Source organism: Anastrepha ludens, chromosome 4 (genome assembly GCF_028408465.1).
Source record: "Anastrepha ludens isolate Willacy chromosome 4, idAnaLude1.1, whole genome shotgun sequence".
Classification (NCBI taxonomy): domain Eukaryota; kingdom Metazoa; phylum Arthropoda; class Insecta; order Diptera; family Tephritidae; genus Anastrepha; species Anastrepha ludens.
In genome coordinates this window covers 108,723,232-108,867,410 of record NC_071500.1, presented here as the reverse complement: position 1 = coordinate 108,867,410, position 144,179 = coordinate 108,723,232, and the positions used below count along the sequence as shown (strand labels likewise).

General features: G+C 37.3%; 6 protein-coding genes and 1 long non-coding RNA gene across 9 annotated transcripts; 5 read left to right on the top strand and 2 right to left on the bottom strand.

Annotated features, from left to right (window-relative positions):
• The first annotated feature begins 18,012 nt into the window (after window positions 1-18,012).
• On the top strand, window positions 18,013-19,497 carry LOC128862228 (uncharacterized). Its single transcript, XM_054100734.1, has one exon. The coding sequence runs from the start codon at window positions 18,114-18,116 to the stop codon at window positions 19,302-19,304; it is 1,191 nt and encodes a 396-aa protein (XP_053956709.1). The 5' UTR covers window positions 18,013-18,113; the 3' UTR covers window positions 19,305-19,497.
• A 35,156-nt stretch (window positions 19,498-54,653) lies between these two features.
• Window positions 54,654-56,474, bottom strand: LOC128862227 (tRNA-splicing endonuclease subunit Sen34). The gene is made up of 5 exons (XM_054100733.1): window positions 56,351-56,474; window positions 56,205-56,291; window positions 55,880-56,140; window positions 55,715-55,822; window positions 54,654-55,661 (listed from the first exon to the last, which is right to left on the bottom strand). Exons 1-5 carry the CDS (start codon window positions 56,427-56,429, stop codon window positions 55,267-55,269), a joined length of 930 nt encoding a protein of 309 aa, XP_053956708.1. The 5' UTR covers window positions 56,430-56,474; the 3' UTR covers window positions 54,654-55,266.
• A 2,219-nt stretch (window positions 56,475-58,693) lies between these two features.
• LOC128860576 (DNA-directed RNA polymerase II subunit Rpb4) lies at window positions 58,694-62,847 on the top strand. 2 transcript variants are annotated; one of them, XM_054098175.1, is made up of 5 exons: window positions 58,694-58,888; window positions 59,016-59,889; window positions 59,959-60,171; window positions 60,235-60,470; window positions 60,536-61,032. In XM_054098175.1, the coding sequence occupies exons 1-5, from the start codon at window positions 58,825-58,827 to the stop codon at window positions 60,763-60,765; spliced, it is 1,617 nt and encodes a 538-aa protein (XP_053954150.1). In that variant the 5' UTR covers window positions 58,694-58,824; the 3' UTR covers window positions 60,766-61,032. The 2 variants fall into 2 exon arrangements, with proteins under 2 accessions (XP_053954150.1, XP_053954149.1); XM_054098174.1 differs by lacking the exons at window positions 59,016-59,889; window positions 59,959-60,171; window positions 60,235-60,470; window positions 60,536-61,032 and adding exons at window positions 61,045-61,225; window positions 62,487-62,847 and having other exon boundaries at window positions 58,698-58,888.
• Window positions 62,848-70,419: 7,572 nt separating this feature from the next.
• LOC128860575 (uncharacterized) lies at window positions 70,420-112,414 on the top strand. Of its 2 annotated transcripts, none has more exons than XM_054098172.1 (2): window positions 70,420-71,389; window positions 111,159-112,414. In XM_054098172.1, the coding sequence occupies exon 2, from the start codon at window positions 111,322-111,324 to the stop codon at window positions 111,823-111,825; it is 504 nt and encodes a 167-aa protein (XP_053954147.1). In that variant the 5' UTR covers window positions 70,420-71,389; window positions 111,159-111,321; the 3' UTR covers window positions 111,826-112,414. The 2 variants fall into 2 exon arrangements, with proteins under 2 accessions (XP_053954147.1, XP_053954148.1); XM_054098173.1 differs by lacking the exon at window positions 70,420-71,389 and adding an exon at window positions 78,211-78,992.
• On the bottom strand, window positions 83,057-98,350 carry LOC128860574 (venom protease). The gene is made up of 2 exons (XM_054098170.1): window positions 97,166-98,350; window positions 83,057-84,042 (listed from the first exon to the last, which is right to left on the bottom strand). The coding sequence occupies exons 1-2, from the start codon at window positions 97,636-97,638 to the stop codon at window positions 83,271-83,273; spliced, it is 1,245 nt and encodes a 414-aa protein (XP_053954145.1). The 5' UTR covers window positions 97,639-98,350; the 3' UTR covers window positions 83,057-83,270.
• A 3,699-nt stretch (window positions 112,415-116,113) lies between the features above and the next one.
• On the top strand, window positions 116,114-120,269 carry LOC128860573 (uncharacterized). Its single transcript, XR_008454260.1, has 2 exons — window positions 116,114-119,609; window positions 119,733-120,269. It is a non-coding gene; the product is annotated as an uncharacterized LOC128860573 (long non-coding RNA).
• A 2,736-nt stretch (window positions 120,270-123,005) lies between these two features.
• LOC128860572 (uncharacterized) lies at window positions 123,006-123,862 on the top strand. Its single transcript, XM_054098169.1, has 2 exons — window positions 123,006-123,536; window positions 123,612-123,862. Exons 1-2 carry the CDS (start codon window positions 123,395-123,397, stop codon window positions 123,785-123,787), a joined length of 318 nt encoding a protein of 105 aa, XP_053954144.1. The 5' UTR covers window positions 123,006-123,394; the 3' UTR covers window positions 123,788-123,862.
• Window positions 123,863-144,179: the final 20,317 nt, after the last annotated feature.

The window sequence follows — 144,179 nt, the reverse complement described above, 5'->3', positions numbered from 1 at the left end:
ATCCTCGCAGAGCTCGTCCATTTGGGATCCACTGTATTGCACGCATTCCGATCTAGTCATCACAGCCATTATTGCTTTAATAGCAGCTTGACTATCGATGAAGATGTTTGTCCGAGTATCAATGGGAGTAAATTCCAATGCTAATTCGGCTGCTTTGGTTACACCATAGATCTCAGCTTGAAATATGCCACAGTGATTAAAAAGTCTGAAAGTCGTTTGGAGATTAAAGTGCAGACAAAAAAACAGCCGCTCCTACTCCTTCCGACCGTTTTGCTCTAAACCAGGCCTCTTGCCAAAGTTTACGCCTGACGCTCTAATAAGCGGGCATATTCTTAGTAACGAACAAACAAAATTTTTTATAGAAACGGCGCTTCCATACGCGGACTTCTTCTCAAACGGATGTGGACACACGAAAAATCTCCCGTGAGCGCACGTGAAACTCTACTAACTGGACAATTTTGTATTTTTCCATCACAAAAATTCCTTTCTTCTGGGTTAGGTGTCTCAAAATATTTGGAAATTTTTTTTCTTTTTTATAAATTTACTCATGTAACGATATAGTATGTAAAACAATAAGTGGCACTGTTTGATTCAGTTTATGGGTATAGCATTGAAATATTTTACAAGAACAATCCAGTTCAGTGTTGACTCTTGCAAACATTATGTCATCGATTAAAAACTTATTAACATGCGAAAAGATATTATGAAAGAAAAATAGAAATAATAAACGCTTAAAGTGGGAATTGTCTACTCGGACTTTAGTAAAACGGTTCAGTATCGGCAAAACGCAACCAGTGTTGGTTGTGGGAAACAGAGAAAATATCAAATCTCACTGTAAAAATGGAGCTAATCAGATAATAAAGTGAAAAAAATTCGCGCAAATTGATGGTCTAAAAATTGATAAGTTGTCATTGGAGTGGTGTTCTAAGATAAGGAATCGAAATATTTCATATTTAGTTATGACTAAAGCAATGGAAACCGCTAGAGGTTTATGTCTCTTGGCGATATTTTAAGCACAGCGTACGGTTGCGTGTCATTATCATCATCGGGCAGTTTTACAGCTCAGGGTGAGCTTCAGCTTCGTCCACAATTCGTGGCCATACAGTTCTCCAGCTTCTAACACCCAGTGTGCTCAAGTTCATTAGAACTGAACCATGTTATTCTTGGACGTACGTTGGGCGATACGGCGTTGTATGACACGATTGATTTCTGAGGGGGCGGTTATCCCTCATGCGCACGTTATGGCCCAACCACCGCAGTCTTTCACGATGTCCTCGCGGTAGCGTATACTTTGTTAATATTATATAACAAAAAAAGCTTTCCTTCTAATATTCCATCTAAACGCTTGGCTGTTATCTCAAAAAGTAGGCATTTGAACAGATCCTCTGTAACCTTACTCGGATTTTCCAAGATAGAACTCAAAAAATTCGTTATACGATAAATAAGCGTGTTGATCGATGTTACATTTTCAAAAAAGCCTTTTATTACATTCATACTGTTTTCTATTTTTAATTTATTTTTATATATACATATACAAATATTTTTAATTTTTTGAGTTTTGTTTTTTATTTATTATTACTATTTTTTTTTTATATAATTTTCATTCATCCAGCATTTTTTTAATAGCCAATGCGTGAATTTGATGATAACAACCGCGCACAAGAATTATTCATTTAAATAAAAATAACAATAAATTCCATTTCGTATTATACTTAAATAACAAAAGTACACCTATACCTGATGCATAAATAAATTAGCAAAAGAAATTAAAAATCAAAAAGGAAAAACCCGCGCCACCGTCATATTGCCAAATATTGCAAAATAACACAAATATTTATTTACATTCCCATAAATGCAGGTAGGCAGGTATAAGAATATGCAAACATGCATATACTCGTTTATGTACAAATATATATGTACCTATATGCCCGTACATCATTTACGATTAACGCTGATTAATTTGTATTTATCGAAGGCGCGCGCCCGGTTGCCTTGCGAACGCAAATTTCGTATAGCAGCTGATGGGGGCTAGTGGATGTTCGATGTAATTACATATATGCACATGCATATATATGCATACATTAGGGTGATTCCTTAAACAAACTTGCAGTTTTTCCACAGGAGTTAAAAATATTTCGGAAGAATTTTGAGCTCAACGATTTTAAAGAAAAATATTAATATTTACGTGAGGTTAACCGATTTGAGAATGCCTCAGAAAATTTAATTTTTATATAATAAATACAGTTAATTCATAAAATTTTGTTTTGCAAAAACTTACCTCAGATGAGAGTTTATGCTTAAAAGGCTTGCATAAAAAGCGGAATAAAAATAAAAATAATACTACTAGCACTTTCAATTCGGTGCAGCTTATGAAATTTAGCTCTTAAAATGTAGACGATTTTATAATGCTGCTGGAAAAGCAGCACAGATTTTTTTTTTTTTTGTTTTTTGTGGAGAGTGATGCACCTTACTATACATACATACCTGCATAGGGTGTTTTTAGCTGCATGACAACTATCGATATCGATAACTATGGCTTGACCGCTAAAGACGGCACATTGTGTTTACATTTCTATTCAGTAAGGCGTGGCAAGTCATCATGAATCATTCAACACCAGAACAACACTTCCAAAAGGTGGAAATTTACTTTGAAAATATTTAATCTGTTTACGAAGTTCATAGAAGCCTGACGGCATCATCGGTCCTCATTTCTTTCGAAATAAAGGAGCTATCTGAATTGCTGACTGAATTTTTATTTCCCAAAATTAATCAGCTAAACGTCGACGAAATTTGGTTCGAACAAGACGACGCAACTTGCCATACAGCGCGCTTAGCAGTCGATTTGTTGTAATATTCGCGCCACAATTGACGGTATGCGGACAAAATTAGCTGACTTAACTCGTAGCCGCGGCGGATATATGGCGAATATTATAATAAAAAAACAGATTACCATAAAAAAATCATTCCGACAACATTTCTGTTTTGTATTATAATTTTAAGTTCTCATGCTCTTAAACAACACCCGATATATACATACGAGCATAGAAATATATTAACTATTTACATGTACATTTTTTTTTTCTCTTATAGCTCTGAAACAGGAGGAGTTTAAATTGTTCAGTATTGCACTTTTAATTAACAAATTTCATTTTATTAGTTCGTTTTATCAAATCAACTGCTCGACAAAAGAGATAAAGCGAAAAATTCATGTGGCCTCCCGCGCCTGTAATTGTACACCTAAAACTCTGCAATCAACCGCAATCAAGTCGCGTGGCGCATGCAAATTTTTGTTTAGTCATTGATTTAAAATTAAAAATATTTAATGTTATAATGAATATTCGCCAAATACATTGCTCATTGTATACACTTTTAGTTATATGTAAAAATTAAACGAAAAAACAAAAAAACACTGCTCAAAAAAACCGCTGCAAAAAAACAAACTCTGAATAAATAATAAAAGTTATAAATAAAGAATAAAAATTCCCGTCAAATGCATAGTCTCGCAAGCAGCGAATGTGTACGAGTATAATTCATACCTTTGCCCATACTTATATATGTATGTGAATCACTCGCAAAGCGCCAAGCGCTCTTACAAGCATACACACTCACTTATGCACACATTCGCACAACTCAACAGTTGCATATAAAATCAGTCAGCAAATTGTCTGAATATTCTCCCTGCAATTCATCTTCGTTCTGTTTGAGTAATTTGCATTCACGTCGCTTTGCCTCGGCAAGTGTGCGCTATTTACATCCACACATTCGCACATATACTCGTACGACTTTGCGGGTTTTTACGATAATTCCCGACCAGCCTTAACAATGCACATTTATTTTATTATTGTTTTTAATTTACTCATTTGGTCGGCAAATTTATTTATTTTAAAATATGCTAAAAATGCTAAGTTAAAGTGTCTTAGTCACCTTCTTACGAGTAGTCATTGAAACAGTTTTATATTTATGAATGAAATTTCATTTAATGACATGTTTTTTGAGTCGGTTGTTCTCGTAGGAACAGAAGCACTGTGGAGCGATACTAATCTACTTAGCTAAATGAGCGACGGGCATGGCGCACCTTAAATTTCAATCGGGAAAGCCGTATGGTAAATAAAGTAAGATTGGTATGAAACTAGAGCTAGAGGAGACACCTATCCATAGATCCCTGTCAGAATATCATATAAATGTCATAAAAAAGTTCGTGCCTTGACTCACATATTTTGTGCGATGCCCTGATTTATTCGGAAACCAAGTTCGATTAGGTTTGGTTGGATTGAAAGGCATCGCACTGGCCGAAAACGTATGAATTGTTGCCAGATATCTTTTGCAGATATACTTATAGACTTATAAGTTCGAATCATTCCTGTAGATTTATTGTAGCAAAGTATATAAGTATTTTCAATCTCTCGCAAATTATAAAATTCAAGCATTGTAGTTATCCTCTTCCCAACAACCTAAATCGTACCACAGCACCCGCTAGTAAAGTGAGAAGGCGCACTGGCTGGTTGCTGTAGTAATGAGACCGTGTAAACAAGAGTGGCATCTTGCTGAAACGCCTCTCCACTAATGATGCAGCTCGCCCGTCCTGTTAAAACTTTGTCAAGCCTTCGGGTATGTTCCTCATACGTAAGTTGGTGGTACATTATTACATTAGCTATAATATCTTTTAGGCAATTGTATCCAATAGAAAAACCTTTTTTGTTAACAGAAGGCCTTATTATTATTATTTATTAGAGAAATATTATATAAAAGATTGCATTAACACTTTTAACACTCTGGCTGCATTGGCCTTCGGTGTTCAGAAGGCCTTAATTTTTAAACCTAGAACGAAATAGGGCACCGAAAGATTTAGTGCAGTTAAACAATTCTTTTGTAGCTGGAGCTCAAGCTAATGCCTAACAATCCACTCTAGAATTGACCTTTAAAGTTGTACCATGAATATAGTGGCTTTTATGCCTTCTAAACTTTTGACTACACACTTTTTTAAGGTTCTTCGATTGAGTTATATATGAGCTTTTATAGCTTGTTTGCAATTTGTAAGGACGAGTACCAGAATCCGGCAGGAACTTGAAGGTTTGTATTCGAGCTGTCTAATCCCAGATTGGGAACTAATGAAGAAAATTTTGAACCTTCTAAATAAGTGTTTTCGGAAAATCGAAACCACAAGCAGTTTATTGAAAATTCAAACAAAAAATATACTAAGTACGTCAACAATGAACTCATCCAATGATGTCCCTGAGAGTTGCAACCATTGACTGACAACCGCTACAAGGCGCATACAAGCAAACAGTGAAAAAGATGGTTGTAATCAGTGATCGAATAGAGAGAACAACACGCCTTGATTGTTCGCCAGCGGTCAAGCGTCAACAGCAATGACCTTTGCCAATGAAGCGGACGCGGGCATTTAGTAAACGAACTGGCTGCAGCACTGACTGTGGCGGCGCAACAAATCAACCGGGCGACAGAGCAGCCAAACAGCCACCATGCGCAACCAGCAACCAGCGAGCAACAATCGAACGTTGCATGCAAAAAAAGAATAAATAAGCAAATATAATAAAAATAAAATATAAAATCGCAGAAATATTTGCAATAAAAATAACAATAATAAAACGAAGAATGGCAAATAAAAAACGAGTTTAAGTAATAAAGGAAAGAAGAGTTGCACGCGCGAATACCATACAAACAAACATGCATACTTTTGTATGTATAAAAATAAATGAAACCGCACATCAAGTGCCGCGACGACGTACATTGGCCGCAGCGCTCTGAAGGCCTATGCTGTGCTCCGTATGGCAAGCGTTGAAATTGCTGAGCGCTGATATGCCATTGCTGTTGCTGTTATTGTTGTTGATGTTGCGCTTATCGGGAAAGAGTTTGTTGTCTTTTGCTAAAGGCTCGGACGGACGCCGCTGGCGTAAATGTTTGTTGACGACAGACAAAGGGATGCGCTGATGAGCCGAGCGCTTGTTGAGAAGTGTGGACAGACAAGTCCCATAAGAATTCACACGTCATACTCGTACATGCGACACGATGAACACTGGAGAATATAGCAGGGTGTCGATAGAAGCTGGTACAGGTGAGTGAGAATCTCATAAGTTATTAAGAAGGTAAAGAAAAATCTCCTTTCGGAAAACGATTCAAAGGAAATTCGGAGGAAACAATGTATCTTATCTTAGTGCTTATTTTTCCCACGAAATTTAAAACTTGCAGTTTCCGAACATCCAGATTACACTAGAAAAAAGCATACTCGTAAACCAAAAAATCATGTGTTGCCTACAAATTTTTCAGAATTTCATCAAAACTTTCAACTTTTTAACTAGAAATTTTCTGCGAATGCGCATCGCGTTTTAACCGTTGATTTGTCAGATTTTTCGCTGAAACATCACGATTTTTTTTATTTGGAAGAAAACGCCAAGCAACGTCAACCAAAAAGATTGCCAAAAATCAATGGCATTTTTATTCACCTGAAACGGACACTTTGGAAAAATTATAGTTAAAAGTTGTGAAGAATTTTTTTTTTTCGAAATATGAGGACTTTTCAACATCCCTCATGATTGAAATAAATGCAAAAAGCAACTTACTTAGTTACAACAAAAGAGTGTGTAAGCGCTAGTTGGATTCTGGATGAATCGCCACTTTAACCAATTAACCAACCACGGCTCCACTAGTCTGTCTAAACTGTCTAAAAAGAGCATTCAGTACAAACTGAAACTCTGCGATGCTGGGAAGACAGGAAATTCGTGCAACACTGGATGCAGAGTCAAGATCAGACGCAGACTAAACCGTTTATCCTTCCCATCAGAAGAGCAACAAATAGAAACCTGCATATAGAGGACTAACGAACTCTCACAGGATGCTATATGGGACATTGTAGTCGTCGTTATCATTTCAGAAAACTGGGATTAATAAAAACAAGCATATGCGCGTTTTGAGAACTGGGTGATTAAACTACATACAGAGCACATCCTCTGGAATGTGCAGCTCCCAGGAGACGAACATTGGTGCTATAAAGGAAAAACGGAGAGGGTGCAAAAATTCATCAGACGCCTCCAACTATAAGCTCGCGATGAAGCACCATTAAACAACATAAGAGTTCACAGTTCATTATGGCTCGATAATCACACTTGGTACTCTCATCTTCAGAAAGTCACTGCAAAAACCACAAGAGCATTCTTTACCTAGACAACGAAAGGCGGTAAATATTAAATGATGACTGCTTTAAGATTAAAAGGCATATCTAACCTAAAACGTGGTGATATGAAAGGACATTTTCTTCAGGAACTTTCAAGTTCTTATTAATGAGCGTCACCTTCAAACCCGGATCTCAGATACGGTACACTGATGGATAGAAATTAGAAGAGGGTAGAACAGGGGCGGGAATGAATGGGCCTAAATTCAAAAAATCGATACCAATGTGTCTCTACCCAACAATCTTCCTGGCAGAAATACAAGCAATTGAGATATGTGTGAGGGAGTCTCCGCAGAAAATTGAGAGGAAGCCTCGAGGGAGATTAGGGAAATGAAATAGCGAACCATGTAGCTAAAAAGGGGCAAATATACCCCTAATCGGTATTGAACCTTTCTATGGACTTACAAAGGGTCACATCAGCGAACTGCTCAGGAGGTGGGAGGAGAAGAAGTTCGCTGAATACTGGCGAAATTATATCGGTCAGCGACAAGCGAAACAATTCCTAATGTCGGATAGAGGAATTTATCATAAGCTACTTGCACTCAGCAGAGAACTCTTTAGACTTTTAACTGGTTAATTTACAGCCAATTCTGTGAAATGAGCACTGGAACGAAGGTTACACCACTTTGATGGTATTTCCGTGCCTCCATATAAATTTGAGAACAATAAACCCCAGAATGTGCTTACATTTTTAAAAGGCCTGAAAATATAAGATACCGCAGCTGCCACAATAGATATCTGTTGGTCACAGAACGCAGTATCCTTATAGTAATAATAATAATGGCTCGATAATAATAATATTCTGAGACTCGGCAAGCTGCAAGAGAAGCGATTTAGGTGTGTCTGAGTACAGTGATTTGTATGTTGTTAAAAATGTTGGTGTGAGATGTGGTGTTTCTATTCTCTTCTATGGACCAGAAGCCAGTTCTTCTGCACACTTTGCAGGTAGTATGAACCCTCCACCTACAATCCGCGATTCATGGATATTTTAAGGAGATTGCACCCAGTGGTGGGAACACCGATTCTACAAGAATGTTATTCATGGCAAATCTCTCTCTTACCAGTTCGCCCGCTTTGTTCATTGGCTACTGATGGATAAAATTCGCGTCACATTGCCGACAAACTTCGACTCACAATCGACTAAGCGATAATTTTACAGGTATATGTATACATATTAAATAAAGTGTTCTTTTTACCGAGTCTGTCTTATAATAAGTCACATTACCTAGGCTGTAGTTTTTAAAAGTAGCGGTTGTGTGGACGAAGAAGCAAGAGAAACTGCCCATAATTTAGCAAAGTTTGTGGTTAAAATTGCGTCGTCATCGACTTCCACATTTAGTTGGAGCTTCACCTTCGTCCCCCCTAGTGCAGAAAGAAAACAATGTCCGACCGCTTTCAATGCCGTCGACTGCCAGAAATTCAGCTGCGCTTCGATGGTTTTACAGCTTGCAGCCGAAATTGCGAATATATCCACACGGTTAGGCAACTCATGCAACAAAGTTTAAAATTATGTTGTGCCTTTTTCGTATTTTTTAGTTTCATAAGCACTTTGAATGCTTCATCAAGCTGGACAATTCATTGTGCAATGAACCGTAGCCCATCGGCAAATGAGCATGCGCTTGTTGTGCTGAATGTCCGATACATTGTTGCTGTATAGCTGAAATTACGCTAGTCACTGCATTCACCCGGCACGCTCGAGCATTTTGCCAGCCAGCTCAACCAATTGATCACGAAGAGTACCTTTGAAGTAAATTCGAGTACATGTGCATTTGTATGTGTGTACACATGAATACTGACTCTTGCTGCTATCTACCGTAAGCATGTGTATGTGTGTGCATATGTATTCTCTAGAATTGTGCACGTAATCAGCATATGCCAAGAATTATTCCTATATATGTAAGTATATATATGTATATACACACTTGCCATCGCCGCCGTAGCCGTGTGGGCTTGTGTGTGACTGCCGTTCGATTAATCCCAGATTCGCTGCCCAGAAAGGTTGCATTGAGCCATAAAAGGAAAGTATATGATTTTCTATTGCCGAGTCGTCTCTCAACAGGTAATGGAAAATCTCATTTTGCCTTGAAAACGAAGATTTTCATAAAAGCCCATCGTTGTTGGTGGCGACAAGAATAAGATGAAGAGAAGCTGGGCCAAACGTCTTTAGCAAACGTGGTATGCGCCAATTACACATATACATACAGAAACACAATTGCTCGAACCATCCATCTCATCTACCAACCCAACAATCAAGCTACCCATCAAACGATTCATTGAACGTTCAATCGTTGATCGATTCATCGCTATTTCCAACCATCCTACAATCAACTCTTACATATCTCATTCACTCATATGCTTATTCATCGCCTTACCCCTACAATGTGATTGCTTGTTTGGCCAGCGTCTCCTTCCAGTGCTGCTGCTCAGTGCTGATCAAGTGATCGCCATCAGCACGCTGCTGTTGCCACCGTCAATTGCTAAGTCATTCTTCGATCGTTGACTCTAATTTTCATGTAGCACCAATCAAGCTGAAGCTCTGAAGCGCTCAAGCTAAGGAGCACACAACCATCGCAGCACCCAAACAGCCAAGCTCACTGCTAAAAGCAAGCAGCCAGCCAGCCAGCTACGTTTGCTAACCGTCGAAGCGTTGAAGTGGTTGACGACTTCTCGTTAAAGTCAATGCCTATTTTTTCTGTTTCTTTTTTTTTGCATTTATCCACAACAATTATTCTTTGGTAAATTTTTTAGTTTTATGTGCTGTCGAGTGCATGCGAAATCATGAGGTATTGAAAGAAAATATCTATTAACTTTGGTGGGCGTATTGCTGGCATATTTGTGGTTAATGTTATTGGTAGCATTTAGTGGGCGATACAATCAATAAAGGGGCTAACTTGTATTGAAGATTATTTTCTGTTTCAATTTCATACTCGTAATTTTTGCAAAGTGATGGGTCACACACGACGGATACATGGCGAGCGGAAAACTGCAAAGCTCTTCTATACTAATCTGAAGTATCCTAACCCCATTGTGATGGGTTCCGAGGCATAGAAGAGAAGGAGAGGGGAAAAAACCAGACCGGTGGAAAACGGAAGAAGGGACTTTGGGTTACCAGATGACGACCAACAGTGGCCAATTACGCTCATATTAGCCGTTTAAAGCTACTGATGAATTTCACCAGGTGTGCGATATTTAAACGCAATATCCGCAGGTATAGCGAAAAAGTAAGAGCCCATATGTCCAAATATTTGCCCGACGAGAGCAGGGCAACTGAGCAGAGGGTGTGGAGATGATTCCACCTCGTCCTCCAGACAGCTTCTGTAGAAAGCACTTGAAGAAATCCCAAGTGTCACCGCGTGGACACCTAACGGATAATGTCCGGTAAGTATACCTACCAAATTCGAGAGTCGAGAGCTGCGGCTTGGTTAGCCTTCGAAGTTCCCTCAAGCGCTCCTACTCTACCCGTGGTCAGTAGGATCTCGCGACCTTGCACATTTTCGGACTAGCGCAGCACTCGCTGAGTCGACACAAGGCCCATCTCTCCAGGAGTAGACCACAAATTCTCAAGAGAACCTTATTATCTAATTTTGCGAAAAAACCGTCCACAGGGTCCTCTGTCCAGCCAGCTTATCAGTCCAGCATTTTCCCTCTATGCTGCTATGACCGGGAACCCAAATGAGTCTGCTATCGAAGTATTTGGATGCAATCAAGAGAGAAATCAGCAATTCCCCAACTAATTTCGAACGCAAAAACAACGAGCCGTAGGCCTTAACTGCCGCTTGGCTGTCGGAGTAGACAACTACGTCCTTCAGAGTAATTACAGAAGTAAGCTACTACAGAAGTAGAACTACTAGTGGTGAAACATGGCACATTGGCTATGCCAATGGAGAGCCGAGTGAGTGTGAGTGATACACCGCCGTCGAAACGATCTGAAGCAACTGAACAAGTTGTGGAGGATGTGGAGATGGCGGACAATCTCTCAGTAGACTCAGACGGATCTCTGGTACCGAGTAAGTCTTTGACAACGGTTAAACCTGGTGCGAATCAGGTAAGTACCGGTAAAAAGACCGAAGTTATTGGAGATTCGAACGCAGGTGTTGGTCTAACCGCAAGGCAGATCAAACGAAGGAGACAGAAGGCGAGGCAAGCCGAAGCACTAGCTAAGGCAAGGACTCAAGCTCCGTCAACTTCGACACCTGTAACGGAAACGGGAAAGCGTGGCAGAACAGAGGATTCCTCTGTAGCGCTGCGCTCTTCCGGAAACGAAACGGGGTCTGTGCCAAAGACCGGGAAGAGGAGAAAGGCAAAGAAGAGGAAAGTCGAGAGACGGAATTCGGAAATGCCTGCATCCTCGACCCAATCCAAGGCAGACAAACCTTTGCCTGACAAGGCAGAGGCTAAGGGACCTCAAATGTCGAATGACACTCTTCCGTCAACGTCTGGCGAATCATTCGCGAGAATGGCAGCAAAGGCAATGACGGTGGAGATACATACCGACAAACAAGATGGTCTACTGTCCAAAGGGCAACAAGACTATCTTGACAGCTATCTTTGGAAAGCTATCGGTGAGTCGAAAGACGCGCCGACGTTCGAGGGGAAAAGCGTGGTAGACGGCATCGTAAAGGTGCACTGTTCCAATGCTTTTTCCCGAGAATGGCTAGAAAAAGTTATAGCAAAGATTCCAGCCTGCGAAAACAGCAAGTTTATTCTTGTTGAGAGTAGCAAAGAAAGGCTGGTACGAGCGAGTGTCTGGATTCCGGGTCCTTCCTGTAATTCAGCAGAACTCCTCAAACGCATCCGTGTTCAGAATAAGGATCTTGACACGACTCTCTGGAGAGTATACTCGTGCACCAGGCAGAAATCCGCTACCACTTCGGAGGCGGGTTCCCACCTGGTACTGGGTATCGATCTTGGGTCCCTCAAGGTGCTTAAGTCGAAGTACGGTTGCCGTCCTCACCTACATCTGGGGCGGATCCAGTTCCGCGTCCAGGATAAGGTGGAGGACAAAGCGTAAATATACTCAGTCTCATGACTGAAGTAATATTTACACAGATTAATCTGCAGCATAGCAAAGCGTCTACGGCTCTCTTGTGCCGTAGGCATGCAAAACTGCAAACAAACCCACACATAATACTTATACAAGAACCATGGGTATGTCACAAGCGTATCTGTGGTCTAAGTGCTATGTCGTGGGGACAAATACTTCATTGTGAAGGGAATGTGAGACCGCGAGCATGTATTATCATGCCGAGGTTGATCGAACACACGATGTTAAAAGAGCTATGCTCTGGAGATATCGTTGCTGCAAAAATAAAGTACTGGAAAAGTGGGAACAGTGTCGAAGCTATCATAGTTTCGGCCTACCTACCCTATGACTCTGTACAGCCACCTCCTTCGAGGGAGCTAAGAGAAGTGGTCAAGTACGCAGAATCCAATAATCTGGGGCTAATAGTGGGCTGTGACGCAAATTCGCAGAACATTGTGTGGGGAAGCAGCAAATGCAACCCCAGAGGTCTCAAGTTACTGGATTTTATCCTGTCATCCGATTTGGTCATCCAAAACACTGGTAACAAACCAACTTTTGTGACCAGAAGGAGACAAGAGGTGATTGATTTAACACTTACCAATAGGTCAGTTGGAAATCAAATCAACCGATGGCGAGTTTTGGAAGAGGACTCTCTTTCTGATCATCGTCTTATCGAATTCCGACTGGGAATTGACACAATATCAATACCTTCCGGTAGGAATCCTCGAAATGTGGACTGGGACAGGTATGGTGAGCTTGTAACAGAGCGATTACCAAACCTGAAAAAACTCAAATCAGCAGAAATGATTGAAGATGCTACTAAGAAATTAGAAGGTACTTTAATCAACTGCTTTGAGGAACTGTGTCCACTCAGGCAAAGCAGACAGGGGAAAGCGGTTCCTTGGTGGAACCCTGAACTGTCGAAGCTTCGTGTACGGTCCAGGAAACTTCTTAATAAGGCCTTGAAGACCAAAACAGAAGAGGACTGGGCCAATCATCGACTTACACAGAGAGAATATAAGAAAAAAGTACGGCAAGCCAAACTTGAATCCTATAGAAATTTCTGCAGTAACGTCGAAGAAATGAGGGAAACAGCGAGACTTTGTAAGGTCCTTCATTTAGACCGCTCAGTAAGGCTGGATTCCATTCGAAAACCTGATGGTTCATACACCATTTCCAAATCGGAAACGTTTAATGCTCTACTCGAAACCCATTTTCCGGGTAGTAGAACTCTCTCTGAAGCTGAGAGTGGCATGAACAATGACGGTGGCAACGGTGGAACCTCTAGGTACAGCTGGTATATTGCTAGTCGGATAGTGACAAGGGAATCGATAAGGTTTTCCTTATCTTCCTTTGACAACTTTAAGTCCCCTGGACCTGACGGAATATATCCAGTAATGCTTAAAAAAGGAGGAGACAGGCTGATTGAGGCCCTTAAAAGGATCTTCACAGCCTGTCTTGCATTTGGTTATATACCATCCCAATGGCGACGCGTAAGAGTAGTATTTATTCCAAAACCAGGAAAAGATGACTATTCCCTAGCAAAAAGTTTCAGACCAATCAGTTTGACATCGTTCATGTTGAAAAGTCTGGAACGAGTGGTGGAGAAACATATTCGAGTGGGGGTATTGCCGAGAAGTCCACTTAGTAGAAATCAACACGCTTACCAGAGTGGAAAATCATGTGAATCAGCCTTACACGATCTTGTTAGCAAGATTGAAGCTGGGCTGGAAGCTGACGAATACACAATGGGCGTGTTCGTGGACATTGAGGGGGCTTTTGATAATGCCACTTTCGGCTCGATATGTTCTTCTGCCGAGCGACACGGAGTTAATCAAGCCATTATAAAATGGATATACTCCATGCTCTCTGAGAGGCTGTTAACCGCTGGTGGGAGCGACGACGAGCAAATCACAGTCAGGGCCAAGCAAGGATGTCCCCAAGGGGGTGTTCTTTCTCCGCTGCTGTGGTGCTTCGTCGTAGACTCCCTATTAGCGGAGATGCAGGAACTCGGCTTTCACGTCCAAGCATATGCGGACGACGTCTGTGCGCTAACATCGGATAAATCCTTAAGGAGGCTTTGCACGAAAGTGCAGAGTATCCTTGACAAAATCGATGATTGGTGCATGAGACAAGGTCTTTCCGTTAATCCGAACAAAACAACCATAGTCTTGTTTACGAGAAAACGGAAATTGGATGGACTCAGTCTTCCAACACTGAAAGGTGTGACACTTGGTCTTTCCAACGAAGTTAAATATCTAGGAGTAATCTTGGATAAGAAGCTGACCTGGGAGACACACGTTTCACTGAAGGTGAATCGTGCATTGAAGATTTTTCAGCAATGCCGTAGAGCCTTTGGCAAAACTTGGGGTCTGAAACCTGCTGTGGTCCTATGGATATACACGGCACTTATCAGACCAATCATCACTTACGCTTCTGTGGTCTGGTGGCGACGGAGCATGGTTAAGTCCACAATCCGGGAACTATACAGGCTGCAAAGAAGTGTATGTTTATGCATCACGGGTGCCATGAGTACAACCTCTGGTGATGCCCTAAATGCTATGCTTAATTTGCTCCCCCTGGATCTTAAGATACAACAGGAAGCAATAAAAGCAATGTGTAGACTCCATAAATATGGTTTCTGGCACGAAGATGGAACTTCGGGACACAGAGAAATCTTTAAGTTGCTGTCGGAGCAGTATCCACTGTTTTTGGCACCTAAAGATGACCTGATACCCACAGTTTCGTTCGGAAGGAAATTTGATGTCAGATTTCCATTGCGTGAGCAATGGAGCAATCCAGAATGCATGCAGGGAGGTTTGACGGATATTTTCTTTACCGATGGGTCCAAGACTGAAATAGGGTCTGGAGCCGGATGGTACTTAAACGATAGTAATAAGTATCACTATGCTATGGGGGGAATGGCAACTGTTTTTCAAACAGAAGTTTTTGCCATCCTAAAAGTAGCCGAATGGATAATCGAGAGGAGATGGAGCGGGAAACAGATTGGAGTCTTCAGTGACAGTCAGGCTGCATTGAAGGCCCTGGAGAACGCGAAGCAAACCTCGAAGATTGTTCAAGAATGTAAGAAGAAGCTTAATTCTGTCGCAAGACAAAACAGGCTTGTACTTATATGGGTTCCGGGACACTCCGGTGTTCAAGGAAACGAAATTGCCGACGAATTGGCCAACCGTGGATCAGCGGTGCCCCCACAGGGGCCAGAGCCAATAATCGGAATCAGTCCCGCAGGAATCAAGAATTGGATCAACGATTATGTAGGCAATCTACATAAAGAGCGATGGTCCGGTCTAGAACGCTGCAGAACTGCAAAGTGTTTTGTGACAAGTCCGAACAGAAAACTGTCAAACTTTCTACTAAAACTTAGAAGGAAAGACATTCGGTTGATGGTCGGCATCATTACAGGACACAACCCATGGGGTCAGCATATGACCACCATTAGAATCATCGAGGACCCGGTATGCCTGTCCTGCTTGGAGGAGGCGGATAGCACTGAGCACTTTCTCTGTGAGTGTCCTGCCTTTGCTAGAGCGCGACTACGGGTATTGGGTTCCGATGTCATGGGAATGAGTAATATTCGTTCTCTAAAACTGGAGGATATTTACAGATTCGCCAAAGAATCTGGAAAATTCTCACAGGACTAACTATCTCTATCTCTGTCTCTATTCTTTCCTATCTCTTTCTCTGATACTTTTCTCCCTCCCTCCTTAACTATCTACCCCCTTTCCAGAGCTTTAAATACAATGGGCTTTTTAGCCTGAGTGTTTTAGGAGCCACCAAATCTCATGGTACTCCTTGGCTCGACCTCTTCAAATTCAATTCAAATTCAAGCTACCAATCCACTGCTTCCTTAATTGCGGATACTTCCACTTGGAAAACACTACAGCGTTTCATAAGCCTAAATTTGAGCTTGACGGGGAGTTCCTCGCAAGAACACTCCCCCGCCAACTCTTCCGTTAAGAACTCATACTGACTACGTGACAGAGCAATAGAGATGAAGCTACCATCTTAGTGAGAGGGGATTAGCTGAAGAAGCGGACAGCAGATTTTGTAGGTTGGCTGAGAAGACGCCAAGACAAAATGTATGTGCTTGCTCACGTAATAAAAATCTCAGACTTACATACCTTGGAGAGCGAACTCCACGTCTTTCCAAAAATCCATAATATGGAACCCTCTGCACAGCGGAATTTTTCAGCAACTTCAGTCGCGACCTTTTTAGTATAATAATTCAATGAGCGATAAAACTAAGTTTTGTGGAAATTCTAATTAAATCTCCTTTCTTCGACAATCTGGGGCAGTGCGCTAACCTAAATCTCATCAATCTGCTCCATTATATCAACAGCTCTGCCTGGCTGAAGATATCTGCCTATTGCAAGTCTCATAATGGTATCAAAACGGCGCTTTAGTGCCACTTGAGGAGTTCCAGACCAGCATTTCAACCATTTCACCTACCTACCTACCAAATTAAAAGCAGTGGAATTGGGATGAAAAATTTGAAATTTTCCTAATTTGTGAAAATGTGAAGTTTTTCTAATTTTTGTTTCATCATCAGGCAGAGTTACAGCTCGGGATAAGCTTTAGCCTCCAAGTTTTCCACGATTCAAGGCAGCTAATTTTTATGTAAAGCTTTAAAATTGAATTTGATAAATATGGTTTTTGTTAGAGGCATTCTCTTTTCACAAAAAAAAGTTCAGACGCAAAGGCAAAAAGAAAACTGGTCAAAATGTTGAGGTGCTTTCGTTTGTTGCGTGCTGCATTCTGCCACCGATAGGTCATCTGCCTCCATCACAGTAAAGACAGCAAATCTAAACAGATTAGATGGAACAAAATATCCGGCAAATCTAAAAACAATAAACCTACCCATCGGCACTTATTACTTATATTACTTCAAAACCAAAATTTGCTTGCGGTCATTTTATAAAACATACCTACATTTTATTAGCCCCTTTTATGGCCAAAACACGCATAAATCAATCATGCAACCGGCACAGTACATCACATTTAGGTAATTGAATCAAATTTTTATGTATCGCAATCGAGCAATAAATAGATTTCAAATAAACTCAAAACGTACTGCCCACTTCTTCATTATTCCATAGACTGCCGGTCATCGAATTCGAACACCTCCAATTTTACGAACGCTACGTGACTAAATTGCTAAAATACATATCTACATACAATGCGAAATGTGGCTGGGCCTAAACGTTAAATTAACATAAACAAAATTTTAACAAAATTGTAAATAAAAACTAAAAAGTCGTTGTAAATGTGTGTAAACAAAGAGCAATGAAACCAATAACAATTGAAACGAAGACTGCATTTTGATGCGCTGTGTGCAGGTATGCATGTCGCTGCAATGCTCCGCAAGGACAAACCACAGCAAACGAACGGACGTTCGAAGAGACGGATTAGCATAAAAATATTCAAGTGAATGACTGTGCCGCTTACAACGCGGTATGGGGTCAATGTCAATGCGTATGCGAAAACGAATGCGATCCCGAAGCCTGATGACAACGAGAAGACGCGAACAAAAAATATGTACGCTTATCACTCTCTACGTGCGCCTTCGTCCCGCTTGCGCGCACTAATACCGCCCTCGTCCAACGACTGACGCTTTGCAGGTGTAAAGGCGCGGTCAGTCAGTTTGCTCTTCCCAATGTTGTCAATGCAGCGGCACGCTAGTAGAATTATAATTTTTCCACAATAGCTTATGGCCGACGCGACCCCGAAACTAGTCAGTATATAAAACAAAAGCATTGTCTGACAGTGCTAACAGTCTCAAACGCCTACTACACGCGTGCAAACCGCTACCGCTGCCGGTATAAACCGCCTAACGCATAGCTTTAGAGGATTATATGCTCGTAATACTACAGGACATTTGGCATAATGTCTCTCCACTTCGCTACAATCGCTATCGTGAGTCTCGCGCTGCTCAGCACGCTCGCCACTGCTGATATCTCTGCGGTGCGTTACAATCGTTTTGGACGTTTAACGACACGCCTGCAGCGACAGGAACTCAGACCAACACCCTACCCAGCTGCTGGTTATCGTCCTAGCGAACCGTTTGATTTTCCCTCTCCCGACAAACAGGAATTCCTTCCAGACGGCGACGATGTGGCGCAACCTCAACCTGCTGCGCAGCCTCAACCTCAGCCACGGTTCCAACCACAGCCACAGTTCCAACCGCAGCCACAATTCCAACCTCAACCACAATTCCAGCAACAGCCACAATTTCAACCACAACCTCAACCCGAGGTGAGCGGTTTCGATTTGGAAGCTACCCCCAATTTGGGCGCCAACGGCGATCACATTGATGCACCAAATGCGCTCTATGATGCACCTTCACGTTTCCGTCAGACCCAAGCAGACCGTCAACGATTTGCTTTCTCACGCCAACAATTCTCCTCCGCAGCACAACGGCCACGCTTACCGCAAAACTTCCAACAAACTTTCCAAGCCACAACGCCACAGCGTCTTTACGGTGCACCCGCTGATAACTCAGAAGCCTTTACACGCCAACGTCAGCAATTCGCTACAGCACAACAAAGTTTTCCACAAACACCACAGTCCACGTATGATGCACCTACCGAAGAGGAACCACAGGCTGAGCGTCTGACAAGCGTCGTGAAATCACAGCGCCTCACTGCCGCGCAATCCGAACAGCAACGTGAAGAGCGCGAAGATGAAGCAGAGGTGGCTACTGACATTGAAGTAACCGAAGTAAAGAAGCCCGCTGCTGGCAGCACTCCAGCACCCGCTGCTCCAACACCAACCACCGGCGTGTTCTATTATCCAGCCGGCGCGGTTGGTTTTGTGCATCCACTTACTGCCGCCTACTATCAGCCGTCTGCGTTCATAGCTGGCGCCGCTCCAACACCCGCGGTAGCGCCAGCTACAGCTACCGCAGCAACGCCCACAAGCTCAGATAGTCCGGCTGCTTCGCCGAAACCAGAAAGTCTGACTTCGGCAACTGCTATTCCTGCCATTGCCCCTATCGCCGCGCCACAATACTTTGCCGCGTCACCCTACTTGCAACAATACACCTTTGCGGCTCCTGCCCAACTGCAGGCGTGGTAGAGGCGTGAATTGTGATAATGTTGAATTTTATATGTTTTGTTCCTTTTTCGTTTGCATTTTCATTTATTTTATTTTTTTATGTTCATTTTAGTATTTTAGTTGCAATTTTTGGGATTCAGATTCGCAGCTTCATCTCGCATAACTCTTTAATCGTAATATTGGCATAAATAAAAAGTATTAAAAATTCATATAATATAAAAATGTAGTTTATTTCACACATCCGATTAATAGGTAAAAAAAGTTTGGTCTAAGTTAACCATTTCCAAGTCCAATTTACCTATTTCAGGTGTAGTTTGCACATTTTCATAACCGGCATATAAGAACTCAACTCATCTTTTACAAGATGCAAGTGCGAGCAATTATACCGATTGCAATTTTTTATCTAAGGTGACCAAAAAAAAAGTTTCTAGATTTTTGCAAAAACGTCAAATTAAAACAAAACAGTCAAACGTTTTCAAAATCAAAAATCCAAAACTAAAATTTCGAAACGCATTCACGCACTAGACCAGCAACAATATTTTGTATGTTTGATTGTCAAAGCAAAGTATTGGAAAAGTAGAAAACAAAAAATGAATTCGCCTTGATCCATTCTGGGCTGACAGCCGGCACGGACACGGCGAAAGAAAAAACACAAATCAGTTGATTTGCCGATACCACCTTTAATAGCTCGCCTTGTAAAATTTCAAGTGAACTAGTTTCACCGATTCGATTAATGTTCTTTTATTCGAGAAAAACGGTCTTAAAGTTTTCAGTACACATCTGACTGAGTGGCTCCGCCGGAATTCAAACGAGAACTATTTAGGCCTTAACCCTGCATTTTAAAGATATTTTAAGGGCAAAAACGAGTTTTTTTGTAACTTCTACTGTTTTTTAATGGAAGTTTAACTTTGTCTTCCAGCTAAACTAACAATCAATTTTGCACACTAAAACTCAGTTTAAAAATTCTCCACAGTTTGAGGTGGCAAGGCTACAAGTATTTCAGTAAAAAATGTGTGTTTTAAGAACTTTTCTGACGATATAGTAAGTGTTAATTTATTCAGCCAATTTTCATAAAAATTACGCAACATTTGAGAAACATTTTTCTGAGTTTTTATTGCAAATTATAAACCACTGAGCGAGTGAAAGAAAATCTGAAAAAAGAAAAGCAAAATGCAGTTGTTAATGGGGATATTTCTCGAGGTATCCCAGGATTCGTTTTCGATTCTTAAATTTTTCATAGCACTAGAAGGCAAAAACTACGATTTTCGCTAAAACAAAATTGGCTAATTTAGGAGGTTAGGTTGAACTGGTTGACTTGCAGTCACGCATAGACCGATAAGTTTCAATAATTTTAACTGTTGTATCCTGTTCAAATTGTACATTTGTCTATTTGACATGACAAATGTGAAAAATGACATAAAAGAAGGTACCATCTAGGAATAATTCACTACTGTCCTTTAGGCGTCAATTTTGAAAGACCCTTGACATTGTACAGTTTTTGCATTACAAATGACTATTGGAATTCATTTTACGGTTTCTAAATGGCGTAGTGCAGCCGCGGTAGTCTAGCGTAAGTGCACTAGCCTGCCCTTCCAGAGGTTGTGGGTTCAAATCCCACGTCAAGCACGGTCCTCGCACTTTTCCAAACTTACCTACTTTCCTAGTTTCTCATAAAAAAAAAATAAAAAAATAATAATAATAATTTCATTCTTTAACCCCAACAACCTTATCCTTCCAATCCCTACCCCCGCACCAAAGTCAGCGCATTACTTGCATTGTGGCTGCCAAAACAAGCAAAAAGAAAAGAACACAGTTACACATTGAAACAGTGGCACCAGCAAGAGGAAGCGGGCAATCGCGGCAGACATACCTAATTTAGCGAAGTCCACAACCATCTATGTGATCCTTCTGCCAGAAAAATGTGACACACAGATGGCGCTTCAAGCAGCAAGAAGGCGTTGTTCTTAAGCAACGACAGGTGGGCATTCCCACTACTTAGGACTGGTAGCGGCAGGCTAATACCTACCCTGTCAGAAATCAGATAGATTTACGAAGCCAACGCAAGACTCTGAGTCTTGTCGAGCCCAATGCTCCCCAGTGAAGTGAACAAGGAAAAAAACAAATGGTGTAACACTAAAAAACTGAACCTAAATCTATTGAAAAGTTGGCTACTTGCGCAACTGTGCGTTTTTTTTTTCGATATTTTGTGTTTTTTTCTTCATGTTAAACTAATAATTTTTCTCACTGTCTTAATTGCATGACCTCAAGCGAACGTACGTACGTTCATAATGCTTAAAAATTCTTCCATCTTTACGGTGAATGTATGCAGAACTAAGAATTCTAGTTAAACAACATATTATTTATGGTCTACAAAGAATTATGCAATCGCAAGTAGGCATAAAACCTAAATATACAATCCCATCTTTATTGCAGTCTAATAACCACATGCCATCAAAGTCAAGCTGTTACACATAACTTACTCGCACACATGCACGTACACACATAGTTGAGCACTGCCACTGCCACTGCCACTGCCCATGCGGCTGCGGCTACGGCTGCAGATTACAAGTGCGCTGATGCGATCGAAAACAATTTCCGGTAATAATTCGAACACTCTGCTTTATAAGTTTTTCGCAGCATTATCGCAAACACAATCAATAATCGGCTTAGGATTTGAAAAAGGCAAAAGGAATTAAAGAATGGCATGACACACAGATGGCAAACAGTTGATGCGCATACCTGCAGCAACAGTTGAGAAGTGCGCATATCCATCCATGCAGTTCAACGAAGTTCAGTTCATTTGAGTTTAGTCGTCGCTACATTGCGAGGCAATTCAACTCAATTGCATTGAATTTAATATTATGATGCAGAGCAATGAAGCAATGCCATGCGCATGCGCACCCTGCGCACTCAGTTGGTTCAGCTTGCATTTGGCATTCTAAGGCCAACGGTGGTAATATTTTCGCCAGCACGTCAGTCATCCGATTGCAAGTACGCGTACGTACATATGGGTATGATCGTAATTGCCACGCCTCAGTTCTGCAGCAAGCAGCACCCAGCCATTCGGAGTCTGAATATGTCTGCGGAAAATCTATTAAGCGCATGGAATGTTGTTGTGCGCCATAAATGAATGTGAACATAGTAAACACTGGCTAGTTGGCTGAATGGTTAACTGACTGGCGGATGAGTTAGATAGCAACGCATTGTGTTGACTGCGCATGCGCGCCCAAGAATGGATTTTTCTTAAGTATACTGCCAGCGATCAGCCGATTAGATCATGCGAACTCTTACGATATGTAGCCGCATATCTGCAAGTACTAATGCTGCTGCCACTACTAGTGCTGCTGCTGCTGCTGCTGCTGCTGCTGTTCATATTATTAGTTCGCGTCAAGCGTGACTGTTGCTGCCAGCTTTTGTCACTTGAACAAAGTGTAATTATTTCGAAGCGACACCTCTACCACGTAGTTGGAGCATTAATCGCAATTTCTTACAGCCACACCAGACACTATATCAACAAGCAAAAACAGCAGCGACAATTGAGAATAGTGGCAAAGTAACAGCATCAATGGTTGGCGATTAAAACCGTAATTGTCGGTTTTGCTGGTTGCTGGCCGCTGCCCATTTGTCCGCCTGCCGCCATCCGCATTTTCTGCCGTCGTAGCCGTCATAGTAGTCGCCACCGCTGGTGCCTGGGAAATGTGTCTGCGTATGTCTGGAGTGGTTGCGCGTTCACGCAAGGAATGTTTTTCCTATTTTTATTTAGAAATTAAGGCAACGCAATAAATCGCTTTTAATTGGAGCAAGTAAACGAGTTAATTATTTGTCTCGATGATACAAACAATCAGATGGGATTTAGCCGCCTACAAACATACAAATTAAATGTGTAGATATGTATGCATATTCAATGTGTGGGGCAAAAGATAGTTTCGTGTAAAATAGTAGTGAAATGAATCTCCGGAGATGTGCAATGATACGGATTTGCGCAGCGTGCAAAGATTTAATGACTGCGTTGGCTGTTGGCTGTTATTCGTAGAGATAATGACGCTCTGGTGGAGTTATGTTTTAATGCGAGTGCCATAGATGGATTAGGCGAGCAAGGACAGCCAAGACCATACTGGATAGATAGCCCAGACTGCACTTGTCAACAACTTATTCTTTCTCTTTCTTCAGTTATGCAATACGTCACAGTTCCTTCCTATATCGGGAACAATCAACCACATGGACATTCCAAAGGTTCCTGGTAAGGCGTAAATATTAAAAAATAATGGAATATTCATATGAAGGGCGATCAGATTGGAGGTCCTTTTTCCAATACGGTTATTTGGCAGATCACGCGTGACTAATGTGAAACTAAATACACAATTTTTTTCAGTGAGAGCATAAACAGCAGCCATTAGAAATTCCTACTTACTCTCTTGCTGACGCTATGCTAAAATTAAGCTCACAGTATATACACTTGTGCTCACATAACTAAGTCACTTCATCTTTCAGAAATATTCGCAATATTTTTCAAGCTAGATTTATGCCTTTAATTTTTTATAAAAATTTTATTCGTTATATAACAAAAGCCTTTCAAATCAAGGTTCCAAACTTTGTACAAAATATATAAAAATTTAAAAATCAAAATTTTCAACTTTTTAATTAGAATCCTGAGAAAACTTCGTTCAATGTATGCAATTTTATAGCCCATTGATTTTTGAATATTTTTTTTTTGATACGAGGTTGAGAACTTTTTTCCACATGAAAGACTTCCGAACATACGACCGGCTGACCGCTCGGTTATGTAGGCCAGCTTAGAAGGACGCAAGTGTCTGACTAAACGTACCTCCCCGGTTTCTGCTGTAACAGCAGAATTCGTAGTCGATCTATTAAGACTACGATAAGAAATAGTCAAGCCTGATGCTTTTGACTGCAGAGAAGTGTGAGGACCAGGTCCTACCAAAGGGTGTGAAGCAAGGAAGGTCCACTCTCACAGAGATTCCTGTTTACAATCAAGGCTGAATAATACAAAAGGTCGCCAGGTATTCTGTATACTCCGTTTGCGACTAGGATATTTGAAAGACTGGGCCCCCAGCCAGGTTGAGTTCCCTCACGGATCGTATGGCACCTTACTCCAGCCCCATGGGAGAATGAGAGGAGGGGAAAAAGAAACTAGGATAGGAAAGGAAATAGGAAGGAGATGGTTATCTCTTTGCTCCTGGACTCAAAATGGGAAACCGACAGTCTTTGCCACCACTAGGCCCCAGCAGGACGCCGACGTGTATAGTCTATCTTCGCAGAATATTTTAAGCAGCTTAAAAAAGTTTTGCAGCTGTCGAGAAACTAAAATTAAAAGAGCTATAAAACTGTACACAAAGGTTTTCTAAAGTTTTTTTTTGAAATTTTTTATATATTTTTGAATTTTGTAAAAAGTTTGGAATTTTGATTTCAAAGGTTTTTGTTATCCAATAAAAAATTAAATTATAAAAAATTAACGAACCAAATCTAGCTTTGAAAAATACTAAAATAAAAAAATAATTGGCACGTACACTCCTCTTAGGCCGAGCTCCTCCTCCTATTTGTGGCGTGCGTATTGATGTTTTTCTACAAATGGAGGGACCTTCAGTATTAAACCACTCCGAACGGCAGACATTTTTTATGAGGAGTTTTTTTCGTGGCAGAAATAAACCAGGAGGTTTGCCATTACCTGTCGAGGACGATAGTTGTTAGGGTAAGCTTTTCCATTATATGATGTTTATGCACAGGACTCGAAACTACCACTCTCGAATGATAGTTACGCACCAACCCATTCGGCTACGGTGGCCGCCTGAATTTACACATGCCATCGAAATTCCTTGGCAAAGCGCCTACTCTGAATCCTGCTGCCAAGGCACGTCTTCGGCAGCCCTGAACTATACAAATTTGCAAGCAGCAATCGATACTCCAATATCGTAAAAATAGATTTCAATTTACAGCCAATTGTCCGTCAAGGAAACGTCTAATTGTCTACAAATGCGCCTATCGAAAACTCGATGACTACCCACCCACGCACGCGCGCTCGGCATTTGTCGCACGTACACACTCACATGCCAATTCGAGCAAAACACATTAGATTGCCACTAGGATTCAAGCAAACTGACTGTCAGCTGTTGTTCTACTTGGCAGGCCATCAGGCAGACGAACAATGCTAATATCATCATTACGATTGAGGCGCGCCGCAACGCCAAGAAACGCGACGCGTCGATAGTGTCATGCCACTTGACGTTTCGCGTTCGGTCAATGCGTGTGCGCATAACACAAACTAGCAAGAGAAGACAACGCTTTTTTTTTTGTTTTTTTTTTTGCAATTTTGTGCATTCACTTTTTACGCCGCCAATTATAGCCACACCACAGGCGTCTTTAGGGGCCTTCATTAGATATATTGCCACTCATTGAAAACTGACGACAACGATGATGATGATGAGCAAATGCTATTAGGAAAATGTTATGTATATTATACTAGACATTTGCTGTGAATGGTTTTGAATCGCAAGAAATGTTAGCCACCAGTGAATAGTCATTGCTCGTCGTTGCTAAACGCCTATACTTGGCCACTTACGCATGCGCCATGTGCACTGGCCTGTCATTTTGCATTAAATGCGATTTTGTCACAACACAAGCGTGTTAGCAAAAAGTGACAATAAGCGCACAGCGCGTAAAGTAAGCAACAAACCTTTTTTTATGCAGCGATGCGGGGCGCATAAAGTACTTTATGACCGCACGTCCTCGTTGAGTTTTGCTATCGTCATATTTGCGTGAAATTATGTCACGTCATGAGGAATGAATGCTCAGCAAAGCGCCTATTAAAGTCCAGCTCAGAGCCACAATTCATGTCAGCAATTTTGGCCTCTAATGTTTGATAACGGTACGTGTATTTGCGAGATTGCACTTTTAGCTAAGCTAATTGCGATCGCGCGCCCCGTTGGGGCTTCAACTTCAAGAATTAACGTAATGTACATGCACACATACACAAATATTCTATAAATCCACCTGACTGGAATCCGTGTTAATTCTCATTACTTTAAATGTGAATTTGCATTTAATTGCTACTTCAGACAAGGTTGCACATCCTGTTTGTTCTTCATTAGCATTAAATCTGGCTTCTATGTACTACTCTTCCAAAGCAAATTTATAAATCCGACGGGTATCCAAATAAGTCAAATAAGGCTTAACGTCAATTAAATGTCTAAACATGCCAAGAAATCGTGTAACTGTTGGCTGAAATTTTTGAGTTGATATGCCGGTAGTTTGGCTGCTAATTAACAGACACTCTACAGACCGATGTGGTGAGTTGAGAAACATGTTTTAGAGCGAATTCTTCTGTTTGTATCTACGAATGGGTACATTTTTTTAATTGTATGTACATATGTATAAACAAAATGCTAATCACGCTTCGTGGAATGGTTAATATTTTTACTAAAAAACGCTTTTTTTTTTTTCGTAGCGAATTTCCTTATTTTGTTCGAAAGAAAAATTCTTTATTTTACCGCGGTGTGTCCTATTTTTCAAGTAGTATTATTTGTAGACTACAGTAAAAAATACTAATATATTATACATATGTATATGCGCGTATATGTAAGACCTCAGAGTTGTTTTTTGCTTGTCAGAAAGGCATCCAGCTAAAATCGTGGAAAAATGATGATCCTTAATGACACACCCCCCTGAAATGTTCTGTAACGATGAAATGGAAATTTTCTACAATTCAGTCGAGGGCTACATCAAGCCGCATCAGTGAGCAACGGTGATCGCATCAGGAGATAAATCGCTACCTTTCAGCCTTTTTACTGGTTAGTCGCCAAGAACCAATTACGATTTAAAGTTTTGCTACCGACATTTATAAAATTATTATTAAGAGTATCATTTCGATTTTTAATTAATCGCTCAGAAAATACAGCCATGTATCGAATTATATTTTTCTAATAAAAAATAAAACAAATTTTTTGAGTGTTCTTTTTTCGCTCCCAAATAATGATTATTTTTTTATTTAATTTTTTTTTTCTGCAAGGTTCTAATGCAGGCTTGGACTCCTCCTCAAAGATTATCTTCTTCCCCGATTGAGCGGGCGGCCATAAGCACCAGAACGATGTAAAAAAAAATAAACAGCCTCGGATGCACAAGCAAACAAACGGGGCAAGAGAACCACAATCTCACGTGACATTTTAACATGTACGAGTACAAAGCGGGAAAGGACGGACTTATGGTTCATGTTCTTGGGTAGTCCGACTTCTCTAGGGAAGAAATAATCCGTCATTCTATCAGAAAGCTGTCACTGCCGAGCAAAGTTACTTTGACATCGATGCAAGAGCGCTTTATTTCCCTTAGCAGTGTAGAGTAAACTGCGGCCAATAACATCAAAGAAAGTTAAAGGCAGGCTATACGATTAAAGGATGATGGAAGAGCGCAGGCTGCCCAAAAAAAGGATGCAGAAAACTAAGCCGGTGTTAGGAAAAAACAGAAATCAAAAAGGATTAAATTCATACATTTAAAAAAAATGTGGATTTTAGTAAGCAGGTGAAATGGTTGAAGTACCAGACTGGCACTCCCCAAGTACCACTAAAGAGAGTGCCGATCGCCCAATAAGCGGTAACCATAGCTTTACGTTTGGAAATTGAATGGCACACATTAGCTCGCTCTCAAACGGGTATTCGGAAACTACGCAGAGGATACTTGGACTAAGCCAGGAAGTTGTGAACTTATTGGACCATATGCAGAAGAATCGTCCTGGTCACTTCCAAATGAATGGCAATCAGTGATTTTCCCTACTTGTGTGGACTCCTACTTTTTAGACCTTTGCACTTTGGCGACGATGAATATTGTAGGCGGCGGAGCAATGACCTGTATGAGCTTTACGACGAAATAGTCATAGCGCAGCGAATAAAGATCGTTGGCTAGGTCATGTCTGAATAGATACAAACGCTCCGGCTCTGAAAGTATTTGATGCGGTACCAGCTGGTGGTAGCAGAGGAAGAGGAAACCCTCCTCTGTGTTGAAAAGATCGGGTGGAGAAGGACTTGGATTCACTTGGTAGCAGGAGAAAAAAACGACTGGCGAAGAACGGTAAAACTGAGTTTCAATCCACATATTTACAAATACAGTTTTAACTTCTGCAAGGTAACAATTTTAAATATTTCTGAAAGTTTTTCCTTTCCACTACTTTTTTTTTGCGGATAAATTAAACTTTAGTTAGGATTTTTCCAACTTGCAGCTATAATTTTTCCAGCTCTCGTGCTCCTCAAATTTGTAATCAGATTGATTTCAGTGCAGTAGTTGGAAATGTCAACGCTGTCAACAAGTCATGACTTTGGGTAAATATGTCAATGAGTAGTGATTACATACCCACCAAGTATGCAAAGCTTCTCAGTATTTGCCTGTGTCTAATATAATTAAAGGTCTAACTTTAAGCTGAAAACGTGAGCCACCAGTCTTTAACGAGTCGTAGGCACAAAGAAAATACAATCAGACATGCATTTGTTTTTAAGTAAGCATGGCAAGCTGGGCTATTTAACTTAGCTACATGTGGTAGCATCGCAATGCTCCGCAATTCACTTTCCTAAGTCGCATCAAAAGGTGAGAGTTCAACAGTTGTCTGCGGCTTCGGCCAAATGAGCAAATTGTAAACCGGCAAAAGAGCCATAGGAATGGTTGTGAGCAGTAGTGGTAGAGGTAGAAATCAAATCGGCAGAAAAGCACCCAGTGAGCACATAAAAAATATGAAGCAAATGTAACTTGCCAGCAAATGGCAAATAAATAAGAAATGCGCGAAAAATGTGCAAAGAAGTAATAACAAAAAAGATAAGAGTGTTAGTGGCAAGCACTATTCGTAAAGTGCCCCACCAGTCTAGGGCGGAAAGACAACAATGGAGCTATTCTTGAGGCAGCACAGTAGAATGCAGTAAGGCATTACATACGCTCCAACTAATACCAACACATACATACACACACATATGTGTGCATAAGTATGTTACTTTGGTATGTGAACTTATTGAAAAATGTGCTGCTTCTTTCGTGGGGAAATATGTGTGTATTTTTGTACCCTTTTTAATGTATATTTTGCGCGCAAAATGAAATATAAACATTACTGGGAAATTAAAAGAAAACAAAAAATTTATGGAAATCATAATATGTGTCAACCACTAGAGCTGCACTACATTTACATTTAACGTTTTGATGTTGGGTAGACTGGCTTGAACTGGAAAACTATTTCTCTGCGCTATTATTATCTACTCTATGTGAAATTACTTAGGAAGTGGCTGGCCATTAAAATTTAATAATACCAACGGACGAACGCACGCCTAATTGAAATGCGATTAGGCCACTCTTTAACTCCAATTTGGGGAGCGCGTTTTGGAGTTGTCCGACAAGTGGAAGGCCTTACAATTTTATGTTGCTTATATCAGCAAAAGTAGGCATGCTATTGCCGCCAAGTATGTTAGCAATTGCTTTCAATTTTTTTTTTTTATATTTCATAACTGCAATGCAATACGAATAAACGCACTCTACGGAGTATATTTATATATTATAAATATAATTTCATCACCACAGGACTCAGAACTTTCTTCTAATCACACCACCAAGCCTTGCCCGAGTAATAACTTCAAAAATCTATTATTTGAGGTCCACTAAAAACTCAATTGTCTGCTCTTCTGTGCGATTCTAAGTATTGTATGTTACGCTCTCTGAATGCCACTAATGCACTGGGAGTCTCCCCAGAAGAGGAGGAGCGATTGTTTTTTTTTGTTTTTTGTAGTGGTCGCACCACTGAACGCAGTAGACAACGGTCGATGTAAATGCATTTAGAACGCTACAACACCCACACAAAAAAAAATAATAATAATAACCAGTTCGCACGAAATTCTGAATAAAACGGTCCAACATAATGATGTCAATTTCAATTGCCAGAATGATTTATGTCCGCTAAAATACCGTAAGAAAACTTAAGTGCCTTAACACCGTGCTACAAAAATCTACTTTTTTGTTATCCAGGCAAAATTGTATACGTACATGAAACTATTGATTTTATATAATAATGATGCGTATTCAATTTTTGGATTTATCATCAATTTAATTTTATACTTTAAAGTATCAAAGGACTAAATTTTCAATAAAAAGTGTTTAATACTCAAACATAAATTTTTTGTAACTTTTCACTGGACAACTATAGATTTTTTATAGCATCCATTGTGTTTATTTTACTTTATTTTCTAAGCGGAGAGTGCAACTATTTTTTGCACGTTTTTATAAAACAGCAGCACAGTTAAAAAGTAAATAAAACAATTTTTGTATAATACAATATATATTATTTTTATTAAATTTCCCCTATATAGCTTTTACTGTTGCTCGGTTTAATATGCGTACTGCCTTAATTTCTATTTTCCTTATATTATATTTCCTTAATATTTCTATTTTCTGCATTAGCCGGTAGCCGGCAGCCGTAGCCGAATAGTTGGTGCGTAACTACCATTGGAGAGTGCGTAGGTTCAAATCTCCATGCATGAAACAACAATATGAAGAGAGGTTTTTCTAATAGCAGTCCTCGGCAGACAATGGCAAACCTCCGAGTGTATTTCTGCATTGAAAATAAAAAACCATCTGCTATTCGGAGTCGGCTTAAAACTGCAGGTCCCTCCATTTGTCGAAAAAACATCAAAACGCACACCACAAACTGGGGGAGAAGTACGGCAAAACATCAAATAAAGGGTGTAAGTGCCAAATATATATGTATATATATAAATATACAGTGCACTCGGGAAAACGTCAACACTAGTTTACGTCAACATCCCAAAACGTCAACCCTTAGTTTTTTATATTACATTGTCTACTCTAAAACGTCAACCAAACCACAAAGCTCTAAAACGTCAACTTCCAATAAATCAAAATTTTGAATTAAGCAACAGTTTTGATCACACACACACATTTATTTCATGAAATTAGTTCAGAATTCGGGTATTCCCCTTATATTTAAGGGAGCATACATATTTATGTATGTAGAATAGAAAAAAATTGGAAAGGAAAAAAAACAGAAAAAAATAACCGATTTTTTTTAGATGCATAAGTATGTATGTGAAATGTGATCTCTTTTGAAATGCGTTCCTTTAGTTTTAGTTAGGCTGAAAGCCTTTTTTGTTCTTTTTTTGTATTTGTTTATGTTTAGTTTAAGTTTATAGTCAATAAAAACATTTAAAGCACACTATCAATATGTTTTTTTATTAAAAGTTTCTATAAGTTTCTAAAAGTTTCATAAACGTCAACAATTTGTTAAACGTCAACACTCGTGGTTTTAATTAGTTGACGTTTTCCCGAGCGCACTGTAATAGTATGTTCACATGCACCGAATTGAAAATTTCGAATTTCAGCGAAAATTCCGGCAAATAAAATAAATCTGCTTGCACTAAATTTAATAAAACCACCACTGCAGCCGTGCATTTGAGTAAGTTTCGTAATTATATAAAATTTGAGGAATTTTTAGAGTATGAACAAAATTAGCATTGCAATACTGATTTACTATAGCTGAAGCCTGATTTTGGTGCTTAATAAAAAGAAATGTTCGTTATGAATATGTATACATTTTTTTATGCTTAATCCACAAAGAAGAATAAGAATATATGGGGGCAATGTATGTAGGTTTTCTTGTATATAAAGGCCTAGATATTTTGTTAGGGTTGTTAATTTCGTTATACAAAATTCAGGTCGAAAAATTATTTTATATGATGTCAATCAACGCTTTTTTTATACTTATATAAATACTTATATACATACACATATGTAAGGGCGAAAATATTTTACAGCAATAAGAGTTATAAAAAATGGTAAAAACCCCCTTTTCTTATTAATTGCTATATTATTAATTTACAAATGGCTTAAATCAGCGAATTGCATATAATTATTTTATCTAAAATAGTTTTATTATTATTACCATATTAATATTTTTTGGTGATATAAACAATAATAATTCTATTTTTTTAATTACTTGATAATTTATTTTTATAACTTAATTAGCATAAATATAATGAAATAAATGCAGACTTAAAATTTTTTTGTTGGCATCATTATAACCCTGTACTCGGTTGCTGTCTTTCCGGCGTTTGATTGTCAATTTCCGTTTTCCCTTGAATAAAAGTTTGTTGCTAAGATGAGAAAAGTGTGAATTGCACATCTCGCAGCAGTACAAATGAAAGAAAAATACTAAAAATATAAGACGGAGTAGTCATATACAGAATGTCAGCAAAATAATGAGATAAGCACCATTCTTTGTGTGTATATTTTGTAAGAGGAGTTTCAAGGAAGCTACACGGACTGGCATGGAAAATTTGTGCGGAGAAAGTGGGTTTCCATAAAAAATGGGAGGTGAATAATAAAAAGTAGAAAATTGTATTTTGATAGATAATGAGCAGTGCTACCTTTTTTAGATTGAAGTGAGCCGTTCCTGCAGCAATATATTCGGGGAATGGTTCGATTAACAGGGTTTCCGAATAGTAGACAGCCAAAGCGCTAATAAGTATAACGTTAGTAATTACCTAAATCAGCTGATCAGTGTTTCTGCATTGCTTTGGAACTGCACTTACTGCCATTTGGCACATCACTACGTATTATAAAACAAAGTCGCTTTTTCTGTCCCTATGTCCCCTTGAATGCTTAAATCTTTAAAACTACGCAACGGATTTTGATGCGGTTTTTTTTAAAGATAGATTGATTGAAGAGGAAGGTTTATATCAATATAATGTGAAGAAATATATAAAGGGGGCGTGGCAATCGGTCAAAATGTGGCAAAAAAACATCATTTTTTTGTTTTCACGGCCATAAATTATAAACGAATCAACCAATTAAAATGAAACTTTCTTGAAGTTTAACTTTGAAATATTTACTTTCGTTCTGCATAAAAAAAAAATTGATTTATTTGTTATTTAACCAATTTTTTTAAACAAAAGCAGCTCTTTTTCCAAAAAAAAGCTGTATGTGTGTTTGTTCGCTGTCTACCGAATGAAGCAACAGGAGTTAAGCGATAATCTCACCACACCTCATTAATGTTGAATTCCATCGTATGGTGACGTATGTATGACAGCGTATACGTATACGAAATCGTAAAGAAACATATGCTATACGGCCCTTACGGGACTATAAAGCCGAATTCTCCATGTATCCGAGATTCTAAATGCAGCAAAGAATTTCCGAAGTCGTTCCAAACTCAAACAACTACTAGCGATGATGGATATCCCAAATATCGTCGACGATCGCCAGAAGAGGGTGGGCAAATTGCTACCGTCCGAGTCATTGATATTGATAACCGATGGATCGTTCCCTATAATCCGTTAATTTTTGATGCCCACATCAACGTGGAGTTGTGCAATTCAATAAAGTCAATCCAATATGTTACTAAGTACATTAATAAAGGCAGTGATCAAGCCACTTTCAGCATACAATCACTAAATGAAGTGGAAATATATCAGTCTGGACGTTACATCTGCAGCTCTGAAGCTGTATGGAGGATTTTATCATTCGAAGTGCACGACCGGTCTCCCACAATTGTCCACCTTGCAGTTCATTTAGAAAATGGACAAAGGGTATATGTCACTGAGAACAATATACAAGAAATTATTAATAACCCGCCGGATACAACATTGACAGCATTCTTCAAGTTATGTGCCCAAGATGATTTCGCGAAAACACTGGCATATGACAGAGTTCCAAGTTACTATACATGGAACCAGAGTTCTAAAACTTTTCAACGGCGAAAACAAGATACTGCGGTTGATGGTTTCCCCGGAAAAAAAAAACGGATGCTCTTGGCAGAATCTTGGTGATTCATCCCAACAACAGCGAATGGCCCGACATCCTTTGCTCACCTAAGAACTTTACAAGGTGTTGTTTACAATACTTATCAAGCAGCATGCAGCTAATACTATAAACTCTGATTTAACTAACAGTGCGAATACACAAGAGAAACATGATAACATAAGTTATAAGACAATATCTTGGTTTAAAGAAAGAGCTATTCTGTCTCCAACTAACGTACAAGTAGATAAAGTAAATAACTTGATTATTTCAAAGATTGATGCGCCGACGAAAATATACTACTCGGTCGATACTGTTCTCGATTTGGAAGAAGCTGTTCATTTTCCTACAGAATTTCTAAATTCTTTGAACCCCTCCTCACAAAGTGGAGCTGAAAATAGGTTGTCCTGTTATTTTATTAAGAAACCTAAATCCACCCAAGCTTTGCAATGGCACGCGTTTGCTGGTAAAATCACTGAAAACTTTCATAATAGAGTGCACAATACTCACAGGATGTGATACCGGAGAAGATGTATTGATTCCACGAATCCCTCTGATACCATCGGATCTACCAATTTAAACGCTTACAATTTCCGGTAAAGACATCTTTTGCAATGACCATTAATAAATCTCAGGGTCAAACCTTCAACGTTGCGTTGACTGTTTTTCACATGGCCAACTGTATGTCGCTCTTTCAAGAGTAACCTCTAGAGAAAACATGTTTGTATTGTCTAATGACAAGAAAGTTATGAACATTGTATATAAAGACATTCTGTAATATATTAATTGTTGTAAAAATAAAATAAATATATATGTAAAAATGCAAAAAGTAAATATGTAAAAGTGTAGGGTATGAATTTAGATATTCCAAAGTTAGCAGGAAATCTTCTTGCTATAAAGAAAGGGGAATTGTTTTACTCCAAATTTAACGCGTGCGGGCCACGGGCAGTAATGAATAAGCCAAAACTACTGGATCGATTTTAATCATTTTTTCAGTGAGTGGCATAGGGTATATATTTTATACCCGTGCGAAGCCGAGCGCGTTGCTAGTAATATATAAATATAATATGTAGCTCCGTAGGAATATATTAATATCCAACACTTAAATCAGGTTATGGTCATTAAACCAAATCTCCCCTATGTAAACCATTTGGCATATGAATATTTTTGCAATCAATCAGCATTTTCAATTTGCAAATAAGTTTTTTTATATTGGGAGGTTGAATTAGTTTTAAAGGTGACACACAGATGGCGCTATTTATCACTTTATCGCGTTGGCAATACTGAATATATATTCATGACAAAGCCTCATCCCTAGGCTTTGTTTATCAGTATCTGTCATTTCGCTGAAGTATAAACAACGCAGTGTTTTCGTGCTCCGAGTATGTCAACTTTCGTGCCGTCGAAACGCAATTTGCGGGAAGCTTTGCTTTTCTGCTTCAATTTGAAAAAAAATACAGCCCAAGCCCGTGAATTGCTGCAGGAGGCCTATCCAGACCATACTCCGTCGATTTCAACATGTGAGTACTGGTTTCGACGATTCAAAAGTGGTGATTTTCACACCGAAGACAAGGAGCGTCTTGGCCAGCCCAAAAAGTTCGAGGACGCGGAATTGGGGGAATTCGTAAACGAGGACTCGTGCCAAACCCAAGAAGAGCTTGCTGAATCATTGGGCGTTGATAAATCAACCGTTTGCAAGCGTCTAAAAGCGATGGGAATGATCCAAAAGCAAGGACATTGGGTCCCGTACGAGTTGAAGCTGCGCGACGTCGAACGGCGACTTTTTACGTGCAAATTGCTGATCGAGCGACAAAATCGGAAGGGTTTTTTGCATCGGGTGGTGACTGGCGACGAAAAATGGATCCACTACGATAACCCAAAACGCAAAAAATCATGGGGTTTGCCCGGCCACGCATCAACGTCGACGGCCAAGCAGAATATTCACGGCAAGAAAATCATGCTCTGCATTTGGTGGGATCAGGTCGGCGTCGTATATTTTGAGCTGCTCCAACCGGGCGAAACAATCACGGGGGATCGTTACCGACTGCAATTGATGCGTTTAAGCCGGGCATTGAAAGAAAAACGGCCGGAAACGGTAAAAAGGCACGACAAGGTTATTTTGCAACATGACAACGCTCGGCCGCATGTTGCTCAACCTGTCAAAAAATACCTTGGAACGCTTGGCTGGGAAGTGTTACCCCACCCGCCGTATAGTCCAGACATAGCTCTCTCCGATTATCATTTGTTCCGGCATATGAGTCTCGATTTGGCGGACCAGCGGTTCTCCTCGTACGAGGCTACCAAAATATGGGTTGAGTCATGGATAGCCAAGCAGCGGCCAGAATTTTGGAGAAACGGCATCCGGAAATTGCCCGAAAGATGGGCGAAAGTTGTAGCTAGCGATGGCCAATACTTCGAATAAAATATTTTGTACCGTTTTTTCACAATAAAGCCCCAAATCTTCGAAAAAAACCTTTAAAACTAATTCAACCTCCCAATACAAATTGCCAATTGATTTCCTTAGTTCATAGAAATCCCGCAACATTCCACAGCATTGAAAAATTTGTGCAATAAATTATATTTCTCCAAATCAAATTTGCCGTCCGACCAAGACTCATCAAATCGTACAAACGCCAAGAAAGGCCATGAAAGTACAACCATTTTAAGTAAAATAATTACATTTTTAACAAACGATGAGTTGTAGAAAATTGAGAATGATTATTCAAACTCTTACGAAGCCATGTGCTATCGCTGCAGCGAATGGCGCGGAGATAGCCATTTGTTATTGGATATGGAATGGCATGAACCAGCCGACTGCCAACCCTGAGCCGCCTACTGCCATCATCAACTGCCAAATGAAATGCTCATCAAAAGTGTATAGGTACAATTGGCATTGTCCACAATTACGGAGCCAGTGGCAATCGTGGCAGCAGTCGCTGCAGCAGCAGCAGCAGTACACGCTATGAGTAATACATAGCTTAAGGCAGCAATGTAGCCAATCATAGTAGTGATAACGATAGAATAAGGCATTATTTGGTAGGCACAGTTGCTACTGTCTGAGAATTCGCGCATTGGCTGTATTTGTAGTATTCGCTGACGGATAGGTTAGGATGCTTGGTATTTACTTACAGTACAACTACGAATTACAATTGCTTAATCAGCACTTGTTGCTGGCCAAGTTGATATGTTGTTAACAACAAAGTGAACGCTTGATCGCTCACTGAAATACCTACTATCCAAAAAAAGGTTCTAGCATAGCAAATATATGGTCATCAAGCTGTCGGTCGCCTGGATGCCTCACAGACCAACTGCCCAACTAGCTGATTGTATGGCTGCCTGACTGACTGGCTGACTGACGCTCAGAGTCAAATGGCTAACAATGCAGCGGCTGGCTAACTGGCTGAATAAACAGTAGGAATGCGGGAGCAGCGCGCTGAGAAGCATGTGTGCTTGAGTCGTTCCACTTGGCCGTTGGCCAAATTGAATTTTGCACAGTGATTTAGCTAAATCATCCAAATCCAACAAAATCATACACCCATACATACACAAGCACATATTCCTAGTTAGTTGTTAGCGGTTAGTTATGCCAAACTTTAAAGCATTTGTGCGCCTCTGTCCGACAGTTGCCATTCTTTGCTTGCCGTTCATGGGTTAAGCACTTCATCATTTGGAAGTGCGCGACTAAACTTAAAGCACAATTTGCAGTGAGGAGCGTGGAAATGGCCGCAATGGTTAATGGCCTGCCACAATGGCTTCGGGATCCTAATAGCAGTTCCGCGCTAATGAACAGCATCATGATTACGATGATAATTATGAATGTAAATATGCATAAAATATATAAATGTTAAACACATACACACATGCATATATTTAATGTAAGTTAATGATTTTTATGATGACTTTGCAAAGCTATTTGATTTTTGATTTTCGGGTCAGCTAAAAGCGCGCTAATTTTAGCTAAAAATAAGCATTAAATTTCTTTTCTTAATTTTGATAACAATAAAAAAATTTAAAAACAAGCACTGGAAATTAAAAAAAATATTAAATTATTTCAGCTAAGAACAAGCACTGGAAATTCAAAAAAAATGTAAAAATGTTATGTAACAATTTTTATTTAAATTTTGTTTTTTTTAATTTTTGACGTAAAAGTTAAAACTGTTTTAATTTCTTTTTTTTAATTTAAAACATTTTTTTTAATTTCCAGTGCCTGTTTTTAGCTTAAATAATTAAATTTTTTTTTTAATTTCCAGTGTTTGTTTTTAAATTTTTTTATAATTTTTAAATAGTAGCACTTCCAAGAAGTGCGCCACAATTTTCATATTTTTTAATTTTTCAACTATTAAGCTAGAACCTGCAACATAAATATGTATGCGTGTGCATACAAACACTCGCTGCTGTGGTCGCCTGCATTCAATATTAATAAGCGGCAATTAAAATTATGCTCGTAATTCTGTGCTGCCAAATACAACAAAGCTTACAACAAGTTATTGCTATGAAGTTGGCGATAATGCATAATAATGGCGATTCTGGAATTGAGACTAAAGCCAAATTTAAGGCTTGAAGACGTAGGCTCAAAACCGACAATGACTATTATTGCCTGCGCTGACAATAATTCAGCTACTAAACTACTCAACTGCTGCTGCCTGCTGGTCCTACGAGTAGGTATCCGTTTATGTATGAATGCACTTCATAATGAACAGTAGTCGGATGTTAAGAGAATTCCTGCAGTAGCTGCTAAAGCTAAACTAAAGCAAATTTTCCTTATTGTTTTTGTTCTTATATACCATTTTTATTGATTTTTTTTCATTTGCCAGCGATAAGGCATGTCCAAAGTGGTCAAGTTGCCGTTTATGGTAATGACTGAAATTAGACCCCAAACGCGGACATACATACAAGTGTGTATAACTCAAAGTAAGGCGCAAGCAAGCAAGCCAGTCAGCTAGCCAACAACATCGTCGCATCACAACAGCGACGACGACGACGACGACACGCCGTGACAGCGAGACGGGACAAGATGTCGAGCCAACTTCTGGCCGGCCACATTGCTTTGCTACAATTGTATAGCTGCCGCCTATTTGCTGCAACTGCCACTGTCACAGGTAGTCGAGATGAATACTCACATATGTGCATATGTATGTGTGTGCTTGCATAGATGCATACATATGTTTCGATGATGACGAGATTGCCCTGTTGTACAATTTCTGCAACTGCGCGCACTTTACATAAATGACCGCGCGGGCGCGCGTGCTACACTATGCGACCAGCTTATCGATGTGCGTTTTTTTTTTGTGGCGGCATATTAGTAATGGCCACAACTTGGGCGTCTCTGAAATTGACTAGCTCCAAATCCATTTTAGCTATGGATATTTTACTTTTACAGCCTCGTTTATGTTGTGCTCGAGTGCAGTAAAGTAGTCAGTCAGTTGTGCGCTTGCGGCGGCGCGCATAACAACAATAATAACAGCTGCTAACAATATTATATATGTATGGATGTATGTGTGATATTCATATGGTGCTTTAATGGTCAGATAGATGAGTGCACTCGCATATGCATAGCGCAGCTGAAGTGTCCGCGCTCGAGACCCCAACCTCCTTGCGCTGGGTTTGTTGTTTGTTTGCCATTCGTTTGTTCGCATGTCGAAATAAGTTCGTTTGCCTGAAGTGTTTTGACCATTTATTTGGTGGTCAAATGTCTCAGCTATGCACGTTAATATATAGAAAATAAAAAATAAGTGAGTAATAAAAACAAATGGCAATATGAAAAAGGTTTTCAGCTTTACACCCATACAAATTTGGTCAAGTTGAAGTGGACAACGAGCGCAGCGTGGAGACAGTGGTGACTCTCGCCCGCGCCGCCCCATTATTAGACCGCCCCATGCCAATTTTAATTAACTGTCAGCTGCGCGCAATGGGCACAACTAAACGAACAACTAAATGAAATTACTTATTTTTGCAAATGAATTGCTGTTGCCATTTTATTTATTCGCAGTTGTATTTATATTTCTATTTCTATTTCATTTCAGCTTTTTTTTGCATTGTGCCGTTAAAGTTCGCTGTGAAAGCGCTCGTTAACAGTACGCTAAGAAATTTGTGCGATTTTGCCGCATGAAGGAGTTTGGTTTGGCATGGAGCGTGTTAAATTGGTTAAAATTCCTAAGATTCCTTACTAAAAAAAGATGTTGGCAAATTTGATTTTCATTTATTTTAGCGATTTGTTACCATAAATTAGGACATGTCTGCGGTAGGCCGCCGGGAAGGCAGGCGATTGGGCGCCACAACAGCAATTCGGGAAAATGGAAAGATTAATCAGACAAGTCTGTGGTGACGGAACGGGTGAGAAGTGGAATTTGGCGTCAAATCATCCAACTGAGGTAATGCAATGAGGCGCCAGAGCATTCAACTTAGGTAAAATCATGATTACAGCTTCTAAAAGGAAAGGTTTACTAATTTTTCACAAAATGTGATAAAAGAAAAGTAAAAAAAAGCGTAATAACTACGTTAGTGTGAAAATCGGCAGAGGTAGATACTTTCAATTGATGGGAAATAGCATGCAATAAAGCTGAGGTTGATTTTAAACAAACTTTTTTCAATGCGTGCGGCATACATAGCTAGTAAAAAGTAAGGTGACTTTTTTTCTCGAAAAATTTTTCTATGTTCATCAATTTCTATTTTTCTCACTTCAAAATAGTCCCCTTCAACCGCCGTAGCCGAATGGATTGGTGCGTGACTACTATTCGAGAGTGCGAATCTTCGTGTAAGAAACAGCAAACTGATAGAAAAAGTTGTATCTTGTTGTTGTTGTTGTTGTTGTTGTAGCAGCATAAACATTCTCCGTGTATATACGAGGAATGCTGCTGAAGTGGCATTCCTTGGCCAGATATAAATCCGGGTCGTTCCGGTTACGTAGAACCGACTGTCGTGGGAACGAAAGAGTTTTTTCTAATAGAGGTCGCCTCTCGAAGTCGGCCCTAAAACTGTAGGTCCCTCCATTTGTGGAACAACATCAAGGCGCACGCCACAAATAGGTGTAGGAGCTCGGCCAAACACCTAACAGAAGTGTACGTGCCAATTATTTATTTCTTTTTTAAGAATACTTTTTCCTATTCTCGAAGCACTTCGCACACTGATAAGCACTTTTTGATACTGCGTTCTTCTCTTCCAGCGATGCAGTCCTTATCTTATCCATCATTGCAAATATCCATTCCTTTGGACGATTGGGCTGTACTTCGGAGATCATAACCATTTGTCCATGACTCATCACCATTTATAACCCTTTTGAGCAAATCAGAATGGGATCCAGACTTCTTTCAACATTTCCTGACACACTTCTCATGCCCAAAACATCCGGAAAAAATTGAATGGCAGGAGCCAACCGACAAGCCAACTTGTGTCAACCAACACTAAAAAGCTGTCTTCTTTTATTTATTCTAGCTGCCAAATCAAATATCGGAATGAGCTAATACGAGTAACTTAAAGAAAAATACCAAAAACCACTAACGTATGCATACTAGCCAAGCTGTTAAATTAAACTTTTTTTCTTTCCTCTATTACATTTGCGTAAAGTAAGTAAAATAAAATAACTGTTTATTTAAAATGAATGTTTACTTAATACTTTATATTACTTGAGGATGACATCGCACAAAACATGAAACGGTTGATTGCATCTGCTAGATAGTTTATGCTACGGCTAACGAGCCACTGGCTCATAGAGATTCCCCAGTGCCAACGTAGGTGATGTTGATAATATTCACTTGAGAAAAATTGCAATGCAATTGAAATAAACTTGACGATTACAAGGTTTACATGTTTTTCGAACCGAGCTGTTATTCTGAAGCATCTCAGTTGACTGTCAGAGATCCTTCTGGCCACGGGTAGATCGGGGACGCTCGAGGGAACTCCTAAGGCTAAGAAAGCCCCAGCTCTCGAATTTGGTATGTATACTTACCGGTGTGTATCCAGAAGCTGTCTTGAGGACGAGGTGGAATCAACTCAACACCTTCTTCTCAGCTGCCCTGCTCTCATCTGGCAAAGATTTAGACATCTGGGCTCTCTTTTTTTCGCTACGCCTGCGGATATAGCGGGTCTAAATATCACAAATCTGGTGAAGTTCATCAGTAGCTTCAAGCGGCTTACTACGAACGTAAATCAGCCACCGTCGGCGTCGTCTTAAATGCATGGTCATTATCGTCTCTATTCGCAAGACTCCTTCCCTTCTCCTTTCTCCTCTCCCCTGTATGGCATCACAACGGACGAATTTTTTGAATATTTGTCCAAGTGTGCCCTAAGCTAAGGCTGCCATTTAACCTAACCCTAACCAGTTGACCATCAAGCTGAGAAATTACCTCATCTCCACGCATTGAATCATAAGCCGGCTAATTAATAACTTTTTGACAATGTAATTTCTCCGTTTTAATTAAAATCACTTAATATTATTTTCTCGTTTCATATCGGACATATCGGAAACTATTAGTTGAGATACTTACGTTAAACTTTTACTTGGTTGTCCATCTTCCGCCCATGAATAGGAGTTGATAAAATGTGAAAAATGCCTAGCAAATAACGAAAGAAATCTAAGACGCCGGATAGTAAATTGGTAATCTGTTTATCTCAGATGCAGAGGTGTCTTGGCTGCCGGACTACCTCGGATTTATAACCGGAACGAATTTATAGCCCGAATGGAATATCTTAATACTTCGATTTATACATGAAGTGGACTAGGCCATCGTTAAGAAAAGTAAGTATGACCCTGGAGATGCAGCGGGAAACAAGTTGAAGTCTTCAGTGACAGTCAGGCTGAAGGCCCTGGAGAACGCGAAGCAAACCTCAAAGATTGTTTAAGAATGTAAGAAGAAGCTTAACTATGTCGCAGGACAGATCAGGCTTGTACTTATATGGGTTCCAGGACACGCCGGTGTGCAAAGGAAACGAAATTGCCGATGAATTGGCCAACCGTGGATCAATGGTTCCCCCACAAGGTCCGGAGCCAATAATCGGTATCAGTTCCGCAGGAGTCATAAATTGAATCAGCTATCATGTATACAATTTACATAAAGAGCAATGGTCCTGTCTAGAACGCTGCAGAACTGCAAAGTGTTTTGTGACAAGTCCGAACAGAAAACTGTCAAACTTGGAAGGAAAGACGTTCAGTTGATGGTCGGTATTATTACAAGACACAACCCATGAGGTCAGCATATTACCACCATTGGAATCATTGAGGGCCCAATGTGCCAGTCTTGCTTGGAGGTGGCGCATAACACAGAGCATTTTGTCTGTGAGTGTCCTGCCTTTGCTAAAGCAAGACTGCGAATTTTGGGTTGCGATGTCATGAGAATGAGTAATATTCGTTCTCTAAAAGTGGAAGATATTTACAGATTTGCCAAAGAATCAGGAAAATTCTCACAGGAATTACTACCTCTGTCTCTGTCTCTATTCTTTCATATCTCTTTCTCTGATACTTTTCTCCTTTCCTCCTTGACAATCTACCCTTTTCCCAGAGCTCTAAATACAATGGACTTTTTAGCCTGGGGGTTTTAGGAGCCACCAAATCTCTTGGCGCTCGTTAGCTCGACCAATTCAAAATTTCATTTTTTTCAAGCATGACCCTTTTAAATTCTCTAATAATATGGTATAACCTGAATATATCAAGCAGACTTTGCAAGTTTTTCGGATACATGGATACATTATACAAATAATTAAAATAATAATAAAAAATAAAAAAAATTTTGCAAGAAATTCAATTTCTTACCTTTTTATAGACTTAAAGGAAAAATTATACAATTATACATTGCAGACGTTTTATTTGCAATAGCAACTTTCACAAATAATTCATCCACAGTCTTAAATCAAACGTGTAAACTAGTACTTAAAATAAAAGGTTCGATAATCCAGTTAGAAGCGTACCTCCCTTCACATGCGCATACACACAAACACATGTACGTGTCCATCCGTTCCGCACGTTTTAATCAGTCGCGGTATGAGCACAACAACTTGTTGTTGTATTGTAACTATTTCAATTTTCCCTACGGGACAGGACAAGCGTAATCACTTTCCACCAATTAGCTGTCACCTAAATGACAGCCAGTGGAGAGCAATTGAAAAATGTTGCAGCAATTAACAAATCTCGCAAGCAAACCCACACACACATACGAGTCAAACACGTACTGGTATGACAAATGTGTGGGCGTGTCAATTGATTTGAAATGCATTCAATTTGAAAGCGACAAGAGTAAAGATTACAAAGAGCCAACAAGGAGCATGACGAGGATAAAGTTGAATGCTTTTGGTTGCGTATAAGTCTGGTGCACAAATGTTGCGGACTGTAAACAAGCTCATAAATTTTCACAACTGTCGGCAAGCAGTAAATTAAGCAACCATAAAACAGGATAATTAAACAAGCGTCGCTCGACAGCAGCAACGTAACTAAAAGCCGTAGGCTCATGGCTGCATTCGTAAGTAGTTGCAGCGGAAACGCTATAAAGGCAGCAGCAACTGGAACTTAAACTACAGGCTGGAATGCTGCCGCTAGTGGCAAATGTGAGTTGTACGCGTACTAATGGCAGTTAAAATTAGAGTTTAAGCAGCTTAACGCAAGTGGCAAATACGCAAACTCTAATAGCAACAACACTCACAGTAGCTGACGATTAATAAAATATCAGCATCGATCGGTCTTTGCCGCTGACAAGTGTCCGTTGGTTGTGGCCACAACATGTTACCATGTTGCATGCAATTGGTGCGTGTAAATGTTGCTGTGACTGCCATTCTTGCTAACTTGCCGCATGTGGCACGCAAACACTTGTTTGCCAATTGACAATCGCTGTTGGTCGTTAATTTTCTATTGCTGGGCTTCTGCCGACAGCGACGGGTCATAAAGCGCGGTATTTCGGCATTCCCGGATGCCTTTTAACTCTGCAACGTTTTATTGTATGGATATTTATGTTTGTGCAATAAGAGCATTGAGCAGATACAATCAAACATTTGTGATCACATTCGCCTTAAAGAATTAATAGCGGCTTATGGGCAAAATAAAAGTATGAAAGACGAATGTGGCACAGTGGTTGCGGTTTGTCAACGGACTGTGTGCCGGAATTCGGCAAATCTTGAACATTACAAAAATTTCTATTATTTTTCCAGCAAATTTTAGAGCAAATCTAAATTCCATTATGATTTAAAAATTAAATGTCTGTGAATGGAGTAAAGGTATTCAAGTAGACCACAAGCCCCCAGCGTGATGCCATATTTTGAGTCTTGGGAGGGTACACGTATAAGCTGTCTATGTAGTTTTACTTACGTGCCTGTCTCTGCCCTCGGCGGTATGAAGATCTCATCCTCAACTAGTAAAGACTCACTACTGCGAGTTGCTCTACTTGAGTCGATTTAACGCATTCTTTATGGCAGCTCATTGCTAAGGAGATTTAGCTCTATGTCCTTGTTGCATAGAATCTCACAATAAAGCTACTATACTTGGAGCCACCGATAAATTGTCAAGTAATATCTGCAAAATTTGCTTACGTTAAGCTCCCTTTTTGATAATTTCTCCAACGTATTTCTGCGCTGTGGAAGAGCCCGCCATGCAAAACGTCAGCAATTATATCCTAACGACTGCCCGAACTTCTACCTCGGTGCCATCACATCTTCGGAGAAGACAGCGCTCCCTGAAGACGACAGTTTCCACGAATTTCCTTACAAAAACTCATCTATTCACTCATCTCCAAGCGATCATAATTTTGTCGTTTTGTTAAAGATAATACCGAGTTGGTTAATAAAGTGGACAGAGGTACAGTAAGCTTCGATCGCTGGATGGATTCGTAGTCGGACTTAGGTGGGGTGTATTAGATTAAGCTCATACGTAAGTGGGAACTTCTCTACGAGCTGAACAACTGCCTGTCACATGGAAGTCGAGTTAGTAATTCAAACGTAACATATTTCAACTTGTATTTGGTGTGTGACTACCGTGGTAGATTGCGGGGATCTTCACGATACATAGTAAGAGATTGCTTGTATATGAAGATTATTATTAGAGTTACATTTTCAGTAACATTTTGCGACGAACTGATTTAAAAGTGGCGGGTTGTGTCCTTCACAGTGTATCGCTGCTCTCTGTGGTGCTGTCTACTCATTGACATTGTTGCTCTGCCTCTTACCTACCTAGTTGATTCGAATTTTGTTGTCTCGGGTGGAGTACATTTTCTGAAGACAGCGCAGCCAGATACTTATCAAATCTTTCAGGCCATTTTTCATCACATACGTGGATATTATGGAAAAGTAAGAGGGTAGAGATGTTGCTGTAAACTGTGAGATGCCGAGCGAAGTTTCGAGTGGTATCGTTTAACCACTCATCTAACCCCCCTCTTCCTCTGGACCCAACCTGTCGGAACAGCAAGTTTTTTGGGCCTACCGTTAGATGAGCTAGACGAAGACGACCGGTGATTTACACTTCACTAAGAGGGCAAAGTTATTGCTGCAACAACAACAACAACCGATATTATGTACAAGCTCGTGGTGTGCCTTGTTGAATGGAATTTCATTTGGATGTGGCATAGTGGAAAAAACCTATATTGAACGATCTACTTTGTACAGAGCGAAACGATAGCACTGTGATGTCCCGGATTATCGTGCAGTGGTTCTGAACAATTTTGGCTGGCCCGGTATGCTTTCGCATGCGTTCATGGACATAGTACCAGTTCTAAACTTTAGATTTCGTGTCAGGTAGAATGGTTTCATTTCATTGTTTTTGATGTAACAGCATAAAATATTCCCTATGGCCGTACACTGTTGAAGTGACGGTTCTTAAAAAAATAAATAGTTGGCGCTACACTTTAGGTTAGGTTAGATGTTTGGCCGAACTCCTGCTCCTATTTGTGGCGAACGTCTTCATTTTATTCCACAAATTGAGGGGCCTACAGTCTTTAAGCCGACTCCGAACGGCAAATGGTTTTTATGAGGATCTTTTTCGTGGCAGAAATACACTCAGAGGTTTATCATTGCCTGCGGAGGAGCGACCACTATTAGAAAAAAACTTTTACTATCATTTTGCTGTTTCATGCACGGAGACTCCAAAATACGCACTTCCGAATGATAGTCGCGCATCATACGTCGGCTACGTCGGGTGCCAGGCGGTCCTTAGCCGGATATAAATCCGGGTACTTTACTGCGGTGGTAGTTTAAACTTCTGCTACTTTCAGACCTCGACCACTATTAACATATAAAGAGGGTATGTATAATTACGTTAAGGAGTTCAGCTCTTTCTTCTCGAACTTCTTTGATTAATCCTTCAGATTCAAAACGAGTAAATTTTTCAGAGCGAATTTAGTTGTGTCGGAATTTGTAGGCCAAGAGGTTGGCTCCATTTAGCTAAAATTCTCCAAAACAAAAAGTTTCCAAATTTTGTCCGATTTCAAATGGATTCCACTGTTTTATGGTCGCTATTATGATACGTGGCCTCATGCGCACTCTTACTTGTATGTGGTGGCCAACAGTAGCCAATCGCTGCGCACTCGAACAGTGCTTTTAATAGCGGTAATTTGCCTACTGTTTTTGCGTTCACAATTTTATTGGCTACTGACACATTGCGGCTACTGAAATGTACCAAAAAAGTCATGGCTTATCAGCGCTAAAGTCTTCTCCTATTGTCTATTTTATAGCCAACTATTTTATGACCAAATTCTTTTCTTCTAAATACACTTTGTTTCCATTTAATGTGCAAACGCGTTTATCGTTTATATGCATGACTGTGTGTATATATGTGTGTGTGTGATTTCTATTGTTACATTTACCTTGCAGTGACGTTGTGCTACATGCGTGAGGCTGCGACATTACCGGCTGGTCTTGGTCTCGGTCTTGTTGATGTTGCTCCGTTGCGCTGTTGCAGCAACACACAGCGCTTGTTGTTGACAACAAATTCCAACATGACAGCATTTTTGCAAGACACGCTTGTTCTACATACCACTCGCCGCCAAGCGTCTTGTCAGTCGATCGTTTACATATCGGATTCGTTGTTTCTGTTGTTGTTTTTGTTTTTGTTTCTTATCTCCATTTGCATATACTGCCTGTTTTGCGGCAATGTCGCAATTAAGCGTCAGCGTGTCGCGAGCGTGCAACGCGTTAAAGCGTACAACATTTGTCAATTTTCACTGGAATTTTCATATCATTTGCCAGTTTGGTCGGTTGCTGCGACGAACCGTTGAGAGGCTGTGCACCAGCACGCACCAGCCACAAGTTTTTTTGTTTGTTTTTTCCACCGAATATCTCGAAGCATTGGCAAGATATAGATGCGTGCAACACGTCCACCCTGCTGTCTCCGCTTGGGGTTGCCGCTGACCAATGTTGAGCTGTGGTAACAACAACGCATCGACTGATTGAAGGCCTGCAAGTCCTGTAAAGAGTTGGCTAACAAAGAATAAAATAAAACAAAAACTGTTAGAGCTGCTCAAAAGGAAACGAATGCAAATGTTTAACAACAAATGCGACGTCACGACATCAGCACGCAACAACTATGTCCAAGGCGAAAAATGAAACAACACTAAAAACGACCCTCGGGGGAACCTGTTTACCTAGAGGGCACGTCTCGAGGTGGTGGATAGTAAGATACCTCCCAGGTATGGGTGGGAGAAGATAAATGAAATATCTCTCGCAACCCACAACCGCGTCGGAGACGTAAATTTCGTTAAACAAATTTTTTTCTTGACGGCTGATTCATCACTTAAGATGCGGTCGTAGGCGGGCGTCTGTACTTGGAGCAAGCGACTCGTTATGCAAATGTATTATATAATATTTTGTACCTCACCAGCGCGTTCCTTGCTGGCGTACGTGGAGTTGCGCAGGGTGGGTAGTCCGGTCGTTAATAAGAATTATCCAAGAAACGGGGGCCCTTTGCCCTATATTCCAACTAGGAACGTCATTAAATTGTAATGTTATATTTTCTGTATTCAATTTATTGGCAAGGCAGAATAAATTGAGTCGGTACTGCACTTCAAAGAAGTCGTGCCAAATATCTTTCTTATTTCTTATTTCTTTGAAAATCTGGGAAATTTGCAAAATGTCTCACTGGAGGGACTTGTTACCTTCATAAATCATAATTTAAATGATTTAAATAACTTAGTTAGGGGATGCAAATCACATTCAGGTATCACAATAAGCCTTAGGGCCCCCGAGTGTCTTGTCTTAGATGAGGCTAGCCTAACCTATTGGCAAGGAAATAAAAACAAACAAAGAACGACTACGTCTCCTTCGCCATATTTACAGTTCAAGAGTCCATCACCCCCCATAACCTTTAGCAAAGGCACTCAAAATATCGCTAAATTATGCTTAAGGGGGGAAGCTGGTCTAGAATTTTGAAAAAATCGAAAAATTTTTTTTTGTCTTAAAAGGTGCTTTAGGGTCTTAGAAATAATATACCAAATGAGGGATGCCAGCAAAAATGTCTAAATGCCCAAATTTTTCATTCGACAGCAGTGCCTCGCAGGTATGCCCCGAACGCTACTTACAACTTTAAACGCGTTTTTCTCGAAATCACTTTTTTTAAACTGGCCGAAGACATAACTCGAACAAATCTTTACCGATTCTTACGAAATTTTGACAATACATTCGAAATACCTTTCTCCGGAGACGTACGTAGGATTTTTATTTATATTACATAGTTTTTTTTTTAAACAACAATTTTATGTCGTTCTTTATAGTGAAAATTGTAACTTTTTGTTCAAACGTGCACCATTTCGCGAAAAAAAAAAATATCGAAAAAATCCTACGTACGTCTCTTTCTGTTGTTATATAGAAACTAAAAAAATTTTATTTTTTGATCCAGGACAAAAATTATGGAGTTTACGTCTTCGGCAATGGACCCACTAGAAAAAAGGCGCCTTAGGAGAACTGCTGGACAGCGGCCATTTTGAAATTAATTCAGACGAAAAATTTTGTATTTGTACCATGAAAGCTATATTATTAAACCTATTTCACAGATTTTCGATTGATTCCTTTGTTGAGTCAAAACAAATTCATAAAATATGCCCATTTTTTGCGCTCTAGACCAGCTTCCCCCCTTAACAAAGATCTTCATATCGATTAGTGTTCAAGCGGATTTCGAAAGCTGGCAGGCACTATGCGAATGAATTTCTGAGCGTCAGGCTTCGCCCTTCCGTCACAGCTATGAATCTCAAAATTTCAACCAATAGTTGCAGTTTTTATCAAGCTTGATTTGGGTATCAAAGTCAATATCAAGACCGGGACCGAATAAAATCTACAATTTAAAAAAGAGTTTGCATTGGCTGTATAGTTTTTAGAAGATCTTTCGGATCTGGGGGATGATGATGTGTATGCGCTCCACCTATAGCACCTAGTTGTGTGGCTTCCGTTAAGCAGATAATATAGTCCCAACAAGCTAAGCAGCGGATGAGTGTATAACAGATGCAATAGGGTTTTATTCGACAGCGACCCAAGGTGTTATTCCACACCTGACTCCCACTGATCTACACGTTAAAGAAGCGGCAGGATCCTCAGCTGTAATTCTCTTAAAGTCCAGATTATGGAGACGTTTTGAACATGGGTCCTTCACAATGAATATAGCAAACATTTACGAGCGGTGCAAGAGAAAAGAACTACAGGGTCCGGCACTCGAAGCGTAACCAATTAAAAAGGCCATAAATTTAGTTTGGAAAATTACTTTTATTCAATTCAAAATAAAAAATGTGTGAAAATCTATACTATAAAGGTGAATGTCTGTACGTTGTCCGCGCATCACTACGAAACGACAACACCAAATGACGTAAAAATTTTTATACATTCATATTTTCACCCAATGAAGGTTACAGGCATGTTTTTATGATGGAACTCCCTTCCCACAGCACCCAGGCCGCGCCACCACTCTCATTCGTCACTAATAATCGAATATTTGCTTAAATTTAATCTAAAAAATCTTAGTTTTTCCTATTTCTCACTATTTATAGCACACTCTAGACTTCATAATCCGCATAAGCTGTTCAACTATGACCCAAATGCAAAGTTCAAAAACGGTTTGAGATAGAAAATTAATAAAAATAATTTTGCTTGATATTTTTCTGATTGGTTCTTTTGATTTTATTCAACGAGGCACAGCAACGGATGCGTATTGTAATATTATGGTTATTAATAAAAAATTATTTTCTATGAAATTATTGTTTGTAATTCTTTTATATACATATCCTAAATCCCTCAAAACTACTCCTACGCGAACGGGGCCGCGGGTTAAAGCTAGCATAAAATAAGAATCATTTTACTTTTTCTCGATATGACCACATTTTGCCTTGACTTTGGCCTTGAGATGGGCCAGAAACGAATCACAAGCTGCCCATATGTGATTTGCTGGTATTTTCGCCCACTCGCGGACAATGGCGTTTTCCAGCGCCTCGAGACTGGTGAATCTTTTAGTTCGGACCTTGCCCTTCAAAACGGCCCAAAGAGAATAATCCATAGGATTCGCGTCTGGTGAATTTGAGAGCCATTGTGCGGACGTTATGAAGTTCAGAACGTTGTTTTTTACCATTCTTGGTTCATACGAGCTTTATGAGACGGTGCCGAGTCCTGTTGGAACGTCCATGTTCTTCGACCGAAATGTTTGTCTGACCACGGCTTCAAAGCAACCTCTAGAATACTTTCCTGAAAATATTTCGCATTTACCTTGATGCCATGCTCGATGAAACCGATTGGAGAGCGCCCATTAGCGGTTACAGCGGCCCAAACCATTTCCTATGGTGAGTACTGCCTCCTGGTGGCCAATCAATGGCTCAAATTCTCGTATAAACGGTCGGGCAAGTAAACCCTATCGTTTTGGGAGTTCACAAATTGCCCAATTTGAAAAATTTTCTTGTCAGAAGACACAATGTTCGGAAATTGATCGCTTTCGGCCAAGCGAAGCAACTCGTGTGCTCTCTCAAGTCAGACTTGTTGCTGCTTAGGTATAATATCATGCGCCTTTTGGATCTTGAACGGCTTGACTTTGAGATCATTTTTCAGTCCTTTCGCCATTTTTCAGTTCTTTCGCCATTTGATTGGCACTTCGTAGGGGATTTCGCTCAAGTCGCTTTTTCTTCACTTTTGGAACCATTTCACATGACGTTGCAGTCTTTTGATGACCACCGCCATGACGTTTCGCGATGCTCCAGTTAACTTAGTTTTCGACATGAACTCTCAGACACTTTAGCAATTTAGAATAAAATTCAGGAGAGGTCAAGTTGCCGTTAAGCAAGCTATCTCTCTCTTTACTGCAGGTCCAAGATATACTGGAAGAGGATAAAATTGTCAGAAAGTTTCGATTGATGCCGTCGCACCAATGATATGTGGGCCATGCTCCCACTAAAACAGATCTCCCCTCTTCGTCCAACTTCCTCCCCGGAACCGCATTTGCACTACATCCATACTACTTATGCCGTATGGAGGTGCTGATAGTCTCCATTTCTTTCGTTATGACGCAGATGGAACTCCGAAAGGGTGCGATAATGTCATGTACATTACCGTCTTGTGTGCGTATGATATGGTCGTGAGTCGTTAGCTCAAGCGTACGTAAGGGTCTGAGTCGACCTAGTCTGAAACACTGGCCCCTATTATGAGTGAGATTCGATCTTCGATATTCGCTGGTTGTCGAAGATCGAAAATCGAATGGCAATTTGGTATTATGAGCGGTGCAACTCTATCGAAATTTTCGTTGTTTACCGAATTTAGAGTCGAATGCAATTTTGCTTTCGATTGTGTAGCGTATTGTGGGAAAATTAGTTAAAATGTAAGTTGTTTGCGATTATTTATTGTTTTATAGTAACCAAATAATAAACATATACTAATTTTGTTAATTTTATGCAGGTCGAAAGTCGTGAGTACCAAACAGCAATTAGAAAGGCTGATTGCATTAATGGAAGATAATCCACAATTCGCAAAAGGGATTTACACAAAAGTTCAAGCAGCAAAAAAATGGGAGGAGTTTACAACGGGGCTGAATTGATTGGGACCACCAGTTAGAATGGCAGCAAAGTGGATTAAGGTTAATAATGGTTTTTTTGTGATGTTTGTAGAAATACATTTTTATTTTCCCTTGGCAGGTATGGGCTGCGGAATGACGAATATTTGAATAAGGAAAATGTATAACAAAAATAAAAAAGAAACCATGGCGTAAAGGTTTTTATTTAATACTTTTTTAGTTTTTTCCTTAATATTCGAAGAATTTATATTAATTTTTTATGTTTTCTGCTTCTCCGTTATTTGACTCCACTTCAATATTTCCAGCATCATCGTTGAGGGTCTCATCGGATAAATCTTCATCCGGAAGTTGAATATTGTAAAGCAAACAAATGTTGTGCAAAGCTGCACACACCTTAATAATTTGTGTTGCTTCTTTGGAGAATAGTGGAGAGCTCTTGCCTGCAACAAACATCTAAATCGGTTTTTCAAGACTCCAATTGTTCTCTCAATGATACTTCTCGCTTTATCATGTTGTTTGTTGTAGTCCTTTGTGGAGACCCTTCCTCAGAGTTTCTGAACGCCGTCATTAAATAAGGTTTTAGAGCGTATCCAGCATCACCTGAGAAAGACAAAAATTATTAAAAACGGAATTTCAATTGGTGTTTATTACATGCCGAGGAGCCAAGTATTGCGACGGCCATTGAGATGTTGCTCCTCTAAATGCGTTTTCAATGGCGACATGTTCAAAGCCATAGAATCATGAGTAGCTCCTGGATTTTTCGCATTTATATAAGTTATTTTCATTGTATGATCACAAACCTAAAATTTACATTATTCACATTGAGATGAATCGTCGAACCACAACTCCGTTGTACTCATTTTCACAAAAAATACTTTTTTAACTTTTAAAAATGTTGTTAACAAAGAATTTCAATACAACCGCTTTTTCTTATATTTTGATTTGCTGTATCAGCTGAGAAAAAATTATCTATTGTAAATGCGTCGAGCGATCGAAATTCACAATAGTTCTATTCTTCAGCGAATGAGCACCATAATACCAAATGAAAATTCGTTCGATCAGCACTTTCGACTACAGTCGAAGAACGAATGTTGCTCATAATAAGCGCCACTATTTCATATTGAATTCAGCCCTTGTCGGTAAGTTCGGTGTGATCAAACGCGGCCCAGGGCATTGATATTAGAACATACAGGCAGGTTGAGTTGTAGTTTATTGTTCATAAAAAAATATGTTTCCAAAATAAAATTCCGCTAAGTATCTCAGTCGATGATCACCTCCGTTACATGGGTTCCGGGCCGTAGGAGTATCAAAAGAAAAGGCCTTCCTGAATCAACCCGTCGCGACTGCACTTGATGCTTTCTCTCTCTCTCTCTCGCATGCACCTCTTTCCCTTTCATTATTTATCTTTCTCTCTCAAATTCTCCAACAAAGGAAATGAATTTGAATTGCTTGGAATGGCGAGGTGCAGATAATTAACAAGACGGCTCGGGCCTAACTGCTGCAGAATAAAAACAGCACATCTGCTAGAATGCCGAAAAAAGCTTATTTTTCGGAATTTTTTCTGAGAAAAATTGTAAATTTACTGATCTAAAAATTTGTAGACAAACTATGTTATCTTTTAACTATATTTTAAGGCTTTGTATTAGTAAAAATATTTATTTGGATTGGAAATTGCTTATAAAAAAATATTTATCGGTGAGAAAAAATCTTCGATTAATTACTAAAAAATATATATTATGTAAGCAGCTTGTGTTAAAATTTGAGACTAATCGGTTCAGCCGTTTTCGAGTGTGTATTCTTAAATGTATGTACATTAAGAAAATAAAATAAAAAATCGATTTTTTGAAAATTCTAACTGTATATAACCTCTTAAATCAGAGAACATTTATGTGTAACAAATAACAGGCTTACTGGGTTTCTCAAGAGGCGACTTGAGTATATTACTATGACTATCCCTAAAAAATGTAATCTCAAATGAACTATTCATTTTACATTGAATATGAAAAATACTATGCAACAAAGTCTTTAACAAATATTTAAGAATATACATAAATAAATTAATAGATTATCGAATGCGTATTTGTTTTACAATGTTATTTAGTTATTTGTTTATGTTTTCCATTGAATTTGTATTCAGGTAATTGTTTTAAGGAATCAGCATCAGCCAAATATTATATTACTATTCGGTCGGACTCTATTACAAATAATCCCATTGCCGCTTTAAACAATCTTTAAAGTTTCCTGCTTGCCTCTTACGTATCAGCTTTTTTTACTTGTTCCTGCTTGAACTTGCTTGTCTCTATTGCCTTCCCATTGCACAGTTTGGTAATGAACTTTACTTTCCGTGCTAGCGCTAGTGCCATCCGTGTCATTGCCACTCGCTTTTTCACTACCAAAGTAAGCAAAAACGCAAATCTTATTGACTATCACAGACAAACGCACTTTGGCAATCAAGTGCAAAGGCTCTACTATGGGCGTATCGAGTAATATGACAATGTGTGAAGCATGATATTGGAGTGGATCACCAGGATAAAGCAGGAAATCAGCGCCGAACGCGTCGCCTGCAGTTACGTAGTAGCCACGCTTCCAAAAATCACAAAAAACCTTATATTTGAGAGAATTCTCAATGGACGGCGGCTCGACAATTGTGTAAGCTGGAAAACCGTTATATTTATTATAGAATTACAAAACCATTCGAAACACTTACCATGCGGTTGCGTATGAGCATAGTCAATTTCGAGTTGTGCATTTTTTCGATCAAAAACGAAATTATCGGCAATTTCCTGCAGAACTTGCGCAGCATCTAACTTAATATCTATAAAAGAAGGAGAATAAGGAATTGTTTGCGATAGTTACGATAATTTGTAAATACCAGCTCCGGATATGCCTTCCTTCAATAGCTTCTTTCGCTTGCCACTTAGAATTTTGTCCATATTACGTTCAGCCTCACGCAATTTTTCAGCCTTTAAAGATTTTGATTGCGCAGCAAAACCAGCCTCTAAACGTTCATGGTACTGCACAAGCTCGCTGGCTTCAGGCACACACAATAATGTTTGTTGCTTGGAAACTAACTGAGCAATGCCGCGCTCCACGAGAAAGCGAGTTTCATGGGGTGTCAATTCTACTGGTAAAGCTAAAATAGTGGAGGGATTATACTAAAGTAGTAACATGATTTTTATGTACTGTCACAAACTAACTGCAATCGTTGGCGGACCAGCCGCGCATATTACACGTGCCCACCAGCGCACCCACAATGCGGTGCCTCTGCCGCAATGTCATGTAGTCTGTTAAATGGAGTAAAAAAGGTAATTTATATTGTGCTTTATTAATTAGTTTTGCTCACCATCCACGTTAAACACATAGCCGGTGCCATTCAATAGCGTTAAACTTATTTTTTGTGTAATTTCGTCTGAAGCAGTCATTATTTTATTTACGAATTGAATGAATAAAAATAAGAAAAATAAAACAAGCGCGACACCTATCCGTCATATTTCAAGATAATTACACATCTGTAGGTGACATTTGGAAAATACTAGCGCAGGGTGTTTCGGATGAATATTTAAATTTACAAAATAATGCTTGTGCAACAGGTAAGTTGTAGATCATTCAGCTTATGCGCATGCAACCAACATGTGATGCTGAAAGTAACAGAGGACGTCTACTTCGGCCGAACAAATCTTGTGATCTATCATTCAGAGAATGATATCCTTGTGTAAATTTAAGAAGTGACAGAAAGTAGGAAAAGGAGGTTGGGTATATTTAGAAACATAGGTGAATGATGGAAAAATGACGCTAGAAAATTACTCATAAGGAATAATAGAATAACGCGTAGATTACTAAGAGACTTGGAATTTAGCAGTTACAATCGAGAAAATAAAGATACATCCAAACAATTTGAAGAAGTTGTCCTTTTCACTCAACCAAAAGTAAAGAGGATATGGATAACACATGAAAAACCGAATTTAAAAAAAGGAAGCGGATTAAAGTTTTCTGTCATTGTATTTTAATAACAAAGTGTTAGTGAGAGTTTTTCTCTCCTTTTTAAACATATTTTCTTTTCTGAACTGTCTGCAGCAGCGAATCAGCTGCTCCGTTGCTATTGCCTTTTAAGGGGCTATACGCAGTTATGACTTTCAAAAAAATCGATTTTTTTTATTGCATTTTTGTAATGTACATATATTCAAAAGTATACGCACGAAATTTGAAGTAGATCTAAGCAATACTTTCGGAGTTATACCTAAATATGTAGAGATGCCTCGGCACGTTTTAAGGTAGGTATTGAAACTTTAAACGTGTTTTTTTCAAAACGGCATTTTTCAAGTCGGTGTACACGATATCTCGAAAACGGCTTGTTTGATCGGTCAACCGTTTTAACTCAATCTTTAAAGATACATTTTCTAGTAATTAATCGTTCCTTTTGTAAATCTGATACTTATTTTCCATTTTATAATCAATTTACGGCCAAATTTTAACGTAAAAATCGAAATCATTTCTTTTAAAAGCTGCCATTTTGTGAAAGTTCACTATTTTGATTAGCCGAACGATTAATTACTAGATAATCTTATATATTAACAAAATTTGTTTGGTTTTTTGATTTCAGATAATCCAATCCTGAGTTACGATGTACACCGTAAATCGTCTTTTTTTAAAGGAGGTTCCAGAAATCGCCTGCAGCGCGCTCTATAATCAACATTTTCATAAATAAAAAATTTTGTTACGTTCTTGAAGGATGCTTTTATAACCGCCAAAAATTTTCAAATTAAAATATTCTGAAGTTTCTTCAGGATAAATCCTTGACAACCCGTCTTTTATTTGCTTCATAACTGCGTATAACCCCTTAAACGTTCATTAAAAATCACCAATAGACCTCTTCGATTCAGAAGAGAAATTGCATGTTTGTAAAAATTCAGTGAATGGTGTGGTAATATTGTGACCTTTAAACAAAACAAACTAATGAAAACGAAGGGCCGCGTGCCTAGTTTTCGTCTTCACAAAGAAGTAATTTCACCTCCTTTTGTTTTCGGGGTATTCAATGGTATTGTATACAATTATTCTTGCTACCTGCTTACCTGAGTACCGAATTTTCACAAATTCCTTTATATCCTTTAGTGCTGCCACATCTTAAAATTATAGAGTGTTAAATAAATATTTAACTGGTTGTTGAGAAAATGAAATCATATATTTCGTGTAGAAAAATTTGACAACGTGATCATGAGAACGACAATATGAGAGTAAATTACTTAAATTAGCAGGATTTTACATATTCACCAGTAAATTGGAGGTTAGATTCATATATATTGATCCGATACATTAACATTTATACAAATATGGTTAAGTAATATAGTTTTATGTGGCCTTATTTATGTGTTGTATTCATATTTACAGATTTGGAATTATAAAAATTGACGTCTTCCCAACTCGATTGGGTCCACTACGGCAATTTTTTGACTTATTTTTGTCGGTACACTCTCAATTGGATAGTTATCCTTGTCTCCTGAAAACGGAAACTGTAAAGTTCTAAGAAATATATTTACTGGCTAATTCTCGTCCAAAATAATGGAACAGGGTTGCATTGCTTTTTACACCTCTCAATATTATCCAATTTCTCTCTCTGAACACTTTCTTATAAAGGGAGTTAGTGAGGACAGGCACCTAAAATATCCCTTTTCTACAAATGTGGCAGCTCCCGAATTATTAGTTGTCAGAAATGCCAAAGCCACTTCGGCAGTTTAATTTTTTTCTCTAACCATTCTCGAATAGTTCACTTAAAACATTAAACCCGTTTTTAAAGAGTTAAAATTACAAATATAGTCAAAAATGTCGTTCATGAATCCAGTGGATATGGTCGAAGAAGATGCGGCAGATCTTCAATTTCCAAAGGGTAAGTGAGAAGTACATTTTCGGCAAATGAGTTCCACAAGTGAAACGAGCAGTGACAAATATGTATTTATAAAATGTATGCGATACCATTGGGCGCAAAAATATTTTTGATTATTTTCATCTTGTAGTTGAGTTAGAAGTTCCAAACAATTTATCTAGAACAACCGCTCCGAGAAGTGAGCCGAACCAGCATCAAAGCGTCACCAAAGTTCGTTCCAAATCTGACACAAAGTATGTCACGGCTTACTACCACTCCGAAACGTTCAACAAGGCATTGGAAGCGCGCAGCAAAGCTGCCCAGAAATACTATGCCGATTACATTGAAGCGGGTGTGAATAACACTGAGCGCTGCAGCACTTGCAATTGCGATTTGTACGAACCATACATAAAATGTCCCGACTGCGAGCATACGCTGCTATGTATGCAATGCTTCGCGCACGGGCGTGAGACTGCGACGCATCTTAACACACATTCATACGTGATTGTGCGTGACGACATACAGGTATTCCCTGGCGCCAATGGTTGGACTGCGAAGGATGAGCGTATTTTGTTGCACACACTAGAGAAAAAGGGCTATGGCAATTGGGAGGCAGTTGCACATGCATTACATTACCGTCACAACGTTGAGGAATGTCGCCAACACTACCATAATTTCTATTTTGGTGGAATTTTTGAACGACTGCTTGGGCTGACGCACGCGAGGAATGCTTATTTTCCCGAACGCATGCCGTATTTGGTTAAGATGCGTTCCGTTGATCCGCCACGCAGTGATGAGACGGCTACAATGCAATTTAAAATGATGGCGGGGTATAGGTGCGCACGTGGTGACTTCGATACTCCTTACGATAACTCGGCTGAAGGCCTGTTAACGACAATCATGCAGGAAAGTTTTGCCGCAATAACTGCCACTGACGACGATGAGCATTACTTTGACGAAAGCAGTCGCGTTGTGAATGAAGAGTTACAATTGGCGGTGGTGCGCGCATATAATAATCGGTTGAGGTATGCAAATGTGCAATTTACATCAAATCCAATAGCTATAAATACTTAGATTTGTTATCATAATTTCAGGGAACGTCTACGCAGGTATCGAATAATGCGCGATCACGGACTGATTATGCCAAATCGCACGCTGGGCTGGATGTCAAAGTACGCGGACGCGCTTGGCTCCGAAGCAAACTGCAATCGCTTTCTTTCTTTTATGCAAATCTGCAACCCAATTAAATTTGATATGCTCGTTGAATCGCTAAAATATTTCTCGGATGTGCAGAAAACCATCTATAGGTAGAAATTTATTAAATATTTAGTTATTTTTTATACTTACTAACGCTTTCACCACACTAATAGGCTATATGAGCTGCGTCAGAATGGCGTGCGCACACTTGCAGCTGGTGCCTTATACTTCAAATTAAAGAAACGTCGTTTACAACAGCAACGCGATCGTGCGAAAAATGAGACATATCGCCAACTGCACGATTGGCGTAAGTTAATACCAAGCACGCACAAATTGGTACCGAATCCTTTCGCAATGTCCAATGGAGTTACAAATCCCAGAAAGAAAGCCGGGCCCATGGATATTATTGGTTTGTCGCAGACTTATGATAATTTTTTAATGCACTCTAATAAACAGATTTATTTCTCTGTACAGGTATGCCTGGCTACACGCGTCTCACCGAAGACGAACGAAAGCTTTGCAGTGTTGAGCGCATAGCACCGCAAGCATATATGGATTATAAAAACATTTTAGTAGCGGAAAATATGAAAATGGGTAATTTGCGTTTGGCCGACGCCCGACGTTTAATAAAGATTGATGTCAACAAAACGCGTCAAATATACGATTTCCTGATTAAGAATGGACACATAAATGGGCCGACGTGACCTACGAATTGCTGCGTCTCACAGCATGTTTTCGACAGTCAGTTCAACGTTACGGATTTGAATCCGGTCAAAGGCTGTCACTTCAGCAGCAATCCACAAAAATGTATGGGAATAGTTTTATGCTGTTACAATAACAACCTGAACCAAAATCAATTGACAATTATTTATAGATGTTAGTCTCAGCTATCGTTTCACTTGTGCTTCACCTGCATATTTTTGCTACCAGATGTTATTTAAATATGAAAACTAATAATTTACTTTTATTTTTGTGCTTTACAGAATTTGAAAATGCCGAGACTTTGCTCATCTCTGAAGTTCATATGTTACTGGACCATCGTAAACGACAGAACGAATCTGCGGATGAAGAGCAGGAGTTCTCTGAGGTTTTTATGAAGACATATGCATACACAGACAGTTTTCGTAAATTCAAAAATAAGGAAACAATTGCAGCGGTGCGCAGGTGAGTGAAATAGCTTGCGATGTGTGAAGTAAATTATAAACAAATAAAATACACATAAACAAAAATAAATGAATAAAAAAATAAAATTATAGAAAAAAAATTAAAAAAAAAAAAAAATAAAAAAAAAAATAAAATCAAAGAAAAAAAATTTAAAAAATATTAATAAAAAAATAAAAAAAAAAATAAAAAAAAAATAAAAAGAAATAAAAAAGTATAAAACAAAATATAAAACAAGATAAAAAAAATACAAAAAAGTGTATAAGAAAACATAAATAAATAAAAAAATATATATAAACAAATAAAATTTAAAAATACAAAATAAATAATTAAAAAAAAAAGCAAATAAAAAATTACAATAAATAAAAAAATGAATAAATATAAATAATAATAAAAAAATAGTAAAAAACTAATAATAAAAAAATAAAAAAAAAAAAAATAAAAAAATAAAAAAATAAAAAAAAATAAAAATAATAAAAAAGTATAAAAATATATAAAACAAAATATAAAACAATATACAAAATACAAAAAATTGTATAAGAAAACATAAATAAATAAAAAAATATATACAAACAATAAATAAAATTTAAAAATACAAAATAAATAATTAAAAAAAAGCAAATAAAAAATTACAATAAATAAAAAAATGAATAAATATAAATAATAAAAAAAATAGTAAAAAACTAATAATAAAAAAATAAAAGAAAAATAAAAAATTATAACAAAAAAAAAAATGAATAAAAAAAACGAATAAAAAAAAAATAAAAAAAAAAAATAAAAAATAATAAAAAAAAATACATAAATAAAAGAAATAAATGAAAAAAATAAAGGAATAAAAAATAAAAAGTAAATAAATGAATAAATAACTGAATAAATTAATAAAAAGATAAAAAATTATAATAAAAAAAAATGAATAAATAAATAAATGAAAAAATAAATAAAGGAATACAAAATAAAAAAGTAAATAAATGAATAAATAACTGAATAAACGAATAAAAAATTAATAAAAAAGGATAAAAGAAATAGAAACAAAAAAAAAACAAGAAAATAAAAACAAAAAACAAGAAACTAAATAAAAATAAATAAATAATAAATAATTAAAATAAGACATGAATAAATAAAAAAATTAAGTCATACTCATATCAATCAACTAACTCTTTAATTCAGCCTATTAAATAAACTCATTAAATATTGAATTCACATATAAACAAAAGTAATAATTTGCGCTAAACATTGCTGAACCAACTAATTTTTTTCTTTTCAGTCTTTTAATGCAAAAAAAGTTGCACAAATTCGAGTTGGCTGCCCTGGGTAACCTATGCCCCGAAGCGCCAGAGGAAGCAAAGGCGTTAATACCATCGTTAGAGGGACGTTTCGAAGATGAGGAGTTGCGACAAATACTTGACGATATAGGAACGAAACGTAGTTTGCAATACTGATGCGCTTTAATAGAGTGCAAATCTTAGCTATCTTATACGGCACATTCTAATTATAATATTATATAAATATAAATACGTAAAATATGTTGAATTGAATTTGTAAAACAAAGAAAGTAATGTTAATTTGTCTGCTATGCACTTCTTTGTCATATATTTGAATAATAAAAGACTAGTAATAAAAAACAAGTAATTGTTGTTTTTCGAAATCGTATTGTCATGAATTCTTCTTCTTCTAGATTGGCCCGATAACTGATTAAGCGATTTTGGCCAAACTTAAAGCGCGGCACTTGATTAAAGTTAGGTTTTGAGGGTTACGAAGAAGACCGAACAACTGCTAACGGTTACATTAACCACTTCACATCAGTGATGAAATTCATCAGGTGCTAAACACGCAGATGTATGAAGAAATGTCAGTCCCGTTGTTGAAAGCAATAGAATGCGTATTTATCTATCCGCAAACTGGAGTTTGAGAGTCGTGCCAGGGCAATCTTTTCAAGTGGGCAGGAGGCTGGTACATCTATCTTCACTGACGAGAGTCGGAGCAGGGGTTTGCTCTAAGTCAGCCAATTTATCTATTTCCTTCAAATGGCCGAATAGTGCCAGTATTTTTCAGGAAAAAGTCTTTGCAATACTGCTAAGTGTCTGGGGAACGTGAGAGCAAGGGAGATATTAAATTTTGTTCCGATAGTCAAGCCGCGAGAGTACTGGTGGGTGTAATCACAGGGCACAACGCCTGTGCTCAGCATATGACTGCCATGTGGGTCGTCGACAGCCTGATATGCCTAGGATAGATGAGGATGACGACACTGGAGAGTATTTTCTCTGTAGCTGTCCGGTGTTTTCCAGAATCAGACTTGCGATATTGGGTTGCGATATACTGAGTATGGACCTTAACTCTTCCGGATTTTTTAAAATTCATCAATGAAACCAATAAATTTGTGGAAGAGTGATCTCAAACTCATTTTTCTGTCGTAACGCCCACATTTTATCTTTCCTATCTCTATTCTTTCTAATGAATTTTTTCCGGGTGTACTACAATGGTTAGGAGACTGAGTGCTTGGACTTGTCCAATCCCCCACAAATCTAATCTAATCTAAGTCATGACGCGATCAAGGCAGATAACATTTCCCTGATCTCAGAGACCTCCTACGCGGTCATCGACATACCCCTGACTGTTGTTAAAGCGGAATTGAACAAAATATTTTTCAGGAAAGCACAGAACAGATAGAGCTCCATTTCTTTATGTGCTATTTCGAAAACCATGTGGCCCCAGTGCAATAGACGAAGGACCTAAAAAAATCTTGGGGGCTCCACGTCATTCAATTTCCAAGCTCCTTGCTTTGCTTACCGGTCACTGGACGATCGGCTCACATGCGGAAAAGCTAGGTTCACCATTTGACCCACATTGCAGAAGTTGTGGGGACCTTTTAGAAAAGGACATTGATGATCACTTTCTTTGCAAATGTCCAGGTTTAGCAGCTAGACGATTAAGGTCACTGAGTGCTCGTTTCTGCGACAGCCTGGGGTAATGCGCTAACCTAAATCCCATCAAACTTCTTGATTGCATCAGCATCTAAGCATCCACATTTTTTTCTTCAATAATTACACTGAAAATACTTTTCCCAGGAAATCTGGGCCCAACATTATTTGATTGAAATTTAGCAGGCAAGATGAATGGATATTTTTCTATAGTAAAGGGTGTTTTTTTTAGAGGTTAGGTTTTCAAGTTGGCACTACTTTTTTCGTAGATGGTCTTTTTTACAGCTGTCACTTGATTTATGCTCAGTTTAGTTTGCCATTTTATAATGAATAGACTTACACCTGAACAACGTTTGCAAATCGTGCAAATTTATTACGAAAATAATGGTTCGGTTCGCGCGACGCATCGCGCGCTGCGTCCAATATTCGGTCGACATAATCGTCCATCAGAGTCACTAATTCGATTAACCATGGATCGGTTTCGCACCACGTTTGCTCTAGTGGATAATACGCATCCTCAGAGACGTCGTACAGTGCGCACCAAAGACGCTATTGCTGCTGTGGAGCAGAGTATCGAAGAAGACCCGAATGAGTCCATCGGCCATCGCGCGCAGCAATTGGAGATGTGCCCATGCACTTTATGGAAGATTTTGCGGAAGGATCTTGGTTTGCGGGCTTACAAAATCCAACTCGTGCAAGAATTGAAGCCGAACGACCATCAAGCGCGTCGCACGTTCGGTGTATGGGCCCAAAACGAGATGGCCACCGATCCCGATTTTCACAAGAAAATTTTGTTCAGCGATGAAGCTCACTTTTGGTTGAATGTGTATGTCAATAAGCAAAATTGCCGCATTTGGAGTGAACATAATCCACAAGCCATTGCTGAGACTCCGTTACATCCTCAAAAAGTCACTGTTTGGTGTGCTCTATGGGCAGAGGGAATCATTGGTCCATATTTCTTTAAAAATGAAGCCGGCCATAATGTTACAGTCAACAGAGCGCTATAGAGCCATGATTAATGACTTTTTCGTGCCTGAATTGGACGATGTTGATGTGGACAACCTTTGGTTCCAACAAGACGACGCTACATGCCATACAGCCAACGCAACAATCGATTTATTGAAGGAAACTTTTGGTGAGCGCATTATCTCGCGCCGTGGACCTGTGGCGTGGCCTCCAAGATCGTGCGATTTAACACCGCTGGACTATTTCTTGTGGGGCTATGTGAAGTCGCTTGTCTACGCAGATAAGCCCGAGACGATTGACGTCTTGGAAGAGAATATTCGGCGCGTTATTGCTGACATACGGCCCCAATTGCTGCAAAAAGTGGTCGAAAATTGGGCCTCTCGGCTGGAATTTATTCGAGCCAGCCGCGGCGGCCACTTGCCCGAAATCATTTTTAAAACATAATGGCAAACCCTTATCTTTATAATAAAGCTAAATTCTTGACCATAACATTAAATTATATACGTTTTATTTCATCTTGAAAACCTAACCTCTAAAAAAAACACCCTTTAGCTTAAGGGGTCAGAGGCCCGAAAAAATTATGATTTTCAATCATTTTTTGCTAGACAATTGTTTTATTTTACAAAAACAAAAATATAGCATGTTTCGACTTGATTTTAACAACATTTAAAAAAAAAAAATTAATAATTGTAAAAGTTATCGCTGTTATCGCAGAATAAATCTACCAAGCGGTTTTTAAGTTACAGTGATCACCAGTTCAAAAAACATAGTTTTGAGAAAAACGCATTTAAAGTTTTGTTATCGATTCCGGAGCGCCCGAGCGTCCTTTGTTAACTCTTTCCGGGGCGCTGGTATAAAATTTATACCACTTATTTAAATGTTTTTCCTGCATTTTATGCGCATTGGTATAATTCTTTTACCACTTATACAGGCAAATTTAAGCTTATATTTTCTAAAAAAAAATATAACAAGTGTTTGAAAGAGATAAATATATATGTTTTTTACGCGCAAAATTAATAGAATATTGAAGTATTAAAGTGTTACTCAGAATTTATCATATTTTGTAAATAAAAGCACGAACAGCATCGGTTTCCTACAATTTTAATAAAATAAAGTGTTAATGAATTAATTACTCAGCCAATGGAATAAAAATAATCAAAAGACTTAGTGTGGAAAGTGATTAAAGTTCCTGGTACAAAAAGTATACCACCGTGCGGTATATACGTATGTAAATGGCAATGGCTAAAAAACTTAAGCAGGGTTCGAGATATACTATATACGGGTAAAAATGGAGATCTAATCGAAAAAAAACTTGGACAACGGGTCGTTCTCGGCTTAACTACTGATTTTAGAGGTAAACACCATAAAGTGTTTTTCGATAATTTTTTCACTTCGTTCAACTTGATTCTTGAACTGAAAAAGCAGTTGATAAATGGATGCGGAACAGTGCGAACCAATCGAACATTTCTTCCTACCGATATTAGACCTGGTAAGCAATTAAAACGGGGCGACTATGATTGGCAAATTAGTGATTCTGGTATACTCTTTACGAAGTAGATTGACAAAAGAGAGGTTACAGCTTTATCTAACTTTCATGAACCGAGTAAATTTGTAAATGCCAACGCCAAAGCGATGGTTCTGTCAAAGAAATCGAAAAACCTGAAATAATACACGACTATAATATGCACATGAATAACGTTGACAAGTTAGATCAGCTGAAGAAGTACTACGATCCACGATCCCTTAAGGACTTCAAACTTGATTTGATTTCAATACTATGCAGTTCAGCCTCACCACCTACTCTTGGAACCAAAAATAAAAAGCAAGCTGGAGTCCGCATAAAGAAAAATAAACCTTATGTAGATCCAAGCCTACGATCGTCGTCATCTCACCAACCAGTCAGAACAACCTTACGTAGATGTGCGTACTGCAGCACGACAAGCCACCAAAGAAGGACTCAGTGGATGTGCTCAAGTTGTAATGTGCCACTTTGCCTCAGCAAAACAAAAACTTGTTTCAATGAGTTTCATAAATAATCCTCGCACTCCATGCGCGATGGTATACCAATCGTACCACATCCTTCTACAAAATCTTGCAAGGATAAAAATTTTTTTTTTACATTTTCTTTATTAAATGTCTCGAATAAATGAAATAAAAAAATCTTTGTGTTTAATTTTTAGCGATTTTTTTCAGTGCGCCGGAAAGAGTTAATTGTTGAATAACTCGAAAAATATTTGTCGGATTTACTTCAAATTTTCACACAATATTTTCAAGATATTATACTTTAAGAAAATGCAAAAAAAACATATCCATTTTTTTGAAAATTCTGACTAAACCTAACCCTTTAAATAACTTTGAATTAAACGATTTTTTTTTAACTCTAATCACTTCAGGGTTAATAAAATCTAAGCATATTTTTTTGGTCGCACTCTTTTCGCCTACTAACATAGTTAAGACTATTACAAATCCAACGCTTGATTGTATAATTGGCATTTTCATTGAGTTGCTACGAAATTGCACCGACTGCAGCAGCTTGAAAAGCTTTGAGTGCCGACAATACAGGTTTGTCTCTAACTAAATTTGGTTCAACTCGGCCTTTGCTGCGGTAAGCGAAGTTGCAGCGTAACCGTTTATGTTGTATATTATAAGAGCTCGTATGCATGTACATATAAGTATTTTTTTCTATGCAAAAAAAAGCATTCAAGTATTTATTTAAAATATATGGGCAATCTAAAATGAGTGGATTTATATTAGGTAGTCTGAAAAGTTCGGTTCCCTCATGGCCTTCAACTCGAATATCTCTTATAATCGTAATAATGCCCGTTAATACAGCTCGAAGATAAATCGCTCGTTTGTTGGAAGAAGTTTATGACTCAAAAAAAAAAAAACAGAATTTGAAAAAACAAAATGGTTTAACAGTTTTAATTAACAATGCACATTTACATTTTAAGTAAAAGTAAAGATACAATTTCATCTAATGATTTACTCTTAAGGAGGTATTCTAGTGTCAAGGTATAAATTTCGCACGGTTTTTGAAGCGCTGTGCAAGGGAAACAAAAAAAATTTTCACCATCCATTTTTTTTATCACTATTTATTGATTATTATTTATTACATTAAAAACTATCCCAAAAACAAAAAAAATAAAATTGACAAAATTATGCGCAGTCAAAGTAAAGGGTCCAAAAAAAGAGGGTGTCCTGGCGTGCATGATTCCAGCTCTATTGGGGATCTGAAAAACAAAAACCAAACGAATTCTGCATTATTATAGATGCCGCTATTGGACAAGTAAAAAAAAATGTTTCACAATATGGCGGCCGTTCGAAAAAAATTGTTTTTTGCATATTCTTTCAACAATTCCGATTTTCTTTAAATAGTAAATGCAAAGTTATAGTCTCGAGCTCGGGTCATCCGATGAAGGAATGTGTAATGAGCATTCTACCAAAATTTGAAGTAAATCGGTCAATTGGAACTCGAAATACTTGTATTCTTACCGCCAGCTCGAAAAAAGTAGTTTTGAGAAAAATGCGTTCCAAGGGAAACACCTACCGTCTTTTGTTGAGTTGAAGCGGGCGGATCGGAACCGATGCCTTGTCACCAAAAAGACTAAAACTCATGAAATAATAGGAATTTTAAAAAAATCCTCTTACTGTCCAAACTTTAAAAATATGCAAAAAAAAAATTCAATTTTTTCAAAATTCTACACTAATATAGAATTTAATAAAGGGTTTCCAATAACAGGTGTTATCTATCGCTATCGAGAGATCATTAACGAATTTTTAATGGCCGGAATTGGACGGTATTGATCTGGACAACGTTTTTCAACAAGACGGCGCTACGTGTCACATAAGCAACGAAACCAGAAAAAGTTTCCGGAGCGTGTTATCTCTCGAAGGGGTGATCACAACTGGCCACCGAGATCTTGTGATTTAACACCTTGTGACTTTTTACTTTGGGGCCACATGAAAGAGAAGGTCTACGCCAACAGCCCAGGGTCGATTGAAGACCTCAAAGATGAAATTCGTAAAGCTATCGAGGACATAGGGCAGCCACTTTGCAATTCGGTGATGGAAAATTTCATGAAAAGGATATTGCCCTGTAAGCGTGGTCGTGGTGGTCATTTGTCTGATGTTATTTTCCGCTATTCCTCTTTATAATGAAATAAACATCCGATCATTTATATTAAAAAATAGCATTTTTCTTTGAATATCAAAATAACACCTCTAATTGGAAAACCCTTTATATAACGACATGCATTTTTTTTAAACAGCATAAATAAGTAAAATATTAACAAACTGCGCAAATCGAGTTGGAAATGAAATTTGTAGAAACCTCATGACATCAACACCTATCTGGCTATACCGACAAAACCTCAGAAGAATCTAACTACTGAGTAGCCTTAAGTGCAGCTCCTCAATCAACATAAGCTTTTACTCTTCCAGCCACCAGAAAAAGTCTCTCCCTAACTATATGTTGCATGCCTGAAGTGGGAGCCCACGACTATTATATAATCAGCATACCTAGCATGCTTTACCTGGTCTAAAGCGGCAGGTCATAGCAGCTAAAGAAAAAGTTAGTTTTATCGCGAAACGGCATGTTAGGTGAATATTCAAATGAAAACACCAACACCAAAAGTAGCGGCGCCAAACAGCTGTGAAAGCTGAAAGCCAACGTGTGCCGCAAAATACTGTAGCCAAAAGAGAAAACAACAAAAACAAAAAAACGCTATAAAACTATGAATATTAACAACTTGGAATGCGCCAACATCTCTCAGCGATGAGCAGAAATTAAAAGTAAGCATTGCGGAGAAAAGCTATAAAAATAAAATCAACAACCGAGTCAGCGTAGTAGAAGCACAAACAAAGAGGCTGAGTTGAGAAGCACTTAAGAGAAGAGCAGCGGGAGTAGCACCTAACCGCAGTGGGCAGCCAATATTCGTGCGCTGAAATCATGGATACCTACAGCAGCGTCGAAAACGTCGACGTAGAAGATGATGTCGCTAAAATCAGCCACTTTTCGAGCACCAACATTAAGAAAACCTTGCGTATCTCCAAGATCGCAAAGACGCTTCGCAGCTGTTGGCCCACACACACACACAAAGTCGCTCAAAGATGAATAGAAATTGTACGAGTTGAGCGCGGAAGGCGGGCGGTGGCATTAGTAAGGTGAATGAGGTTTTGTAGAGCAGCGACTGCAGTTTCTATGGAGAGGCTGATTTTCGGGAAATACAAATGTGTATGTATGTATGTATGTATGTATGTATGTGCAAGTATACTATATTTAATTGTGCTGCGAAAAAGCACCGTTACCTAGCATGTGGTTTTTGTTATTGACTTTGCTTATTTTTCATCAATATACGTGCATTTATACGTATTTATTTATTCAATTTTTTATTTTTATTTATTTATTTTTTTTTTGTTCAAAAACAACTGACTCCGTAGCCAACAAGATCAGCAGGCGTCGTTGAGCGACGAAGATCAAAGCTGGTTGTGCGCTACAGCGGCGCGGCGAGAAGATACACTGATTCAGTCAGCAGTGATCAGCGAACGACGAGTACACCAAAGTGAACTCAACGGCAACGGCAACAGCAACGGAAAAGGCAACAACTATTAGGCAACTCACCGAGCTATCGACGTTTTTGCATTGTATCACGATATATGTATATTAGGTAGTATGTGGAAAACACGCGGGTGAATGTGAAGAAACACGCGGCATGCCGAAAATCGAACCGATCTATCGAAGAAACGACAGTTTTCACACTTTTTACGGTGCAAAATTTGCTGATTTTTCATAATTTGCATGAAAGTGCGCGCATTACTTCTTGTAGATAATACTCATTATTATCTTTTTGTTGCTGCATTGTGTGTTTGTGCTTTTTTATTATATTTGTTTCTTGCAACGTCTCCAAAGGCATTGAAGTGTCGGTCAAAGTGATGGTAAGCAGGCGGCGCGCAACAATTTGCGGTCTCGGTCTTAATGCTTCTATGCCAAAGTGTATTTAAGTTCACACATTGTGCTTATTGTTGTTGGCATTAATATTGTAGAATAAGTGAAAAATATTACTCGCTGCGAAAGCTAAAGGCAAAGCCAATGATATTAAAAAGCCATCGGAAGCGCATAAATATTTACACAAGAAAAAAGTGACGCAAGAAAGAAAACTCAAACGGAGAGAGGAATAGAGTTGAGGTGTTTTATTGTATAATAAAAAAAAAAACAGCATCTACAGACTACGTTGCAGTTTGCAGTGGTCGGGGCACAAAGAAGCGGCGTTGAAAAATCTTGCTGGTGAGTGGTGAAAAAAATTGAAGTGACTGTATCGTAGTATAAATCATATTTAGGTACAGATGTATGTGTTCATTAGTATACTACCCAACACAAAAAAAAGTATGCACATAACCACATATGAATGTGTAGTGGTGTGTTCCAGGAAAAACCGGGCAATATGAAATTAGAGTGCAAAAAGCCGCAACAAACAACTGAAGTTTCACAACTGCGAAGGGAGTGCGCAGCTGAACTGGCATATCTGCCGAGCTTTGAGCTCATTCGATTTTATCAGTGTTTACCTTATGAGGAGTGGGTGAATAGACGGCTGTTAGGAGGAGCAGAAGTGAAAGGCTGAAGAGTGAAATGAAGATGCATGTTGTGAGCTATTACCTTTTAACCGCGAGCGAGAGACCACAAAAGGTGGCGCATACAGAGATACTGCTCCTCGCTTTTCAGTGACTTTTATATAACCAGCTGAGCTAAGTTGACGTATTTGTAGAACTTTGTTTACATTTTTTTGTTTACAAACAATTTTTTTCTTTCTATTCTCTTTCCTTTTATCTTCTTTGTTTATGGTAATCTAAACCAATTTTTCATTTTTGCTAAAAATTCTTCGCTATTTTGATATTCTCTTCATAATTATTTCACACATTTCACTTATATTACGTTACAGTGAAGCTGTACTCACTTTTTCACTTCAGTCTGCGAAATCTTGTTTCCCATAATTTTTTATACTTCATGACTCAGAAGTGTTTGGGGAACTCCCTAACATATCTGTAGAGCTTTGACCAAAAAGCTTATGCGAATTTATCAGCGCTAAGTTTAGAGAGAGTGGGAGACCGGAGAGGGTTGTAAGGGAAGAGGTGAATAGAATTCGAAGTTGTACTTATCTCAGCTTACACTCGTACAAGCATCTGGAACATCGGAACTAGAGGAGGAACTAACTCTGGATGCACAGTATATATGGGAAGCATTGACCTCCCATAGGATAGCCAAAATAATGCCTTGAACTTGCAACACGAAAACAACCGACTTTATTTTATCACTCCTAAGGAAGGAAATAAAAAATGTAAAATATTGGTTGGAGTACTGACGGGATATTATCTCACTCCATATCACGCAGACCCTTGTGACCTATGTGAGATGTGATCAGATCAGTCAGTTATGCCTAACCTAACCTATGTTACCTCAGTTTAATATCTGCGATAGCCTCTTACTGCTTTGAGGCAGTTAGTCTACGACCTGCGAGGCCAATTGAAGACGTTGGTAATCATCCACAATACCACCTATTCAATGACTTTAAATCATGCACGTTAGATCCTTACGGTTTTTAAGCACACCTCCAGTAAAATATTTCTTTGTAATATATTACAAAAAATGAGATCTTAGTGGCTTGACTCTTCAGGTGGCGTTCACTTATGCAGAACGAATGCTAGGCGAATGAAAAAATAAGCAATTAGTGCAAAACTCACTCTTAAGCAATGACATTCGAAGCAATAAATCAGAAGGTTTCAAAGGAAGTAGAATTAGAGATTTAGTTCCTTATTTTTCTCAAAATTTCAAGCCGCCATAACAAATCTGAGAATTCTGAGAAATATAAAAAATTTAAATATTGTATCCACAGCATTTCTGTTAAAAAATACATCATCTTAATGAAGCAAAGCAGATACGTAAAAGGAAAATGGTTTGTGTTGTACACCTCCTTTAGACTAGAGTGCAGACAAGAGAACCAAAAAAAAGATTTTTTCATTCCATATCTTTACCTTTCCGACATCGCGATGTTAAATATCCGGTGTTGTTTTTAGCTGTATGAGAACCCTTAGATAGATATATTAACATTTCTGTACAGTAACGTTTGGGAAGCCATCATGAATCGTTCAACACTTCCAAATTGTGGAAATTCACTTTACAAAAGCAAAAAAAATCTGTTCGCGAAGATCATAGAGTACTCGCGGCATCTTTTCTTTCAAAATGAGGAGGGAACTGCCGTTACGGTGAATGGCGCTATCGAGTCATGCTGACTGAATTTTGTTTCCAAAATTTAATCACCTAAAATGGCATTTGATTGCAACAAGACAATTCAACTTCAATGCGCTTAACAATCTAAGTAGTCCGAAATTGGACTGATCGAGTGGACCATCCTGCCGGATATCATATTCAAAAAATAAATGCCATGAAATATCTGCTGGATTATAATAAAAAAATGCATTTAAATAATATTTATGTTTTTTATTATCATTTTAAGTTCTTAAGCTATTAAAAAACAATCAATACGAGCTCCAACCCCTCAAAGAGCAAACATTTTTGTGAAGCTCCACGTTCCTCCTTAGAATCGCAAATCCACTTCTTCCAATAAATCCACTCTTTCCAGCAAATCCAACACTTCCACAATACCCACTTATAGATCTGTCTTTGAATCGTTTGAAAAACCTAATGTAACTACTGCCCTATCTGGAACTTGATTCACAGGCACCCACTTAAGTTCAAGTGTCATATTGCGATAGAATTAAATACCAAATTACATTTCTGGAAAATAAAAAAAAATGCGAGCATTTTCTAGTGCATTCAATGCTTATAAGGTGACACTGCAGTGTCTCATTTGGTCTCTGAAATTCCATCAGAAACTTTGTATTTAGGTCCATGTGGGCACTATTGCTATTTTTATTCTCAAAAATATTTATTTTTTCCTCTCCACTTTACTTGGAGTGCCCCGCACATGGTAACATGTTTACATTCATACTTATACCTACAGGCACTGGCTACTCAATCATGAATGAAAAACCTGAATAGTACTGAATTTTAACTGTTGATAAAAATAATACGTATTATTATTATATTATTATAAAATAGAAAAACGCATTATTTTGTGCATTTGGAGTGATGTGTAGTATTGATATGTAATTTAAAACATCTCATAAATATAATATTTTTTCGGCGCGTCTTAATTTCTATGAGCGCCCTCATTCTTATGAGCATGTTTGGATGCATTTATTAATATTATTTTGGTTGAGCGTCGACATTATACTGTAGGTTTACCACAATTTTCAATGGAAGAACTAGAGAAGAGCCGAGCTAAGGCACTTAATAATATTTAGCAAATTCAAAGTGTTAATGACACAGTCCTGCGAGGGTGAGTTTCTAGAAAGGCTGTACTTGTTTCTTGTAGTTTTTTATGCGCTGAAAACGAATCTGACCTTCAAAATGCTCCATCACGTCAGGATTTTTGGTAAATGAAGCCTAAAAGGTCAAAAAATGGCCATTTTAGCCATTTTTGATAATTTTTTTTGGGATAGAAAATTTTTGTTTTCAATTTTCGACGAAAAGGTTGCATAGTACAACTCTTTAGCTTTAAAACCCATTTTTTTAAATTATTGTACGATTTTTTAAAAAAAAGTTATGACATTTTGAAATTAACAGTTTAAGTTACGTATACGTTGGGTATAACGTCTATTGGCGTAACTGAAACTGTTAATTTCAAAATGTCATAACTTTTTTTTAAAAAATCGTACAATAATTTTAAAAAATGGGGTCTAAAGCTAAAGAGTTGTACTATGCGACCTTTTCGTCGAAAATTGAAAAAAAAAATTTTCTATCCCAAAAAACATTATCAAAAATGGCTAAAATGGCCATGGAGCATTTTGAAGGTCAGATTCGTTTTCAGCGCATAAAAAACTACAAGAAACAAGTACAGCCATTCTAGAAACTGAAAAAAGTTAAATTTCGCAGGCCTGTGTGATTATCTTAGCTGTACGACATGGTGCGCCGTCCTGCGGGAAAGTACTTACTGATGAGTATATCTCTCCTTGGAATGGGCGAGACTACCTATATATTGACTCAGAATTCTAATGTGCTGGACAGGGAGCAGTGATTGTAAAGGGTTTCTGTACCTTAAATTTCTAGACAGCTAATGCAAGTGGCTGAATATCTTTACCTGTTCCTCTTCACAAATTTTTTAACTTGCGTTATCGCTTCTACTCGTTTTTTATATACATTTTTTATTACTTACGATATATACCTATGAAATGAGAGCTTTTTTTCAATTTCACCTGGTTTTAATAGCTCGTACCAAATCATACCACGCTGATCTCAGAAAACACACAGCATTGCCTTGCGGCCGAAGCGATTTGGTTTGGCCTTTGTTTTTGGCTTGTGACCGGGCGGACCTTACGATCGTTTACGCTTGGGATTGGGGAAATCCACCCATTTTTCATCACCCGTAACGACTCGATGCAAAAAAGACTTCCTTTTGAACCGGGAGAGCTGCATTTCACAAGTGGTTTCACGATGTCCGCAAATCGTAGTTTGAAGGCACGAAATTCGACATTTTTAAGAGCGACAAAAATGCATTGTTGTATGAAACGTAACAAGCAATGAACTGCATATTGTTGGCAGATGGCAGACGAAAAAAACAAGACATTTGGGAAGGTTTAATAATACTCCTAATGAAATCTATGGACTAATAGCTGAAAGTCTCACTTCATATACCTATGTACCCGTAAATACTTAAAGATACTTACAATACCATACTCTTCAGCTTTTATTTTTAGATTATTTAAAAAAATGTGTCTGCTATACTTACTGAGCGAATACAAATCAACAGGTTTTTACCCTCCTAAGAGCTTTAAAAGTTGGTTTAAATTACCGACTGCCACTTCTACTAATATTTCACAAAAACAAAAAAAAAATATCAAAGGAAATTAGCGTGAAACAGTTATATTTTGCGAGCTAAATTGAAATTGAATTATTGTGGTCACGAAATGAAGGTTAAGTAAAAGCAGCAACTTATGGTGCTCACAGTCACCAGCGTAAACGCAGGCCTGTGCCAGCTGACACGATGAAACTAATGAGAGCCCCATGTAAATGAATTCTCACACTTCCGTTCTGTAGTATAGTAGATTTTATCGTAGGACTAGAATTGTGTCAGCTGATTGCTCTCTCACCACACAGCGTTGCCAAACAGTACATTTTGAAAACATGTACAAAATAAACTTAGACAAATTATAATATTTATTAAAATAACTTAAAAACAATGTTGAATAATGTTAATTATAGATAAATGAACTATTTGCATTTGTTGGTTCTGGCTTTGGTTTCTTATACAATTGCCATGAAAAAGCTCCTCATAAAAATATCTGCCGTTCGGAGTCGGCTTGAAATTGTAGGTCCCTCCATTTGTGGAACAACATCAAGACGCACACCACAAATAGGAGGAGGAGCTCGGCCAAACACCTAACAGAAGTGTACGCGCCAATTATTTATTTTTTATTTAGTTTTCTTATACAATTAAAAATTGTAACTGATAACGGGGATATGTGAAAAAGTGTGTATATCAATGCAAAATTGTGTCGATACCATCAAACACAAATCGATGTATTGTGTAAATATGTAACTAAAAGGACGCAGTTGTTTTCTTCTACAATTTTGTGTATCCTACGGGTAGCGGAAAGGGACTACCATACTTTGGAGAGTGTGAGCACCAATATGTTTAAATTTTTGAAGAGAGATTTTTAACGTCAAAGTTTTGCTAACTGCCTTTTAATAAATCAATGGGGGGAAAATGGGGAAAATATTACAAAGAATAAAAAAAATCTCACAAAAGATTCTAATTCAAAAACCCAAAAGGGGTTTACTACCGAAGACCTTTAAAAATTAATTTACATAAAAAACACAAGAAGCAGTAATCGGTCACAATTCAATGGCCACGGACTGCAGAATGCACGCAATTTGTGGAACGATATTTGCCTTTCCGTATGTGGGTGGTGGTGTGAGATATTGTGTATTGTGTATTGTGGAGGCTGCAGCACCAACCGTCAGCACTAGCAGTTTTTGCAACCTCTTCTTGCGTTTGAGCCGGATCTTGATCGAGCAATTCCTCCAATTCGGTATCCATGAACTTTGGCGGCGCACCCTCGCGTTCTTCGTCTTCCAAGCCAAAATCACCACTTTTAAAGCGTGCAAACCACTTCTGGCACGTTCGCTCAGATAGAGCATGCTCACCATAAACTTCCACCAAGATACGATGACTTTCGGCTGCTTTTTTCTTCATATTAAAATAATGAAGAAGAATTCCCCGCAAAAACACATTATTTGGCACGAAATTCGACATTTTCAAGTGTGGTAAAAATATTGTTGTTTACGCTTCAAATAAAAAACTTATACTGACGTTTGTGCCTTACGACAGTAGCTCTCCAATGAATGTTTGGAAATGTGGATCGATGGAATAATAATCAAGTTACGCCATCTGTTGTAAAACCGCACGAACTTATAAATAGACCTATTAGTAAATTTTATAATATTTTTTTAACGAATTAAGATTATTAGAATGTTATTTGTAAAAACTTCTGTATTAGTCTATTATTTATTTTTGTTGAATAATTTTTTACTTAAATAAATAAATAAAGACTTGAGAGTTTATTTGTTTCTAATTTAATTCTAATAATTTTTGATAAGTGAACTTAAATCCAAGTTGAAAACTTTGTGCAAATTAAAAACAAAAAAATGTTCATCAAAATTCCACCCTTCTCAATCAGAATCTTTAATGGCCCATTAACTTTTTGGCATAATAAAGTGCAAGTTTGAAGGGGCTGAAATATCGCGTTGATTTTTAATATTTTTTTTTTTTTGCTGACGGTATTGGCCGTTTTTATCTATATCAAAAAATATCGACCATTCGTTATATGAAGGAAATGCACAAAACCGCCAGAAAAAAATTGTCTAAACCTTAAATGAAAATTTATAGAATCTTTTTTAAATATGCACAAAATTTAGTTATCGCCGTGTACAGTTGAAGGAAGTTAAGAGTAAATATGTTCTAAAGGAAGTTTTCTTGCAGCTTTCCTCAAAAAATTGTTGAACATAATTATTTTTACAGATAATAATTTATTATAAGAATTTCGTGAATTTGGATGTCCTGCCAAACTAAAAGGGTTAAACCATTAAACATCAGCAGAAAACTTTTTGTGCTATTATTTGAATTGCAAGATAAAAATCCAAAAATTGCCAGGTATCCCATTTTATTTTTAATTTATTTTAAAATTAAACGCTACTTGTCTAAAATTACTTGTCTGTCCGTTATTACGACAGCTCCTTCTTAAATTTATGAATGTTCAAAACGCCTGGTTGGCGCGTACGCTATAGCCGAACTTCCTTCGCGGCTCGATTAGTTTTTAAAACGGTGTATTACAGACAGGGCCGTAGAGTGCATATCCGGACCCCCAAATGCGGGCCCTTTCCAATTACATGTGTCGGGCCTAATTACAGATATTATTCCTAGTCACCCTTTACTATAAGGCATCGTCAGCACCGTGTTATTTTTTTATTTTGTTGTTTTTTCATGTTGTACAGTGTAATTTAAACAAGTGAAGTAAGCAGCGCAACAGGTAAAAAATATTAGTTGGAGGAAAACAGGAAAGTAATTAAACGCCAATGAAAGTAAAATCAGTGGAAGCTAAGAAACGCACGCGGTAGCGTCAGCTCGGAGCGAGACTAAGGAAATATTTCAAATAAAAAGGCGAAATACAAAAACTTGTTTATGCTCGTTAATAGGCAAATGCGGAATAGTATTAAAATCTCACTTTATTTCGAAACAAATGCAGTCTGCTACGTCAAAGTCTTCGCATTGTTGGTATGTATAAGCAATCACACAAACATTCATTGATTTAATTCGCTATTTGTGTTGTTATTTTTTTGTTGCTGTTCTCTAAACCCAATCGGACGGCGTACATAGTTCGCATAGCTTTTCGAGCGAATTTTTCGTGTTATCAGCACAAAAAAAGGGATTTTTTGTGAGTGTTTTGAAATTTAAATTTAAATTTGTAAGAATCACATTTTTATTTAATTATAATAATTTGTCTGTCACAAAAATTAATTACTTTGCTCATACTTGCAGTTTGATTTTCAACAAAATTTTATTAAACAGCAAAAATAAACGAATTAAAAATTTTGTGCAAAACCCCATAATGAAATTAAATGTTAAAATTGCACTAATTAGTTATGACACCACTGCAGCCATTACTATAATGGCACAGTAGCGTAATTTTACGGTGAATACTAATATTTCACAAAAACAAAAAAAAACGTTACAGAAAATTAGCGTGAAACAGTTATATTTTCCGAGCTAAATTCAAATTGAATCATTGTGGTCACGAAATTAAGATAACACTGTGCAACAAATTCAGGTTAGCAAAAATTAGGTCCATTCTGAGAGTGGCGGGTGAAAATAGAGGCGAAATTAGAAGACCCGTATCGCGCCGTTTTTTTATGTTAGTTCGAATTTGTTTTTAATCGTCCTTCGAAGTTTGCAGTCAAATGCCGATTTTCAGTATATTGTTTCATAAGTACCACAAAAATTTTCGAAATCAATTTTTTCAAAAATTGTAATTGTTGCACAGGTCTCTAGCAATAATTTGGCTTTTACAGGTCTTCCAATTTCGCCTCTATTAAAATAAGAAATGCATCAAACTTGTGTTTAAATTCTCTACTACACTCATGCATGCAGATATGTTTAAGAAAAAATATGAAAAATATCACAAAAATTAAAAAAAAAAATCGGAAAAAAAATTTCAATTCAAAAACCCAAAGGGGGTACTGAATTACAATTAAAAAAAATTAAAAATAAAAAAAATGTCTTCTAAATCAGTATAAATTTTTTAATAGAGAGGCAGTAAATATACTCGATTCAGTCAACTAGTGTAAAGGCGAGAATGCCAACATATATAAATAATTGTCTTTAATTCAAAATTAATACCAGTGTTCTCAACTACAAACGCTTCTTTAATATTTTAATGATTTAAAACGAAATCCATACTGTAATATTCATACTTAATATTTTTTATTGTTATGAAAATTACGAGACGCATTTTTTTCTATTTTTGGACAATTTTGCTAAACTCTTAAATTAAATTAAATTAAATTTAAATTTATCACAACAAACTTGCCGGCAACCCTAATAAAATATTATTTCCTATTCAATTATATTTATTTTTCTATCAATTTATATTCTGTGGAAAACTTTATTTTTAATACCCCATTAGCCTAGGATTAACTTCAATGCTAGAATCTGGAAGGGCTGCAAAATACATTTCACAGCTGTTATGGCCTCAAAATTTGATAAAAAAACGCTTTTCACGCATGCATTTTTAAGGTTTAGAAAAAGATGGAAATCTCTACGGGTGAAAACGGTGGATCCCAACAATTCATGGATTTTAGCCATTGTAAAAATGCTCTTGTGACTCGTTGCTTTGTCCTGTTAAAAAAGAAATGTTTTCTTTTGCAATCTGGGTATTTTTTCTCGAAGTGTTTTCTGCAGCTAATCTAAAAAGTTTTAATAATATTCAAAATTTATTGTTTTAACAGTTTGCAAGTAATTTGAAAAAAAATTCCTTTCGCATCTCAAAAACTTGATGCTAACACCTTCTTGGCCGATTTCTGGATACAAACTCGTTTCGGAGCCGAAGATTCGCATCACTCTTTAGTTTATTGTTTAGACCCAAGTCTCATCCATAGTGATGAATCGACGCACAAAATCCGCTTTGTCTTTTCGAAAATGTTGCTGAGAAATCCGCAGTCAAATGTGTTTTGTTCCATTGTTAGCGAATGCGACACCCATTGCGCACACAGCTTTCTGAAACCAAACACTTCAGTCAAAATATTGCTTGCTCTGTCCAATGAGATGTCTAGGGCTTCTACTATATCTCTTTCAGTCATTTGACGATTTTTCAATATGATTTCCTGTATTATTTCTACAATTTCTGGCCTTCTTCCTGTTTTTGGATGTCTTCGACGTCTTGATCGTCTTCAAGGCTTGTTCAAATTCTGCAGCTCATTTCTCTACTGTACTAATTGATGGTGATACACATTCCTTATACACATTCAACATTTGTTTATAAATTTGCTATGCTTTTAAACCGTCTAAAAATAGTAAGTCAATCATTGCACGATAGTTTTTTTTCAAATGAAGAAAATACTGTGACATGTTTAATTTAAATTAATTTGGCTTAAATTATTTAAGGCTCAGAATAATGTTTATCTGCTATCCTTAATGTTAATCGATTATTTGCATGCTTTTCGGAACAAATTGTAGGAATTTTTTCTACTAATAATATGTCTTCTTTTGTGTCACTGTGCTCTCGTGCGACTGTAGAATGAGTTTACGTACCAGCATCTGCAATTTCACACAACTAATTTAGTTAATGCACTGCAAATTGTTGTTTTTATTGCTATTATTTCCATGCATGCATATTTGCCTAGAAATGCTCTAATAAATGATAAGAATAAATAAAAAAAAAATCGGCGATTTTTCTAAATTGTCATCGCACTCAATTTTTGCAAATCCCCTGCAAACTGCTCAGTCGGTCATCCATCTAACTAGTTATTATCCATGTTTAGATACTTTTTTTGTATATTATTTATATGGACCTCATTCGTCATACAATTCTAGCACATGCTAATATAAAGGGTGGTTCACCTAGTGATTAAAATTTAGAATTCGACTATAAATAATTTAATGCGTGTTTTTATTGGAAACTGTAAACTCTGTCGTTGAATATAAATCACAATTTCATTCGAATGATTTTCACGGCTCTCGTTACAGTTTTTACTTTTCTGTCAGCCCAATTTTTCGGTATATTCTCGGGAATTTCGACACTCATCACTTATATATTGGAGTTAAATCACAGTTTTTAGGCAGCTACATATTTAGCATCACTTTTTCAGTAGACGACTCGAATTTCGAAAACAGTGCGCGAAAGATCGAATGCAAGCTGCATTGTGGGCACGTCTATTCCATTCTCTTTAATTTGAATGAACTGAATATCGATAAACATAGCGCAAAATCGTGCAGCATAGACTGTGAAGGCAACTCAATTTCCAAGATAACAAAAAAAAATGAAGGTTGCGCGACCAAAACCCGGACCAAACAGCAACTCGTTGTAGATGCAAGATGATGTGCGGAGGACTCAACTTCTAAATACGACAATTCCTATTGTTAACATAGCCACCGAGAGAAAAATGAGCTTCAACTGAAAATATCATTTTTCTATAAAAATGCTTATCTTCAACCCAGCGATCTGTGGTCCATTTGTAAAAGCGAACAGCTCAATTTCAGTTAAACTTCTGACGCACCACGGATGTTATTTTAGCTGTCAAGGTAAAAAAAATCTATAGTTCAAATTATAAATGCTAGACTAACCACCCTGTACGTACATATTGCGCCCACTTAACAGCTGGCTTTGAATTTTTTTGGTTTTTACGTCACCAGCGGCATGAGAAGATATTTATTATATATGTATATGCATGTATGTATGTATGTACATATATAAAATGCATTAAAAATGCTAAATTCAAACAAATCAAATAAAAGAAGGTTAAAAAAAAACAAAGCCATAAAGAAAATACCTTTAACACCAAAAAACCAATAACAAAAAAAAATTGCTGAAAAAACATTCGAAATGTATAATAGTTGCTGTTTCTTTGCATGCCACAGCTAATTATTGCCGCGTCTATCTTTCACCGTAATCAGCAGTGATGATTTGGGAAAGTGATTACCCAGTAGGAAAAATTCGCTACAATTAACCATTAAAATTATTCAAGCGTATCAGCAAGCGATTTCCGCATTGCATCTTCATGTTTTCACACACCTCTAACATATATTTTATTACCCATTACTCCATTGTAATTTACTTTCACTATTCATTTATTTAATTTAATCCTGCACATTTCATATAAAAAATACAAAATTTTTTTAATTATTTAATTACCAAATAAGCCACTAAAATATAAACGCGCCCTCATTTGGTTTGAACAAACCAGCAAAACTTACACAATTATGTTTACGTACTTCGAAACCCCCTACTTTAACAAAGAAATAAATCCGTTAAAATGCAAATGGTTCACGCCATACACCTCAATCGTTCTCATCGCAGAAGCACCCGTCTTTCGAATTCTCCATTATCCAATCCAAATATTTTGTTACGCGCGTGTACACACCCGGATAGTTGGGTCTGGCGCAACCATTGCCCCACGACACAATGCCGATCTGTTCGAAACGTTTATCATCTGGCCGCATGCGTACTAACGGCCCACCTGAATCGCCTTGGCAAGAGTCGCGTACACCCACGCCCGGATAGCCGGCGCACATCATATTCTTGGTGATCATCTTTTGTGTGTAGTTGGTTTGTGCTACACAATGTTCATTATCCAACACGGGCACTTCTACCTCTTGCAGCAGACACGATGGTTTGCCATCCTCCTTCAGCGTGCCCCAACCGGTAGCTATACCTTTGGTACCGATGAATAGATCGTGGCGCTCAAAGGCACGTGGTAAACAAATTGGCCGGATGAAGCTTGTAATGGGCACGCGATCGTTGAGGCGCAGCAAAGCGATGTCGTTATCGAAATTGGAGAAGCTGAATTTTTGACTGAATGCGCGTAACACGAAACGGGTTTCGGGACGCTCCTTGTCATTGCAACGGTCGTGCTCGCCAAATGTCACTTTTATCATAAACCACATGAAACCTTTGACGCAATGCGCAGCGGTGAGTACATAACGATCGTTGATCAGTGTGCCACCACAGTAGAAACGATTGAAGTAGCTGAGACGCGCCATCCAAGGGTATTCGCTAACGCCAGCCGTCTGACCGCCAACAATGCGGGACTCATCATTGCGCTCACCGCATCTGAAAAGAGAGAGCGATTACAAAACTGAGTACACATTGTAGAAAATATATAGATTTGAATTATGAAGGAACACAAACTGAAAGCATTTGAGAAATGGATATTGAGGGTAAGCAGCGCCAATCAACATGGGAAGGGATCTGCCATTCCAGATCATTGATATCTGAAGTCGGATAGATAAACTGTTCGCATTATTATTGGAGATCTTACCATTTTGTTGTGGTTGTAGCAGCATAAACCTTCGCTATACATAAACGAGGAATGTCGTGAGGTGGTACCGGCAACGTAGAACGGACGGCCGCGTTCTCACTCAAAACCGATCGTTCAGAGCTAGTGTTTTTTAATATACACCTACTATAAATAAACTCAATAAGGACTCATTAAATAAACTTATATATGAGGCTTTTTAACCCTAGACACCGAACGTCGAATCGATGAAGATTAAGTGTCTAGGGTTAAAACCCGATCATGTAGATACGCATGATGGATGCCGAGAATACTCAAACTCTCTTCAGAAGAAATAGCGCATCGAGTGCTACAGGGTTCGGCAATCGAAGTGCAACTAACTTCAGACTGCTCGTGTAGCTGATACACGGGTATAAGATGTCTGTTAGTTGGCTAAATGACAGTCCAGAGTATTGTTTACAAGCGCGCGACAGCATTTTGCCGAGAGTCAACGCGAAGAAAAAAATCAGTAATGGATTTTAAAAGTAATACTGGAAAATCACAACCAGCAATTGTTTGTGAGCTCGAGCACCTTAAAGTAAATACAGTTTTTATTTATGTACTCGTTACAATGATACTGGTAGCATCGCGAAACGTCATGGATGGGGTCATCAAAATGCTGCAACGTCTCGTGAAATGGTTCAAAAAGTGAAGAAGTGACTTGAGCGAAGTCCTCGACGAAGTGGCAATCAAATGGCGAAAGAACTTAAAATATCTGAGCGCTGCATACTGAAAAATGGTGTCAAAGTCAAGCCCTACAAGATCCAAAAGGCGGATGATCTCACACCAAAGTAGCAACAAGTCAGACTTTAGAGAGCGAACATTGTGTTTTCTGAAAAATTTTTCAATTTGAGCAATTCGTAAACGCCCAAAACGATAGGGTTTATTTCGCCAACCGTTCATACGAGAATTTGAGTCATCGATTGGCCACCAGGCGGCAGCACCCCCCACACGTAATGGTTTGGGCCACTGTAACCGCAGATGGTCGCTCTCCAATCGCGAAAGGTGGTGATATCGGTCAAAAGTAAATTGATTTTTAACTTTGTATTATTTTCACACACTTTTTACTTTGAATAAAAGTAATTTTTCCAAACTAAGTTTATGGCCTTTTTAATTGGTTACACTTCGAGTGCCGGGCCGAGTCCCAGCTGTAAAATTCAAAATATCATCTGGAATTTGTTAACAAATAAATTGTCAAGCCATCAGCGTATAATAGAAACTGGGCATATGAAAAGTGAGAACATATGTCATTAACGAACAATACGAAAAGGAGCGGACCTAGAATACTGCCTTGACATGGACTGAAGGGTTCAGATGACACGCCGTCAATAGAGAGAACATATAATCTATGTTATTGCTTAAGTAGTAGAATTAGTATCAAAACTATCAACAATTCGCAAGCGAATGACGGCTTTGGATCAGAGAGGCTAACATATGAAAAATTTTCCTGAAAGAACTCAATAATCAGTGCTTATAGCATCAAATTTCAGAAGTATGATAGCTACAACAAAGAAAAAGTTGTTTCTAATAGCGGGCGACCCTCAAACCATTTTTTGAATATTTTGCGTTCAAGACTAGCAATTTTGCTTTATCTGTTTCAATAGCGTATTTGATTCAGCCGAAGAATAAGAATGATGTAATGATGGTTTTGTGCAGAGTTTGCACTTTATTACACCCACATTTTTCTAAAAATTCTGCTTAAAAACTGCGAAATTTTGGTAAAAATCTGTTGATTTTTTTTTAATTTGCACAAAGTTTTATGGTTATATGGTTTTTATAGCAGAATTGTTTATATTTTCATAAAAACTGAAAACTAATAAATCGTCAAAACTTGAAAATAATTCCCTGTGCGTTTTTATTTAACGCACTGTAGATGTATGTCACAAATTATGACCAGCTGAGTACGGCGCGCATTTGGCCATCTCAGATCAACAAAGACAAGAGTTCAGAGTTGTTGTATTTATTTTTTGAGTAGTGGCTGCTCAGAAAGATAGCAACTGGTTATTCAATGCGTATTTTTATTATTGAGAAGTTAAAGGTAAAAAAAAAGTATTAAAAGGGTCAAAAGTAAATCACACAACTTAAAGCTTAAGAATGAAAATAAAACTATTTATAAGCTACTGGTTTTCTTTTTTTTTCTTTTGAAAGCCAAGCAGCTGTAGCTGCACAAACGCCGATATGAGATCGCGTCAAACCTGTTTCGAAAAAAATTTCAAACTCGTTAACTTGTTATTAATTTATGCAGCGAAGAAGTATAAGAATTGCAGACCAACCAGCCAGCGAAGTGAAGGCAAATAAAGTTCCGAATAAGAAAAGTAGTTGTATAGCTGAAAATTGGCTACGCTAATGGGCGTTAATCCCAGAAAACGCGTAGTACCATTGTAATCATAAGCAGTTAACAACAATAAAAACGCGCACAAGCTACAAACACTCACGATGCCAGTAAAGACTTCCCCGCTCATACAGTGCTACTACTTCTATGTGAGAATAATTAATTTTACAAACATCTTAACTACTTGAAATTCACTTTCTGCCCATGCTGAAAAATCTCTCCAGCATCTTTTTGCAATTAGCAAGCATATGTATGTATGTATGTATAGATAACACTCACATACACTTGTACATATGTACACTTGTAGGTAATTGCTTTAAAATTATGTTAATAGGCTATGAAGATACAACAGCACGCGTCGATGGCGGCTTTTAGCCCCTGGCGAACTTTAGCGCCGACTACACACTTGAGTGCGTGGTTGAATGGATTTGCGGACATAAATGTGACAATTGTCGTTTTGATATGCACAGAACATAACTTGCCACTTAATTGTATAACAAGTATTTGTTGGTAATTATTTCATTATCTCTGCGCTCTTTCATAGAAAATTTAAGGGAAAAGAAATTTCATTGCTTCAGATTTATAGTTTAGAGAAATTTTTAATTTACTGCTAGTTAGGCTTACAGTAACATGAACAATGTCGCTCGTGAGTCATCCAAACTCTTGAATAATTCATTGACAACAATCGGCAATGGTACCTGTGGAGGTATTCTGAAGCAAACTCTGTCTTATTTGTAGAAAAATATCAAATTATATCAAAATCTCACATGATATTTGTGAGACCTCTACGAGTATATGGGGTTCGAATACTATTAAACTCGTTAAGGGGTTAGTGGTAGTCAGAGGCCCGAAAAAATTATGATTTTCATAGTTTTTGTTTTGGTAGTCAATTGCTTTATTTTATAAAAATAAAAACTTAGCATTAGTACAGAATATTTCGACTTGACTCTAGCAAACTTTAAAAAATAATTAATAATTGCAAAAGTTATCGCTGTTTGTGTGGAGCCCTTGGAGATTCATTTAAAATCAATCGGACAAGAGAAATTAGTTTTATTAATACAATAGATAATTTTGTGCCTGATCGAGGCTTTTTTTCAAAATTAACAATATGGCGGCCTCAGGAAATATTTTTCAGATTTTCTTTAAAAAATAATTAATAATTGCAAAAGTTATCGCTGTTTGTGTGGAGCCCTTGGAGATTCATTTAAAATCAATCGGACAAGAGAAATTAGTTTTATTAATACAATAGATAATCTTGTGCCTTATCGAGGCTTTTTTTCAAAATTAACAATATGGCGGCCTTAGGAAATATTTTTCAGATTTTCCAGAAAAAAGCCGAAAATTAATTGTTAAAAAAAAAATCGAAATTAAAAAAATTCGATCAGGCATGAGTTTTTATGTTATTGAAAAGCAGTATACATTTTATTGAAATCTACCAAGCGGGTTTTAAGTTACAGTGATCACCAGTTCAAAAAGTATAGTTTTGAGAAAAACGCATTTAAAGTTTTGTTATCGATTCCGGAGCGCCCGATCGTCCTTTGTTAATAAGTCGAAAAGTATTTGTCGAATTTACTTCAAATCTTCACACAATATTTTCAAGATATTATAAATACTTTAAGAAAATGCAAACAAAAACAATTTTTTGAAAAGTCTGCCCTTAAATCGAATTTACAGGATTTGTTTGGCTTGGAGTCCTTTGTGTATGTAGATAGCAACAATTTTTCGATAGATGGCGCTGGAGTCAAGATATGGGGGCCGTTTAAAAAGTTCGTTCAAAAATAAAAACTACTCAATTTTTTCGCGTAAACCTTTTTTTTATTTCGTATTCTCATTTTAAGCTTATACACTTCGCTCCAACGCAGTTCTACTTATAGTTTGTTGATCCCTTCCAAATAGTACGTTTTGTCCAAGTTTGAAAATAGCGATTCGTTTCTGCAATCACCTCCTCGTTTGAATAAAATCGTTTTTCCGCCAGCCGTTTCTTTAAATTGGCGGAGAAATAGTAAACCAAGGGATCCGAGGGATCAAGTTTGTAGAATAGGGGGATGTGAGTTGGAACCTTTTTTCCATTGATTTTGTGACCCCAACTGCTGAGGCGTGAGCTGCTGGGTTGTTGTGATGGAAAAGGAAAATCACTCGACTTCCTCGATTCCAAGAAACGCCAACTACAAAGAAATAAACCGATCTGGTAGAAATTTGGTCTGTATTTTTCCAAGAGATGCTTCTAACTAAACATAGCCACGCATCGATCAGAAGTGCCGCATCTCTGACTTTGAACGGATTTTCCAAACGAGCCCCGTATCTCAAAAAAATATATATATTTATTGGTATCTATTTTTTATGTAAACAAAAATATTTTTGTTCAACAATTAGCCGATATATGTTTTTGGTGTCGCCATATTATATTTCTAAAAAAAGTTTTCTTTGCCAATTCGTCTATCAGGACTTAGCATTACTTACTGTTACTCGATCACTTTATACGAATTTAACTGTAACTTCAATAGAAAATATCTCGGAAATAAATAAAATTTGTTTGCATGTAAAAATATATTAAGAAGGAGAAGAGGTGTATGTTATGTATGTAAGTATTCTTCTCCGAATCTGGCGTTCGCGAGATTGTTTATGTAATATGTCTGCTCACACATAACGTGCGGTGTTTTACCTACATTAGGTGAGTGGCATTCTAATTTGTTAGAAGTCGAAAAATGGAAATACGCCGAATGAATATTAATAAATTACGTGAGTAGTAGCTTGAAGTTTAAATCAAATGTCTTCTTAACTTTAAAATTTTTTTGTGGAGGCATCATTATGCAAAATTTCGTATCGTATTACCAATTTATGTATGTGCACTCAAGCAACGTGTTTCCGATACCACTTAAACCCAGATGCACTAAAGTCACTTGGCCACATGAATGCTGGTTAGATCCCAAATGTTAATGAACTGACTTTTGGGCAATAATTTTTGAGACGTGTTTTTTATCGATTTTTTATGGGACGTAAATTTGAGAAAATTAAGTTTATTGCAATCTAACTGACACCATGTTGGTGTGAAACCCAGCATAATTTAGAAAGGTGAAGGGAGATATTTATTGGAGGGTTAACACACTTTTGAAACAGGATACCTATGTACAGTTATGGCCAATGCAGTGTTAGTCAACATGTGAATAGAGTGTACTTTTACAGAGTTGCGAAGTGAAAGTATAATTACATGAGAAAGTCTTCAGGCTATTTGAGTCTGACTATGATGGTTGAAATTCTCTTTCCAAGACGTTAAATCGTTCCTTCACTTTGATAGTTGGGCTGCAGTTATTTGTTTTTCGTTCAGAAGAATTTCTGTCCAAGCATAAGAAGAAGTACAAAATTTTGGCGCTTAACATGCAAGGAGTTCATAATTAGCAAGAAAATAAGAGCAGAAAATGGAGATGAATGGGCCTCACATTAAGCAAGCCACCTGACAGCACAACGGGAGTGGCGCTCGAATGGAACCGAAAAAGAAACAGAAGTCACGGTCGTCACTGGGGCACGTGGGACACTACAAAAATAACTGGTCGGAACTGGGTCAGATGCAAAAGCCTTGTAGTCGCCCTATGCTCTAAAAGGGAGTGAAACTAGAAAGAATAAAGAAGCGAAATTTAAGAAAAAATTGTTTCAAATGATTTTCAATAATTCTTTATTGTCTTATTAATCGCTCAAATGAGTTTCACGCAGGCGCTAGGGCGCTGTTTCTTTCTCATGCTAATTGGTGCCAATAAGAAACCACAATGCCTTTTCTTTTTTTCTTCACTTGGCTTATACAGCTCATTGCTCCATTTCCTTGATATTCGCCATAACATTGAAAAGGTCCATAATTTTTTTACAGAATATTTCGCTTGAATACCCCAACGCTCAAGTTTCTGCACTATACAAACGCATGGATGCGACGAGTGACTTTCAAGTATTGTTTTCTTCTAATCGTGAGACGTCTTTCCTGCTCAGTTGCCTACTTAGCACAAAGTAGTACTTGCTGGTAAAAGAAGATCTCCGTTCGATTTTGAGATTGATATTATTGACTGTGGGCGCGTCGCAGCTGGGTTGGTGTGTTACTACTATTCGAAAGTGCACAGGTTCGAAACTCCGGCATTAAACACCAAACGATAGGAAAAGTTCTTTCGGTCGCTCCTCATAAAAACCATCTGCGATTCGGAGGCGGCATAAAACTGTAGCCCCTCCATTTGTGCAAAACAAGAGACGCAAGCCACAATTAGGGTGGAGAGCTCGACAAAACATACAAAAAGGGTATATATTGTTAACCGTGGGAGAGCTGGCTTCTAAATTACTGATTTTTCCTTACTACCTAAATATATAACTATCCGCAGTGGGATGGGTAAGGAATCGCGAATACGTTGACTATTTATTTGTTAACTTCATTTGCGTCTAAACTCTCACCACTTTGCTCCTTCATCAAGCTTTGCGAAGATGGAAGTAACGGTGCGTTTGTAGAGGCCGATGTTGAGGAGCGTACTCAACATATACAATTTCATGTTAAAAGAGGTATTGTAATATACGTGAGGAGTAATCATCTTTGCAATGAAAAGCAATGTAACGAAATGTGCTAACCGATAGACAAAGGCCGGTTAATATTGTTGGATAATAGCATAAAAGCTTGGTAAATTGTATAGTAGTTCTGATGTTACTCAGTTTTCAGAACTTAGCACAATAGTTTCTACCCAGACATTTCAGTTGCTTCATCCTACACTATTCTAGGCTAACATTTAAGCCACATATCGGGTATACAGTTGAGAAACGGAAAAAGTAGTAGCGGCGCTATCTTTTCGATTTATGGTGAACTCGAAAGGGCACAGACAACAACATAGGCTGCTGTTCGCAAGCGTGGTAAGGAGTGTTCTTCTGTACGGTGCACATACCTGACGTTCCGAACTACTTCACAAGAAGAAGCCGCGCTTGTAATATCAGGGCTTTGCCTAATAGACATTTTAGCAAGGGAGATGGCCGAGTCCTCAAAAAGTACATAAGGTGAAGGAGAGTTGTTGAATTGGAATGGCTGAATTGGTATAATAGTTCGCCGAACGGACGATGGACCTTTCGCTTGATTCCTTCCGTACAAAGCTGGTTAGACAGACGACATGGGTATGGATTTGCACCTTAATTACTAATATTAAGAGGACACGGTTGCTTCAAACTTTTTTAACATAAATGGAAGACGACCCATACCGCACCTACTTCTTGCTTTTTTGCCTGTCCGCAGTTTGAAACCGAAAGGGTTGACTTGAGAAGTATGGTAGGCTAAATCCTGGTTAACATTAAGCTTGAGTCAAAACAAAACTGGTCCACTGTTTATCATGTAGCAAAGAAAGTTGAGTTGTGTGGAACGTCGCCGCAAATTTTCATCGAAAGGTAATAGGGCGCTCCCCTTCCGCGAAGTAATACAGTAGTGGTCCCACGGGCAAAGGGAAACGGTGCAGGGGTCGGTTTTTAGTGAGGTGACCCGAAACGCGAGTCACACAATTCGGCTTTCAATGCTTTGAGCCACCTATGGCACAAAAAAAAGAACACCTTAAGCTATTCTAGTGAGGCGATTAAGCACATGGAAGTAAAAAATCGCTAGTTCTTTCGTGAGACCATTTACGCAGTCAAAACAAAAGATGTCCAAGAAACGAACCTCTTTTTTCCAAGTATGCTGATGCAAGAAATCACTGGCACTAGTTTTATGAAAGCAATGAGTTTTTTTCATATACTTAAAACTTCATCAATTGAGTGGCCTACAACAATGAGTAACATTTTTACTACCTACCCTAATGTTGCACTGTTTAACAGCCACCTCCCTAACAATAAATTAGTTCTCTCATCCACTACGGCATTCAAAGGATAAATAGAGTTAAATAAAAAGTCATAGCCAGTAATATAATACGCAAACAATGCAATATAAATGACAATGCACAAATACAAAAATACAAAACCATCAAAGTCAATTGCTTACGCAATACTCCACTGGATTGACAGATTCATAGATCGAAGCAAATACGCGCACTGCAGTCGATTGTGGCTAAAGCAATTGAAGCCAGAAGACGCAGCGTCAGCCGAAGCAAAGAACAACAAAGAATGTAGTTTGCACGTACGTACACATACAAAAGAGTATTGTTGTTTATTTTTATTGTTGTGGCATAAATAAGCTTACGACATGCATACGTTGCAAGTAACATTTATGTCGTGTTGTCAATAAAAGAAAATATAGTACAGCCTGAAGACACCCAACTAGCGACTTGCAACATGAAGCATGTCCACATCTCTGAGTGCCACTTACGCAACATTGCACAACGTACTCGTAATGCATCCCGCAGCAATCCTACAACACCACCAAACTTATTTGCTTTCTCGATTGTCATTCTGAGGCAATAGTGTGCGATTTTTCCTCAGAAACGTGGACAAGTAGGAAGTGGAAATGTAGCTCAGGATGGCAAACGTGAGTTGGAAAAATTAGTTTTTATCTTAACACTTGTTGTGTACAATACATAAATTGCTCTTTTAACTGACAAACAAAACAAGGTAAACATGAGATGCACCTGCGGTGAGGCAAAACTGTAAAAAAACCATAAAGAATTTCAGGAAGTAAATTTGTAGAAAAAATTTGTTAGCTAATGTGGCTAAGTGCTGTGCATTCTTTATGTGTGTACACATGTTATAAAATTTAAGTCAACCATATGTACATATATGGACATGGCCGAGAAAATGGCACTCCAATCAACAAAGAAAAAATTTCAAAAATGCCAGTAGATGAACTCAAAGGTATCTGTTTAAAGTCTTACTGGTCACTTTTAGCAGATGTAATGCAAGGTGGTACGTGAATACCATTCCAGAGTGCGTAGGTTCGAATATCCGGGCAGGCAATGGCAAACCTCCAAGGGTATTTATGTCTGTCATGAAAATGCTCCTGATAAATAACCATTTGACGTCCGGGGTCGGCTCAAAAACTGTAAGCCCCTCCATTTATAATAAATAATAATTTAATAAAATTAACAATTGAGTTTTTGAATAACTTTTTTGCTAAATAAAAAATTAGATTTTAAGTGATGAAATCTTTATTTTCATCCTTAAGGGCCTGCCTCAGTACAGTAACTGTCTAGTTTACAAATGCCCGATAGGGTACCGGCCGCCGTTGCCGAATAGGTTTGTGCGTGACTACAATGCGGTTGCCTCAAATTTGAAATCCCTAGTAGGCATAAAACATGAAATGAAAGCAACAATTTTTTTTTTCTATCGGTCGCACCTTAGTAGGCAATGGTAAACCTCTGAGCGTATTTCCGCCAAGGATGATAAATTACCGGGTTTGGCAAAAGAATGATAGAAACAGATGGCGCACATCAGAGAGTGCGTGACGTCGCATGGAAATGCGACCAAGATGCGAACAAGAATGCAAGAAGAAGAACAAAGCATACAAACAACACACGAATAAATTGCACACTCGTCCAATCAATCGTTGTTGAGATGGCAACGAAGCACTATGAGCGAAGACTGTGTCGATTTTTTCGTATATCACCAACACAATATCAGTTTTTTCGTAAACAAAACGATGTTATGTTCCCGGTGATGACAGCCAATCAGCTGATTCTTTAAAAACCGCTGAGAGCCGGTTAATGGTCTGATCTTGCCCACACCTTCAGAATTCTTTTCACCATGTAGTTCCGCTATAAAAAAGCATTTGTCGTTTAGAGGCGACATAAAACTGTAGATCTTTTCATTTGTAGGAAAACATCAAGAAGTACACTTTAAATTGGGCGAGGAGTTCAGTTAAACAGCAAACAAAGGATCAAGGCGCTAATAATATGTAGATATACAAGTATAATAGTTAAAAAATTCGGCTATCGGGTCCTCAATACTAAATAATGACCATAGCACAGCAGAAACCCGTCATCTCTCGAACCCATTGGACGACACAACCATTATTTTTGATGCAGCTTCATCGAGAAGTGCTTTTGTTTACTTCGTAATTCACACATATACGATTTGTCGCTAACAAATAGCGAGGCTGACGCAGCTACAGGTCTCTTTTGCGAAAATTTTGAATTCTCATAAAATCATTTTAGATACAAATGTTATAAAACTCCACCAGTATAACAAATGGATATCCTCGTTATTACTATTCTCAAAAATATGTTATCCTACTATAGTCGTTAACAGACCTCTTGCAACGTTAACTTCGGCATTCCTTACCCTAAGAAATTATTCTTAATTAAATCGTAGCTGAGGACGCTTATAAGATCAGTAGCAACATATGGCTGCGAAGCATTGGAACTGACATCTAACATAAAGAACTACCTTCTTCGGTTTAAGCGTAAATTCCAAAGAAGGATATTCGGACCGGTAAGAGAAATTGATAGATCTTATAGAATAAGATACTACGATGAGATTGAAAAGCTGATATCAAGTTAAAACATTGTGGGTTTCGTTAAACCTCAGCGGCTGAGATGGTGTGGACATCTACTCAGGATGGACGAATGTGAAGGAAGCACTGGCTCATCCAGAGCTGTAATTGCTATGATGACGATGGTGATGAAGTCGTAGTGTGTAGTGCCTTTTCAGACGGTAAATGTTATTTGGCTCTCGATTTAAATGATATATGGAAAGTTACCGAGAAGTTCCCCTATATAATTATTATTATTAAGTAATTTCTGTTTAATTTGTCAGTGTCCGGTTATGACACCAAATACCTGTCCAAATGGAAGGTCGGTTGAGATTGATGAGGGTTGTTTTCAATCATTCTAGGTTATTTCTAACCATTTCCGACCAGTTATGTTATCAAACATCCTCTAGTGTTGTCAACGAAGAGAAAATGAACTTATTCTCCACCTGGCCAAAGTCAACGAAGCCAGGTTCATGGACACTTCATGAGACACAGTGGACCGTTTTTTGTTAGGTTTTTGATTTAACTAAGCCAACTTAATAATATACAACTAAGCCAGAACTTTTTCAGATAATCTTGGTTCAGGTTATCAGGTTTTGAATTTAACTAAGATTTTAGATTTTAGAAAGACATTTTCATGGCAACTTAGAAAGGCTTGGTAAAGCTCGTTTTTGGCAGGCTTTCGATTAACTAAACCAACCTAAGCTACTTTAGGTAGTTCTGATGGACCTCATTTGCATCAGGTTTTCGCTCTAACTAAGGCGACGGACTCATTCCTCCACCTTGTAGTCAAACAGTCGGCAGTCCAAACGCTTCCCAATCTTAAAGAAGGTAATCTTATAGAGCATGTACGAATTTTGGGTTCAATCCTGAACTCTCCGTGCCTAACGGTGTGTGACAAGAAGGAAAGAAAACTATAATTCTCCAAGAATTTCAAGCTGCTCATCAATGATAGCTCAGCTTGGAGAAATAATGAAATAGGTATATTTAAAACGTAGAGCACAGGTGGGGCTGGATTGTCGGGCCACACTTCAAGCAGGCAATTGCAATGGGAAAAAGGAATTCCATTTTTCAGGCGGAGGTCCACGCCTGAGAGCTAGGTGCCAGGGAATGTCTTCGTAAAGGCATGCGTGGTGTTAATATCAAGCAGCCCTAAAATCGCTAGATAGCTTTTCATTTTAATCAAGATTGGATTGGGGACAAAGGAAATAAAATTGCGGACGCTTTAGAGAAAAGGGTGCAAACACTCCCTTCATTGGCGGGGTAAACAACAGAAAGATTCAGACATTTGTTTTACGTGAGCGGGAACAATGAGGCCTAATAAAGTATTGGAGAGCCCACACGGGTATGCGGCAATCGAAAAGACTAATTGATCCAGAACGTATACTGGTGGAGGCAATGCTTGATCTTAGCAGAAAAGACACAAAGCTCTACAATGAACTACTAACAGGACATTGGAAACTCAATTGCCACATGAAAAAAATTTGTGTGGCAGAAAATGATTCTTGTAGACTTTGTAAAGAGGCACCTAGGCATTGCATGCTCGTACGCCTGATAGATGGAAATCAGTTGAAATTCGTTAGCGTGTCGTTTTATAAATGTGATGAGAATTTATTCTTGCTTATATTAATCGATTTCCAAATAATTAAAAAAGTTTAATTAACAGACAACATTAAGAGATTGAGCCGAAGTACGGCTTCCTTTGGAGAAATAAGTGGAATGTGTTTAGTTGATAAATAAATAATTATATGTTTGCATTAGTAAATGAGGTAATATATTGGCGTTGGCACTCGTAACAGTTATATTGCGTGAGCACCAGTTTTGTGCCCACAGAGATGACAAAGACGAAGTGGCTGATGTCGGTGCTGATGATAATGATAAGCTGATGGTGACGATGATGCTAAAATATGAAACCCCAGGGGAAAACTGCAATCGCACACAGCTGCAGACTTCCTGCAAGCCAACACGCAGCACCGAAGAAGAGCACGACTTGCCACTTTAATGGGGCGCAGATAAATAAGTGTTGGCATGTTGTTGGGCTGCCTGTTGATTTACGGCTACTTACATATATGCTTATAAATATTATGCAATAGTGTATGTAAACATGTGTGTATAAGTGGTTCTATATGAGTATGAGTGGTTGCACATATGCGTGCATGTTTGTATGTACCTGCAATTGCACGTTGTCGTCGTTGTGTCGTGCGCTATCGCCGCTGACGCCTGTGCGTTGTTGCGATTAAAGATGCCAAACCAATTTCTGATGGGATTGAGTTTGCTGCTGGGAAGTATGACAGGTTTGACAACGTCCACACGTTGTTGTCGCTGCTGCTTTTGTTCGTGTTGTTCGTGCTGTTGCTTCTGATGAGCTGCCGATGCTGACACATGAACTTTTTTTGCTGGCTGCTGCAAGTGCTGGGTGTAGGCATGATATTTTCCGGGAATTACGATCGATGAGATGACAGTGGGCGCACTCGCTGTTGCAACATCATTGAATGTAGTTGGTTTTGCCTTTTTTACTGCTATTGTCGCCGCTGCTGTTGCTGGCTTTGATATGGTTGCTGTTGCTGTTGTGACGTTCAACAGTATGCAGGAAATTATTATTAGAATAAATTGCAACTGACGTAAGTGGAACATTTTTAGCATTTTGCTATGTGCAACGTGCCCATGCGAAACTGCTGCACCAACACACAGATACACGTATGCAGCGGCACGGAAAGATATTTATTAATGATTATGCAATTAGAAGTGTTTAGTTACGTTTAAATGCACTAAATGTGAGTGGTGGGTTGTTGTTGTGTATTGTTTTTGTTCTTTTTGTTTTTGTAGTAGCTCTGCTTGGTACTCTCTTTTTTTATAGTATTGTTGGAATTTTACTTGTTTGGTTTTTGATTTTCTTTTTGTTGCCGTTGCCGTTGCTGTTGTGACTTAATTAGAAGTTTCAGGTTCAGGTTGTTTTTATTGTTATTCTATTTTTTTTTTTGTAATCACAACGGTGCTCTTGACATGTGCTGCTGTTCGCCTTTTGATGAGTGCCACTAATTGTGACAAGACATGCGATTAACCGTTGATTTGGATGCGCTTCACGGCACTGTATTAAGTGGATATTTTCCAGCTGGCTGCAAGAATTTGCTTACATACAAACATACATGTGCATACAGTTGTTGTTTTTTTTTTTAGTTTGAGTTGCTTTATGCAATATGAAGTTTAACTGTATTCAAATTTTTTACTTAAGAAAAGTCCAAAGCTGGAAAATAAAACCTTTATGCAATTTTGCATTTACTGTATTAACGCTTTCAGATCCATGGCTAAATAAGTTTTTTTTTATGAGCCTAAAATATAATTAGACTCCTAATTTGGTCTGCCATATGCCTTCAGAATTTTCGAGGACTATTATTGTAAAATTTACGCGTTTTATAAAAGCTTTTTAAATAAAAATATATAATGACTTAAATTTTATAAATTAATTTAAATTTATAATATTTTTTTTTTATTTATAAATTTTTTTTTAAATATCTCAACATGCTTGCATGTCTCATTTTTACAAAGAATACGAATAAGATAACCATAAGAATGTCAAAAAATTTTAAATAGGGACTTTTAATGGTCGAATTCAAGTAAATGGTTTTCCAATAACAAGTGTTATTTTGAGTAGCTCGCTATTTCGGTAGATGTCACTTTTGAAGCTGTCATTTTTTGATAATTGACAAATAGAAACTACGCCATTAATAAAAATGGAACGATACACGCTTAAACAACGCACTGAGAATATTAAAATTCACTATGAAAATGGTGAAAATTTGTCAGAGACGGTTCGTGAAATTCGAACATTTTTGGGTCATCGTGTAGCACTTGACCGACCGCAATACAGAAATTGGTGAAAAAAGTCGAGCTTTTGCTTGTCCCAAGATGTGAAGTGATGTGAAGAATAAAAGCCGTGCACGTCGCTCAGGAACAGCCGAAAACATTGTTGCTCTAGCCGAAAGTGTTCAAGAAAACCCAAGTTTGACCATTCCTCGTCGTTCTTTGGAATTAGGTATTCCACATACGTCATTACAACGTGTTTTGCATAAAGATTTGGGTCTTAAGGTTTATAAAGTCCAGTTAATACAAGAACTCAAGCCGGCCGATTATCATCAACGTCGTGTCTTTGCTGATTGGGTCGTTGAAATGCATGACAATGATTCGGAATTCCATCCAAAAATCATCTTGAGTGATCAGGCCCATTTCCACTTCGGTAGCTTCGTCAACAAGCAAAATTGTCGGATCTGGGACTCAGAAAATCCAAGAATTATTGTTGGAAAGCCTCTCTACCTCAACGTGGTACTATTTGGTGCGGTTTATGGTCCGGCGGAGTCATTGGACCTTACTTTCTCGAAAATGTAACTGGAGCAACAGTTACGGTGAATGGATTGCGCTATCGAGAGATGAATAACGATTTTTTATGGCCGGAATTCGATGGTATTGATCTGGACAACATTTTTTTCAACAAGACAGCGCTACGTGCCACACAAGCAACGAACCTATTGATCTTTTACGGGAATAACACCTCTTATTGGAAAACCCTTTATTTGCAAATAAGGAGAAAAAAGCTTTGCATACAAATGAGTCTATAAGAAACTAAGCCAATATGCACATACCAGGGTCAATTTTTTCTTTTTTAAATCCCAGAACCATTTTGATGCTATTTTTTCCGCAGGGTGTTTCTTTTCTAGTTCATTCGGTTTGTTAATAAATTTTCTAACATCGTTTTGCAATGCTAATTTCTCTAATTTTTTAATATTAGTACTAATTTTTAAGTTGTATATGTTTCATTTATATTTTATTATTATTTTTAGTGCTATTGGAAGCAATATTTGTTCACCCTAAATATTTTTAACTAATAATAGAATGGGATTCTTTATTGAGCTTAAACTTAATTTAAGGAAAGTTCTATTGAGTTTAAAATCTGTTGACGTTTGATTGACCGAGTGTGTAACTATCTTTCATTAGCACCAGCGAATTTCGTCTATGAAGCGTTAAATGGTAGAAAAAAACAAAGACAGCCATCGAAGGTAAATTTCTGTTATGAAAAAGGCTCTCATAAAAACCATTTGCTATTCAGAGACGATATGGAGAAAATATTGGCTAAACAGTAAGCGTAAAGGATGTTCTACCTAAATGAATCTATTGCTATCCTGTTTTATCTTATCTTTTTTTATTTTGTCTTATCTCACCTTATCCTATTCTAATGTATCAAGCGGGTCATGTGCTCATCCAGTGCTAAGTGGGAGGCGGCTCGAGCGTTTACTGGAAAATGCTAGGACTTGAATTCATTGAATGGGAGCGCAAGGTCAGTTACATTTGCACAGTTGCAAATGCGACATGGAGATGAACTGACAGACTCTTGAGTCAATCATTCACAAAATGATCAGAGAGAATACAAGACGATAGTTCGTAAATACTGCGCAAACGTCCACAAGAGAGGGACCTGGACGCAGGTACCTGGTTGTGTCAATAGACATAAATGCTGCTCCACCTTGATGAAATGCTTACAGCTGGCTCAGGGTAGAAATCAGCCGAGGAGGAGGAGCGGTATAGTGTTATTGAGAGCGTGCCCCATGTACCCCTAGTAATTAGGGATTTTATACTATTTTATATAAGTTCTAACTTCTACAACGAAAACCATGTAACTTGAAGCTCCACATGAAAATTGAATAAATCACAAGAAATACATACAAGTTTTCAACTTTATTAAAAAAAATTTAGAAAAATTCTCAGCATACATTTGATAGCCCATTCTTTTTCGCTGAAGTGCAGAGCATTTTCTTCTGTACAAAACACTGCTGAACAGGTGCTTTATATGGAAGAAAACTTTCAACTTTAATAAAGAATTGTTTGAATGCATTTCTGGCGTCAGAGAATGAAAAAAAAAATAGCACATTGAAATCGAAAAACTCAATCGCATTATTAATTTCGTACAATTAATTCTAAAATATCAAAAATTGAGCTCCCGCGCTTGGGATATAAAATAAAAAATTGTTTAAAAAAACTAAAAAACACGCTTTTATTGCCAATCGAACTAAAAAGTATAAAATAAATTTTAATGACAAAGAGACCTATAATGAAGTAATAGCACTTGAACGATCAGTCATAGTCAACTACCTCAGAACAGAATTATAACAAAAATTAAGATACAAATAGAATAATTCAAATTAGAGTTAAAAGCGTGGGATGCTTGATATAGTAAATATTACAATCATTCTATTGGCAACTACCTATGTACAGAGGGTTATGAAAGTGAAGCAAAATGCATCCCACGCTTTTAACTCTAATTTGAATTATTCTATTTGTATCTTAATTTTTGTTACAATTCTGTTCTGAGGTAGTTGACTATGACTGATCGTTCAAGTGCTATTACTTCATTATAGGTCTCTTTGTCATTAAAATTTCTTTTATACTTTTTAGTTCGATTGGCAATAAAAGCGTGTTTTTTAGTTTTTTTAAACTATTTTTTATTTTCTACTTTTTAGTTCGATTAGCAAAAAAGCGTGTTTTTTAGTTTTTTTTTTAAACTATTTTTTATTATGAATGAAAATTATTGTTATCATTGCAGTCAGTGAATTAACCCTTTATAAGGCAGAAGGATTCAGAGTAATAAAATAACTTGCGCTTACATTTTTGGCATGTTTTTATTTATATAACAAAAATAAACTTAAAAGAAAAACACTAATTATTTCGGAAGTTTTGGAAAAATAGGTGGTAAAAATATTCCCACTGCCCGTCAACAGAGCCACATGCAAGCTGAATTTGAGACATTATTTTCTATGAAATTGTGCAAAACAATGCGTGATGCAAAGAGGGACATTACACTTGCTGCATTTTATTTTGCTACGCTTATCTTTGACCTTTGTGCTGCACAATTTACAGCGTCGGTAAGTTTCCAACTCTGCTGGCATATGGTCACCTACGTTTACAAACCGCAGTTCTTCAGGTACAGCATTTACAGTTTTTTGATATACCTCTGGGCATGCTATGCGTGATTTCTTGCAGATATAGGTAGGCAAGCTTGATCTTCTTTTTCTGCTGCTATAGCCACTAATCTGGCAACAGCCACCCGAAATTCTAAGTTGGTAAGCTGTTCTACTCTCGACGTTAGGGAATATAAAATGGTTTGTCAAACTTGCGTCCACCAAGAAGTAGAATATCCGCAACCACCAGCGTTTACTTCTCCTTCCGACAGCATACGTCCCCTTCACTTGGTCAAAACGGTCGACACCGCCCATTCTTTTGGTGTATTCTTTCACAACCATAGGACAACTTACAGCTTCCCTGGTGCCATTTTTTTGCGTTATTTGTACAGTTGTTACTTCCACTTTAGGATGAAATGCAGTTGTCAACAATAAAACCTCTTTAGTATCTTGCCACACAGTAAATGCTACATCTTGTTTAGTTCCCCACTTGAATTAACCTTTTTTCAACTTTAGGCTTTGGTTTCTGCCGTTTCTTTTTGTGTTATTTTTTATTATGTTAGGTAAAATTGCTCCATTTCTTCTTACTGTTCCAGTGGCATAAATATTTTTTTCATACAAGTACTGCATGAGAGAAAAATCGCAAAAAAAGTTATCGAATGTAACATGAGACTTGAAATCTTCTTGTGCTAATTTACTTGACAATTTCTTTACGACATTAGCCCCTAGACCCTCTTCTGTTCCTTGTCCTGTTTTACCTGTATAAATTTCATAGTTATACAAGTACCCTGTGCTACTATCACAACAACACCACACTTTGTAGCCCCTTTTTATGGGCTTTAGCGGCATGTACTGCTTCAAACTGGACCTTCCTTTGAATAGTATCATTGGAATTGAATTCATTGCTTTGAAATGATTGACTAAGTAAAGATATAAGAGAACGAATTTTATACAATTTATAAAAACTTACATCTTCTCTACTTGGTTGTTGACTATTATCGTTCAAATGCAAAGTCTCTAAAATTTTCTTGAAGCGTTTTACTGGCATAACTTCAGCTATTTCATTCACACGAAATCCAGGATCCGATGACCAATATAAATCGATATATGGAAGAAAATGATAACCCGTTATAATGAGAACGCCTAAAAAAGCACTAATTTCCTGTGTGTCAAACGGCTCCCGATTTTTTATATTTTGCTGCTCCGCATACAAGTTTGTCTGAGTAACAATCAAATCGAAGACTTCATCACTAAAAAACTTTTTGAAATGCGCTACTGGACGTGCTCTCCTATTCAATAAATACCGAGGTTTTATTGTCACCTTATCAAATTCATCAGGATCTGGCCTGGATGTCCAGAAAACCTTCCCCCATGACTCAACTTCACATTCAGATTCATCAGTCAATTCTTGTTCTAAGGATGATGATGACTGTACTATCAAAGGCTCTTCTGGCTGCGAATTATCTAATTGTGAACATAGTGCTATTGTAGATGTACCTGACTCGGAACAACTGTTAGGTGTAGAATTCAAATGAGTAGGAGAATTTTGTAAAAGGTCACTTGAATCATCAGGTGCTTGAAGTAACCGTTGTATTGTATTCACGTTGAACTCTTCTGCCTCATCAAACTCAAATCCGTCTTCTGAGCCATCATCGGGCATGTCCAACATCTGCTCAATATCATTTTCATTCAAATAGCGCGGCATTTTTCATGAAAATCTGAGAAAAGAAGGAACTAGTTCAACAAATGTACATAACACGCCACGGGCAGCGGGAATATTTTTCCCACCGAGTAAAAAGTCTTCTCACATCAAAATACGATAGTAACTTGTAAGGTATAGCAAACAACTTGTAGAATAAACATAAATACATAATAAAAAAACAGTTTCTTACATCCTTTCAAATAAAAATTATGAAGATTCACGGAGTAACAAATTTTCTTTCAAAATTACCGCAATTTTTGACAGCTAGTGGCGCCAAGAAAAAATATGTCACACAAACGTCATTTTTTTATTTTTATAATAATAAACCAGACCTTCTTAGTTGCCCTTGCAACAAATTAGGACTCCTTTGATAGCTTACATAAAAAGATAAACAAAGTTTTTGTTGGTGGTAAATATATCGCCTCTGCCTTAAAAAGGGTTAATGATTCGATATATTCGTGTTATATTTAATTCCTTTCTTATCGACTGTGAGTCTAAAGCTATGCAGTTATCGGCCGTGATAAAGAAGTAATCGGGATGAAGAACTTATTTCGTGGAGGGAGCCTGAGAAACGGCTACCCTACCCCATTGGCCAGTTTTTTTTTCGATTTTCGTGGTGTAGTGCACTATGAATTCTTTCCCCCTGGCCAAACTATTAATAAGGAATATTATTTGAGCGTTATACGTCGTTTACGTGAAGCAATTCATCTAAAAAGACCAGAATTATGGGCCAACAACTCTTGGTTTTCGCATCACGATAATGCACCGTCTCACACTGCACTTGTTCTTCGTGACCATTTCGCCAAAAATTCCACGCATATCGTTCCGCAACCACCGTATTCGCCTGATTTGGCTCCGTGTGACTTCTGGCTATTCCCAAAACTCAAGAGACCATTCCGGGGAACGCGTTTCGAGTCGATTGAAAAGATAAAAGCTGAATCAAAGAAGGTGCTGATGGCTATACCGGAAATGGACTATTTGGCATGTTTCGGGGATTGGAAAAATCGTTGGCATAAGTGTATTTCATTGAGAGGGGATTGTTTTGAAGGGGATGAAATTGATTTACAAGAATAAATAAAGATTTTTTACCACCAATTTCACCTTACTTTTTGCCCACAGGTAAAAAAAGAAAATATTAATCCTGGCAATCCTAATAAGGATAATGGAAAACTTTTATCAAATTATTGCATTGTCATCGGTCCTTGATAGGTGTGCAAAATTTCAAGTCGATCAGATTTTTAGAAGCCAGTGAAAATTAACCTCAAAGATTCCGTTACATACATACATACATACATACATACACAACCCGACCTAATAAAAGTGTGTTAAAAATGGTTTGAAAGGCCAACCTTCGCATGCATTTCAGGCTTTAAAAAATGTCTCATGAAAACCACCCACGTTCGATGGTTGCATAAAAAGGTAAAGTCACTTTATTTGTAGGGAGAAAAAGAGATCGAGACGTACAATACAAACCACAGAGAAAGCTCTTGTGCTTATAAATATCAAATATCTTGCTGAACCTGAAATCTCTTCATGTGATTTATGACCAATTTTAAACGAATTCTCCTACTTTACTGCTCTGTACAACTTCACGTTTACTTTTCGCTATAAGCTACGGCTCGTTAGCACATAAACTAATACAACTATTAAAAATGCCTTTGCCACCAGACAGTACCATTTAAATACTGAGTTACTCGACGAGTGTCATAAATCACGCGTTGCACTCACAAACAAATCAAACAGCAGACTGACGATACAGCCCTAATTCATGTAAATGATGCTTAACGTATTTTCCGCACTAAAAATGTTTTAAGCACCAAAAAGTAGCATTTATATTAACCTAATTTCAAAAATATAGAAAAAAGTAGCGTCTAATGTGTCTTCAATTTAGGCAGATTTAGGGCAGATACACCAAAGAGATAAAATTTAATAAATAATAATAATATTGTTGTTGTAGCTGAATAGTCAGCTAGTTTTTTGTGTTGTTTTTGTTTTGGAAGTTGGAAAACTTTCTGTTATGCTTTCATACACTTTTTGGCCGTTTTAAAACATGTTCTAATAACGTCATCTATTATTTATGCATTGAAAAATACTCCAAAATCAAACACAGTTGTGTGTATTGATACTTTGGCAATCACGCACACTTCGATAAACGGCTCCCGTTGCGCGTATTTTAAATTTTTAATTATTTGTCGTAACAAATCACCTTTTTATTTTAATCACGTCTTTTTAAAATCACATTCGAAGCCACTTTAAGCCACTGCGCGTTTGCTTAAGCTGAATTCACTTGTTGTTGCCTTTTTTTGTGTTAACTTTAGTTTCTGCTTTAAATTTTCTTTTTTTTTAGTTTCAACTGCTATCACCGGCACAACATTTCACGCGAAAGTCTTAAAAGATACTGAATGTGGGGTTTGGTGTTCGTTACGCCGTGGCCGTGGCATTGCCAAAGTCGGTTCCAATGCTTCTGCCGCTGTTGCTGATGTTGGCAATGGCGTTGGCGATGGTGATGGCGCTGTTGGCGTCGATTCCCGCACGCATTGTTTTGTAATTGATCTTCAAACGCTGCAGAAAACGGCAAGCGCACTACGTTGACAACTCAAAATAAACAAACAACGTTTGGAAGTGTGTGTGTGTCTGTCTCCAACTAGCTAGCTAATCAACTACCCTGTCAGCCCACAACGCACTGCTCCCTGCATCGCACACCTCTCAAAGAAACTCTGCACTTGTTACACGAATGATTAGTTGCTTTGGCCGTGGCTTTGAATTTTGGCCTCGCCTTCATCTTCGTCTTTATCAACATCATCATTAGCATCTCCATCATGAGCTTGATTACGAATATCATTAGCTTCAACGACTTCGTGGTTCTTCGGAAAGCCAGCTTCTTGTTGCGTCTGCTTAGATATTCATATGTATTTCCTTCAGCAGCAGCCAGAACATTTTACACATGCGCACAATTTCAAGCGCTTGAAGAAAGTCTTTGAATTGTGCGCTCTTTTTCTGTTCTGTGTTCTTTCCATTGCCAAAGCGTTTATTTAGTTACTTTGTTAGTCATGCAGTCCGGATGTTTAGTTAGTCGGTCAGCCACATCTCTCAGTCAAGTTTACTTGGTTAGCGGCTTGTTTGGTTTGTTATTGCTGCTGATTGCGGCCTTTCATGGTGGCAACTAACTCCTTTTTCTTTTTATTTGCTCTTATTCTTCTTGTGTTCTACAGGCCCTGCAAATGTGTGCACGCCCACATCTACGAGCGCTTTTGTATTTGTAACATTGTCGTATTAGTGTCCAGATTGAGTGGCTGGCACGGCACACGCGGCCAGTTTATGCTAATACGTTTTACGCTCGGCTGACGTTAGTCAAGCTGACAAAATAAGAATCGAATACACTGAGGAAAATGTGCGGTGTTTAACTGTGTAACTTTAAACTTCAGCTGTTAATTAATAGAAAGTAGCCACTGTTTTGTCATCACATGAACGCAGAAACGTAATAGAAAATATGCAGCGCGGTCAGGATCAATCTTATCAGCCTCCCTATGGAAACCGATATGGAAAGGATAAAACTCATTAGGTTCCCTACACAAACCGGTTTTCCAATCTTCTCTACGAATACGAAAGAGCCGATCCATACATTTCTATACTAATTGGATCAATTTAATGCTTGGGAGCTGTGTTCTCATTTTGTTTTTGATTGCCTTACTACTGTTTTCGCCACTTTAAAGGCCCAGATGACGACTTTTTCAAAGGTCGGACGCTGGTATACTGTCATATAGCCAGACGGCTATCTATTCTTTGGAAACAGTCGCTTTTCTCTTCAAAAGGTGCTGTAAAATGCTCGATCTTTTTGCAAAATGACTGATACATTTCATTTTGTTTTCCAAGTCATTTCTGCATAGGAAATAACTGCAAGGCTAACTACCAAATATTAGTTTGGGAAGAAAGAAATCCATTACTTTTGCTCAAATGGTTTAAAATTGTTTTATGGTCGATCTTTAGCTCCTTAGCAATGCTACGACTACTAAAATGCCGGTCAATCTCGATTATTTCTATGATTTTATTGACATTTTCGACATTTTCTTTAACATAAAAAATACCTGAATGGAACCGATGAAACCAAAATTGCACTCTTACAGTATCGGCACCAAAAACAGCATTCACAATTTCAGCGGTCTGGCTTGCATTTTCGCCTTTATCAAAGAAAAACTGCAAAATATACCGAATTCGAATTGTCCCTTTATTGACTGCCATTGTTAACACCCTGTAACTGACTGATTGGAACAAAAAAAAAAAACAGCAAACGCATTTTTTTAGAATGAAATGCCTCTTGGCAACGAGCATAAACTTTAAGTTGCTTGATCGACACTCTGCGAGATAACGATCACTACAGCCATCTACCGAGAAAATAATGGATTTATTTTTCCCCAAACTATTAGATTTATTTAAAATATTAGACATATATTAATAATTTTAAAGATGGTTACGTGTCTTAGTAATTAACACCACAAAATAAGAGGGAACGAATTTTCATCTGCGAAGCCTTAGCCAAACGGATTGAAATTGACCCATTTCTTAAACGGATGATGACTGGGCATGAGAAATGGGTCACATACGACAATATCGTTCGAAAACGATCGTGGTCAAAGCGTGATGAAGCAGCTCAAATGATAGCCAAACCAGGACGAACACCTAGAGGGGTTCGACTGTATTTGGTGGGACTTGAATAGAATAATTTATTATGGCCCGTTTGGCCAAACATTAAATTTAGATCTCTACAGTCAACAACTGGATCATTTGAAGCTAGCAATTTATCAGAAACTGCAAGAATTGGCCAACAGAGGAAGTGTTGTATTCCATCAGGACAACGCAAGGCCACACACGTTTCTATCGATAAAAATTTAAAATATCAAATTTAATTAAGAAAGCAATTCAAGCTATGTTACCTTACAGCTAATAAAAAAAAAAAACAAGCTTACAAAACTTTCCTTTCATACAGGCACGCACACAATTTTGATTGTGTATTTACAAAGGCAGTTTCATTCGGACACTTAATGCCACTCCGTACCTGCACTCCCAAATATTTTACTTATTTTTCAATAACATCAACAATTGTTGCATTCTTCCAGCTGCGAAATGTGCAAAAAATGAGGGATATTCCACCAACTGGTTTTTAAGCTTGGTATTGCCCTACTTATGAACCTGCATATGCATGTATATATGCATGCAGTTATGTATGTACGAGTATAAGTGCATTGCCACAATAAAAGGTGCATGTAAATTCCTCGTATGGGTTTGTTGCCTGGCACAAAAATTCGACTCTAGATTCTTGATATATTCAAACGAATATTCATATGTGCACGTATGTATGTACATATATGTGTGTGCGTGCAAGTACAAATAATTTCCCTCATACAATTTGGCATTTCAAGAGCATAAACTCTTGAACTGAATCTTTGTTATTTTGAGCGTAATGCAGCTAAATGCAGTTGTCACTACTTTCATTGGACGTAAATGCCATTGTTATACCCAGCAAGCCAGATTTTTTCACCACATTAAAAAATCTCAAAATACGATTATAGTTTGCATATACGAAAAAAGTCCATTGAGATTACACATCTTATAAGAAACCGCAATGATCGATTGTTAATTTTGGTTTAAAATTAGAAAATCGCCGCACTTTGCTTAGGGAATTCCTCAACCCACTAAATTTCAATCCTGGGATAGCCTAAAAAACTGATGACGGAAGTTGGAAATTGCCTTTCATTTTGTCTCAAGTCAGCGATTAAGTGAGGAAGTGCGGAAGTGAAGATTAGAAATAATATAAAGATTGATATCGGTACTTTTTCGTTTTATATTCCCAAAACTCGTACTATTTCGGTATACGATTTTCACTACTTCTAAGAGATCGACAAAAAAGAACGGCACTGAATTGAACACAGACTTCCTTTAAGGAACACTGGTAATTACTACCACTCACTAAACCATCTTCGAGCCGAGCTTTAACATGCAGAAACAGAAATTTGATTAACCCTTCAGCAACTTTTTGCAGAGCATTTGCCCTCACAAGAGACTTCCTCTGGTAGCTTTGTGTATACTACCAGATGTGTTAGAATTGCTTCCCTCGTACATAAATACGTTACATTGATCAGGGTCAAAATCGTTTAAGCGATTATTGCGCCAATCAAGAAGAAGAAGATAACTTCCTAATCGTCTAATTTGGGGGTATGTGCTAATCCGGGACGAAGCAGTAGAATCCGTTTAATAACTTCACTCACAAAGTTGTCAGGACAACATCCAAATTAAGACACAATTTGGTGCATTCAATTTAAATTTATTCCACAACAATACTGACATATAGCTTATTTTAAATGAAGCCCAACTGCCTGGGTCATACAGGCGAATGGACACAAACGCTCCGGCTCTGAAAATATTCGATATGATGTCCGATTGTGCGATAGCAAATGAAGGGAGAGGTCGCTGCATTGGCATTTCTGATTGAAGTTAAAAACTGCATAAGCGGTTATCGCGCCAAGCAAGAAGAAGACTTACTATAACCTCGAGTTCATTCTGCGGCGTCTGTCGAGTGAATAAAGATATCTGAAATTGCAAACGTTGCGAGGAATAGCTTACTACAAAGGACGCGATCTCAAACGAAACGAAGAAGTAAGAGAGATGAGTCAGAGGTGAGTTAGAGAATAAAAGCTTGGAACCAGCATGTAAAGGGAATGGAGACGGTCGGTTGACAAAAATTGTGATGAAAGGTCAACTTAAAACCCCTCGACCTCCAGGAAGACCACCAAAGTGTTGGCACAAGTGTTGGACGTCTGGATCGCGATCCGCTCCATGTAATAGTTATATTTTTATTTAAAAAAACAATAACACATTGTAATTTTTCTCGTTGAAAAAAACGGACATAGTTCTACAATAAAGATGAAGAAGAAGGAAAAGAAAGAATTGTTTCAGAATTTACTTATCAGCTGCATTAAATTTGCGGAGCTAAAATTTTGGCGATTTCGCTATTAGCTTTTAACGAAGTCTGAAGAGCTATCGAACTTGAATAGTAGCCGGCTGCGAAATTAGCATCAGCGTACAACTTTTCTCATATCTGAAACTCGGAAGCTATCAATTAAAACCCTTACCGCACCTTGCCCTCCTTGAAATGGTGCCACGTCCAAATGAGCTTTTCTCCATGGGGGCAGTTATCTAATCTAACCATACGTAAACTACATTTTTTGAGAGTCTCTTGCCAATATTTTCATATTGCACGAAATGTGATAACTAAATTTTTTTTTTTTCCTAAATATTTGTGACCAATAGGATGCGTTAAAAACCCTTTCAAATATTCGTTGCTATTCTATTCAGGGTTGGGCATAGTGCACTAAATAATCAGTGCAATAAGCGGATTTAGTGATTTGAAGATTTAGTGGTAATGAACCCTTTATTTTAGTGGTGCTGCAAAATGCGCAACCAACTTCTATCAACAAACAAACAAAAATTATCACCATTATTTTTCTCTTAAATTTTAGATATTCCTCAATACTCAATACTTCCAGTGAAGCAGTCCTTGCCCCATTAACGGATACATACCTACTTAGTATATCTCGACATAGCAAAAAAGAAATAATCACTTCGCGAAATCACCAAGTGAAACACGCCTGCTCAAACTAAAATAATTGCAATTAGTCAGTAATGAATACCTGGTTGGAGATACAGCATTCACAATCCAGCACAGAGGCAGGCACTGCTACACCAATCACCACAAGTTCGACAGCAGCAAAGGGCAGCACGCGGCAACACACGCGACGGGCAGGTGGCGGTGTTGCACGCAACAAGCGAACACCAAGAACAAAAAGTGGTGGCAGCATTGCTGGCGGAATACTTGACACCTTCGGTCCGCGTTTTAATCGTTTTCAGTCGGTCAACTACACCGCATTGCAACAGGGTGATCTCGAAGCAGGCGCGAGCGGTAGCAGCAAAAATAGCAGCAACTATCTCAGTGGCAGTGAACACGGCAGTAGCAGCGAGGAGGACATTTTTCCCACACGCAGTAGCGATACACCGCCGCCCAGAAGGAAAGCGCGCAGAAAAATGGGGCGAAGACCAGGTTATTCGATGCGTGATGCCTTCGAGGAGGGACGAGCGGTAAGTCAGAGACACACTTCATACGTATTTTGTATATTTTTACATATTTAATTGTAACATTTTTCGTATGGCGCTTAAATTGTATATTCGTATGCAAAACACAGTTGCTGCCTATTTAATTTTTTCACCAATATGTGGAATGTAGTTCGATATAAAGGCGCAAAAATGTAAATAAAATAGATACTTATTTACACATATTTCTATAATTAAGTATGTGTGTATGTACGAAATTTCGAAAGTGATTTTTTGCGGATCTGAGTGAGTGGCAAACAATTCCAATAAATTGAATTAACACACGCTCCCCTCTAAGCTCAATTGCATTGATAGGCATGCGATCGCTCGCTCAATGCGACATCGTTTGGAATTTCAATTGATCTTGTAATTGCTGGTGTTTTATCGCAGATGCCTTTACTGTAATTGCCTTACTTAATTGAATTTGCATGAAACACGCGCGAAGTGGAGATTTCTTGCGTCACGCGATTTTACAGCTGTTCATTGAATTTTAATAAATATTTGGACACACATTTTCATCTTTTTTAATGAAGTTCTAGAAAGGTTTAAGTTTTTGAATGAAATACCAAAAAAAGTTAGGTGGAAAAAGGTGTGAGAAGGAAAAATGCTGATGTGTGTTTGTAGCCAAAAATTTGTCATTATTTTCCGTGAGTTTTTGCGCATTTGCGAGTTAATTTTATATTATATTTATTACCGGCTTTTATTGCCAAAATTTGTTTTTTTTTTTTGTTTTTGGTTTCGGTGTTAAGTATATTCATATAGATTAATTAATTTTTTCTTTCAAGACAATAGAAAAAGCCCACATCTCACCAAAAAATCACAGGCCCATTTTGTTTTTTGAGAGGAAAATCTTCAGTATAATTTTTAAAATTGCTAATTTTTTTGTTATACAAATTCCGTTATATACTTAGTAAATATTAATTAAATATACCTGAAAAGTTTAAACAAAAAAATCTGTGAAGTTCCTGGTGAGGGAATTAATTGAAAATCCCTGTTTAGAGAATAAAAATGTGCTTATCGGCATGAAAAATTGGTCTGTCATGTCTTTAACAGTTAGTTCTGAAAATGCTTTAAATTATTTTATATGGTCATACAGCACCATTTCATTCTATTAACCCTTTCGAAAATCAGTTGTTACTCGATTTAACGAGCATTTGTCAGCCCAATTCGTTAAATTGAATTTTTCTTTTACTCACCGTTGGCCATCTTTTTTGAAATCTTCGCTTGGGTACTCGGTCTGGCCTCTTTTCGTCCTGTTCGAAGATTATTTTTAAAAAATTATATCCATAAATCGATAGAAAATTAAATTTTAGGAGGGTACTTGGAAGCTGAAGTCGTTAGCTATACTAGAAATATGTTAAATTCACGTCCAAAGTCGCAAAAGTCAGTCTGGTCAGACCCGGGCACTCTGAGGTTTGGCGTGTACTAAATAAAATGATGTATTTTCCAACTAAATCGAGATTTTATAAATTCATACACCTTAGTTCTATTAAATAATAATAATAAAAATATAAATAATAATAAAAATATTAAGTATTTTAATAATTTAAACTTAGAAAACAAATAATTCGAGTTACATTGACTGTCAATGTTCATTTTTTGTGCGCAATTAATTGGGAATATTAACTCTTAATTGAGATCTTAAATCTTTTGAGCTAATAATATAAAAAAATTTTCATTTATGTAAAAAATTTATTAAGCGTTGATTTTTTTTTTTGGAATAATTATATAAATTTTTACTGTGTTTTCAGCGCAATCTGTTTGTTGATGCAATATTGCTCTGCTTAGCCCACTTAATGCGCTATGCATTTGTAGTGATCAACAATTTTAAGTTTCTATGAAGGCACAACATTTTTCTACTACCAAGTTTTCTAATACGTGGATGTTAATGCGTTTGGCTTAGAATGAGAAAAAAAATGTTTTTCTACACTGAGTTTGCCTTAGCTTTTCGAGTTCTTTAAAAGTCCACCTTATTTAAAATTTGTGTTCATCAAAATAACACACTTTCTATACAATTCTTTATCAGTGCAATCGTTTTAGCTTCACTGTATTCCATCATAGAAAGTCAGCTGTTTCTAAGCTTTGGAATGTCCGTAAGCAATCAAAACAATAAAAAAGCTTTGCTCCAAACAAACCAAAAAGCAAAAGCACTGTACAGGTTGGTAAAGGCATAGTGCACCAACATCGCAGTGTTCTCTATATGCCTCTGTTAAAAATAGATTTTCTCTCCGCACGTGGTCTGGTTCTCTGTGATTGGCAATGTATTTGCTCTATTCAACTGTTTACTGTGAGAAACCACCTGTTTCATGCGCAACTACTCACAACGCTCTTCACACTCACTTCAATGCATCCCCATCTCTCCATAAATGACGTCACGGTTGGCGCACGCTTCTTTGCCAATTGGCTTTGTGCTGCATTTTTAGCACTGTTTTTATGTTTTGCTCAACCGGTACGTAAACGTCATTGATACGATACAAACATACCGAAACGCAGCACACACCCGAGTGGTATACGAATTGAAAAAGGGGAGAAGAGTTAACGGTCCTGCAGCACAGACGACGAAAACGAGATTGAAACGTTATCGCTGCAGGCCGAGCGTGACAGTGGAGCTCTTCGGAGGCCATGCAGGCGGGTGTGTTATTGGCGTGTTTAACGTTGACTATGTCGGCGTTTTTCGTGCATTACACTTTGTGCGCAACTTTCGCTATTAACCGTTGCTTGGCGTCTTTGTTGCTATTTACTGCTGTTTTGCACGCCTCTTCGTACGCGCCTTCTCATTTGTCTACTTTTGTGCTAGCATTTGTTTTGTTTTTACTGTGTTTGATTGTGTGCGTGCGTGCGCGCGTGTGTTTGTGGGGCAATGATTTTGGCACTTGCACGACAGACTCCAGTCAGTCGTCAGCCAAATCCGGTCGTCCACATTGGTGGTGGTGTACAGTTCGATTTGTACTGTGCGATTCAGTTAAAGCAAAATCTTCTCCTGCGACGGTCGCTTTCTGCTCGTTCTATCCCTTTGTTTGGTCGGTACGAAACAGAAAAAGCTGGGTGCGCGCGTGTTGTCCCACCAATAAAACTTTCTTTCGATTCGTGATTTTTGGTTTTAAAATTTTGTGTTAAATTTTTAAAATTACCAACGTCACTAAAATTTCATAATTTGTGGTTACTGCACTTTTTCTTCAACTGGGACGTCAATATCGTGAGCGTGTTGTTTTTGTGTTTGTGAGTGTCTTTTAACTATTTTGGTGAATGCTAGAAAATCTTTTTTTATCAACTTTGTGGTGATAACTTAAAAATCGTGAAAGTTAAAGTTTTTGTATACGTTGACTCTTTTCGTGTGTGATTGTGATAAAAAATAAATAAAAGTCGCAAACCCAAATGAAATGTTCTCAAAATAAAAGTTAAATATTAAAAGTCGAGCAAAAGAAATAATGTTGGCAATTTAAAAAAAAAAAAAAAAAAATCAAGTCAAAAAAGGTAAAACTACATTCCTTCATGTGTGTAAAATTCATGGTTTAAAGTACAAAACAATTTTACCATTTATTAAAAAGTGCTTAGAATTCAAGTAAACTGCACTTTTCCAATATTCGCGCTGTTTTTGTATTGTACCGCTTTAACTGTGCATTCTTGGTTTCATGCTTTGTTGTTGCCAAAAATTCTTGCGGCATATCAGTGAAAAAGTCCAGTTTTTCAGCGACATCAACAAGCAATCAGATACCTGCTCAGACATAGCCGCCAATGTGTACCGAGTAAGTTAACCTTTTTTTGGTGTGCAAACATCGTGAACTCGGACAGAATAGCCGCAAAGACGACGAAGCATATTTTACAGCCAACAATTAGCGGAACACTGCAGGTCACGCGCATCAACGGCATCAGCAGCAGCGCAGCTGACTCCGACTCCAACTCCAATTTTATCAGCAAATAACAACACCACTTCAACTGCCTGCTGCCAACTACTGCCGACAAACAGAGTCAACGTTCGACAGACTGCCAATATTTAGTACGGTACTATTCGATTTCGTTCGGTTTATTTTCGGTCTTCAAGAATATTTTGTTGCTTCCTCCTGGCACAATATCGGTACTTTGGTAAGGTCGCCTCCTCCGCTTTGCCAAATTACAGTACCACGAACGCCTTCAAATAGCACCGTTAATACAAAATAGAAAGAGCGTTGAAATTGCAAAAGGACTTTTGCTCACCTCACTGCCGCACCATACAAAAGTGATGACCTGCAACCGCACGCCTTCGCCACCAACGAATGGTGAGTTCAATAGTGTTTGCTTAGCAAAATGTGTAGTGCTTTCTTTTCGCCACTCAAATGGACGGTAATTTATGTGTGTTGCTTTTGTTTTTTTTTTGACGATCAAGTGGTGGACGTTTGAAGTGGACATTTGAAAGTGTTGTCAAGAACTTTTGTTAAACTGTGATATTCATGCGATTATAAACTGCTAATAATATTTTGTATTTCCTTTAATTTATGTTTGATTTGCTTATAAAAAACTCAAACCTACGACTAATCCCATTTTAAATTTTGCGCGCTCAAAAGAAAAGCATCGAATTTTTCAGGTGTTTTATACCACTTTCAGCAAAGAAAGAACACTGAAAAAATTAAATCAAAAGAATCAAAGCTAATATGAAATAAAATGTACCAAAAGAAGTACAACTTAAATGGCGACAAGCTCAAAAGCAAAGTAAAAAATGTCTTACAAGTTTTAAAATTTTTTCTATAAATAGTTTTTATTTTTTTTTTTCAAGCCAAGATCCGTGCAGAATTTCATTTTAATTTTGATTGAAAGTTTCACAAAATCTTTATAAAAAAATCAATTAATTTTACGAGAATTAAAATTCTAAAATTTTTTTGCGTTCCAAAAAATCATCAAATTCAAAAGCGATATTGAAAATTTTGCTTTCTTTTGAGAAACTCTGAATAAAAGAAAGTCTTTTTATTTAACGAGAAAGTAAAATTAAATTTTTTTAATCCGAATTACATCAGAAAATTATTTGATTTCACACGAATTGATTTTTTTTAATTTTACGCTCATGGCAGATTCAAGTTAAAGTGAATTATTTCAGCGGAGTTAAAAGCAAAATTTTTTTCGGCGTTCAATTTAAAAAAAGTAAAGTTATAAAATTTTTTTAATTCCGGAGTTAAAAGTGTGCTTTTATTTTGCTCTAATTGCATTACAAAAATCGTTAAATTTTACGTGAACTGATTTTTTTACTTCATGGAGCCAGATTCAATCCCAGCAAATCTTTCCAATTTCCCTCAATTGAAAATTTCAATGTGTTGTTTGTTCCAGACTCCAGTTAAAAAAATCAGTTTCAATCCCAACAAATCTTTCCATTTTGCTTCAATTGAAATTTTCAAAATGTTTTTCGTTCCAGACTCCTTTAGAAAATTAAATAATTTGACAGAAAATAAATAGTCCAAAAAAAATTCCCTGCGGCCGCATTCAGAAAAACATTCATGGGAATAAAATGTGTTTATATTTTTTTTCATACCGGAAAATCATTTAATTTTACGGGAATTGAAAATTTTATTTAGAAATCCAATTGATTGTTAAGGAACGGAAATTTAATTTTTTTCGATTTGACTATTTCATTTTCTTATGCCTTTATCTTCATGATTAAACCTCGTTTGAAAAGGTTATTAACTTTAAATTTACTCGATAGTTGCTAGACTTTAACTTAGCATGAATTGAAATATTCGTCACTCTGCTAAGAAGAAAAAAATATAATACATAAAAATTTAAGAAAATAGGTAGCGCCAGTAGAGCAAAAAAAAACAGCAATGTATTTTAATTTTTGCTTTAAGACCCTAGAATATCAAAATCTATAAAAATTGCTTAGAGCTACTTAAACAAAATTTGCAAATTCGGAAAAAAATAAAAAATTTAAAAACAGAAAAAAAAATAATATAATAAAAATAAAAAATAATAATAAAATAATAAAAGAAAAATAAATAAAATAAAATTAAAAATGTATAAAAAAATTAAAAAAATATAAAAAAAATAAAAAAATTACGACCATACTGCTGCTACCTGCTTAAGGTGCTTTGTAATATACATAGCTAATGATTTGTAACGGAAAATTCTAATTTGAAAACTGTGTTACAAACCATTAAAGGAAAATTGATTATCCAAATTTAAATTTGGTAGTACTCTATCGAATCGATGCCCCTTTCACCAAAAGAATTTAATTACTTACTTTTCTTCCTCTCTACTTCATATCTGCAATGTAAATTAGTTATAGCTATGTAAATTACTTATATGTATGTGTGCACATATGCACATACGATTTACCACCAACCGCTTGTATGCGGCATTTTGATTTATGATTTGTTTTGATTGTGAGCTTTGCTTTGATTTCTAATAGCATTTTTTGACTTTATTTTTACTGCTATCTGATTTATGGCTTAAGTCAAACTCAAGCCACATAATTCCAATTTTGTATGCATTGCCATTGTTCCTACATACATACATATGTACGTGATTTTACTCACATAATTTACTCTACATACATAAGTCTTCTAAAGCCCTTGTAATACCTTACGCCAAGCGAACGAGCATTTCTAATTCTTTATCACTGGATCTACACAAGTACAGGTAAAATCGCTGGCAATTGCTAATTACAGTTCCGCTACCACAAAAATAAATAAATAAATGAGCGCGTGAAAAATAAACAAGAAAAAACTGTCAATAACAAAAGCTGTTCATTCAATTTGTTTCTCCTATTTCGGTTGCCGAATCGCACAAAACCAGTTTCCACTAATTTGGTCTACGACACTTTGCATTGACATATGAAATTCCATTACATACCAAACTGTCAGCTTTAAATATTTTCGCCAATTTCTATATTTCATGCGCGATACAAAGAATTATTTTTGGATTTGCTATGATGCGTGACTTGTGTTTTGTGAGCGCATAATTTTCTATAAATACACCCACATCCGGACAATTAAAGCTCTTGAGTGTGCACCTGAATAGAAATTTCAAATCATTTCATGTCAGGAATTTCCAGAAATCAATTTTTTTGCACAAAGTTATTTAAACATTGAAGTTATGGCTTATGCGGATTTTTTCAAAAATTATTAAATTGTGTTAGGTGATGAAAAGAGCTTATAATTTTTAAAACCAATGCAGATATCTTAAATCTTTCCTTTGTTGAGTTTTTGAATTGTGTTTTTTTGTGCGTTTTATACACAATAATATAAAAAATATGAAAAATATTCAGAGTGAGCAGAAAGCTCACTCACTTCACCTCAAGCCAAAAAAATGATATATTTCAATTCAAGCCATTAGACAAACGTCAATAAGCTGTTAATTAAAACTGCGTCACAGTTTGAGGCGCTCTGTAACAACCTTCCTTCATTCCTGCCTACAATGCAACAACAATGTATCACATTTAAATTGCATGCAGACGTTCAACCGCTTGCTCGAATTTCGCATTAATGACGTTAGAAATTTGAAGTGTTTACTTAAGCAGAAGACGAAGAAAAAGCGAAAAATTGCTTATTATTGCTTTGCTACGAAAATTAAATTTTCTCTTTTTTCAATGTTTTTTTGTAAAAAAGTTTTCAGCAAACAAGCAGCAAACAGCATTTTTAAGTGTCCACTTCATTCAATGTGCGCCCAAAGCAATAATAAAAATTAATTATGTGCAAAAAAAAAGAAGAAAAAAAAAAAACCAAATTAAAGTTGAACGCCCAGTGCTTGTGGGATTCACTCAGTTACCAAAAATTAAATATTCATGCCCATTAAAAACAATAATAATAATAATAAAAGCAAACACATAAAAATTACTCTCCATATTTTACTTGCAGATTTATGTATGTATCCATGTTTTTATCTTGATAGAGCCGCAAGTGAGAGATTACTCATGCATACACACATACATACATATAAACACACATATACACACATACGTATAATCATATTTTTATTATATTAAGCACAAACTTTTCGTACAACGCCAAATTTGTAAAACTCAAGTATCCCCAAAATATAATATAAAAATACTACCACATATTAATAACGGTTAAATTTCGAAAACGCATAACAATGAAAATCAACCAAATTTACACGCTCAGCAGTAAGTTTTTGTCGATGCTAAAGCGATAAGCCATTTAATGAAAATTGTTTGATTGCCATTGTGGCTGGTTGGCTTGATGGTGCTTGGTGGTACTTTATGGCGCAGATGCTGGGCGCCCAACTTGTTTGTATTTATAACCGCCAGACAGCTGTGCAACAACCCAACTGATGGTGGTGATACTAAAATATTAAAATAAGTGAAAGTTATGAAGAGATTATGTTTATATACAAAGTTGAAGAAAAGGAACAGTGCCATCTTCTCATCAAAACAGTGCCAAAGTTATTTAAGTACAATATCTACCTAAAAAATATAATATTAAAAAAAAAAAAAAAATATTGCCATGATTAAATGTTTAATGTAGATCCACAGTATGATAGTCATGATTTAATCACTCGACTGCGGATTTGGAAAGAGTATTAAAAGATATACAATCAGAAAGCTCTGATGTGATCAGCTTACCAGACTTTGCGCCATCCAGTAAATTGCTGCACGCCTGGTAGTGTATTAAATACCATCCATAGAGAAATGCTTCTTCACAACATCGATGAAGATTTCATGGGCAAAAGCATTTTTTCGCGACATCGGTAAAGATTTCATGGGTCTACGGAATGTTTTTTCACGACATCGGCGCAGATTCCATAGACATAAATAGACATTTCTTGAATGCTACTTATTGCTCTACATTCATACATAAAAACCTAGAAAAAATATTCGAAAGAACATCACTCAGAAACTACTACCGCTAGAAAGCCTATGGCCCGCGAGCTTTCTTGTTTTAACATGGTATTGCCACGTGTTTGTACTAAAAAAAAGTCATTTATTAAAAAAATACATAAGTAGTACAACGGGGATATCAAGGCAAGAAAGTCAATTTAAAAAACATTTTTTTTGCCAACGTTGCCACCTGAATTTTATTGCATAAATAGCAATTGATTTTCTTGTTTGTATACCTAATTGTATTAAGAAATTCACTTATTATTTTTAAGAAAAGTCAATTTCCAAAAAAAAATTTTTTGCAAACGTTGCCACCTGAATTTTATTGCAAAAATAGCAACTTATCAGAAATTTCACTTAAGTTTTAAGGTAAAGTTGTCTTAAAGTATTTAAACAAGTTTAAATAGAAAAACACGTTTGTCTGGTATTGCCACATGATTTTAATTGCAAAAATAGGAATTTATCACGAATTCCAGATAAGCATTAAGATAAAGTTTCAAATGAAAGGTGTTTGAACAAGCTTAAATAGAAAAATATTTTTATTCGCTGTTGCCACGTGATTTGAATTTCAAAAATATCAAGTTATGAAATATGAATTTCATTTGAATCATAAAATATGGATATTAGATGAAAATTTTTGAACAAGTGTTTTGATTAAAGTGTTTGAAATATTTTAGCTGATGTTGCCACGTGATTTGAATTTCAAAAATAGCAAGTTATGAAATATGCATTTTATTTGAATACTAAAAAATGAATACTAAATGAAAGTGTTTAAAATATTTTGGCTGACGTTGCCACTTAGTTTTTTTTTAGGAAATTAAGAAATTAATAACAAAATTATAAGTGTACTCAATATATACAGTGTACCTCTCTTAAGCGGATACCTAAGAGATTGAAAAATTTATCCATCATTGAGAGGACCCTCAGGAGAGTACACTGTACTCATACGTTAATTATTCTAATATCGAATGGTGTTTTCATCTAATTTTAAAGAAATAAATTTAACACAATTTATTTAAACTGTTTTACTGGCTTGCAAATATTTAGTTATCGTATTTTAATATTATGAGATTAAGGAGAATTTAATAATAAAATAACAAATTAAATGATTGCTTTTATTTATTCATCGATACTATCACCACAATTAGAAGTCATCTTCAGAAGTTCTTGGGTCGAACAGCATAAAGATTTATAAGTATACAGAAATACACATGCAAGTATCGGGTGCTTTTTTAGTTGCATGAGAACCATCGATAGTGATAACTATGGTTTGACAGCTGAGAATGGCAAACTTTATTCACATTTCTGTTCGGTAAGGTTTGGGAAGTCATCATGAATCGTTTAACACCAGATCAACGCATTTAAATTGTGGAAATTTACTTCGAAAAAAAATAAATCTATACGCAAAGCTCATAGAGCACTGGCGGCATCTTTCGAAATGAGGAAAGAGCTGCCATTCCGGTGAATGGCGAGGGCCATCGAGGCATGCCAAGGATGGTAGAAAACCAAGTTGCGCCTGCCGAATACGTCATGTCGTCAGAGTCAATGAATAAACAAACAAAAGGAAAAGGGAATTATTTGTTTGTGAAGAGGAAGAGTAGACGAAAGCAGTGCACAGAACCAAGCACAAGAAATTATATGCACACACGCTCATAGTTTCTTGCCACGGCGTCTTACGCATAAAGCGCAAAAAAACTACATTTGGAGGCTTTACATTAACTTGTGCTTTAACAATTTAGAACGCGACACCTCGTTTTCATTAGTTTATTTAGTTTAAGTCTCACAAACTGCAATATTCACAAACATATATTTTTTGTTTGTTTTGTTCGTTTGCTTTGTATTGGTAAGGGACCTGACGTCAGACTTGTCAAAATCGCGAAAAATAAAGTAACTGCTTTGGGAAGGCGCCACCTATGGTACTCAATTCGTCTTGGAGCCATGCTGACAGAGTTCTTGTTCCCAAATATTAATCAGCTTAACCTCGACGACATTTGGTTCCAACAAGGCGGTGCAACTTGCAACTTACAGCGCGCTTAACAATCAATTTATTGTAATATTCAAGTCACCATTGATGCCATACGGCCAGATTTATTGAAAAAGGTAGTCAAAAATGGGACTGATCGTATGGCCCAATCGTAACTCGGAGCAGTGGCGGAAAATGTCAATTAAAAAAATAAATTTTTGGCTTTTCCGTTTATGTTGGTAAATGTTGTATTTAATGTTGGTAAATTTTTTTATGATATGTAATTGTAATGTATTTAATTTTATATGTAAGCGACGCCATCGGCACATTTATAAATTTCCACCAAACTTTTTTCAATAAACCTATCCACATCCATCAGAGAAATTAGCTTACAACTATTATCCGGTGATAAAAAAGTAGAAATATGTTTTTATCACTTCAATAACATTCGTAATTATCTATGTATATAAAAATGGAATGATGTTCGTTTGTACGCAATTTTTTGAGCCGAAACGAGGCCAATTTTATTCGTTCTTTTTTTCATATTATAGGGATCCACTAGGGGAAGGTTTTTAGCAAAAAAAATTTTTTTTTTAAATATTTTCTTCATATAAAAAAAGAAAAAATCAAAATATTGTACAAAACAAAACTTGCTCGATTCTTAGATTATAGTAAGTTTCGAATCGACATTCATTTTATGTGTACAACTTTTTTTGAATTTTTCGTTATTGTGAAACGATTTGTGTCGTGTTGTAATTAAAGAGTCGAATACAGAAATTTCAAATGATTCGAATGAAAATAATGTTTCAATTCAATTAAACAATGCTTTCCTTGACCAATTCTATATGGAAATGAATGCGTTTGCAAACGATTTTTTCGGCTATGAACAAATGTTGGAATCGAATGAAAAAGGAAAGAAAGGCGAAATGATAAAAAAAATTCTTGGAAAATTTAAAATGAATGGTGCTTCATTGGAAAAATTCAAAGGTAATAAGAACATACACAAGATAAAGTTAGAATTTGAATTTTTAGATTTATTTTGTTTATTTCTCATTTTTTCAGAAGTATACCACACAACAACTCATTCCAACTCTGATTTTGAAATCCTGTTGGAATTGGTGATCGATAATTTTGTCACTATAATGGTCAATGGAAATTTGCGTGTATCAGACCCTGCATATTATTTACCATATCAACTTTTTATGGAACATATGGACCAAATGAACACAAAAAAGTAATTTAGTTTTGTTTTGATTTTTTGCAACATTTTGGTTTTCAGTTAATACAATAAAAACAATACTGTTTTTTCGTGAACACAAAATTCTAAATTTATTACGTTGTTTGTTTAGTATTTTTTTAGAAAAAAAGTAAATTTTTTGGTTTTGAGGAAATTTTTTTATTGTTTCTATTTGTGAAAGCGTAGATATTTGTAAGTATTTGATTATAATCCTAAAAGTTAATGGAATACCACTATGACACATAGACAACATTTTTTCAAAGGGGTGTTTTTCAAAAATTATAAAAAAATTGTTTTCAAAAGTTTTGAAGAAATAAAGTAAAATAAAAAAAATTCGAAAGCATGAAATTTTTTCAAAACCAAATTTTCCTCAAAAAGATAAAAGAAATTTCTTCGAAATTACAAAAAAAAAAAATTTCAAAAATTGTAAACAAATAAAATAAAACTTTTTCAAGGGTATGAAATTTTTTCAAAACAAAATTTTCTGAAAACCAAGCAAAATTTAAAAAAAAAGGTGTTTTCAAAGCATTTCATATTCCACTATTAATAGAGAATACATTTTTTCGAGGGGGTGTTTTTCAAAGCGGAAAAAAATCTTGTTTAACAAATCAATTTAAACTTTTACAAAAGTATGAAATTTTTTCAAGAACAAAATTTTCTCAAAAACGTTAAATTAAAAAAAAGTAGTTTTTTCAAAATATTTAATTTTCAGCAATTAACTGAGAAGAAATTAGTTAGAGCGAAGTGTTTTTCAAAACTTAAAAAAAACACTTTTTAACCTAAAAAATAAACCTTTTTTCAAAAACAACAGGAATGATAACATTGCCTAACAATTTCTGCACTTTTGCACAGTCTAAAGAGGCATTGACACAGAGTGTATTTCCAAACATAGTTCAACATTACAAAAACCATGATTGGCTCAGCGAAAGAGCAATTTTAGCTGGGAAAAATAAGGACGTCAATGATATAAATGCAGCGATTTTTTGGATCAAATACCTGGTGACATAGTTGCGTATAAGTCAATGGACACTATTACTGATCAAGATGATGTCGTAAATTATCCAACTGAATTCTTAAACTCACCCGATTTGCCAGGCCTACCACCTCATAATTTACGATTAAAAATTGGAGCACCGATTATTATGCTGCGCAACATTAATGTGCCACGACTTTGCAACGGTACCAGACTCGCTGTGAAGAAGCTAATGGGTAACATTATCGAAGCAACAATTTTGAAAGGGAAGTACAAAGGAGAAGACGTTTTGATACCCAGAATTCCACTGATTCAGACGGATTTACCATTCGATTTCAAACGTTTGCAGTTCCCTATTCGCCTTGCCTTCGCTATGACAATTAATAAGGCGCAAGGACAGTCTCTACAAATGTGCGGTATTAATTTAGAATACCCAATTTTTTCTCATGGACAATTGTATGTAGCTTGCTCACGAGTAGGCAAACCTTCGTCATTATTCATTTACGCGAAAGATGGAACAACCAAAAACGTTGTCTACCAAAAAGTGTTACAATAAAGTTCGAATGAAATTGTATCAAAGAATTTGCTTTGTTTCGTATTAATTTTATTCTCTTTCAGCAAATCATTGAATTTTTCGCCTAGCGAAGCGGGCGAGGGTACGCTAGTTATTTATAAAGCAATTTTTGCTAAACTCAAATGATGTCAAACTCAAACAAACTCTGCTTACAAAGAGTAAAAAATTGTCGAGTTCTTCAAATAACTGCACGAAAACTGCAAAGCCGCCTGCCGTGCTTGGCTATATTTCTTGCAATTTACTCACTTACGCGAACTATTTTGATAACGAAGTGTCGTTTCACATTCCATAACAGTTTGTGCACTTTTGTTTCTCCAACAGTCGTAAATAATTTTATTTCCCTTTCAATTTAGCTTACAGTGCTACAAAATATTTGATGTACGTGACTTCAAATTCAGTCAAATAAGAAATGTTTGAAAAACAAAAAAAATCAGATAAACGTACACTCGAATCTCGCGATAGTGCCAATCGAATATCGAATACTTTGCTACTGTCATGCGTTCCAAGGGCTTGCCATCTTTCGTGTATCAGACGACGTGGTCACTATTCGCTGCAAGTGAGGCGCTTTTATGATTGATGCTATGAATCTGTTTTCGAGGCTCTTTCACTCGAGCGAATCCCTGTCAAGTAATCCAGGCATTCATGCATTGTTGTACATTTTTCTAAAAATTGGTTTTCTGAACAGTAAACTGTATAAACTTCAAAAAAGAAGAATAATTTGATATTTATAGTTGAAAATTTTGGTATAATTTTTTCAGGTGAAATATTTTCGGTTCTTTATATATTAATATTTCAATTTTTTTTAAATATTTTGGAAAAAGATGCATTTGTAGTGTTTTTATTCAAAAATTTTGTGAACAAAATTTTGTTTTGTAATTTTTGAAAAACAAAGATGATAGATTACCAGGTTTGCCCTGCAACTATGGTGAAAAACAAAATGGAGCGAATAAACTTCGGCTGCCACAGCAACGGGTACTCGACAGTCGAATTCTACCCGCTGATTTCTCACTTATTCACACACTCGCCCAATCAATTGTTGTGCAGAGGGCAGCAAAGCAACACGAGCATAAACTGCGTCCTACTCACCTAACAACACTCTCTCTCTCCGTATTGCCCCAATCTGTCGAAACAGCACGTTTTCTGGGTCTACCGTTGAGTGAGTTAGACGAAGAAGCCCGGCTACTACATCGCCCTGACAGAGTTTAGTAAGCTGATACAAAAACAACGACAAGCTAGACTGCGAATATTTTTTGTATATCACCAAAAAAATCGCATTTTTTTCGTAAACAAACCGCTGTCATGACCTCGCTCCGAATGACCACGTCAGCCAATCAGCTGATTCTTTCAAATTCGCTAAGAGCCGGTTAACGGTCGTCTGATGTTTGCCACACCTTCTGAAATTTGTCACCATGAAAATACCCTCTCTCAAATTTGCTTTTAAATTTTTTCGTAAATAGTTGAGACTCTCCTCAGTATTCCGTGAAACATTCAAAGAGGGATTCCCATAACTTTTCGAGTTCGAATATATTGCATCGCATTTGCGATCTCAGCCTAATTTACCAAACTTTGATTTAGAATTTAATAAAATTATTTAGTGTAGTAAATAGGTGGGTGAAATGGTTGAAGCACCACTTTGGCACTCCCCTAGTAGCACTAAAGCACCATTTTGATACGATTATGAGACCTCCAACGGGCAGATATCTACAGCCAACCAGAGCTGATGTAATGGAGAAGGTTGATGGGATTTAGGTTGGCGCACTGCCCCACCCTGTCGCAGAAAGAAGCAGCCGGTGACCTTAATCGTCTAACTGCTAAAACCCGGCATTTACAGAGAAAACGCTCAACCGTCTCCTTCTCTGAACGGTACACACAGCTACTTCAATGGAGGTTCAATTGTCCACCTAGCTTCTTCGCGTGTTAGCCGATCGGTAAGCACAGCTATGGGTTTGGAAATTGAATGTTGTGGAGTTCCGGGACTTTCTGAGTCCTCCGTCTATTATACCGGGGCCAAAAGGTAATCGAGTGAATCACTAATATTTTTTAATGGCTATGAACAATTTTAGTACCCACTGTAGGCTTAACTTTTCGGCGCCAAATTTTCTTACTGCCCTTTCCGCCGCTATTCTGGTTTCCTACACAGTTAAGTACATTTTCTGTAAAGTTTGTTAACCACTTTTATTGGTCTTTGTATTTGTATTATATTTGCATTTGTATTTATGTAAATGAGTAGTATTTCGTTATGCATCTTATTGAGTAACTTAGTGAGTTGCGCTTCTCATTTGAGTAGTGTCGCATTTCAAAATTTTAAACTAATAAAATCAAAACAAGAAAATATTTCCTTAGTTATTTGCTTGCTTTAGTGAAGCAAAATTTATGATGAAGAAAATACGAAACGGAAGCGAGTTAATTGAGTCATTGTAAATTTTATTTCCTCGTGTACGTGAATTTGAAAAAGTAATTCATTCTCAATAAATTGGGCCTACAGTAGGCTTTTTAATATGTAGCGCGCATAACGAGCTCCTTCAGGTATTGTTATTATATTTATCAGTTACTAGTGGAGGGAGGTCACCAGCAAATCTTTGACAACATTTTTATTTCAATCTCCTTGCGCACCTTCACGTTCTCTTAATCTACTTAGACAAAGAGCTTTTTTTCTAACTCACTTTACACGGCTTGCATTGCAGGAACGGTCTAGTTGGGAAGTAAATAAAATAAATATAGAGATATTTTACTCCAATTGCTAAGGAGAGTGAAAGTAGCCATGAAAAAGCATATATACATATGCATGTTCACACACATGAATAAAATATGGTGCCCCGGACATATCTATTATGCCAACGGAATAGGTGAATAAATAAAATAACTGTCATTTTCCCATTGGCACGAAAACTGCGTGGAATTTCAATTTCAATGTGATGATAGCTGTAAATAGAAAGCATACTTTTGGGTGCCATATATTAATGTAATATTTTATCACTTTCTAGCAAGGTGAGGTACGATGCAACTAGACAGGGCTAGTTGGTCGGGTAAAGCTCGCTTACGTAATAAAAGCGGTGTACGGTTTTCCAAATATAACAGGGTTTTAGGCGGTGAATTCATTTATGCGGGGAAAAGTCACTGGTTTCCAAATTAGTCTACTTAGGCGATTAACTCATTTATGCCGTATGTAAGTCACTGACAACGCCATGAGTACTGCCGATAATAAGATAAAGGTGGAAAATCTTTTGCCAAAAATATAAATGTCCTGTATTAAAAATACCTCCACACAAGCCTACTTTGAGGCGGTTATAACACTCCAAACAGCTAAAAGCAACTGTGTTTGCTGGTCAACAACTCTTAAACTTGATATTTACGTATACATACATACATAGTATTTCCTGAGTTATTAATTTTCTTGTTTTCTATATAATAAACTTTTTTTCAATATAATAAACTTTTAACGACATTCCTCTTGTACGATGTACACGGCGCACCACAAGAAAATAAACCATAAATAGAGGCAAAATAAAGAAAAAGTTGTGAAAGCAAGGCAAGCACAGCCGCTGACTGTCATGAATTTTCAATCGCCGTTGGGAAAAGGCGCGTAATTTCGGAGCAGCTCCCAAGTGGCAAAGAGTGCGTTGGTAGCATAAAAATTGAAGAAGCAAACGAGAAGTAAAAGTAAAGGCCCGAATAAAACTAAAGGTGAATGAGAGGCATAAAAAAACAACACAAAAGCAGAAAAGTAGTGAAAAAAATTTGTAGAAAAATAATGCAAAATAACTGCGCGCAAGCTAAGAATTGATGAGGCGCACGAAGAGCGCGAGAAAAAAGGAAATTCCTCTTTTACTAACCACAAAGGGGTGTGTCGGACAAAAGTTCCTAGTTGACATTTGACACACTCAGCTATTTGTTTAATTAAAAACAACGTAAATGGCGTGGAAATACAATATAAAAGGATTGTAAAGAAGAAAAAAATGTACGCCTAAAGGTATGCAAAACGGGTTGTTGACATTGAATGTGAGATGGAAATGAAACAAGAAATAATTGGTTTTTGTAAGACAATTTTAGTAAAAGATCCCCACAAAAACCACCAAAAAAAAAACAATATGCCACCAAGAGTGCTTAATTAGTAATTCAAGTGATATTGACCGTAAAAATTTGGCGAATTGTAAGCACCTTAAAGTATGCTATTAAAGACTTAAATGAATTGAAACTTTCAAAACAAGCACTGAAGTAAGCTGTACAAAAAGGAAAATCCACAGAAGTTTAGCTTAATTACTTGTACTAACAGTAAGCACCTTTAAGTATGCAATTAATTTGCTCTTACACCAGATGTGTTTAAAATGTAGATGCATAAATGTATGCTCCTAATTATGATTGTCAGGCAAAAAGATGTTGCTTTGCACCGCGATATAAGCGATTAAAAATTAAAAACAAAAAAGAATTGTTCGAAAAGTAAAAAATAAAAATTAAAAGAAAAAGAAAAGAAAAATATTTGCTCTGAAACGTTTATTTAGAAAATGTACGCATATAATAGGCATCGAATTCAAAAGAAAAAAATAAAAATTAAATTATTTTTTTGATACAAAAATTTAAAAATTTGCACAAAAAGGCTGTTGCAGAAAACAATAATTGGAAAAAAAATTGCGCTGAAAATTCAAAATAAAAAAATAAAAATTAAACTATTTTTTTGATACAAATATCAAAAAATTACACAAAAAGGTTATTGCAGAAAAAAATAATTGAAAAAAAATGCTCTGAAACGCGTATTAAGAAAATGTACGCTTGTAATAGCATAAAATTCACATTAAACAAAAACAAAATTATTTGAAAAATACAAAATTTTACCCAAAAAACTACTGCAGATAGTAAATCAAAATATTTCTCAATTCTGCGTGTTTTGTTTCGCTGAAAAACGCTTTTTTATTCATTCCATAAATTTAGGCGCCACATATTGTTTACTGCTGCATTGAGAGACAAGGAGTTCAGCGACAAAGTCTATTATTTTTGCACTAAAAATTAATTTTAAAACTGTTGAAGTTCACAATGGAAAACTACATTTTAAAAATAGCATGAAAATAAAATATTTTAAAATTACAAAATTCTCTTGGCAAGTTATGCGTTCGACATAAGTTGAACAACGCCGATTTCACGCTTACTTTTTTGTATTCATTCTCGAAATTTATAAACTTGTTAGCTATCAGCAGACTTTAAATTTTATTTTAAAGAAATGGCTTTTTTATATTTAAATCAAATTTTTTAAATCTATTTATTTTTTCTGCCAGCATGCTTGAAATGTATGAGTGCCTACAAGTATACTTTATTGGTATTCAACTCTAATTTTTTTTTTACTCTGAACGTGCTTTGCTAGCCGATTCGACTAACAACAATCGTTGTTGCTGTTTTAGGAGCATACAAGTTATCCATTTTCCGTATATTTGCCAGTCCCTGGCCGGATAAAAATCGTGAGTTACGTGGTACCGACAATTTCGACACGAAATTGCAGAAGTTTCAGACTTTCTAAATATGAAAAATCATGAAAGTAGGTTTTCAAACAAACGAACTGTCCAATCTCCTCGGAAAAATTGCTGTAACTCACTAAATTTTGTTCTGATTGGCCTGAAACTTCGACATATTCCCTTCCAGTAAAATTCCTATCACTCGCTCAGCTTTGCTCTGATTGGCATGAAATGTCGACACGTAATTGCAGAAATGACAGCCTTTCCAAATATGTAAACATCAAGAAAATCAGTTGTCAAACAACAGAACTGTAAAATCTCCTCTGCTTCGGTATCTGTTTTTAGAAGAAACTTAGATATGAAATAGTAACTTGAACTAGTAGAACTCTAAAGTCGCTTTTATCTATATACTTTTTTTAATGTGACGCTCTCTGTGAATCTTGTTTTTCACAAAACCAAAAATGTGTCTCTTCTAATATTTGCCAAATAATTCAACTTGCGCGCTTTGTTTCTCCCTGGAACCATAGGAAATAATAATAATAATAAATACTCTTAGATCGAATAGCAGATTACGCCATAGCATCATTCAAAATTCCGCCGAAATTCCTGTCAGCAACTCAACAACTCAGCCTTTTGCTTATCAAGCCAATGTGGAGCAACACTCATGCACCCATGCAACTTGTATGTTTCGATAGCCACAAGGCGAATGCAACGGCTGCATCGGCGTAAATTGTTTAATGCCATCACGTAGGCACTACTTGTGCACACAAAGGAAGTTCCACGCCAACAAACAATGGCACAGTGGAAAATGAGACTGAGCACCAGTTCCATTCATTGAGTTGACCAATCAGCCATGTCTTCGGCCAAAGTGGCGCCCATGACTGCAGCAACATTGTTCACGGCCATAATGCGGACGAAAGGCATTTTTAAATATTTGATTTTTCCTTTCGCTCACTATTTTTCTGCGCACTCTTTTTCTCTCTCACTTTTTCTGTCTTTCTTTTTTCTCAACTTTTGTTCTTCATTACGTCGATATGAAGCACAGAAAGCCAGAGGGATGTGTTCATGCGAAATGAGATTCTCATGCCTGCATGTCCAAGTAGGCAGCCTACGAGCAATAACAACAACTACATATAAACATATGTAAGTAACTTGGCCTACTCAGTCCGTTCAAGTCGCCATCACAATGACCTTTCAACTTGCATAACTTCGTATTTTCAACTTTCTTTCATCAAGTCCATTTGTAGCATATGATTTGTGTTGCCTCTTTATCGCGCCGCATAAAACTTTCACACTTTGGCGGCGAAAAAGTTTTGAATGGCGCACAAATAAACTGATATACATATAAGTCAAATATGCCTAAGGGCAACACATATTTTTTTTTTGTTTTTGTCTCTCTGCCAGGCTGCTATCTTGTACGCTCAGATGCCTTCCGGTTCATGCTGCCGGCCTTTCGGCCTACCCTGCTTGCAGCACTGGTTCGTTTTCACTTACTAACAACTTTCGCATTGTGTCCTTGCATGTCTTCTTGCATGTTGACCTTTTTTCCCTGTGTTCTTATGTGTTATATACTTAATAGGCAAAAGTGCGTTTGTGTTTGGTAAATTAGGTAATTATGAGGCAATAATTAGGGGCATAAATTATAAGTTCTCTCGCTAACTGGTAAAGTTATGGGAAATGGGGTGGATACTTTTCGTGATTTACTTACTAAATGGTAGGTTTTAAGAGACCTAAAGGTTAAAGTGCATGCCGCACTTGTATATCTCAACTATCATATCAATAAAAAAGTGTTGAAAAGAGGGTCTTATAAGAAACAAAAAAACTGTTGTGGAACATCTCAAAATATTTATGGGTTTAAAAATGAATGATTGAGCAAATTTGCGCCAAAAATGGCTTAATAACTCAATAGCTCAACAAATTTTAGTTTTGTTTTAGATTCTTTAAAATCTATAAGTTACATAGACCTTGTGACAAAATTATAGCACATCAACAGTTTGACCAATTTTGACAATTTTTTTTTTTTGGTTTTGAAATGTTCATTATATTGTTGTAAAAGTATTGCTCATTCTTGAGATTAGCTTTAGAGAAGTCTCTATTTACTAAGATGATTAAGCGGCGATTAAATCTCTACGTGGTGTTGTCACTAATTCCATCATTGCTCGCAAATGCTGGGCGTCTCTTAATGAGATGGCGGAATATTTCCACATCCATTTGATATGGGTGCCAGAGCATGGTGGCATATCAGGGAATTGTAAGACAGGCAATTAGCGAGAGAGGGCACTACCACTTGCCTCGCTCATGATATGAGATCTAGCTCTCAACCTACAAACGGGTGGTACAAGAGCATTGTCATTTCAGCCAACAGGAGATGGGTTGATAATCTGACATGTAGTGCCACAAAAAGGATTTGGCCAAAATGGGACGCTAGGTGCTGAAAAACGATACTTAATTAGTTAGTCAAGGAAAAACATGCCATTCTTAGTTGCTTTGATCACCGGCCGCTGTCTCATAGGTCGACAAGTTCAAAGATCGAACGTACCTCATTTCGACTATTGCAGAAATTGCAAGAGTGGGGAGGAGGAAGAGGCCGTTAGACATCTTCCCTGTTACTATTCCGCGTGGCATGCCACTAGGTTTAGATACTTTGGCTCATCATTCTTCAATGATACTGATGACCTCAGGGATACAATAGTCAGCCTGATCAATAGGTTTGCGCTTAAAACGAAATGGTTTAACGAGTAGTAGCAGATAAACTGTCTAAGTGAGTTGGTTTAGAGGACGACTGCCACTTCCACCTACCCACTTAACATAGCTCATTGTTTAACAAAAAAATTTGTCGAATTTTCAAATTTTCTACAAAACTTAGAAAAATTCCACAAACTTTTCAATCCAACTCTCGGGTTTCTAATTAAAAGCTCTAGGAAGATTTTTGGGAGCAAAGGGCCTCGACAAGACTCAGTCTTGCGTTGGTTTCGTTAATCTATTTTGATTTCCGACAGAGTAGGTGATTAGCCTGCCGTATTATAGCTTATTCAATTTCACTTCAAACCTTTCGCTATGAGTATCCATATAGATACACGAAACTTTGTGGGCGGCTGACAATCTCCACGCCTGAAAAACAACTTAGTTTTCAACTGATTATGATTACTTAAGATCTTAGGAAACACCTACAAAAAACATATTTTTGTTTTTCTTTTAACTTAGAAGCATTAGAGCATTTTAAAAAACGAACCATAGTTTTTTTTTTTGAAATTTGGGGGGAAAATAGGTTTTGTTATATACAAATTAATATTAATTAAATAACTAAAATTTGACGATAAATAGAAAAATGTCAATTTTAATATTATTATTTTTTTAACATCTGTAAAAGCCTGCGATTTTTTTAAATTTCTTTTATCAATATGGAAACAAAAGTAAGTTTTGGTGTGCAAAAGACAAATAAATAAAACAAAAATAATAAAAAAAATGTATGCTGCTATCGTACAGACGTTTGTTATTAACTCTACTGACTGCAAGATAATTAAAAAAATGCCTTGAAAGTTAAGGAACCATGAAATTGAACTTAGCAGATGAATCGGAGGAACATGACCTGACCTACGATTTACTAGATGCGCTTGAGAATAGTGAACTTTTTTTTATTATTTAATATTAAAAGAACTTTCTCGCGAAGGTAAGGTATGCGGTAAACATATAGAATAGATGTAGATCTTTGTAATGATGAGTGTACTGGAAAACCGATATAGTAGAAGGCCATTAGTTGATGGGACAGTTCAGGAAAGTGCTGTTTTCCAAATTCCACAGGTGCCATTTAAAAGGCTTATCAATTTTGTTGGAGAAAAGCTTCTTGACGCACTCCAGAGACTAATTTTACCGAAGCCTACCCAAAGAAATCTATTAAATAAGAAATGTAGAGTATTTTTTGAAGTACTTTACTAGTATTTTCGACAAACCAGGCACAAATGATTAAAAATGGAAAATGTCTTAATTTGACTACCCAAAAATTTCTGAAATTTTTAGCTCAAAAGATAGTAATTGATGCCATTGGTTATCCACACTCAGAAATGTATAGGTCAATGGGTACAGTAATACCATCATTTAAAGGATGTAAGAGACAAACCAGATAGAAGTGCTCAAAACGCCATGTTTTCTTGTGCATTCCTAATGGATCAAGAACATTTTTTTACATCGAATAGTGACTGATATTCCTAGAGCTCATAAGAGTAAGCAATGAATGAATTGACTTTTTAAAGCTACTCTTTAAAAACTTGTGTCGGAAGGGATAATAAAGTGCAAATTTGGAGTTATAGAAAATTTTGTTGATTTCTTAAAAAACATAATTGGCGCGTACACTTCTGTTAGGCCGGGCTCCTCTCCTATTTGTGGGAGCGCTTTGATGTTGTTCAACAAGTGGAGGTACCTACACTTTTTAGCCGACTCCGAACGGCGAATGGGTTGACTTCTTACATTATTTTTTTTTTTCTTCTTAACATTTTCTCCATATAGCGAAGGCAGAAGTTTAACATTTTTTTTGTTTGTATGGAGTAAATGCAGAGTGTTGTGCAGGACAATAATTAATTATTGATTAATACAAAAATAGTAAACAGTTCAATATTTAATAGTAAAAAACAGTACTCCAATCTGTTGAATCATTTTTGATTTGCTGTAGTTCGAAAATTATTTTATAATTTTTTTAACACGTTTTCGCTTACAGACAGAGTCTCTTTCTAAATTATTGCAAAGCGTTTTGAAATAAAACTTCCAGGAGAGGTTAGCTTTAATATTCCAAAGTTTCGTATAACTCGAAGCATTCTGTGCATTTTTATTGGCGTACATATAGGGTGGGCCATGTAAAATTTGCTTTTTGAATCGGCTATAAAAAAAAACTAATCAATATTTTTTCAAACTTGTTTTTTTATTTTGAAGATTGAACATTGTCATTTATGAATAAGAAATAATATCGTTCAAATGACTGGCACGACTGGCTTTACAGTAGGCCATTCGATCAACCCAATTTTTAAGCACATTCTCGATTGTTTGGGCTCCAATTTCATGAATGGCAACTTCAATTTGGTGCTTTAAAGCATCAATCGTCTCTGTATGGTTCGCATAGCATTTGTCCTTAACGGCTCCCCACAAAAAGTAGTCCAACGGGCTTAAATTATAGCTCCGAGGCGGCCAATTGGTATTGGAATTTAAAAACGGTAGCCAAAAGTTCGAGTGTAAATTTTGCAGTGTGACAAGTTGCACCGTCCTGTTGAAACCAAATGTCGTCCATGTCATCCTCTTAAATTTTTGGAAACAAAAACTCGTTGAGCATGTCACGGTAACGCTCGCCATTTACTGTAACCGCGAAAGAAGAAGAAGACTCACCACTTTGGAAATAGGTTTTCAATATTTCCCAATTTTGTTCAAGCGCTTAGCGTCCCATTTCGTAAATGTCAAAACTTTAAGTAAATTATAAACACATTTGACATGTCATTTGTGTTACCATTCTCAAAAAAATAGGTGGTTCAAAAAGCAAACGCTATATGGTCCACCCTGTATAAATGCAATATTTTGGGACTTTAATTTAGAAGATGTAGAGATTTATAAACAATTGCTAAATACGTTTTTTATTATCTTCTGAATGTATGCACCAGAAAGTCTTGCTAGAAAGTCACAAAGAAGAAAAAATTGTATTTCTTGAAAATTGTTACCAAACAAACTGAAATCTTCGGAGCGCCATACTTCACCAGCGACTTGGTTTTTAATTTCATTTTCTGTCGTTTCGTGTCTCTTTTTTTTGTTATGTGTATTTATTTTTATTGCTACGCTCATTGTCCCATTGTTGATTTTGTTGGCGAAAGCACTCGTATAGGTCTGAGGCGTAGAGCGGAAGTACGTTGAAGTGGTATATTGTTGGCATTGTTGTTGTTTGGATGACTATTTGAGTCACAATTTACATGAAATTGCGAATTTCATTCATCCGCAATTTTATTGCTTCGCCATTTCTTGTTGCCATTTAAGTGCTGCCATAACACAACACAACACACAGTGGGAGAAAACAACAACAACGACAAGTGCTGTATCAAGAAGCGAAATTTAATAGGTGCAAGAAATTACGCGACACAAGCAGACACAAATAGGTACAATGAAATGGGAAGCAGGTTGTGTTGCTTGATTTTAGTCTCACACCAATACATTTACACACATGTAACTGTAAATCTTGTAAAGATGCAGCTGTTGGCGAAAGTATGAGAGAGATAACTAGAAATTCAATTAAATTAGTGTTGAATTACAAAAATTTTAAATTAAAAATTATCCGCATACGTTGAGACCGCCCAAGGGCGCCCAATTGTTTTAAAGTTTCGTTAAAGAGTTTGAAGTTTAAATCAAAGGGGCGTGAGAGCTTATAGATTTTGATTATTTCATGCTTGAGCTCGTTTTTGACACCCCTCTCGTGGCAGTGCGCACTAGTGGAGGAAAAATGTGTTTGTTCATTTTTGGGTACAGGCTTATTTAGTCTATTGCATGAAACATCAAATTATAGAAAAACTAGGTATTTGAGTACATCACTGCCATGAAAAAAGTTCGGTTGAAAACAATTTGCCTATCGGAATTTTACGTAGGTATCTGCCGACGATGGTCAAATCAATACCCTAAAACGCTAAAAAATGTTCGGTACGAATTAGTGGTGTGCAATGACCCCACCAGTTCGGCACCCGGCTGCAAAGAAACTCCACATCGAGCCAAAAAGGCTCTACCCACGTTTGGATGTTAAACCACAATCCCAACTTTACTTCCGAGGGACCATCGTCACGAACAGGTCGGAGCGAACTTTGAGGGCTCCTATTCGCCGTGGCATCCGATTTAAGTCTATGGCTACGTAGCCAAGCCAAGCCAAGTCAATACCAGTTGAACTTCTATACAATTCTGGACTGGTAGCCAAGAATGATAGAATTCCTGGTTTGACCTTCAGCGTTTCAGGTTTGGGATTGAAAAACGAAATTGGGCGAGTAATTTCGGCTGCCACATGACCGGGGACTCGGCAGCAGAGATTTGCCCGCGCATTTCACAAGTATTCACACACTCGCCCAATCACTTGTTGTTCAGACGGCAAAGAGACGACTTGAGGAGAGACTGTGTTGATTTTTTTCGTATATCACCAACACAATCTCAGTTTTTTCGTAAACAAACCGCTGTCATGATCCCGGTTGTGTCAGCCATAGTCGCTGATTATTTCAAATTCACTGAGATTCAGTTAACGGTCAGACATTGGTCAAACCTTCTGATTTTTTTTCACCACGAAAAATACACACAGTACCTAGATGGTCCAATTCAGCATATGAGGGCTCAAGAAAGCCTTGAGAATGATGCTAAGTGGGCTACTTCGATTCCGCTTGCAAGTTTTCAACATAAACCCATATCAGAAACGGCAGAGTGAAGGGCATGGCCATGTATCGTGCTAAGATATCACAATAATTATACGAACGCTATTTGCCTACCCGTATGCGAATGTAAGGATTAGCGCTCACTTTGTATGTGCATGTGTGTGTGTAGTATTTAACAAAGCAGCCGTAACTTCATATACACACAATCATGGTATAACTACAAATATAAGTAGATGCGTACACATATACAGCCAGTCGCATAAGTCACGTGCTAACATTTACGTGAATGTACTTGTAAGACCACATTGAAACCCTTGTTTGCACATCTACACCTGTTTAAGGATTACTAATGTAGTTGCTAATGTATGTACATACTACATAAATACATATTTATGCGCTCTCCCATACCTGTGCTCGTGTGTAGTCACCTCGTATGTGTGCCACTTCAAGCTGCTCAAGGTGCTCGTGCTTGTGTATGCGCTGGCATTCCATTACACTTCAGCTCATGTATTTAACTGGCGGTGCGGTAAAGTAAAGTTCTTGTGTAATTTATTTCATTACGCGCACAATTACAATGTAGACGGCGCAGTAGCAATAAAGGTGCTGCGATAGCGATAGCAAAAACGCTTTTGCTGCCGTAGCTTTATTATACTCGCACCCAGGCGGCTGATGGCGAGCGGTAGAGGCGTTTAGCACCAGGCAACACTAATTTGGATTTTGTTAATATATTAAAGAGTATTTCTTTCCTCTTCTCGTTTTACCATAATTACTTCCTTTATGTTATTTTTATGCTCTTCCACTTTTTTTTCTCACGCACTTCCTTTCGCGCTTTTTACTAGAAAAATGCACAATAGCACCTGCTCTTTAAATGTTTTTATTGCGTAAATTTTTCGCCTTTAGTGCGCTTTTCAATTATTTTAAATCCATGACTTTTCACTAAATTGATTTCAAATTGCTGCACGTACTTTCGAATAGGCATATTAAAGGTTTAATACGAGTATGCGCGTCTTGCATGTCCCAGTATGTGCAGGTTGAGTTAGGTGTATCTGGCTGATCTGAATATATCTCACATAGACTATAAGGGCCCGTAGTGTTGCTGGATTCGTATGAAGCATAGTGCGTGGGAGATGAAAAGTATACCGATCTCAGGCAGTTGTTACGAGTTCTGCTTAGAGCAGGATAGTTGCAACGAAGGGCTTTCTAATGAACTCCTTTCTTCTTTGCATAATTTAAACGCGTCGTTCTGGACCAATCCCATTTTAGCTCCGTGATATGGAGTGAGACAATGTCCCGTCAGTACTCCAACCAATATTTTACATTCCTTTCTTGGAAGTGATAAAATAAAGTGGGTTGTTTTCATGTTGCAAGTTCGTAGCATTATTTTTAGCATATAGACTGTGCCTCAAGAGTTTGTTTCTTGTCTAGTTCCGTTGAAAACTAAGAGTGAGGTATATGCTCAACGTACTCATCCTAGGCAAGCGGATGCCTACCCCCAGTATGTGTTTTTAAAACTCTTTAAAGCTAAGTAAGGGTCCCTAAATCTTTGTTCTGCATTTCACCCATATTTTGATTAAGATTGAAAAAATAAAAACTGTAAATATCTATTTACACCGAAGCGACAATCAGGGAATGCCTGATTTTAATTCGCACGGTTGCGTTCGAGATCTTTGACATAAGGCTCATCTGGGTACCTGGTCATAGCGACATTGCGGGAAACTGCCCGTTGGCTAAGCTGGCCAGATAGGGGACCTTTGAGGTAGAATTTCCCTGCGAGGCAGATTGGGATCCCCTTAACCACCTGTAGTCTGCTCCTGGAAGGGTGGGCTTCGTGTCAATTCAGTGATCGCTGAGCAAGTACACAAACTTCGCAAAATCCTTCTGGTCACATGTGGATCGGGGGCGCTCGGGCGAGCTTCTAATGTTGACAAAATCTCAGCTCTCGAACCTTGTGGATTTTCTCACAGAATACTATCCACGAGGAGTGCATGCATAATAAGGTAGAATCATCTTAGCACCTTCTCCTTAGCTGCCCTAATCTCGCGGAGCTAAGATTTAAGCATCTGTGCTTTCATTTCTTTGCTACGCCTGCTGATAAGCACTTGAATTCCGTTGCAATTGCATTACAAATTATGAATTTGCTTTCTTGGAATATTTATGCTGCTGCAACAACAACAGCAAAATACTGACACTCAGAGATATATCATTCACAAAAAGACTAAACAAAAGGGGACAGAAGCTTGAGGCAAACTGGAGCCAACAAAACAAGACTCGGGGGAGCTAGCCTTACACAATACTTTTAGAGTTCTTCCTGGAAGGTAGCTGTAAATTAAAAAAAAAACTTTTAATTTGTAACTTTATTCGTAACTGAACTTAACAGTTGTGGTTAAAAACTTGATTTTTTACTTTTGCTTTTTAAGCCACGAATCTTTCGAAGCTTCCGGAAAAGCAAAAGGTTACAAACGCATTGATCGAAAATGAGAGGAATGAAAAGATTCGAAATTAAGTAGATACAGATGTTTACTCAATAGTTACAAACATATGATTTTACTTAGCCGAGTTGCATTTTGATGCCCTTGATGGTGTTCACGAACTTAGCAATGAGGGGTTTGCACAGATCTCACCAACAATAGTTTATCATAAGCTTGACAGATCTATCAAAAAATTCCAAAAAGGGCTTCAGCTTTTTGCAACAAAGATCATGATTTCTGTTAATCTGTATTCTTATGACGGAAAGTATTTGTATCATAGCCGCTAAGATGCGGTCTACGCTTAGGTCTAACCCCAGACTGCAGTGGATACAATAAATTATTTTCTTGAAAAAATTATACAACTTGACTTGCCATCAGCGACTCACAATATAGCTATAAATAGTAATATTACAAATAAAATGCGCTAGCGCTAATTTTTATATTGTAATATATTTATAATTAACCGAATTTTTGAAGCATAAATTACACACCTCAGTTTGAACTTATTGGAAAATTCGTGTATATGAAGATCAACATATTCAGCCTACATGGCCAACCAGGAGCCAAGTGATTTCACTCTTATTTCTCTATGCTTCCTACTGCATTCGACATATCAGCACCAAAATTAGTTTTACTATTCAAGATTACCATTTATCTCGATATTTTTTTGCACCTATTTGCAAAAGTAATTATCTCAAAGAAACAATTTGCTTAGTCGCTCATCAACTTAATTAGTGCAAACAAAAAAATGAGAGCAAAAAAATATTCTTGTACACCAGACCATTAGCGCAAGTTCTTAAACAAATAAAATAAGAAGAAAATAACACCTACAGCTACTCGCTTATACTCTATTCATATCAACAACTTTTCTTAACCACGGACTAAATTAATGGAAATGTATGCTTTTATCGCATCACATCGAATTGCCGGCCATCACTGATAGTTTATCAGCTGCTTGAGACAGTTTATGGCGTTCATGGCGTTAAGTACGTACAGATGTAATAATAGAAGTGCTAAAAGATATCGTTTTACTGTTGAGAATAATCTTATCAAAATTAGTACATTCCATGACATGCGGTTTCAATAAATATTAACGACTTTGCAAAGTGTAATTAACCCATTACTGACCAAAGCGAAACTAAAAGTCTCATTTGCTTTTATTACGCTTAATTGCATTATCATCATCAAGTCCGATTGCAGCTCGGGTGAGTTTTAGTTTCGTCCATAGTCCTCTTCCATTCTGCACTGCACGATTCATAGCAATTGATCTCCAACTCCTATCTCGTAGCTTTTTGATCGGCTATGACTTGGTCCAGCCAGGTTAACCTTGGACGTTCTCGGAAAATCTTGAAGCCGTTTTCCTCAATTTATTGATTTTTTGAGTTATGAAGTTGTTCCTGCAAACGAGCCGTATATATTCCAATTAACTTCTGCTTCTTTGTCTTTTATTATAGACTTCTTGCCTGTGTTTCTGCACGCAATCAAATTAACATTTAAAAAATAACTGACATAGAAGTAGCACTCGTCCACATTGGGTGATAAACCTGTCACTAAACCAATAAATTCGAATCTTGTTATCATAACTATTAGATTAGTTAACTTTGGTGCAGTAAAAGAAAATTTATATACAAAAGCACGCGCAACCATTTACAGCTCGCCGTATGCTGATGGTTAAGTATTTTATGCATTATTTATAACCTTTGCAAACATTTTTATTGATTTCTGATTTTTAATTAGAATTTTTTTATCAAAATCACCAGTTCCATGACAAGGAAATAAAACTGTAAATATACGAGTATTTAGTTATTTATATTTAAGAAGCGCTAAAATTTTCCACAAGCTGATGTTGATATTCCCACATATGTACATGTACGACAGACAAAAAAATTATATATTTTATAACTTCTTGACAAAAATGTAAAATTTTTCCCAAAAAACAATTTTTTAATAAATATATTCTATCTTAAAATTTATCGAAAAAGTTTTGAATGTTGAAAAGAATCGGCGACGTTCCACTTCAATATTCCAAAAATTTCAAAACCATAATTTTTTCCAATTTTTTCCAATTTTTTCAGTTTACTTCTTCCTATTCCTCAGCTTATAAATCAACCAATTTTTAGACAAATTTACGACGATATCCAAAATACTTAGGTCACTTGGCGTGGAATCTGACTTCAATTTTTTTCATTGAGCCGTAACTACAAACGAATCAGTGCTATTCTGCCATGGAGTTCTGCTTTCACTGATTGGTGATGGGAAGTGAGATTTCAAATAGAGGTGCCGATTTGTCATAAATAATTAATAATAAATCAATAAATATTCACGGATCACACCTTCAGTATACAGTGTCTATAGACGGTATGTGGTCCCGATTTTTGAAGCGAATTCAGTTCACTTAATCATTTAAATGCCCTATTTTATATAAAGTATCTGTATATATAATACTAGAGTTTACCGTTCCTTTGAAAAATGTATATCTCTCATCTGGCGGAAGAAAGTTACGTTAGGCTAGCCAGGTTCCCTGTCTAAGACAAGTCACTCTATGACCCTGAAGCCAATTGTGATACCTGCATTTGACTTCCATCCCCTAACTAAGATGCCTAAACCACTTAGATCTTTTTAAGAAGGTAACGAGCCCCTCCAGTGAGGCAATTTGCAAATTTCTCAGGTATACCAAGAAATAATCGCCAATATATTTGGCACAGCTTCTTTGAAGTGCAGGACATTCACAGGGGAGGTGTTGTGCCGACTCAATTTCTTCTTCATCTCCTGCAGAAGTCATTGTCAGGTACACCCATTCTACTGGCTAGGGCGCCAATTTTGTCCTGACCCGTTATAACACATGTGAGGACGTTGGTAGTTCATCTGCTGTCCTTTTAAGAATCAGTTTTGACCAGAGCACTTTAGAGATCCTGCACTCACTAGTCAGAGACCATCTGCCAGTGGTTTGCGCAATTACGCTCACGTCAGTCTCAGTGTACAGTTCGTTTAGAGAAATGATTGCGTCGTCTAAGACTCGCCGAAGGTCAAACTCAGAGCCTTTCTTTACATGTTCATCCGCTCTTTGATTTCGCTTCACTCCAGAGTGGCCGGAAACCCAACAAAGTATTGGGTGTTGTGTGGTCGGATAAGCGAGAATGGCCTCCTGCATTCTTTAACACATCTTAAATTGGTGCGAGTTGAGGCCAGTGCCTTGATCGCTGCTTGACTATCAACAGAAAAGGTAATGTTTGCTGGCGGAAGAAGGTCATAACTCAAACAATTGAGAACTCGAACACCTGTTATGGTTAACAAAAAATTAACTTAATCTAAGTGATGGAGCAGAAATCTAGACTAAATTTCTATACTGATTTGTGTTTCTATATTTAACACTTTTTATATTTCAAACAAATATAAATTTATTGAAGCCCTCATACAATTACCATATTCACTTAAATTCACACACACAGAGTTACAGCAGGCAAGTCTTTTTCAAGCCATGAACCATCGAAAAGCAATATTTTTATTATGAATAATAACAACAAAAAAGTTTACAACAATAGGGGCTGTAAATGTTGGCAGAAATAT

Coding starts and splice junctions, on each gene's coding strand:
- LOC128862228 (XM_054100734.1), top strand. CDS start 18,114: ATGTCTCTCCACTTCGCTACAATCGCTATCGTGAGTCTCGCGCTGCTC.
- LOC128862227 (XM_054100733.1), bottom strand. CDS start 56,429: ATGACTGCTTCAGACGAAATTACACAAAAAATAAGTTTAACGCTATTG. Junction 56,141..56,204: donor CTGGTCCGCCAACGATTGCA/GTTAGTTTGTGA, acceptor CCACTATTTTAG/CTTTACCAGTAGAATTGACA. Junction 55,662..55,714: donor TGCTCATACGCAACCGCATG/GTAAGTGTTTCG, acceptor ACGGTTTTCCAG/CTTACACAATTGTCGAGCCG.
- LOC128860576 (XM_054098175.1), top strand. CDS start 58,825: ATGTCGTTCATGAATCCAGTGGATATGGTCGAAGAAGATGCGGCAGAT. Junction 59,890..59,958: donor GCATATAATAATCGGTTGAG/GTATGCAAATGT, acceptor TCATAATTTCAG/GGAACGTCTACGCAGGTATC. Junction 60,172..60,234: donor GTGCAGAAAACCATCTATAG/GTAGAAATTTAT, acceptor CCACACTAATAG/GCTATATGAGCTGCGTCAGA.
- LOC128860574 (XM_054098170.1), bottom strand. CDS start 97,638: ATGCTAAAAATGTTCCACTTACGTCAGTTGCAATTTATTCTAATAATA. Junction 84,043..97,165: donor ACGACAACGTGCAATTGCAG/GTACATACAAAC, acceptor CTCTCTTTTCAG/ATGCGGTGAGCGCAATGATG.
- LOC128860575 (XM_054098172.1), top strand. CDS start 111,322: ATGAATACCTGGTTGGAGATACAGCATTCACAATCCAGCACAGAGGCA.
- LOC128860572 (XM_054098169.1), top strand. CDS start 123,395: ATGGAAATGAATGCGTTTGCAAACGATTTTTTCGGCTATGAACAAATG. Junction 123,537..123,611: donor TTCATTGGAAAAATTCAAAG/GTAATAAGAACA, acceptor TCATTTTTTCAG/AAGTATACCACACAACAACT.